A 144,179-nucleotide genomic window follows, 5' to 3' on the forward strand; every position below is an offset into this window, starting at 1 on the left:
GCGGCTGTTTACGAACGAGTTCATACAGCAGTATTATCCTTGTATAAGTCTTGCAAAACAAATTGATCTGACTTCACAAGTTCCAAGAGCCACTCAAAAAGACCCACGAATTCTGCAACTGTATCTTGATTTGGCTTTGCCTCATTCCGAAAAGAAGACTTCCTTGCTAAACTGGTATTGGCTAAAAATCCTCCTTTCCTCAACCATATGGATATTACTTTTCAAAAGGTTTGAAAAACAGTGACCTTTGGTGTCCTGGATTTTAGAGTGTTTGGCTAATCAATACCCTAGTCACTAATTAACCACATCTCAATGAGAATTGAGTGAATTCTGTTCCGAACATTCGATGGCTCTTACAGGTCCCGGCGCAAAGACATCTTTCACTCCAACTCTCTGACTAGTTTTATTCCTTCTAAGTGATACAGGGTGGTTGAGATGCTTGCTGCTGCTGTTTTCATCCTGTCTTTGATGACTTGTCAGCCTGGGGCAACTATCCAGGAGAAGGTGAACCGGTGAGTTGGCCCTAAATCTGCAAAATTTGCACAGAGGGATCACCTGGTGGGGAGCGAAGGCACTTCCATGTTTGCAACAAGTTATTTGTAGGATAGAATGTGACTTCTTTTCATGTTATCACGGATCCGGCGAAGGAGTGCAGGACAGTGAAAAGAACATGCCCTTGGAGTCAGATGGATCGGTCTACAGACCACCGATCTAATACTCAAGAGTTGGGTAATCTGGAGTGATCATTTAATCTCTTAGAACTTCAATTGCCCTATCTGGAAATGAGGGTAATGCTGCCTTGTCTATAAGAGTCAATTAATATGAAATAAGGTCCTAGATATAAAATATACTCAGCTTAATAAATAATAAATAATCCTCTTGAGTAATGTTGGACAATGAACCTCTACTTATCCATTTGTGAGTCTTACAAATTTCCTCTCATAGTGTTTCAGGGAGGATACAATCAGATAATGTTAATAACCTCATCCTGGGAAAGCCAAAACTGTAGAGATGCTGGGTCATTTCATTCTTACAATGAGTTTACCTTTTGCTGTAGGGAAATGGATGGAACTGATATTTTCATATGTACATTGCAATTTTGCCCATTTCATTTCCTTGAATCGTCCAACCCGGCTTCAGGTTTTTATATCTTAACATCAAGTATTTTGTGGTGCTTAAGGGGTCCCTTATTTCAGCTTTGGGATAGCATGAAAGCAGTCTTTGTCTTCCAAACACTGAAGATTTTAAGTTGAGCTATTTTAGTCAAATTCTTATTGAGTGATTTAATTTTGAATCATTGCTTTTAAATGCTAGAGCAAGAGCGATTGCCTTTACATAACAGTTCAGAAGGGGGAAAGGCATTTTTATAAGCACTTAATTTGCAATTTGTATTTAAAGCAAAAACACCTTTGAAAAATCAGAAAATTTACCTCTAAGAATTAGGAGATAAAGGCAAGAGAACGGTAGTGAAGGAAATCTCTGCTGAGATACTCTTAATTATAAAAGCTTCTCATTGTAATCCTTTTTGAAAATGAACAAAGAGTCTTGATGTTTGATGAACTTATCAAACAAGACAGACCAGTGAAGAGGCAAATTTGAAGTCAAGGCAAAAGAGAACCAATTAAATACTGTACAAAGTGCTGAAGTAGGAAATCATGAGGTCTTTGTATCTAATGCCAGTATATCTGACCCTTGCTTTGAAAATGGAAAACTACATGGTGAAATAATTTCGTTGGGTTCAAATTATGGCCCTGATATTTACTATCTGTGTGATCTCAGGCAAGTTATGTAAGTGTTCTGAGCAGTAAAATGGGAGGAAATTAAGAGAAAAAAAATGGATGAAGGTACTTAGGACAACGCCTAGTCCTGAGGAGGCACTCAGTTCAATGCTGGCTATCGGGAGCAGTTTTGTGTGATTGTTATGGTCACATTTTGTTTTTGTCCATTCTCTCTGTTGGTTGACAAAAGTCAGACAGAACAAATGTATAATGTGCCAATTGGCATGGATCTTCAAGACTGGTCAGTGATTTCAAAACATTAAAAAAATTTAACAGTGGCATGCTTTTTGCCCCCAATAAAATCTTATGTGAACCCTCACAGCGAAAACAGATACTACACATTTATATTTTAATGGCACACTTTAATTAATTTTTTCAGTAAAATTTATTTTATTTTTAAAATACATTTTATACTTTGAAATAAATTATACTTCTTAAATTTTATATTTTTAAATACAGTTTTATACTTTTATTTTGATAAGGTCTTCTTTACCATTTGCTTATTATAAACTCAATTTTTTTTTAAATGTTAATTTTTTTGGGGTGAGAGAGACAGAGTGTGAGCAGGGGAGGGGCAGAGAAAAACAGACAGAATCCAAAGCAATCTCTAGGCTCTGAGCCGTGAGTACAAGCCCAACACAGGGGCTCATGAACTCATGAGCCATGAGATCGTGACCTGAGCTGAAGTCAGATGCTCAACCAACTGAACCACCATAGTGCCCCTATTATTAACTCTTAATAGAAAAATTGAGATACCACCTCACACCAGTCAGAGTGGCTAAAATTAACAACTCAGGAAAGAACAGATGTTGGTGAGGATATGGAGAAAGGGGAACCCTCTTGTATTAATGGTGGGAATGCAAACTGCTACAGCCACCCTGGAAAACAGGGTGGCTCAAAAAATTAAAGATTGAATTATCCTATGAGCTAGCAATAGTTAGGAATTTATCCAAAGGATACAGGAGTGCTGATTCAAAGGGACACATGCACCCCAACGTTGATAGCATTCAACAATAGCTAAATTATGGAAAGTGCCCAAATGTCCTTCAACTGATGAATGGATAAAGAAGATGTGGTATACACACACACACACACACACACACACACACACACACACACTGGAATACTACTTGGCAATGAAAAAGAATGAAACCTTGCCATTTGCAATAATGTGGATGGAACTGGAGGGTATTACACTAAGTGAAATGAATCAGTCAGAGAAAGACAGATATCATATGTTTTCACTCATGTGGAAATTGAGAAACTTAACAGAACACCATGGGGGAAGGGAAAGAAAAAAAAATACATAGTTACAAACAGAGAGGGAGGCAAACCGTAAGAGACTTTTATATACAGAGAACAAACTAATGGTGGAAGGAAGTGGGGTAGGGAGGTGGGGAAAATGGGTGATAGGCATCGAGGAGGGCACTTGTTGGATGAGCACTGGGTGTTTCATGTAAGTGATGAATCATGGGAATCTACCCCCAGAACCAAGAGCACACTGTACACACTGTATGTTAGCCAACTTGACAATAAATTATATATAAAAACAAACAAACAAATAAAAGAATAACAACAAAAAATGGGGTTGAGAAAAAAGATTTTAAAACAATGGTGATGAAAATAAGTTGTAATATCCAACCTCAAATATTTTATATAAATAATACATTTAGCATGTGCGTTGCTTTAAAAAGTTTAAACAATTTTCAATCCTTCTAATTTATTGAGATTTGTTTTATGATAAAAAATAGGATTTCTTAGTGAATATATAATGTGTGCTCAAAAGTGTATATTTCTTTGTTGTTGGGTGTAGTGCTAAGTCATGAAATCAAGTTGGTTGTTAATGTTGCTCAACTTTTCATCTCCTTGTTCTATTAATTACTGAGGAAGTGATGTTGCAATCTCCAGCTATATTTGTGGATTTGTCTACTTCTCCTTTCAGTTCCTTCAATTTTTGTTTCATGTATTTTCAAGCTCTGTTATCTACATCTATCTATCTATCTATTTATCTATCTATATTTAGAATTAGTTATGACTTCTTGATGATTTTCCCCCTTATCATTATGAAAGACTTTCATTATCCGTAGCAATTGTTTTTGGTCTGCAGTCTATTATTAATATCATATTCTTACTTTCTTATGATTATTGTTTGTGTGGTGAGTTTTTCCCCAAATTTTATTTTAAGTTATCTGACTCTTCATACTTTATTTATTTATTTTTAAAGTTTATTTATTTTGAGAGAGAGAGAGCAGGGGAGGGGCAGAGAGGGAGGGAGAGAGAGAGAATCCTAAGCAGGCTTTGAACTGTCAGCACAGAGCCTGACTCGGGCTCAAACCCAAGAACTGTGAAATCATGACCTGAGCCGAAATCAAGGGCTGACACTTAACTGACTGAGCCACCCGATTGTAGTTAAGTTTTGAAATCGGAAAGTATGAATTCTCCAACTTTGTTCTTTATTTTTAACGGCTATTCTGGGTTGCAATTTCATATGAGTATCAGGATCAGTTTGCCAGTTTTGCAACAACAAAAACCCCTGGGATTTTGAAATTGCATTGCATTGAATTTACAGATCAGATCAGTGTGGGGAACGTTTTCGCCTTAATACCAAGTCTTCCAATCCATGAATATTGGATTTCTTTTTACTTAATTAGGTCTTCTTTAATTTTTTTCTATGATATTTTATACTTTTTAGTGTATGTCTGATACTTCCTTTGTTAAATTTATTCCTAAATATTTTTGAGGCTATTGTAAATGAGATTGACTCCTGGATATCATTGTCAGATTGTTTATTGCTAGTATATAGAAATACAATTGTTTCTGTACACTGTTTTTATATCCTGCAGCTTGCTGAAATAATTTATTAGTTATAATATTGTTTGTGGATTTCTTATAATTATCTATGTACAAGATTATGGCATCTGCAAATAGAGATACTTTTACTTTTCCCTTTCCAATCTGGATTACTTTTACTGCTTTTTCTTGCCTAATTGTCCTGGGTAGAACCTTCCCTTCTATGCTGATAGAAGTGGCAAGACTGGACATCTTTGTCTTACTCCTAATTTTTTTTTTAATTTTTTTTTTTTTTTTAAATAAGAGAATTGCCTGCCCAGCATGAACCATGGTGGCTGCCCCATAATTAGTGCTCAGTAAATGGCAGGTGTTTTTTTTTTTTTAATTTTTTTTTTTCAACACTTTTTATTTTTATTTTTGGGACAGAGAGAGACAGAGCATGAACGGGGGAGGGGCAGAGAGAGAGGGAGACACAGAATCGGAAACAGGCTCCAGGCTCCGAGCCATCAGCCCAGAGCCTGACGCGGGGCTCGAAGGACCGCGAGATCGTGACCTGGCTGAAGTCGGACGCTTAACTGACTGCGCCACCCAGGCGCCCCTTTTTAATTTTTTTTTAACGTTTATTTATTTTTGAGACAGAGAGAGACAGAGCATGAATGGGGGAGGGGCAGAGAGAGGGAGACACAGAATCCGAAACAGGCTCCAGGCTCTGAGCCATCAGCCCAGAGCCCGACGCGGGGCTCAAACTCACTGACTGTGAGATCGTGACCTGAGCCGAAGTCGGACACTTAACCGACTGAGCCACCCAGGCGCCCCATGTCTTACTCCTAATTTTAAGAGGAAAACTTTTGGCTTTGACTGTTAAGGATGATTTTAACTATAGTTATTTTGTAGATGCTCTTTGTTAGGTTGAAAAATTTCTTTCTATTTCTAATTTTTTAGTGTGTGTGTTTGTGTTTTATATAGTGCAATAATGATTTCAGGAGTAGAATCCAGTGATTCATCCCCTACATATAACACCCAGTGCTCATCCCAACAAGTGTCCTCCCTAATGCCCCTTGCCCATTTAGCCTTCCCCTGACCCACAGCCCCTCCAGCAACCCTCAGTTTGTTCTCTATATTTTAAAGTCTCTTCTGGTTTGTCTCCCTCCCTGTGTTTTTATATTGTTTTTGCTTCCCTTCCCTTATGTTCATCTGTTTTGTATCTTAAATTCCACATATGAGTGAAAACATGTGGTATTTGTCTTTCTCTGATTGACTTATTTTGCTTAGCATAATACCTTCCAGTTCCATCCACGTTGTTGCAAATGGCAAGATTTCATTCTTTTTGACTGCCGAGTAATACTCCATTGTATATATATACCCACATCTTCTTTATCCACTCATCTGTCGATGGACATGTGGGCTCTTTCCATACTTTGGCTATTGTCAATAGCGCTGCTATAAACATTGGGGTGCATGTGTCCCTTCAAAACACCTGTACCTTTTGGATAAATACCTAGTAGTGCAATTGCTGGGTGGTAGGGTAACAATCTATATTTTAATCATAGTGTTTACATACACCATTTGTAGAAAATGTTATTACCGATTTGTTTGGATTTATCATCTTTTTATTTGTTTTCTACTAGTCTCATTTGTTTTTTGCTTCTGTTTTTTTTTATCTTTTAGATAGAATATTTTTATTCTAATTCCAAATAATTTAGTAGCTATTCTACTGGGTTTTTTTGCTGTTGTTATAAGATTTATAATATACATCATTAATTTATCACAGCCTACCTTCAGGTAATATCATACCACTTCTGATATCATTTTTATTCTGCCTGAATAACTTCCTTGACATTTCTTTCAGTGCAGAATGACTTTTGGTGATGAATTCTCCATTTTTAGTGATCTGGAAAAGTCTTTATTTTGCCTTTATTTTGAATGATATCTTTGTTGAAAATTAAGTTCGAAGGGAGTAGTTTTCTTTTCCTGCTACATTGCTTTAAAGATGTTGTTCTATTATCTTTGGCTCGCATAGTCTCTGAGGAAAAATCTGCTTTCTTCCTCTTTGTGTAATATGTCACTTAAAAAAATTGACTGCTTTTATGATTTTCTCTTTATTATTGATTTTCAGCAGTTTATGATGTACCTTGGTATGGTTCTGTGGGTTTATAGTTCTCACAAAATTTGGCAAAAAAAGTGTTGCCATTATTAATTCAGATATGTGCTCTGCCCCATAATCTTTCTCTTCACCTTCTGACAGTCCAATTTCAGGTAGGTTGGACAGCTTGATATTATTCCACAGGTCACTGAGACTCTGTCCTTTATTTAATTGTTGTTGGCAGTCTTTTGTCTCTTTGTTCCATTTTGGATAGTTTCTATCACTGTATCTTCCACTTTGCCAATCTTTTCTTCTGCAGTATTTAACCTGTTGTTAAACCATTCCATGAATTTTCATTTCTGTTGTAATGATTTTCAGCTTTAAAAGTTTCATTTGGTATTCTTTTACATCTTCCACTTATCATCGTGTTCATGATTCTCCTTACATATCTGGATATATTTGCAGTAACTCTTCTAAAGTTCTTGTTGGCTGCTTCCTTCATTTCTATATCGCAGGTCTTTAGAATTAGGACTGACTCAGTCATCTGGTTTAATCCAGTTGCGTTGCAGGTAACGAATCTGAGCCCCAGAAACAGAAGGGGCATGTTACATAACAACCAGACTTCTCTGCCAGGCATTTTAAGAATACTGACCGATTAATCCTCATTATGTCCCTTTAAGATTGTTATAGGGGCGCCTGGGTGGCGCAGTCGGTTAAGCGTCCGACTTCAGCCAGGTCACGATCTCGCGGTCCGTGGGTTCGAGCCCCGCGTCGGGCTCTGGGCTGATGGCTCGGAGCCTGGAGCCTGTTTCCGATTCTGTGTCTCCCTCTCTCTCTGCCCCTCCCCCGTTCATGCTCTGTCTCTCTCTGTCCCCAAAATAAATAAACGTTGAAAAAAAAAAGAGTGTTATAATTATTATTCCCTGATTGAGAGCCAGAAAGGAAACAAAGCACTTTGACATGCTCTACATGATTCAGCCACCCAGTGGAATTGTCAGGTCTTCTAACTGCCAGATCAGTGTTATTACCACCATTGCTGCTACACCTGCCCCCCAGAAAAAAAGTGTTTTTTTTTCCCCAAAACTAAACACATATTTTGATAAGCAATGCAAATATAACATTTTCAACCAAAAATGTCTATTGATGGAGAATGAACAAAATTCCTTAGGGTGACTGATGAAACACAAGTGAGGATTCCAAACATGGAATGACCACAAGGGTTTGTTCCTTTCCTTGGTTAAATAGGTCATACAGGCAGTGGACCCTAAGAAGTTTAAATCACGATTCTCCTCTTTATTTTGCCTATTTCATGGGCATCTCAGTGTGTTTAGCCGACTATCCTGGGCCAGGCCATGTGAATATTTTCAAAGGTTGTCCAGATAACTGGAAATCAGTATGTATTAGAGCTACATGAATTTTTAACGCATATGAATAGCTGGAGTCGTGGATTCGACTCAGAAGCGAGTCTTGTGAATGTGGACGCTTTTGTCCAGGGTAACTAACTATTAGCTATACTTCAAATGGCATTGGGTATGGGCTATGGAGTGAGATCAACCTGGGTTTAAGTCCTGGCTTCACCACCTAGTGGCTATAGAACCTGGACAATAAACTCTCTAAGGCTCAACTTAGTCATCTATGAAACAGAGATATGTATTTCATTGAGCACTTTACAGGAGGTAAGAGAGTTCGTATAAAGTACTTAGCACAGAACTTGGCACATGGTAAGCTTTTAGAATATTGTTTTTATTACTCTCTTTCCCTTTTGTCAGAAACCCTTCATAGTATATCTTGGAATGCTAAAACAATGCATATGTTTTAGTGTTAAACAGCCTTCGTCGGAATCCTTGCTTTGACATTTTACTGTCTATATAAACTTAAGCAGGTTTATTTCATCTCCCCATGAATCTGTTTTACTTGCCTATAAAATGGGTGTAATAGTTCCCACCCCACAGTGTTCTTATAAAACTTAAATGAGATAATATAAGATTAAATGAGATAATATACTCAACATTGGTACTGAGCTCCTACTAGATGCAACCTACTAGATGCAAAGTACTGTACTTAGCACTAGGCTATAATGGTGAACAATGTAGTCATGATGCCTGCCTTGCAGAATGTGCCATGTAGGAATGGAGATAAAGTATGAGAAGCTCTATGCAGGTGGCAAGATGTTCACATAGGGCAGGCAGGTCAAGGAAAGCTAACTGGAAGAATAATAAGCCTTAGCTGAACTGGGAAGTTTTGGCCAGATGAATGAGGTGTGATTATTCTGTGTGGAGAAAACAGTATTATGCACATTCTGTAGGAAAGCCTGGAACATTCCTAGAGCTAGAAGTTCTCTGTGGAATTCTGTGTGTTGCCAGCACACAGGAAATACTTTCCTTCCTTCCTTCCTTCCTTCCTTCCTTTCTCTCCATACTCCAGGTATGCTAGGTACTAGGTGGTGAACTAAACAGATAAATGTTCCTGCCCTCACGGACTTGACAGTGTAGCGATAGAGTAGATTAACATGTAAACAAAACATTTCAGTAAGAAAACTGTGATAAGTACTATGAAGGAAACAAATAGATCCTTTTGACAGAGGATATTAGAGCAATTGAAAGACAGCCTGGTGGGTGGGGTTTCTCTGGAGGTGGTATTTAACCTGAGAGATGTAGGATGGTCAGGAGAAGCCATGCGAAGAAAAGGGAGAATGGAGAGATCAGCATGTCCTCAGACCCTCCGGTGGGAAATGGCCCATCATGCTCAGGGCACTGAAGGATGGCAACAGCGTGAGAGCAGGGAATTGTGCCCTGACAGGATGTCAAAAAAGCGGGCAGACACCAGATCACAGAGGACTTTGACATCATGATGAGGATTTTGAACTTCAGTCTGTGGGTACTAAAACCCAACCAACCAACCAACCAACCGGAAAACACCGGAGGGTCTTAAAAAATGGGAGTGCAGGGGAGGAAAAATCATCCCGGTGGCTGTGCAGAGAAGGGATTGGAGGAAGCTCAAGTGGAATGTCTTGGCCCACAGGAGGCCACAGCAGTGATCTCATGATAGATAATGGTGCCTTAAATTAGGGTGCTGGTAGCAGAGGTATGCAGAAGGGAAGATATTTGAGACGTATCTTGAAAGTAAAATGGACAGACATTTCCAAAGCACTGGATACGGGGGCGAGCGGAAGGAAGGAATTAAAGACCATTGCTAAGGATTTAGCTTGAGCAACTGCGTGTTATGATGGCTCTACTTTTGGATGTGGGTGAACCAGAGAAGCTGGCTAGTAGAAAAGGAAGAGTTGAGGTTTGGAGCCATTAAGTTTGCCATGCCCCAGGGGCACCGACCTGGTGGAGATCTAAAGTGGGGCAGCTGGATAAAGAAAAGAGGATTGCAGAGGAGTAGTCTAGGCTGAAGATTTACATTTGGGAGGTATTAGCATAGAGGCAAGGGAAGCCAAGGAAATGGATCTCACCGTCCTAAGAGTGAGGGAAACAGGAAGAGAAAAGAAATGCAACATTGGGGCCTGAAACATTCCAGTTTTTGGAGAAGTCAAAGAGAACGGGCCACTGAGGGAGGGAGGAAACAGGGAAGTGTGATGCTGAAGAAATCCCAGACCGGATGATTTCAAGAAGGAAACAATGGCTAACAGAGGGGGAAGTTAAGACCAAGCCAGACAACTTTCTACGGGATTTAGCAACATGGAGGTCGCTGGAGACTCAGCAAACTCTCAAAGGCCATTTAAAGCACCTCAGTTTCATGATGTGATTTCCCTGTAAGAACCGAATGGATCTGCCTCAAGGTTACATAATCAGTGACAATCAGCCTTAAATACAAGCTGAGTCAATTTATTAGGATGATCCTCTGGCAATAATCGGGGTTAGGCCTTCTAATCTTCTAGCCTAAAATTGGGAGCTGATTAATCATTTTTTGATTTCAGTTGCTGGGGTGGCCACATTCTGGGGTTGGGCATTTGACTCGCAGATTCCACGTTTAACTCTAGGTTTTAGGCCCTGTGCCCAATGTGCCATTCTATTTAAAAAAGCAGATGGGGGGCGCCTGGGTGGCGCAGTCAGTTAAGCGTCCAACTTCAGCTCAGGTCACGATCTCGCGGTCCGTGGGTTCGAGCCCTGCGTTGGGCTCTGGGCTGATGGCTCAGAGCCTGGAGCCTGTTTCCGATTCTGTGTCTCCCTCTCTCTCTGCCCCTCCCCTGTTCGTGCTCTGTCTCTCTCTGTCCCAAAAATAAATAAACATTGAAAAAAAAATTAAAAAAAAAAAAAAAAAGCAGATGGGTAGCATCTCACTAACCCACAGCCCTATGCAGAGTAGACATTCAATACCTTTTTGATGAAGGTGGACAGTTTTGATGAGCATGTACAGGGTTGAGAAGATTAGAGAGTAGAAACTGACATGTACATCAGCCTTGTGCTTGGGGCTTTACATACATGATCTTACTCCATATTCAAGACATAGGTTATTATACTATTTTTCAGTTATAATAAAATGAAAGTTCAGTAAGGGGCAGAAACTGGGTTGCAATGCATGTTTGGTAGACTCAAAATCACTTGGTGTTCTATCAGTGTCTCCTCAATTGTGTTACCCAATCTTACAGACGTTACCTGAAAAAAAGAAATGATGTGTTCAAAAAATTGGGGAAATGCTGGGTTGGGTAGATTAGAATGCAGGACTTCTCAGGGCCTTTAATATGTTGCAGTTTAAATTTCTGAGAGTAGCATGTTGTATGCAATTTATCTGAACGTATTTGACCATGTCATTTTTCTTCTCTTCCTTCTCAACCCTAGGTTGAGCACTCCACAGAGCACACTTTGAGAAATCCTGCAATAGTACCATATTGACCGGGGGTGATTCTATAGATTAAAAAATCTAAAAGCCAGAGAGTTAAAGAAACTTGCTCATAGTAGATAGAAAAGTAGATATAAACTAAAAACGAGAATCAAAGACTCCTGACTCCCAGTGCTCTGTATGAAATGTGTTATTGCTTGAGTAGATTCTCAGCAGCTAGGAGATGCTTCTTTTATTTTTTTGGAGACGGGTTAAAACTATTTGCCAAGATTTACTAGACCACAGATTTATTCACGGTTCCCTAAGTGATTGAAAAATGATACAATTATTTTGCAAAGCCATTTGGCCGTAAGTGTCATAAGCCTTAAAATCACCTGTATCCTTCAACCTAGCCATCCCACTCCACAGGATATATCTTCAGGAAATAAGAGGATATGGAAACATTGGGTGCCCAATAATCTAATTGCTTGATGTTAGAGGAATGGAACCATGTGTAGTCATCATAAGTAGTTTACATTTCTGCTATGATATTAAGTGGAAAATCAGGATGCAAAATGTAATACTCAGTATGACCTCAATTATATTATGAAAATAAAGCAAAAGGAAATAGAACAAAATATTAATGGTGGCAGGGTTGGGGGCATTTTTTTCTTTTATAATCTCTTCTATGTTCTCTTTAAAGAGAATGTATTACTTTTGTAATAAGCAAAAAATAAACTACATTTAAAGATTCACTGGGCTGATAAGAGAAAATGCTGGACATATTGATATTGGCTAAAAGGTTGGAGCCTTGTAATGACTTAATGAATGGTTCTGTGTACCTTCTGTACTCTTGCTTCAGTGATAGCATTACTGTATGTGCTTCTGTCTAGACATCATGTCACAAAGCTTTTAAAACGACAGCAACACAGCATTGCTCTGTCTAGGCTTTTGCTCCCATCCATTAATACTGTTTCCTTCCATTTTGACATCATAATGCAGTCTCAGTGGGCTTGCTTGCACTGACATTACCTTGACAATTCCATAGTGAGAAGCAAACTATTGCTGGAGTCATTTTCTGTTCCCAAACCTTTACTCTGTACCTTCTCTCCCACCTTTTGATGATTAGAACCCTGTCTTTCTCCGTGTTCCTATACCTCAAGCTTTTATTATTAGGAAATCTATCAGAAAAATGACAGATGGGCAGAACCTTGAGCCATTTGAACATCTAGTTACCAGAATTATTTACTTAACTTCTAACCGGAAATCGAGTTCAAACAAGTCTCTACACAATGTCATTCTATTTCCCAGAAATTGGTTTCCTTCTTCCCCTTCTTTTCTTTCCTTCCGTCTCCTCTCCCTTCCCTCCCCCCTTCCTTCTTCTCTTCCTTTTTTCTTCCTCATCGTCCCTGCTTTCCTCCCACCTTCTCTCCCTTCTTTCTTCCCCTCCCCCCTTTCCTAAATATTCACCGAATACTTTCCTTGTATCTGGCACCATAATAGGTGCTGGAACGTCAGCAGCAAACATACAGGCAGTATCTGCCTTCATAGAACTTATCATCTGGTGAAGACAGAAACTGTACAAATATTACAAGTGTGATAATTAAGTTTTGAGAAAATGGGCAGAGATTGACCACATCGTATGAAGGCAGGGATATAACTTATCTGGGTATTGAAAAATATTGCCCTAGGAACTGATATTTATTATGAGATTGAGTTAACCAGGTAATGAGGTCGATAGTTCACTCAGGGTTGGGTTTTACAGGTGGGTGTGATCAAGGGAACAGTGGAGTCCAGGAATTTAGGGCACAGTTATGATTTCAAAATGACAGACCATGGAATCAAAACTCGTTATAAAGAGAAATGAAAATAGGAAAGGATCTTACTGAGAGAACGCTTAGGTGTCAAGAGACTAAAAGCCCCAAAGAGGTCCAAATAAAAGTGCACTGGGAATCCTCGAGCATAAAATATAGAGGGAGAAGAGACTGTGGAGCCCCCAGATAACTATTCACAGACGACTGACGAATTAGTGATTTGGAGGAGGAGCTGTTTCAGAGAGTGAGAAAGACCAGGATGTGACCATAGAAGATAGCGGAGTGAGGAAAAGGTCACTGGAGATGAGGACAAGGAGTGACTGAGGGGCAGAGTGTTGGATAGCTCATTTACGGGGATGATGAGGTCTCCCACGGCGATGGAAGGAACTGCGGTAGAGGGAAAGATTGTGAGCTGAGCGCTGAAATTTTCTTTGGAGGGATAGTAGCACTGGTTTTACACACTCGTGTCATTTGATAGACCAGAGTTTCTCAAAGTGTGGTCTATAGGCCCCAGGGAGTCCCCAGGATCTTTTCAGAGGGAGTCTGTGAGTTCAAAACAATATCACAATAATACCAAGTCAGTTGGCCTTTTCACCGCGCTCATATTTTCACTGATGGTGCAAAAGTTATGGTGGATAAAACTACTTTGGTTGTGGTACAAGTCAAGGCAGTGGCAGCAAACTCACAGGAAAGAAATGAAGTTTTCCTTAAGAAAGTCCCCCCTGAAACAGTAAAAGTTATTAATTTTATTAAACCTCAATCTTCGAATACATGTTATTTAGCTGTTCTACGTGACAAAATGGGAAGAATGCATTAAGAACTTCTACTGCACTGAAGTATGATGATTGTCTTGAGAAAAAGCAATTGCTGGAATAGTTTCATCAGAGTAGCCACTTGTTTCCTGGAACATTGTTTTTACCTGACAAGATAGCTGCGAGGCTGTGGTTATTCAGGCTTAGCTATTTATTTGGTAGACATTGAACAGGGAGCGCATCACTTCATGGAAACCAAATAACCAAATAACAACATGCGAGCTTTCCAACAAAAATTAAAAACTTGGAGGGACGCCTGGGTGGCTCGGTTGGTTAAGCGTCTGGCTTCAGCTCAGGTCATGATCTCGCAGTTCATGAGTTCAAGACCCGCGTCAGGCTCTGTGCTGACAGCTCAGAGCCTGGAGCCGGCTTCCTATTCTGTTTCTCCCTCTCCCTCTGCCCCTCTCCTACTCATACTCTGTCTCTCTCTTTCTCTCTCTCTCTCAAAAATAAATAAACATTAACAAAAATTAAAAAAAAAAACCTTGGAAACCATATCCACTACTATGAGCTTGATGAGATCACTGGTGATATTAATAAATTTGACGTTTTTATACTGTAGAGTGAAATGTGTTACTATTTTTAAGATATGCATAGTGAACCATCAGTTTCCAAGTTTCCAATGCCTGATGTTAAAAATCATGTGTGAGTGACAGGTCCATTCAAGGTACACACAGACCAGTGGACTTTAATGCAACGGGGTGCAAAAACAAAATTCATTGACATGCTTTCAGATTCCACATTGCAACTAACATTTAAGAAATTACCACTTGTCAGGGTATCTGGGTGGCTCAGTCAGTTAAACATCTGACTTCAGCTCAGGTCATGATCTCGCGGTTCATGAGTTTGAGCCCCGCGTTGGGCTCTGTGCTGACAGCTCAGAGCCTGGAGCCTGCTTCAGATTCTGTGTCTCAGTCTCTCTCTGCTCCTTCCCTGCTCACACACACTCTCTCTCTCTCTCTCTCTCAAAAAATAAACATTAAAAAAACAAAATAGAAAAAGAAATTGTCAACTTGTCAAGTTGTAGTGTAGTATGAAAGAACACCCACAATTACCTAAAAAGGAGTATGAAAATTTCCTCACCCATCTAGAATTTTCAGCTCCATAAATATATAAATATATGAGGCTGATTTTTCTTCCTAAACCTCAACAAAAGCAACGTAAAGCGACAGACTGAGTGAAGAAGCAGAAAGGAGAATCTAAGTGTCTCCTACTAACCTAGACATTAAAGACATTTGCAAACGTGTAAAACAATGACACGCGTTTCACCAATTATTTTTCTTGGAAACATGTTTTCAAATAAAATTATGGCGTATATTGTAATACGTAATGGGTTTGTTATGATAAATTTAAATAAGGACATATTGTTATATTTTCTGTTTCGATTTTGAATTTTGAATCAGTAGATAGCCCACTTAAACAAAGGCTCTTCGGGGTCCTCAGTAATACGTTAGAGTGTAGAAGCGTCCTGGGATCTAAGTTTGGAAACCATTGTTAAAGATGAACATCACTTTCCTGACTATCCCCTAGATCCCTGTCTAGGGTTTCAGACTGGACGCCATCTTTCATTCTGACTAGTAGCTCATGGAATGATTAGCGTCAGATTTGGAGCACCTTTTTTTTTTTTCTATACTAGGGTGATAATTGTGCCATTTGTCACCGCAGAGGCTGCCTGACTCTCAGAAGTTATGATAATATTGGTGGTAACAGACAATCTTCCTACTTTGCTCAGTGGGCTGCCCAGGCTGTGACACTGTGGTAGAAGCAATGATGCTTTGGGAAGAAGCTCAGGCTTGGAGCCAGGCATGCTTGTGGCTTGTCCACCTTACCCTGTGTGACCCGGGTAAGCTCTTTAACCTCTGAGGAGGCAGCAGAGGGTAACAGAAAGAACATGGCCTTGTAGACAGGCCAGTGTCTACCCTTTACCTCTGTTACTCCAGGCAAGGCTCTGACTGTCTCAGTTTTGTTGGCTGATTTATAAAATGAGGAAGCAGCCGCATTATGGGGAAACGAACATGGTCTTTGCCATCAAACTGGGTCAAATTCTGCCTTTGTCACCCTTGGGCTATGATTTCTGGGGCTGCTTAGCTCTTAGAAATCTCAACTTTCTTCTATACAAGTAGGGCTAATAATATATACAGCCTAAGGTCGTTATAGATATTAAATGAGATAATCCATGGGACATCTTAGCATGTAATAACAAGAGCCAACCTTTAACAAATACTTCATAAGCATTTTAACATGTTTTCAATAACACCGTTGGGCAATGTTATTTTTAACCAAGTTTTACAGATGGGAAAACTGTAGCTCAGAGATGTTAAGTAACTTGCTCAAATTTTCAAAGTCAGCAGGTGGCAAGATTCAAAGTCAGTCCTCTTACTCTGAACCCCATGCTCTTAACCACTGGGCTTTCTGCTACTCTGACTCTTCAGAAAAAGTTAGTTCTCCTGGTTCTTTGAAAATATAAATAAAATTGGTAAACTTTTAGCGAAACTCATCAAGAAAAAAAGAGAAAGTAGTATTCCACTGTATATATAGACCACATCTTCTTTATCCATTTGTCAGTTGATGGACATTTAGGCTCTTTCCATAATTTGGCTATTGTTGAAAGTGCTGCTATATACATTGGGGGTACATGTGCCCCTATGCATCAGCACTCCTGTATCCCTTGGGTAAATTCCTAGCAGTGCTATTGCTGGGTCATAGGGTAGTTCTAATTTTAATTTTTTGAGGAACCTCCACACATTTCCCAGAGCGGCTGCACCAGTTTGCATTCCCACCAGCAGTGCAAGAGGGTTCCCCTTCCTCCACATCCTTGTCAGCATCTATAGTCTCCTGATTTGTTCATTTTAGCCACTCTGACTGGCGTGAGGTGGTATCTCAGTGTGGTTTTGATTTGTATTTCCCTGATAAGGAGTGACACTGACTATGTTTTCATGTGTCTGTTGGCCATCTGGATGTCTTCTTTGGAAAAGTGTCTATTCATGTCTTCTGTCCATGTCACTGGCTTATTTGTTTTTCAGGTGTGGACTTTGGTGAGTTCTTTATAGATTTTAGATATTAGGCCTTTATATGACATGTCATCTACAGCAACGATGATGGAACTAGAGGGTATTTTGCTAAGTTAAGTAAGTGAGGCAGAGAAAGACAGATACCATAGGTTTTCACTCATAAGTGGATCTTGAGAAACTTAACAGAAGACCATGGGGGAGGGGAAGGGAGGTGGAAGGTACAGAGAGGGAGGGAGGCAAACCATAAGAGACTCTTGAGGACAGAGAACAGACTGAGGATTGATGGGGGGTGGGGGAGAGGGGAAAGTGGGTGATGGGCATGGAGGAGGGCACTTGTTGGGATGAGCACTGGGTGTTGTATGGAAACCAATTTAACAAATTATATTAAAAAAAATTTTTTTTCAACGTTTATTTATTTTTGGGACAGAGAGAGACAGAGCATGAACGGGGGAGGGGCAGAGAGAGAGGGAGACACAGAATCGGAAACAGGCTCCAGGCTCTGAGCCATCAGCCCAGAGCCTGACGCGGGGCTGGAACTCACGGACCGTGAGATCGTGACCTGGCTGAAGTCGGACACTTAACCGACTGCGCCACCCAGGCGCCCCGACAAATTATATTTAAAAAGAAAAGAAAAGAAAAAAAGAGTACCAAAATTGATAAAATCAAAAGTGAAAGAAGAGAAGTAGCAACTGACACCACAGAAATACAAAGGGTTATAAAAGGCTACTACAAAAATCACATGCCAATAAATTGAACAGCCTAACAGAAATGGAGAGATACCTAGAAATCGGCACTCTTCCAAAAGTGAATCAGGAAGAAATAGAAAATCTGAACAGACCAATTATTAGTAACAAAATTGAATCAGTAGTCAGAAAACTCCCAATAAGCAAAAGTCCAGGACCAGATGGATTCATAGGTGAATTCTATGAAACATTTAAAGAAGAGTTAATACTCATTTTCCCTAAACTATTTCAAAACTAGAAGAGGAAAGAAAGCTTCCAAATACATTCTACAAGGCCAGCATTACCCTCATACCCAAACCAGACAAAGACACTATCAAAGAAGAAAAGTACAAGCCACCTCTGCTGAACATGGATGCAAAAATCCTCAACAAAATATGAATAAAACCACATTCAACAACACAGTAAAAGGATCATTCACCACGATCTACTGGGATTTATTCCAGGGATGTAAGAATTGTTCAATATCCATAAATCAATCAACATGATACACCACATTAACAAAATGAAAAATAAAAATCATATGATTATTTCAAAAGATGCAGAAAAAAGCATTTGACAAAATCCAACATCCATGCATGATAAAACCTCTCAACAAAGTGGGTTTAGAGGGAACGTATCTCAACATAATAAAGTTCATATATGACAAACCCACAGCTAACATCATACTCAACAGTAAAAACGGAGACCTTTTTCTCTCACATCAGGAATAAGACAAGGATGTCCACTCTTAGCACTTTTACTCAACATGATCATAGAAGTCCTAATCACAGCAATCTGACACTAGAAAGAAATAAAACACATCCAAATTGGCAAGAAAGAAGTAAAACTGTCACTATTTGCAGATGGCACGATACTATACATAGAAAACCCGAAAGACTCCACCAAAAAACTATTAAAAGTAATAAATAAATTCGGTAAGGTTGTAGGATGCAACATTAATGTACAAAATTGCAAGCTCTCCTCTGTACTTGTCTCTCTAAAATTAGAATAACGTGATCCACATAGGACTGATATAGATTTAAAAGAGTTAATTTATATAAACCCTCCGGCATCACACCTGCATACAGTAGGAACACAATAAATTTTCATTCTTCATTTCTCAAAACTGTGATTGGCTGGAAGGAAAACTTGTACAGCCTTTTCCTTTGCTTAAATTTTGCATCTCAAAATTAATGCAGGGAGATGAAAAGAGTTTTGGAGACGGACAGTGGTGATGGTTGCACAAAAAGATGAACGTACTGAATGTCACTGAACTGCACATGTAAAAATAACTAGGATACTCGCACTTACATAATGTGTATTTTACTTCAATAAAAAAATAGAAAAACAGAGAAAGGGCACGAGGCCACATATCTTTCATTTTAAAACCAGGACACTTGTTGGGATGAGCACGGGGTGTTGTATTAGGGGATGAATCACCGGATTCTACTCCTGAAATCATGATTGCTCTATATGCTAACTAACTTGGATATAAATTTAAAAAAATAGTATGTGCAATTCTTTTTTTTTTTTAACGTTTATTTATTTTTGAGACAGAGAGAGACTGAGCATGAACAGGGGAGGGTCAGAGAGAGAGGGAGACACAGAATCTGAAACAGGCTCCAGGCTCTGAGCCATCAGCACAGAGCCTGACGTGGGGCTTGAACTCACGAACCGCGAGATCATGAACTGAGCTGAAGTCGGATGCTTAACCGACTGAGCCACCCAGGCGCCCCAGTACATACAATTCTTAAGAAGGAGGATAAGATCATGCAAATGTTGGAAGCGCCCTTACTGCCAAGGCTTCCAAGTAAGAATCCCTGTGTTTGTTGACACACCCTTCCTGCTCTATCCCCACTCCCACCAGGTAACCTGAAGGGTAAGGGAATATAGTGTGGCACTGTTGTACATTCTGCAGGTACCTAGATGCCCAAATCAATGGGCAAACATTACAAATTAAAGAATTCGGCATCTGATACAAACTGGTAAGGAAGAAGTAAAACTCTCACTCTTTGCGGACGGTATGATAGTATGTATGGAAATTCTGAACGATTCCCCCCCAAAACTACTAGCACTGGTAAATGAATTTAGGAAAGTTGTAGGATATAAAATTAACATACAGAAATCTGTTGTACGTCTATACACTAATAATGAAGTGGCAGAAAGAGAAATTAAGGAAACAGCCCCACTTACAATTGCACCAAAAATAAAAAAGTACCTAGAAATAAACTCAACCAAGGAGGTAAAAGACCTGTACTCCAAAGACTGTAAAACATTGATGAAAGGAATTGAAGGTGATGCAAACAAATGGAAAGATATTCTGTGCTCATGGACTAAGAGAATCAGTGTTGTTAAAATGTCCATTACCCAGAGCAGCCTACAGATTTAATTCAATCCCTATTAAAATACCAACAGCATTTTTCACAGAACTAGAACAAATAATCCTAAAATTTGTATGGAACCATAAAAGACCCTGAATAGCTGAATCAAGCTTGAAAAAGAATAACAAAACTGGAGATATCATAATCCCAGATTTCAAGATATACTACAAAACTATCGTAATTAAAACAGTATGGTACTGGCACAAAAATAGACACATAGATCAATGGAACAGGATAGAGAGCCCAGAAATAAACCCATGCTTTTATGATCAGTTAATCCATGACAAAGGAGGCAAGAATATGCAATGAAGGAAAGACAGTCTCTTCAACAAATGGTGTTGGGAAAACTAGACAGCCACATGCAAAAGAATGAAACTGGACCATTTCCTTACACCATACACAAAAATAAACTTAAAATGGATTAAATATCTAAATGCCATACCTGAAACCATAAAATTGCTAGAAGAAAGCATAAGCTGTAATCTCTTTGACATCACCTGCAGACACATTTTTATAGATATATCTCTTTTGGCAAGAGAAACAAAAGCAAAATTAAGCTATTGGGACTACACCAAAATAAAAAGATTTTGTGCACCGAAGGAAACCATCAAGAAAACAAAACACAGTCTACTGAACGGGAGAAGATATTTGCCAATGATACATCTGATAAAGGGTTAATATCCAACACCAACTCAACATCAAAATACCAAATAATCCTATTAAAGGTGGGCAGAGGACATGAACGCACATTTTTCCAAAGAAGACATACAGACTACATGAAAATATGCTCCATATCACTAAAAGGAGGCAAATGCAAATCAAAACCGCAATGAGATACCACCTCACACCTTTCAGAATGGCTGAAATAAGAACCAGCAGAACTAACAAGTGTTGCCAAGGATGTAGAGAAAAAAGGAACCCCAAGCACTGTTGGTGGGAACACATGCTGGTGCATCCACTGTGGAGAACAGACTGGAGTTTCTTCAAAAAACTGAAAATAGAATTACCGTAGGATCCAGGAATCCCACCACTAGGTATTTACCGAAAGAAAATGAAAACACTAATTCAGAAAGATATGTGCACTCCTATGTTTATTGCAACATTGTTTACAATAACCAAGATATGGAAGTAACTCAGGTGTCTGCTGATAGATGAATAGATAAATATGTGGCATATATATATATAACGGAATATTACTTAGCCATAAAAAAGAATGAAATTTTGCCATTTGCAACAACGTGGATGGAACTAGAGAGTATGATGCCAAGTGAAATAAGCCAGACAAAGACAAACACCATACAATTTCACTCGCATACGAAATTTAATAAACAAAACAAATGAACAAAGGAAAAATGAGAAAAAGAAAAAAACAGACTCTTAAATACAGAGAACAAACTGGTGGTTTCCAGAGGGGAGGTGGGTAGGGGGATGAGTAAAATAGGTAAAGAGGATTAAGATTACACTTATTCTGATGAGCACTGAGTAATGCATAGAATTGTTGAATTATTATACTTATATACCTGAAACTAATATAACACTGTATGTTAATTATACTTGAATTTTAAAATGATAAAAAAAAGATAAAAATTTCAACATCTGTTTAGCCCTCTTTAGGGCATCTTCTTTAAGATGGAAATCCTGTCATTTGCAACAACATGGATGAATCTGGAGGACGTTATGCTAAGTGAAATAAGCCAGACAGAGAAAGATAATATTGCATGATTTCTCTTCTATGTGGAATCTACACAAGTGTAACTCAAAGAACTAGAGAGTACAATGGTGGTTACAAAGGACTGGGGACATGGGGAGGAGTTGGTCAAAGTGTACAAATTTATAAGATGAGTAAGTTCAGGGGATCTAATGTACAACATGCTGACTACAGTTAATTGTACTGTATTGTGTACTTGACATTAGCTAAGAGAGTAGATCTTAAGTGTTCTCACACACACACACACGTAACTATGTGAGGGAATAGATGTATTAATTAGCTTGATTGTGGTGATCGCTTCACAATGTACATCAAACCATCACATTGTGCATTTAAAATATATACAATTTTTTTTCATTTATATCTCAGTACAGGTGAGGAAGAATTAATCTGTTTTCGTATTATTAAGATATCTTTCTATGAAAAGGCCTTTTTGAGTTTACAACAAAAATAAAAATTACCGCAATATAAATCTTAAAAATTGAAGTAAGGGTCTTTCCTCTTTACAGGAGAGTAAGTCGGGCTGTTCAGAGTTCCACCTTGACAGCACTTAACTGCCAGCTGAGCGCCTGGTCAGAGTGGACAGAATGCTTTCCATGTCAGGACAAAAAGGTAAGACATTTTTAACCAGGTTGGGGGCATTAGATATTTGAATGGTGAACTAGGCATTTAAATGGAGATAAGTAGGTCTATAAATCTGAGGTCTGGGTCGAAATCAGGTCTAGAAATAGGTATTTGGAAGCCATGGGCACATAGATGGTGGAACTTTTTCTGCTTTTGTTTATAGGTCATTATGGGGTGAGGCTACATAAGATGTATATGTTAATGGCTGATGTGCAGAGAGGGGGCCATTCAGACATAGGCACACTGATCCCTGTGCCTCTCTGGATCCTGGTCAACCTGTTGCCCTCCGATGAAGGTCATTTAGAGGGGCTAATAACCTGTGGGGAGCTGAGATAAACCAGAGAATGTTCCTGAGGATTCTACTTTCAAGGCTTAAAAAGGCTGACACACCCAATCAACAGACAAGAGTCTATCTTGCCCACCTAAGTGGTTTTCAATGGTCCAAAATGGTCACTAAACCCAGTGTCATCTCAAAGAAAGGGGGACTTTGGGAGCACCTGCTCTGCTAGGGCGGAGTATTAAAATTCTGACCTTGTTCATAATTACTGGCTCATGGTAATAATAAAAGGCAGAATAACTTCTGTTTTATTACTATTTTAAAATCTCTACAGACAACACATGCCTTTACTGGATGTACCCAGGGTAGGATGTCTCCAGGCTCCCACCTCTCCCAGTTGGAACACCATTGCCTGAACATTGTCTATTGGTACATTACTGTCAAGTCTAAGTGGTTAAGCTCTGATTCTACCACTCGGATTCTGACTCTGCATCTTATTTGTTATGTTACTTTGGGCATATATTTTATCCTCTCCATGCCTCTGATTCCTTATCTATAAATGGAAGTAGGAATTGTACTTACAGCATAGGCTTATGAGTATGAAATGAGTAAGGTATGCACAGTGCTTTCCATGGCACCTAACATATAGTAAGTGTTCAGTAAATGTTAGCTGTTTGTATAATTACTACACATGCCTCCCTCTCCAACCAGCTGCCACTGCCTGAATCAAGACTTGTTCTTCTCTCCCCTGAGCTTCTGAAGAGTGGGCCTCCAGACGCAGTCTTCGGTGACATGCAGGGCTACCTTGTGAATGAGTTGTTCAAAATCACATGGAATTCAAAATCATTACGGATGGGAACACAATTGGGACCTCATTTATTCAGCTTCAAAGCCTGAAATTATTTATTTTGCCTCTCCTGTCTCTGAGATATGCCAAGGAATCCCAGACTGCCCCGTTCAAAGATATCTGGCTCCCAGAATCTCATTTTGCTTTGATATCCTGTGTTACTTTTCTGAGTCTGCTGTAACAAACTGGGTGGCTTAAAAACAATGAAAATGTATTCTCTCACAGTTCTGGAGGCCAGAAGTTTGACAGGGCCATGCTGCCTCTGGAGGCTCTAGGGGAGAATCTGTTCTTTGCCTCTTCTGGATTCTGGTGGCCACCGGCAATCCTTGACTTGGGGCCAATCTCTGGGCTCCACTCTCTACCCCTGTGGCCACATTTGGGGCCTTCTTCTTCTGTGTGTCTCCTTTGTGTGTCTGTGTTAAATCTTCCTCTGCCTTCCCCTTATAAGAACACCATGATGACCGCTAGGGCCTACCTGGATAATCCAGTGTAATCTCTCCATTTCAAAAACCTTAATAATATCTATAAAGACCCCTTTTCCAAATAAGGTAACATTTACAACTTTTAAGAACTAGGACTTGCTTTCTTTGCATGGCCAGTATTTAGCTTATTACATATCCCAAACTGCGTTTTCCCCTCATGTGTTGCTGTGTAGGCAGCAGAGAGCACAGGTGAATGACTTACTATTCAAATTAGAATTGAACTTCTCAAAGTAATGACTCAAAAAGACATATGTGTCTTTAAAGAAATCCTTAAAACAAATTCTGTTAATTATGTAAGGGAAAGACCATCCTAGTTTCTTCTTATTCATATGGTTTTTATTCCTCTCAAAATCACCCAAACAAAGATGTGCATTTCTGGAAAGAAATATTATTGACTAGCTAGAAAAGAAAATGATATCTTAATGATACCAACACAGGCACTACCATGGAGAAATCCCTAAGGGAGTATCTGCACCAACCTTTCGGCAACACAATGTCTTCATTATTTGATAATGACCTAGAAAATGGGGAGTCAGTGGGAATGAACCTCATGACTGCACCATCATTCCAATACAGGAACCAGGGGAAGGTGATAATGTCATTTACAGTTACCATTTATTAAATCATTTCTATATACCAGGCACTGTGCCGATGCTTTAATAAATTCTTAGCTGACTTTCATAGCCAACTGTAAGTGACGGATAGATACCACGGTCTTTGGTTAGGTCACCCATAAAGAAAGAGGCACAGCCTAGATTTGACAGTTGGTCAGTCTGATTCCAAAATGCCCATGTGCCTGATCCCTTCACTCTCCTGCTTCCCCCTCCACTCTGTGGAGAGTCATAAGCGATATTAGTGGCCATCTAATCCAATTCCCATTCAGTCATAAATCCTTCTGGAGTAGCCCAACAGCAGGCTAACAAAATGATATTGATGGGGTAACTCTTATTACTGAGTATATTCAAGACAGCAGGCAAAGTGCTGACTTCTTTACATGTATTATCGCTAATGTTCACAAGACCCCCATATCTCTCATTCTATAGATGAGAAAACTGAGGGTCAGCGATGTTAAGTGATTTACCCAGTGACACATACACAGTAAGTAGCAGAACTGGAATTCTAACCCAGCTTAAAATGGGATTCAGAATAGTATTTGACCTCCTAAAGTTGTGGGGATTAAATGAGATAAAGAATATGAAGTGTCCAGCCAACAAACACTCAATAAATGGTAGTTACCATCGTCATCGTTGTGTTGGTAACTGCAGGTCTTAAAACTCTGACGGACTTTTTAAAGAGTGAGAAGGAGATTTGGCTGTACGTTGGTACGCTAAGCACTTCTTTATGTACTGATTTGTGGGGCAAGAGGTTGGAAGAGAATGAAAATGTCCTTATATTTCCAAACCAATTGTTAATCACACTCCCTTGTGAGTTTATAAATCCCTTATCACTGTTATTAACTGGGAGGTAGGAAAGGCAAATGGACAGATTTACTCTTCACCTTTTTTGCTACCTCTGTCTCTTTGCCAGTGAGCAGTTGTGGAGGCAGAAGTAGACAAGAGGAGGGAGGGGGAAGCTGCAGCTCCACATGTACCCACTGGAACCTTCTGGAAAAACTCCATTGATAATGATGTGGAACCACTTCTGTTTAATGGGCACCAATGATATGTCAGACACCAGGCCAGGTGATTTCCTCACACATTCTCTCAGTTCTCACAACACCCTTTCAAAGTGAGGGGTCATCATACTTTACATATTAGGAAATAGAAACTCAAAGGTAAATGAACACAGGTGAAAGAATCATTAGTAGCTATACTTAGTGAGGTCATCTAGGTCAACCACCTCATTTTACAGATTTGGAAACTGAGGCACAAAGTACCAGGCACTGATACTTTACATAGCAAGTAAGAAAGAGATTCAGGAATAAAAAACAAACACCAGAACCAGATCTATAAATACAGAGAACAAACTGATGGCTGCCAGAGGGGAGGTGGTGGAGGGATGGGCAAAATGGGCAAGGGGAGTGGGAGGTACAGGCTTCCAGTTATGGAATGAGTAGGTCATGGGGATGAAAGGTGCAGCACAGAGAATGTAGTCAGTGTTATTGTAATGGCATCGCATGGTGACAGATGGGAGCTACACCTGTAGTGAGAAGAGTGTAACATAGAGAAGTTGAATCATTCTGTTGTTCAACTGAAACTAATGTAATATTGTGTATCAGCTATAGTAAGGAAGGAAGGAGAAAGAAAGGGAAGGAAAGAAAGGGAGGGAGGAAGGGAGAAAGAAAGAGGACGAAAGAAAGAAAGAAAAAAGAAAGAGAGAGAAAACAAAAGAAAGAAAAAGGAAGAAAAAGAAAGAAGGAAAAAGAAAGACAGAAAGAGAGAAGGAATGAAAGAAAGATGGAAAGAAAGAAAGAAAACAAGAAAGAACGAAAAAAGAAAAAGACGAAGGAAAGAAGGAAGGCAGGAAGGAAGAATTAGGCCAGGAACTCACTTTTCTTGTTGCTGAAACCATTGCTTTCCTACTTAGTTATGAACCTTCTTGAAGGAGGGGCCTGTGGGCTGAGCCAAGGCAAGAGGCAGCAGAAAATATGGCACTGCACATTCTCTTATTGGACACTTTGCATGGAGCTCTCCATACAGCATGTTTTCTATTGTTATCTATTTTGTCTCCTCAACTAGACTCTAAGCTTCTTGAAGGTCGGAATGGAACCTCATATTTCTCTGAATATCCTAGTGTTCAGCTTCCTCTTTCTACACTAGTGCCCAAAGCTATGCACCATATAGAAAGCAGTATCATGAAACCATAGAGCTCCAAGATTGGTGTGAATTTTATTCCTTCCGAACTTCCTTCAACAAGGATTTATTCATATGCAGTCAAAGCTGAACCCAGGGACTGAGATGATGTCTTCATTTCTTGGATGGTCTCTTTTTACATAAGTAGGCTAGATGACCACTTGATGCCCACAGTTCCCAGCAAGTTGGGCAAAAAGAAATGGTCTTTTCTAATAGTTCTAAAAGAAAATCTTCAGAGAGAATAATGATTGCCCTAAGGATGAGCCAAGAACCAATCTCTAAACCAATCACTGTAATTTGGCATATGGTGCCCTGGTTGACCTGGCCTGGTTCATACCCACACACTCCTGTGATTTGGGGGGTGAGATCATCCCCACCTGAGCCATATGAGATATGTTCCAAGGAAAGGGAGGATGCCATGACTGGAAGAAATGGTACGGAGGGAAAGCAACAAACATCTCATAAAAGTGCCTCCTGTGTACCTGACCCTAGATCAAGTACCAAGTGTATGAAGTCAAATAAGACGTGGTCCTTCCTTCACCACTTCTCCTCACCATGCAAAAGGTTCTTAAACTAGTAAGAAAGATAAATGAATAAGCAGACAAGGGATCACAACCTTACATGACAAATGGGAAGAGAGAAGGAGGTGCAGGGAACTATGGAATATGTTACTTAGGGAAGGCTTTCAGAGGAGGTACACTGTGAATCATGAAAGATGAATAGGTACTAAGCGGTTGAAGAAAAGGGAGGGGAGAAGGTCCTTCGTCTCAAGTAAAAAGACCCCAGAAATATTTTGTTTGAGTCTTTCATTGGATGCTTGAAGGCCCTATTCAATATCCCTGCTGATGGTTGAGGCACCTCTGGCTGAATACCACCAGTTATGAACATCCCCTCCAAAGACAGCTTTTTAGGCACCTCTCAATCACGAGACAGTTATTCCTTATGTTGAGCTGACACCCGCCTGCACAAATCTTGTTTGATTGATAGACAATGAATGTGTCTGGTTCAAAATCTGATTTAGTACCGATTCCGGAGCCTCCTGCAGCCAAACAAGTTTGGGGGAACCATCTGCAGTGGTGATGTCTGGGATCAAGCCAGCTGTCAGAGTCCCACAGCTTGTCTAGAGCAAGCGCAGTGTGGACAGGATTTCCAGTGTAAGGAGACAGGTGAGTAGCGTTCCAGTGAGATAACAGCTGCGCCTGTCAAACTTAATGTGCAAAAACAGTCACTCACGAGCTTGTGAAGATGCAGACTCCTGAGCCCTTCCCCTAGAAGTTGGCATTCTGTAGGTTTGGGATGGGGCTCAGGAATCTGCATTTTAAGCCGACGAGTAACCCAAGTAATTTTGATGTAAGTTTGTAGGAACATCTGTTGATTCATTTAGAAAAGGTACAGTTCACTCATTCATCCATTCATTGGATAAATATTGACTGGGCATGTATGTCCCAGGCAGTGTTCTACCTGCTGGGGATACAGAGATGAAAAGATGATGTGCCTGACCTCGAGGTACTCCTAGTCTCTTTGGGAGAGAGACCTGTAAGGAGTGATGATAATATTGTATGATAGCCAGTGTAATGGGTGTTTGCTCATGGTCCAAGGGGACTCTCTGGAAGGGGATGCTCAAACCTGTGCTGGGAAGTCAGAGCAGGCTTCAAAAGGGCACTTGAGTTGGGACTTAGAAAGGAGCAATGGATTTGCTAAGAGAAAGAATATGCAAAAGCCCAGGGATTTAAGGGCTGGTGATAGTGCAGAATGATTGCAGGTCAGGGCTTTGGGAAGAGAGGTAGAGGTTGGGCCAGGTAGGGAACTGGGGGCTAGACCGTGGCATTTGGAAGAATGGGAATATTTAGGAGCCACAGCAGGATATAGAGAAAGGTCACTGGAGCTGCATATGGAGGATGAATTCTAGAGGGGAGCCTGCTGCAGGGCCTGAACAGGGGGTGGGGGCTACGGGTGGGAGACAGTGAGGCTGCTAGGAGGGCAGAGGCAGTGAGGACAGAGACAGGATGGACATGATGAAGGCGGGGGAGGGGCTGTTTCAGAAGTAGGGGGGGCTTGGTGACTCTGGATGCGGGTCATGGGAAGAGGGAGGAGTCTGGGAGGCTCTGGAAGCATCCACAGCCTCTCCTTTCTCAGGTCGCTGCCTGAAACGCCACCTCGTGTGTAACGGAGACAAGGATTGCCTTGATGGCTCTGACGAGGATGACTGTGAAGATGTCAGGGTCATGGAAAGCGACTGCAGCCTGTATGACCCCATTCCAGGGTCAGAGAGTGCGGCCTTGGGGTGAGTCCTGCTTCCTGACTGCTTGGGCCCAGGGAATGGCTTCTCTTCAATCACGAGTATTAGTTTTAGCAACACAAGAGGGTCTTTTAGGAGAATTGCTCTGCCGAGTGTCCTGTGAGGCAACTCTCTCTGTCCCCCTAAGGTGGCATATTGGTCCACTCAGGCTGCAATGGCAAAAGAAACGTATAGCTTATACAAAACAAAAATGTATTTCTCACAGCTCTGGAGGCTGGAAGTCCAAGGCCACGTGATGGCAGAATTGGTTTCCTCTGAGGCCTCCCTCCTTGGCTTGTCAATGGCTGCCATTTCCCTGTGTCTTCACATTGCCCTTCCCTGTGTGTGTGTCGGGGTCCTAACCACCTCTTATAAGGACACCAGTCATATGAGATTAGGGCCCACCCTAATGGCCTCATTTTAACTTAATTACCTATGTAAAGACCCTCTCACCAAAATAGTCAATTTCTGAGGTACGGAGGTCCAGGACTTCAACACACAAATGTCAGGGGGACACAATTCAGCCCCTAATACTCATCAAAGGGGATTCCTATTGATTTTGATCATGACTGTGGGATAAACAGAGTGGAAGCATGAAATAGTGAGGTGTTAACTTGAAAATGAATCCCCGCTTATTGGCAAAAAGATCACAGACCATGACCTTGCTCTCGTGTGATTCAAAGGAGCATTGAAATACACTTCACGAGTGTGCTTTACCTACACGGAACACTGAAACCAGCAGAATGGCCCCACGCCCACTCCCAACAGCTGGTTTTTTATTCTGTTCAAGATCTCAGAAGCCTATCCTGATATCTATTTTTTTTTAATTTAAGCATTTCCCAGTTTTAACATTTTTTTTTTTCAACGTTTATTTATTTTTGGGACAGAGAGAGACAGAGCATGAACGGGGGAAGGGCAGAGAGAGAGGGAGACACAGAATCGGAAACAGGCTCCAGGCTCTGAGCCATCAGCCCAGAGCCTGACGCGGGGCTCGAACTCACGGACCGCGAGATCGTGACCTGGCTGAAGTCGGACGCTTAACCGACTGCGCCACCCAGGCGCCCCCCAGTTTTAAAATTTTTAATTTATTGCTACAGAAAGAAAATATGTTTGAGGTAAAAAAAATGAAAGTCTTCCTTCGCCCTTCCCGACCCGCATCCCACCCAATCACCCTCTCTCACTTCCTTCCCTGGAACTGACCCCTGTGTAACAGTTTGGTGTAGGACTTTCAGATCATGTAAAAAATGCACCGAAAATATACATTGTATAGAAGCTGTGCCTATACGTATTGTGCATGATAGACATAAGCATATTTTACATAAATGTGATCATATTATACATAATGTATGTAACTTGCTTTTTTAACTTAATATATTTGGAAGATTTCCCCCCATATTTTCTATTGTCTTTTTCTAAGCAACATAATGTTCCATAACAGGGGTCAGCAAACTATGGCCTGAAGGCCAAATTTGGCCTGTTGTCTGCTTTTGTAAATAAAGTTTTATTGGAACACAGCTTTCACCCTACAGTGATGGAGTCGAGCAGTTGCAACAAAGACCTATGGGCTGTAAAGCCGAAAATAGTTCATGTCTGGCCCTTTATAAAAAAAGGCTGCTGATTCTTCTCCCATAGTATCACTACATGAAAATTTATTTGACTATTGAAAGATGATTATATTGTTTCCCATTTTTTCCCTATTGTAAACAATGCTGCAGCGGACATCCTTGTACATGTATCTTTGTGCATGTGTGTATTTCTGCATAGATTTCCAAAAAGTGGCATTTCTTTATAACTTTTTATTTTCATTGGGGTTTCTGCAACCAGCTTGTCTAAATACAAGTAGTCTTAGTAACCTCTTATGCTTAGAGGTTATAGTACGTCTTAAAACTAATTATTCTTTTGACTTTTTGTTTGGCTCACCGGAGAGCCTATATTTATAAGCCAAAGGCAGAAACATGTTCAATGCTCGAGAAGATAGAAAAGTAAGCAGAGAAGTAAAGGGAAGGAACACAGATTTTAGCGTCAAAAAATTTTATCTGTGACTATAGGCAAATTGCTTAATTTTTCTGAGCTTCAGTTTCTGCATTTGCAAAATTGTCAGGAGGTTGAAAGTTAACACATGCTACACGTCTGGTAGAATGTGTATTCAATTCACCATAGCTATTATTACATTACTTCCATTAATACGAAGGAAGAGATGGAGAGAGGAAGGGAAGAAGGAAGTTAACATACCTTGAATTTCTACTATATGCGGGCGCTCTATAATTACCCATTTATTTCTTCAAGACAGGTTTTATTCATAGTGAACCCCCTGCTCATCTTCTGCCTTTGTGTCTTTTCATGGAGGGAATGAAAAAATATGACACATGTTATGACAGAGGTAATCACTGACTGCCATGGGAACACAGAGAAAGGAATAGCTGTCTGTCCAGGATAATCAAAGAGGGTCAGATAGAGGGGGCAATGTTTGAGTTGGGTATTAAAGGCTGAATAGGAGTTTGAGAGGCAGAGACAAGAAATCATTTTATTATCTATACCATAAGAGGTTTTGATTGTTAGGTCCTGGATCTCTTAGCCAAAGTGAAATGTTTTTGTTCCATTAACTTTCTCTTTTTCTAGAAAATTAAAGCTGTATTTCATCTATGTAACGCTGTTTATGCCTATGTAAGGTTCCACCGTCTGTGGCTTAAAATGTAGTGCCTAGGCGGATGGATGTGAAATGCCCCAGAGAGAAAAGCAAAGGAAAGTATTTCTGGGAGGGTACTGGGCTAGGGGAGAGGAAGTATCCCTTGTTGAGTGCATAGTATGGACTCTCAACTGGACTTCCATTTTACTTTAATGCTCTCATTTAGACGCCCCAAAAACCATGAGAAGTGGTTTTATTCTGTCAGTTCTTCAAATGAGGAAAATTAACTTCAGAAAGCCATCTATAATGTATCCAAATTCACAGAGCTGGTAGGTGATCAAACTGGAAATTCAACAGGAGTCTCCATGATTTTCAAATTGTACCCTCTGACATTCCAGGCCGCCCTGAAAACAATGGCCTTTCTGAGGGTCAGATTCTCAACTTAGCAACGTGAGTTACACCCAATATGTCAAGTCTATTTTTTTTTTTTTTAACCAGCAAAGCTTTTCCTGAAACACTACAAACAAAACCCACAATGGCAGCATTTACTTGCTACTTAATATATGCCAAGTACTTTATGGCTCCTTGTATGTTGCAGCTCATATTTAACTCTCTAAGGGCAGTAGTATTGACTGCTCTTTACAAATGATGGAACCGAGGCACAGAGAGGTTAAGTTATTTGTCCAAGATCACACAGCTAGTTGTGGCAGAGCTAGGAAGTGGGCTCAGGCTTCCGGCTCTGTGCCTGGATTTTTGATAACTGTGCATATTACTCTTTAACTCAAACACCCGATTTTTAGGAGTGCCTTCTCTGGGGGCGCCCTATTCTAGGCGTTGATGGAACCTTCAGCTGCTATGGTGAAAGGGAACCTGGGGGCCCGGCTCCGCTCACTCTGGTTCCCCGTGTCACGCAAAGTAGCCCTTAAGACACTTTGAGGAACCCTAGGGCTCCAGAGAACACAGTTTGTGAAACCATTGCTCAGACCAGCAACAACGTCTTCCAGGGGATATTTTATGCTCTCTTTGCCTTTTCAGTGTTCTCTCCCAGCAGCTGCCTGCCTTTTCACTCTAGGTACAATATCCTGACCCAGCAGGAAACTCAGAGCGTGTACGATGCCAGGTATTACGGGGGCCAGTGTGAGACAGTATACAACGGGGAGTGGAGAGCGCTTCGCTATGACCCTGCCTGTGAGCGTCTCTACTACGGAGAAGATGAGAAGTACTTCCGGAAACCCTACAACTTCCTCAAGTACCACTTTGAAGTGAGTCTGAACAGGGTGCTCACCGGCCGCTGTGGGGTGGGGAGGGAGAGGCCTGTTGATGGGGATGGACACCTTGCTTAGGAAGACTCTATTTCCTGTAGAGCTCATTGGTGTCCGAAGGCCCCTTTACATCTGCCCCCACCCATGTTCTGTGCCGAAGGGCACGAACAGGCAAGGGCAGGGCCAAAAAGAGGCACAACATGAGGGTGACCATCCACCTGCTAGATCTTGGCTCCATTCCCAAACCAATGAAACAGATTCGAGGTCCATTTCTCTGGGCTGCTAGTCAGAAGACTTATTACCAGGTTGTAATCTGTTAGAATGTAAGTATTTGAGACCTTGCACAGCTCACTGCCCCTCCCTGGGCCCAGTTTCCTGCCATGTAAATTGGAGGTCAGGACAGGAGGTGGCTGGGCAGTGTTCTGAGTCGAAGGCCCCTGCTTCACCAGGGGCAGCTACTCACTGATCACCTTTCTTGCTTTCCTTCCTTCCTTCCCTCCCTCCCTGCCTCCTTCTTTCCTTTCCTTTCCTTTCCTCCCTCCCTCTTTCTTTTTCTATTCTTTTCCTTTCTTTTTTCTTTTCTTTTCTTCTTTTCTTTTCTTTTCTTTTCCTTTCTTTTCTTTTCTTTTTTCTTCTTTTCTTTTTTTTTCTTTTCTTTTCTTTTCTTCTCTTTTCTTCTCTTTTCTTCTCTTTTCTTCTCTTTTCTTCCCATTCCAGTATAGTTAACCTACAGTGGTGCATTAGTTGCAGGTGTACAATATAGTGATTCAACACTTCCATATATCACCCTGTGCTCACCATGATAAGTGTATTCTTAATCCCCTTCACCAATTTCCCCCCTACCCCCACCTCCCCTCTGGCAACCACCAATTTGTTCTCTGCATTTAAGAATCTTTTTTTTTGTCTCTTTTTTCCTGTGTTCATTTGTTTTGTTTCTCAAATCCCACATATAAGCTAAATCATATGGTATTTATCTTTTTCTGATAGTTTTCCTGTCTTGATTTTCTGTAGGTGATTTTGTGTACAGAGAGGGTTCTGCTGTTGAAAAGTGCTTGCTTGCAAAATGCTGACGGTCCCTAAATTCTCTCTACCTCCAAAACTGTGTGGTTCCCCAGTCCCTTGGAGCACCACATGGCTCATGACCAGCCCCAGCGCCTACTCCCAGGTCATTCATTTCTGTACCCTTCACCCTCTGGGTGAGATGTCTGCACCTCACTGGATGCTTGCCATGCATCAGATCTTACGCTTGCACACAAATTCTCTCACCTAAGCCTCACAACACCACAAAGGGGTAGATAGTATCATCACCCCATTAGATATGAAAAAGACTCAAAGACCTAGAGGGATAAAGCGTCAGGCCCAAAGCTGTAGGTGGCAGAGACGAGTTTCAAACCCAGATCTATCTGAACTAAGCCCGGCTATATGTCATTTAGAAGGCAAGACAGATCACACACATTCTATCTATATAGTCCTATGCATTCTGTCTTTACAGAGGGACGTAGGATCCAGGGATTCTGACCCATTATTGGTCACATCCTCCTCCCCCAACTTCCTCAAGAGATAAATATTGATGGCAGGATGAGGCCAGGCTTATGGCATCCGCTTCCCCACTGCTTTCACCAATGCCACCAGGCCAATGGGAAGCCGAGCCGGAAGACACAGACAATGCCATTTTCCTAACCCCGAGGATGGTGTGGGGCTTATGTGTCCGGCCAGACAGACTAGGCTATGCGGCGGCAACCAAGGATTCTGAAATCTCTGGGCTTTCGAAAATAATGCCCTATGCCACCCGTCCACCCTAAGTCGTCTGTCACAGACACGCGGGACCCAAACTAACAGCAGCTCCATCGCGACACATACGTGCTCCTGTGACTGAGGAGTGAACCACCCACGTGCTCTTAACCCTTGCTTTCTCGGCTCAGGCAAGGCGCGAGTCATGACTCTGCTCCAGGTGCCAGAGGAACGCCACTGTGCCGTGTGCCTGAAGTGAAGTAACCTGACATTTGTGGACCCAAACCTCTGCCTAGAACTCCCACCACCTGCTGGGCCCACCTGCCCCTTTCCTCCCAGATCCAGGCCCAGATGCGGCTTTTTGGGTGCCCCTGTTGTAGGGAAAGGCAGCCTCTTCTACAGGAAGGAGAAGTCAGGTGGAAAAAAAAAATCCATACTCAGAACAAGACAGCATGTTATGAGAATCATGAGTGTGTGTGCGTACTTAAATAAATCTTTAATTTTTATTTATTTATTTATTTTGAGGGGTGGGTGGTGGGCAGGGGCAGAGAGAGAAGGAGAGAGAATCTGACAGTGCAGAGCCCCAGGCGGGGTTCGAACTCACAAACCAGGAGATCATGACCGAAGTAGAAATCAAAGAGTTGGACGCTTAACCAAATGTGCCATGCGGGTGCCCCTTAAATATTTAGCACAACCACTAAATAATAACTAAACTAACTGCTATGTTTTCAGAATTTTAGTGAGTGAGGATCAATCTAATGCCTGGAGTAGCCTTTTAAAATAATGATAATAATCTGCAGGGGCACCTGGGTGGCTCAGTCAGTTAAGTGCCCGACTTTTGATTTTGGCTCAGGTCATTGTCTCATGGTTCATGGGTTAAAGCCCCACATCCTCTCTGCACTGACAGTGTGGCCTGCTTGGGATTCTCTCTCTTCCTCTCCCTCTGCCCCTCCCCCCACTCTTGCATGTGCCCGCACGCTCCATCTCTCAAAATAAACAAACTTAACAAAATTCTGCAATTTGAAATATTTTACGGAGCAAAGACTTCAATATTAAGTACAGATCGAGATACAACTCTGGCGCACAAAGCTAACATCTGTTTGTTTCTTTTCAGGCCCTGGCAGATACTAGACTCTCCTCAGAGTTATACAATGATGCAAATGAACTTCTTTCTAAAGTGAAGAATGACAGGTCTGTGTCGGCAGGAGTGGTTGTTGGTGTGGGCCCCGCGGGCAGCCCTGAAACAACAGTGGATGTGGGTTTATCCGGGTCACGAGACTCTTCGTTCGTGAATAAGTTAAACAAGTATAATAACAAGGTATTAAAGCATAATGCCTGTGCCAAACAGTATTCCATAATCTACACTGAACATGTATTACCTTAATTGCATTAAAAAAGTACAGTAGTAATTGAACCTTCATTTGCTTGTGTAATTGGAAATGTCTGATCAGTGGTAATCATGTTTGTTTTTCTTATTACACTTTTGCACACAGAATCACCACAAAGGGACTAAAATTGAATGATAAGACTGGAACTCTTTTTGCTTCACCCCATTCTTTTTCATGGTTACCTGGAGTAAACGGGAATACTTACAAGAGGAATGCCTTCAAGAGAAACAGCCAGGCCCTCTAAACTAGCTTGGGAAGAATTTGAAAGCCAACCTTGCTTTTCTGAATAGATCAGAGGACTGGCACACACAAGCATTCATTTATCCATCAAACATTCACCGCTAGCTTCCTTTGAACTTGAGCGGCCAGGCAATGCTTCCTGGAGCAAGGGACATCTACCTAAACGGGGCTCTAAAGACTAGAACAGGTTGTCCCGACGAAGGGAGATGGAAGTGAACAAAGGGTGCTCCGGGCCTGGGAAACAGCATTGTGCAAAGGTCTGCAGACGGCAGATTGCCTCCCACAAATTTGGGATTGCCAGAACTTCAGCCGGCACAGGGTGGGAAGGGGAAAAAGTAGGGTCTAAGGGGGAGAAACCATCAGGGGCCAGAGAACTCTCTCTGGCCAACTATTTGAGTTGGTTAAAAGTTTACCAGAAAGCCTCAATAGCCCTGATACCAGAACTGCCGATTTAGTTGGGGCTCAAAAAATTATTCTGGATGATGAAAATACAGTTATGAAAATTTTTCAACAAATACAAGGTACATTCCAGAGCATTACTATTGCTCTGAAGGGAAAGTGTTGCTCCGAGATCTGGCGATCACATGGTCATGTGGACTTTTCTCAAAGTAGGTGGCCTTTTCAAAATTTCACTATTGCTTCAGAGCAAGTGAAGTAATGCCCACACATGATCCTCTCCCTCTTAAACCAATCCAGTATGACCCCTGTTATCTCAGGAGCCTGCCTTACCTCATTACTTAACAGTACAAGATTACCACTAGAATGTAAGCTTCATGATGGCAGGGACTGGTCTCATCCAAGATTGTGTCCTCTGCTCCAAGCATAATGCCAGTGACTACAGACTCTTACAGATATGTGTTCAATAAGTTACATAAATAACTCATCTCAGAATTTCATGTCATCAAAACTACTCCTAAGCACAATTAAAAAACATTAAAAAATTTTTTTTAATGTTTATTAATTTTGGGGAGAGAGAGAGAGAAACAGAGAGTGAGTGGGGCAGGAGCAGAGAGAGAGGGAGACACAGAATCTGAAGCAGGATCTAGGCTCTGAGCTGTCAGCACAGAGCCCAATGAGGGGCTCAAACCCACGAACCGCGATATCGTGACCTGAGCTGAAGTTGTACGCTCAACCGACTGAGCTACCCAAGTGCACCCCCCACCAAACATAATTTTTAATGGATACCTAATACTTGTGTAAGAGGCTTACATCATGCAGTGCTATAATTGGGGCAGGGAGCTGGGCGGAGGTGACAATGGAATGGGGGCAGAACACAGTCACCAGTACTAGGAAGCACATTTCAGTGACCAACCCAGTTGAGAGTTGAGGCAAACAGGACCTGAACAGGGTCAGTGGGAACAGAGATGCAGGCATGAGAGAGGCGGTCAGGCACACACGGGTGTTTTATATATGCCTGTAAAATAGAATAACACTCCATTGTGGGTATTGATGCTCACACGTTTATAAATACACGTATCTCCCACAGCTACTAAATGCTGATCTTTCGCGTTATGTCATATGGTAAAATGTGTGCTCTCTTTCTTCTCTCTTACTCGACGGCGGTGATTGTTGGCAGAAATATAACTTCATGAGAATTTCCACAAAGGTGCAGACTGCTCATTTTAAGATGAGGAGGGACAATATTGTGCTGGATGAAAGCATGCTGCAGTCATTAATGGAGCTTCCGGAGCAGTACAATTACGGCATGTATTCCAAGTTCATCAACGACTATGGCACTCATTACATAACGTCTGGATCAATGGGTGGCGTTTATGAATACATCCTGGTGCTTGACAAAGAAAAAATGGAATCGCTTGGTAAGTAGAACAGAAGCTTTATGCGCACAGTGGTCAATGCACACACGAGGATGGGCTTTGCATTTTTCTGAGCACTGACTATGAGCCACGTATGATCTTGTTTGTGACAACCATATAAGGTAACATACCTAATACTCAGGGAGGAGGCTGCATCGTGCAGGGCTGTAATTAGAGCAGGGAGACGTGTGGAGGTGACAACGGACTGGGGGCAGAACAGGGTGAAGTGCATTGTAGTCACCAACCCATTTGAGAGTATTATTATTTACGGGGAACTGAGGTCCAGAAGGGTGAAATCACTTGCTGAGAAGCGTCACGAACAGGATTTGAACTCGGACTTGTCTGGCTCCCCAAAACTATGTGTTTTTTATTACATTCCAGTTACTCTTTGATAATAAATAATACTTGGGATTTTGTTAGTTAAATTTTTTTAATGTTTGTTTATTTTTGAGACAGAGAGGGACAGAGCATGAGCAGGGGGAGGGGCAGAGAGAGAGGGAGACACAGAATCTGAGGCAGGCTCCAGGCTCCGAGCCATCAGCACAGAGCCCGACGCGGGGCTCAAACTCGTCAACCGTGACATCATGACCTGAGCCGAAGTCAGACGCTCAACCGACCGAGCCACCCAGGTGCCCCTGGGATTTTGTTATTTAAAATGTTAAAACTTATTACAAATATAGATTCTTGGTTAATGGAACTGCTGTATAATCAGTCAGTGATGCTAGAAACCTGGAGTCATCCCAGATTCCTCCTCCTCCTTTACCCCTGGAGATCACAAAAACCTTCAGTTCTGACTCCTGACCAGCCCTCATCCTGCCACTCTCCTCCATCTGCACTGCTACAGTGGTGGGCTGGGTTTCCATCTTCCACTTATCATTGCATTGGCTCCTAAAGGGTCTCTAGGGGAAGGCTCACCCCTCCAATCCATGCTCAACAATTGCTACCAGAATAATCCCTCTACTTTACAGATACACTGATATACCTTCTTTGCCTAAAATCCTGAATAGCTAAACCCCCTAGCATGGGGTCAACAACCTTCAAGGTCTCACTCCAAAAACTGCTAGAACAGTGGGTTCTCCAAGTGTGGATTCCAACTGGTATCATCAGCATCACCTGGAAACCTGTTAGAATTACAACTTCTCAGGCTTCCATGCCAAACGTACCAAATCAGAAACTGGTAAAGGAACCAGCAGTCTGTTGTTTGACAAGCCTTCCAGGTGATTCTGATGATCACTGCAGTTTGAGAACCACCAACCTACTCAATGAGTGAGGGTGGAGAGATCTATCCATATTCCAAACTAAGTTCAAATTCACCCAGTTTTAAGACGTTTCCCTGACTGCGCCAGCCCAGGCTGGCCATCTCTTCAGCACATTCATATAAATTCCACACTTATTTAGTCTTCAAAATATAATTTTCCAAATGCAAGTATTTTCCTCCTCTTCTAGATAGCATGATCTTTGAAAGCAGGTGTCATGTCTGACATGTTATCTCTTTGGCACTCAAAACAACGCTCAGTATGTAGTGAGAGCATAAAACGAGACATAGAGTTTTAAAGAGGGCATTAATTTAGATTCCTGGTAAGGGCCATTCATTAATTCATCCATTTATCCATGTATCCATTCTTCTATAATTTCAAATATCTATTAGGTATCTTTTGTGTGTTTATGCTAGGGGTACAATGGTGAGTAAATCTAAATATGGTCCCTACCCTCTTGCAGCAGAGGACTTCATAAACTACAGGTTGCAACCCCATAGTATGGATCACAAACAACATTTTGAACAAAAACAACAAAGGAGAGAATAGAAAATATCATAGAGGATTATAGGTAGTGAAAATAGGTTATTGCTTCAATAAATTTTTTTTCCAGTTAAACAAAGATATGCATACACAGATGGAGTCATGATACAAAACAAATAGTTTAAGATAGGTCAATACAAAAAAGGAGTTTGAAAAGCTTAATTCAAGCAGGTATTTTTAGAATCATTCAATAATGTAAGGATGGAAACATAGTTAATATTTGTTGATGACCTACTGGGTTCCGGGTCCTGTTGTGTACAACATCATTTAATTTTCTTGCCAATTTGGAGGTTGGTATCATCCCAGTTTTAGCCCAGAAATGCTGAGGCTCCTCAGGGAGGTTAATTACTTTGCCTAGGGCTACAGGAAGCTGGCGTCAGAGCCCTGGACCTACGGTCTTTCCACCATGTGGTCCTGGGTAAAGCCTTTCATTTGGGCTCTGTCTTTGGTGTTGGATTACTAATTAATTGTCTGGGGTGTCTCATGGCCCCTCCTCTTTAAAATCTGTGAGGCAGAAATGGGCTTCCAATGTGGTTAATATTCAAAAGGAGCCCACCAACAAATTGTCCCAGGGATAATTACCTCAGCTCTGTTTATAGAAAACCATATGTCGATAATAGCACAATTTGCTATTTGTGAAGAGCTGATTTTCTATAAATCCGGAAAGTTAGTGTTGCTTTTCTATAAATATGGAAATGTGCTAATCATCACCTCATCTGCTGGAGACCGCTAATAAATCAGAATTCCATTTACATATTAACCTACAAAGAACAAAAATATCTACCTTCTTTCCCTTTGACAAATAGAATCATGTACACCCTTCTCTCCACGTTTGATGTTTGTCTAGTTTCTTCTTTGTCATCGTCTCTCTCTCCCTTTCTCTTTGGATGCCTTTCTTTCTCTCTCTTTCCTCTTTGTTACTGTCTTTTTCTATGTATCTTTGATCCGTATAACTTTAATAATATTTATATTCTACAAAGTGATTATTTCTAAGAAACATCCCGTGTTGTATATGTTCACATCCTCAAAGAGCTGACCTTGGTATGGAATGATTTAAATGAACGCACTGGCTGGTTTGCTCTGGAGGAATTTTTTGTCCTTGGGTTTGCCTCAGATCCTCTCTGGGTTCACCTCAGAGGATGCACAAGGCTGTTTTCTTCTAACGTGTCCTTTAGATAAAATGCTTCTCCCTAAAAGACAGCATGAAACCATGCATCGACAATAAAAGGATGTCTTATAATTTTCAGTGTACAGACCTTACAAAAGTCTCTGAAGTTATAAAACACTGATGAAAGAAATTGAAGAAGATACAAATAAATGGAAAGATATTTTGTGCTCATGAATTGAAAGAATATTGTTAAAATGTCCATCCTACCTAAAACAATCTGTAGATACAATGCAATCTCTATCAAAATTCCAATGACATTTTTCAGAGAACTAGAACAAATAATTCTAAAAATTTTGCAGAATCACAAAAGGTCTCGAATAGTCAAAACATTGTTAAGAAAGAAGAACACGGCTGGAGGCATCAGACTCCCTAGTTTCAAACTATACTACAAAGCTATCGTATTCAAAACAGTATGGTATTGGCGTAAAAACAGGTACACTAATTGATGGAAAAGAATAGAGAGCCCAGAAATAAACCCACAAATGTATGGACAATTGATATATGACAAAGGAGGCAAGAATATCCAATGGGTAAAGGAAAGTCTCTTCAATAAACGATGTTGGGAAAACTGGACCATTAAATGCAAAAGAATGAAACTGGGTCACTATTTTATACTATATACAAAAATCTATTCAAATGGATTAAAGACTTGAATGTAAGACTTGAAACCATTAGGCTCCTAGAGGAAAGCATAGGCAGTAAGCAGTTTGTCTTGGCAATTTTTTGGATTTAACTCCAAAGGCAAGGGAAATGAAATGAAAATAAACAATTTGGACTAAGCCAAACTAAAAACTTTTGTTCAGTGAAAGAAACAATTAACCAAATGAAAAGGCAACCTACTGAATGGGGAAGATATTTGCAAATGATACATTTGATAAGGGGTTAATACCCAAAGTATATGAAGAGCTCATATAATTTAAGAACAAGAAAATAAACAATCCAGTCAAAAAATGGGCAGAGAATCTGAAGACATTTTTCCATAGAAGACATACGGATGACCAATAAGCACATGAAAAGATGTTAAACATCACTAATTATTGGTGAAATGCAAATCAAAACCAAAATGATGTATCACCTAAGCCTGTCAGAATGGCTACTAGCAAAAGACAAGAGATAGCAAATGCTGGCAATTGTAAATAATGTTGCAATAAACATAAGGGTGCATATATCTTTTTGAATTAGTATTTTCATTTTCTTTGTATAGATACTCAGATGTGGAATTGTTCTATATTTATTTTTTTGAGGAAACTACACACTGTCTTTGCATATTTACCTTTTTTTTTTGTGAGAACATTTAAGTTCTATTCTCTCCGCAAATTTCAATTATATAATATAGTGTTATTAACTACAGTCACCATGTTGTACATTAGGTCATCAGAACTTATTCATCGTACAAGTGAAAGTTTGTACCATTTCAACAACGTCTCCCTATTTCTTCCTCCCCCAGCCCCTGGTAACCATTTTTCTATTCTCGGTTCCTATGAAGTTGATTTTATGGGGGGGAAGAGGTTCTGCCATGCAGTATTTGTCTATATCTGGCTTAATTTACTTATCATAATGCCTTCCAGGTTCACCCATTTTGTCACAAATGACAGAATCTCCTTCTTTTTAAAGGTGAATAATATCCCATTGTATATCTATACCATACTTTCTTTATTCGTCCATTTTTTGACTTACTTTGTTTCCATACTCTGGCTAATGTGAATAATGCTGCTATGAATATGGGAATACAGATATCTTTTCAAGAGAGTGATTTCATTTCCTTTGGATATATTCACAGAAGTCGGATTGCTGGATAATGTGGTAGTGCTATTTTTAATGTCTTGAGGAGCCTCCATCCTGTCTTCCAGAGTGGCTGTACGAGTTTACATTCCCGCCAACAGCACACAGGGTTCTCTTTATTCTATATCGTCACCACCATTTGTGATCACTTATCTTTTTGATAATAGACATCCCAACAGGGGTGAGGTGGTATCTCACTGTGGTTTTGATTTGCATTTCCCTGATGATTAGCGATGCTGAGCACCTTTACATGTCTGTTGGCCATTTGTGAAACTTCTTACTTAATCTTCCAAAGATCTGTGCAAGAGGAAATGTTTCCTTACTTCTACAGATGAAAGAACGGAGGCTGAAAAGCCCTATCAGTAGTAAGTGAAAAATAGACAATACATTCTGAGTTACAGTCCAGGCTTCTTTCCCTTTTATCCCAGCTGCCTTTGTCAGGACTCACATCCTGGGAATAATTCTGACTCATTCTCCCTCTCCCCGCACATCTCATTAGTCTGCACCTACAATCTGTGCTTTTCTCTCCATTCCCATGACTATTGCTCACCAGGCTGTGCCGTGTTCTCACTGATGGTTCCCTCCAGCCACACTGACATGTAAAATGAGAAAAGTATCAGAGGCTAGTGGATATTCCATAAATTTCTTTAGGACAAAGATGGTACTGGCCTGTTCTGGATGCCTGGTTTTGGGCTAATGTAGACGAATCCTGACACATCTATTTCAGCTTCTGGGCCCTCTGTCTCTTACAATGCAACATAAAAGAGAGTTTCCTATCAGAATCTAAGAATCTAAGTAACTTTGACTGGATACCTTTATCAGGGATGCTTGAATGGAAACCATGCATGGAATAGGAAGTAAACAAATGGTCCTCAAGACCCCAAAGGTTCATGATTCTATGGGTTTTGGCCATATTGAAAGAAGTCTGTGAAGACCTTACAGAAAATAATTGCTATTGATGTTTCGCTTGTGAAGGAAGCACTGTGTGGTCCCATAAAAACCAGCAGGCAGTGGAGGGGGGGGGGTAAAAATATTTTTTTCTGAGATATGTTTGCTCTTCGTGAAGATGCTTCCATCTAAAAACTAGCACTTTATGTCTCTGAGTCTCAGTTTTCCCGTCCCTAACATATGGATAATAAACTACTTCAAAAGGCTGTTAGAAGAATTAACCAAGATATTTTTTTTAAAGCGCTGTGATAGGTAAAACACTGTCAAAACAGCAGTTACTATTATGGATTACAGTTTTAGGTGGGGTCAGTAGGTTGTAAAATCATTGAAACAAGGACTATAGAGTGAAGATATATGCTAGTGATGTGGTAAAAAGGAATCCAAACTTGGGAGTCAGACCCAAAGGGTGCTCATCTTGGTTCTACCATCTAGTAGTTACAGGGCCTTGATCAGGGTACTAAATTTCTCTAGTGCTCATCTTCCTCAAGACCCAAGTAGGAACAATAACCAAGTTTTGTTTGGGAATAATTCACCCGCATCTTGTGTGGTAAATGTTTAGATATTTTTTCCCCTTGAATGCAAGATATTAGTAATGTAGCACAGCCGTTGAAAACAAGGATTGTGTCACTAGTACGTGTGATAATGGGCAGGTTATTTAATCTTTTCAAGTCTCAATTTCCTAACCTGTGAAGCTGGAAGTATTCACGGCGTTCATCACACAGAGTGGTTATAAGGAATAAGCGGACATATCCACAGAAAATATTTAGCACCCAATAAATATCAATTGCTGAGAAAGGTTCTGAATCAGATTGCCTGGATTCTAACCTCGTCTCCACCATTTATTAGCGAAGTGACCTTCAGGCAAATTAGTCATCCTCTTCATGCCTCAGTTTTCTGTTCTTCTAAATGAGACAACGAGAGTCCATACTTCATAGGAGTCTTATGAACATGAAATGAAACTATTTATGTGAGCGTGTAGCCCAGTACCTGGCGTGTATTAAGAGTTAAAACATGTTACCTGCCGTTGCTGCACTATGGTTGTGTTATTATCACCAGATGTCTTATTCTTAGCTTTTCTGTTATTAACTCTATAATGTTAACTGCCCTCTCATCTGTAAAGTGAGGATAACCAGACAACCTATCTCACAGGGCTCTGCAATTGGTCAGCTCTGAAACGATGTTCAAATGGAAAGGAAATCATTACCATTGTGCCCGGCCTGCAGTGGCCAATGTTTTTGCTGTAGACTTGGAGCCTCAGCAATCATGCCTTCTCCCCCACCTTCCCATTTTATTGATCAAGGTCATTCATTTCTGTCCCTGGAGCTTCATCCAGTTTTGGAGGGACTGCTTCTCCCATTTATCAAGGTCACTGTGAATTCTCATCACTATCTTTCAAAGTGTTAACAACTCTGCCCAAATCAGTGCCTGTGTTCCATCATTCCTCCCCCTGATGGATGCCAGATAAAAGTGACCCTGGGAAAGACCCTTCCAGCGAGAGCATGGTACGTTCTGCCTGTCATCGATCATCACCTTCCAGCTAGGGTCCTTGGACCAGCTAGGCTACCACCTAACACACAGGGTAGAAAAAGCCACAGGAACACAGTTAAAACCTCAGAGAAGTTGATGTCAAGTATAGTTTTACATTCTCTTCCTTCCCCTTTCTTCCCTTCCTTTACTCATTCATTCCTTCAGCTTTTCATTCAACAAATAGAAACACGGTCAGCACCGTCTAGGTAACAGTGTGGTTCCTCTCATTGAGGGGGAGTGGAAGGTAACAGGGGTTCTCTTTGCCATAATCATCCGATAATAGTCAGGAATGATTTACTATGTGGAAAACTAAGTCTGTTACCACCTAAAATGAATTAATTTTTAAAATTCACTGTACTTAAAGATAATGGAAATACTTGGTTGTAATAAAATATATTTGCCTATAGTAACTCCTAATATTGCTCATGTACAACGCATTCACCTCTAATATTCCAGATAATCTTTGTAATACCTTATGAGGAGTTGTATTAGTATATCCCCAATTTTATATAGAGAAAACTAAGGTCCAAAGAGCCTAAGTAAATTGCTCAACATGATTCCATTAGTACTGAATCAATATCTTCTGTTGCGGAGTTTGTGTATTGTCCAAGTATTTATCCCCCCAACATTTCCCCACATTCCGTCATTCGTTCTGATATTATATATTGCAGGCTTAGTCTAGCAGAGATGGCAAGACAAGCCAACATTTACTGAGCATTTACTATGTGGCAGACACTGGGTTAAACATTTTAAATATACTATCTCCTTTAATCCCCCAGAAAGACCTGTGAAGAGGGGCACTTGGGCGGCCCAGTCGGTAAAGCGTCCGACTTTGGCTCAGGTCATAAACTCACGGTTCGTGGGTTAGAGCCCTGAGTCAGGCTCTGTGCTGACAGCTCCGGAGCCTGGAACCTGCTTCAGATTATGTGTCGCCCTCTCTCTCTCTCTCTCTCTCTCTCTCTTTCTCTGCATCTCCCCACTTGTGCTCTGTCTCTCTCTCTCAAAATAAACATTAAAAATTTTTTAAAAAAAGACCTGGGAAGAAGGCACTATACTCCCCAATTTACAAATTAAGAACTGAAGCTTAGTGATGTTAAATAACTTACCCAAGATCACGCTGCTATTAACTGGTGGAGCCAGGGGTCAAACTCAAGAACACGTGATCTTACCCCACGTGCTACAATGTCTTAGAGATGTGTTTCTTAGAATTTTCCAAACTACAGGGCATAGCCCATTAGTAGATTGTAAAAGAAAGTTAGTGGGTCATGACCAGCATTTAACAAAATGAAATAGAATAAAACAAGATGGAAAATACCAGAGTACATCAAACAGAGTATGATGAAGTATGGAAACTGATTTTATCTGGATGTGTGTGGGCTGCATCATGGAGTAAAGTTTATTGCTTAGCTTGGGGGAGGGGGTAGTAAAAAAAGTATTAAAAACACCATCTAGTGTGTTCCACTGAATATAGATATGTATTTCATCACTTTAAATAAAGGAAAAATCATCAGCTGCCATAAGGAAAATATTTGGAGGCATATTAGTTGGTATTCTAACTAACTGGTTTCAGAGAACCAATAGGATATAGAGATTTATTATAAAGAATTGGCTCACACAATTATGGAGTCTGGCGAGTCCCGAGATCTGCAGTTGGCAAGCTGGAGACCCAGGAGAGCCGATGGTTTAGTTCCAGTCCAAAGGTCGGCAGGCTTGAGACCCAGCAAGAGCTGATAGTTCAGTATGAGTCAAAGATAGGAAAAAAGCTCAAGTCCCAGCTTGGAGGCAGCCAGACAGCAAGAATCCTTTCTTACTCAGAAGAGGGTCAGCCTATTTGTTCTATTTGGGATGTCTACTGATTGGATGAGACCTACCCGCATTAGGGAGAAAAATAGACTTTACTGAAGTCTACTGGTTTAAATGTTGAGCTCGTCCAGAAATACCTTCACAGAAACATCGAGAACAGTGTTTGATCAACTATCTGGATACGACTATGGCCCAGTCAAATCGCCACATAAAATTAACCATCACAGCAGGGCAGACAAGGTAGAAAGCTAGAGAGAAATGTAATTAATAACTGCCAAGACTGGCCTGGAAAGTCTCATCTAATGAAACTGTTTATCCAAATGGAAATGAAAGATGGAGTGTTCACTGCGTTCTACCTGAGCTCTGTGGCAGGCAGCTTGCTGAGTGCTTACGTGCGTATCATGGTACTCAGGCCTCTCAGCACTGCCGTGAACCATCTATGGCTGTCCCGGTTTACAAACAAGGAAAACCAGGCACTGACAGGTAAAATGGTGTGTCCAAGGTGAAGGCATTGGCTAGAAGCAGGGTGAGGTTTGACACAAGGATTTCTAACTCCCAGCTCAGTGCTTCTTGGGGTATATCTGGATATATATATATATATATTTTTTTTTTAAGTTTATTTATTTATTTTGAGAGAGCACTAGAGAGAGTGGGAGAGGGACAAAGAGGGAAAGAGAGAATTCCAAGCAGGCTCCACACTGTCAGCACAGAGCCCAATGCAGCGCTCGGACGCACAAACCAAGAGATCGTGACCAGAGCCAAAATCAAGAGTCTGACGCTTAACCGACTGAGCCACCCAGGCGCCCCACATCTGGCTATTTTATTTCACTTATCTTTTTATTTATTTTTATTTTTTAGAAGTTATGATCTTAAAAAAAAATTAAACCGCTGGTGATAGCTTTGAAGGTGGCTAAGTCAGGTCTCAAACATAACTAAGTGAGAATTATACTCAATATTCTTTTCTAAATGAAGTCTGGGATCAGTTCAACCCACTGATTGGGCACTGTAATTGGGAGAATTGTTAATGGTCAAATTGCCCAGCTTGTGGTTGTCTGTTCTGAAACTTAGGTGCAGTCACAGAGCCAGGAACCAGCATGATGAGCTGGCACCCACGGCACTCAAAGAGGTGAACCTCAGAAGCTTGAAGGTCAGAAAAAGTGTCTAAGTCAGTGATGGCAAGTGGTTTCTATAGCAAATGCTACCCAGATTATGACACGAGACAGGGGCTCAGCCCGACAGTGCTGTGATCAATTAGTAATGTCTGTCAGAGGCAGCAGAATAGAGGAATGAGGGCCCCTGGGCTGTGCATTTTTTATTCCTTTACAAGAATGAGACAGAGGCAGCCCAGATGATTAAGCTGTGTATGGAGAGTAATTGGGGTGGGATGAATGTGTAATTTAAGTCCCTCAAATTCGCATACTTTCCATCACATTTATATATTATTGCCGTTGCTTGCTTATAATTCCCTTTCAGGAAGGTACTGAGTAGAAAACAACATTTTTCCTTGTTACCCAAAGTAGGAGGCAGGAAATACTTAATCTCTGAGGAAAACACTTCTCATAATCTAATCTGCATCCATTCATCCATCCACCCATCCATCCTTTCATCCTTCCAACCACTCATCCAGTCAATACTCACTGAGAACCCATGATTTCCAGGGACACAGAGATGAAACACACAAATCCATGCCCTGGAAAAACGTGCAGTCAGTTGGGGGCTGAGACTAATACAACGTGAAAATGCTCAAATAGAAATAAATATAGTAGGAGCGCAAAGGAGGGAGCAACCACCCTTTCTGACCCTCCCCTTTTCTAGACTCTGAACTTCTAAAAATCAGGCAGAGGAGCTTGCCTGATGGAGAAGGGAGCTAGGGCTTTCTGGGTGGAGGGCCTCTTATGACAGTGGCTGAAGCAGCAAACGGGTGAGGGTGAGTGGTAGGAAATGAGTGTCTAGGTTCACCCAAAGGCCAGACTCTGATGTGGAGGGCTGGCCCCTGAGGCCAGTGCGTTAATGAGAGCAATCCTGTGGCTGAGCTATGGCAGGAAGAGTGATAACAACGCTAACCTGGAAATGGAGTCAGTATTGGCCTCCAGGGAGCCACAGAGAGGATGACAAGTAGCAGAATGGCAAGCTGCTGGAGCCATGCAAAGGTGACCATTGAGAATGGGAGGGTTCCTGCCACTGGATAAGATGGCTGGCCTTCAAGGGAGCATGCTGTGTGGCCCTGCTCAGCCCATTACTCACCACTGGGCTGTGCCGTACTATTTGCTGGTCTCTCGACTTAACCATACCCCCTTTCTCCTTGGGGCTTTACAAGAAGTAACGTGCTGTTTCCTCTACCTGGATTTCTGCTCCACTCCCCATACCCTTTCTTCTTTGCCTGGCTCTTGCTTATCCATTCTTGGTCTCCGCTTAGATAGGACCCTTCCAGGCAGTCTTTCTGTCTCCACAGTTTTGGGTTGGGCGTCTTCTTCTTTTTTTTTTTTTAATTTTTTTTTTAATGTTTATTTATTTTTGAGACAGAGAGAGACAGAGCATGAACGGGGGAGGGTCAGAGAGAGAGGGAGACACAGAATCTGAAACAGGCTCCAGGCTCTGAGCGGTCAGCACAGAGCCCAACGCGGGGCTCGAACTCACGGACCGCGAGATCATGACCTGAGCCAAAGTTGGCCACTTAACCGACTGAGCCACCCAGGCGCCCCTGGGTTGGGCGTCTTGTTAGATGCTGAACGCCAGTGCACCTAGGATTTACTAGTTACATCACACCATTGCAGCTGCCTGTTTCCATTATGCATCTTGTTAATGATGCGTTCCCGGAGTCTTGTCCATAGGCTGAAGCTGGTGCACAGTAGAGGCTCAGTGTCTTTCTAGCAGGAGAGGTTCAGAATCCAAGCCCATATATGCTGGGCCTCCTCTGGAGCTTTCCTTTACTCTGCAGCGTTGGGGTAGATTCCTAAAGAGTCTGGGCTGGACTGGACAGTCAGAGGGTGAGGTGGGCAGGAATCTGATGGTGAAGTGTCTTATATTTTATGGCTAAATAGTCTGGGCTGGTCCAGAGGGTCTTTTGCTGTGCCTGCTAACCAACCAGTCACCCTGAACAGACAGGCACAAGATTCTAACAGGCTCCAGGCTTTATCCCCAGTTGCCATGACAACCAGACTGCACAGTGATGGATGGTATTGATTGACTGACAGACTCCTGGTGTCTTGGTTTTGTCCCCATCCCCCCAAGTCATTTGCATACACATGGACCTAAGAGACCCTCAGCACCATTCTCCTGATCTTGTCCTGATTTTGAATTTCTAGCTCTATCTTTGAAAGAGCCCCAGCTTTAAAGGGGAAAAAGGTGTGATGATGTCAAAATTACTCCCCAGCGCCACCCTTAGCTCTCTCTCTCCCATAGGTGACATAATGTGGCATGGAGGACATGGGCTTCGGACATAGACTTTGGTTCAACCCCAGTTCTACTATTTACTTACTGTAGAAGTTTGGGCAAGTGACTTAAACTATCTAAGCCTCTGTTTACTCATCTTAAAAATGGGAATAATTCCGACCTCAGCTCAGGTCACGATCTCGTGGTCTGTGAGTTCGAGCCCCGCGTCGGGCTCTGGGCTGACGGCTCAGAGCCTGGAACCTGCTTCCGATTCTGTGTCTCTCTCTCTTTCCCTCCCCCGTTCATGCTCTGTCTCTCTCTGTCTCAAAAATAAATAAAACGTTAAAAAAAAATGGGAATAATTGTACCTGTCGTGGAGAGATGTGTGGTTATGAAATAAGATAACATATGGGAAAGCTTTACCTAGCACGTAACAGGGACTTAGCAAATGTGGGCATTCTCTCGGTCTTCACTCATTCAGAACAGTTTATACTGCAGAAAGCTTGATTAAGAAAATTTGTCTTGACAAACGCCTTGGCCTCCATCATTCTCTGATTTTCCAAGCTTAGCATCAGGGACCACGAGCCCATCTGGGTATGCTGTAGCATTTGTTGCAATACTAATCACAGGAACACTTGACCATGATGGCTGGTTCTGAGCCAGGCACAATCCCAAGAATTGTACTTGGTGCAGCTTCGCTCACTTAACCATCACAAACAACCCTATGAGGCAGACTCTACAAAAGCCCCCACCTTCCAGATGGGAAACCATGGCACACGGAGGTTCGACAATTTGCTCAGATAGTTGGTGTGCAGAGGTGAATTTTAGCTCAGGTGGTCTCCATTCCAGAGAGATGGAACATCTCTGCTATACTCACTCTCGTCACGGCCACCTCAGCCCCCTCCGCCATACTGCCTCTTGTGTATGGCCAAAATGATCTAGAAGGGCCAGAGTCCCTGAAGATAGCTGTTACCAGTCAGGAGAGAGACCTGAGGTTGTAGTCCCACAACACCCATGGGGAGCACAGATTGCCGCTTTGTAGAATGAGGTGTGCAGGGAATGAGGGGCTTGGTAAGGCCACTGCTACTCACGCCACATGAGGAACATTTCTCTGCACAGTTAACACTAATGTGATGAAAGGAAACATCCAAATGCAACCGCATTTGGAGGTAACACACGTTACATCACACCCTGATTCCTGGGCCTGTTTATTTTGGAATTTGGGGCAAGTAACCTAATGATAGTAGCTAAGATCTGTTGAACACTTAATTGTGTCAGACACTGTTTTTAGGGACTCATGTGCGGAAACTATCACCCCCGTTTTCACAAACGGGGAGAATAAAGCCCAAAGAGGTTCAAGTAACATATCTGAGCAGAGTTCACATTCTTCACCACAATTACTGCTTTTTCCAACCAGCGAGCCTGCAAAATGGATAAATGCTCCCAGCTCCCTAAGACTGTTTTGAGACTCCAATGGGATAACACAGAGTGAAAGTGCTTTATAAAATATCATCTCTTAATCAGGTGTGAGATGTTACAAAGATGTCGTGTGTATCATCAACCAAAAGGAAGATCTGTGACAACCTAAACGTTTTAGAGGTATTGTCTAGATTGGCTGGAATCAGCCCATCCCTGAGCAATCCTGGGGGGTTGTCACATGCCAGGGTCTGTGCCAAGACCTGTAAAACCCAGAAGACAATTTTACAAGTTTGCGGTATAATTGGAAGAACAGACCAAGAAACTGACAATTGCTAGGATTCGCTAAATACTATGCTGGAGGGAAGCACTGGGATGGCGTGGGGGACACACAAGGAGACAGTGGAGACACAGATTTGGATCCCTGAGAGAGAAGGAAGGCTTTCTAGAGTCGAGTGGAAGAGGGAACAGCATGTGAAAGGCACAGAGGGACTTACACTATTATTCTTAGGTGGTTGGGAGAAGCTTGAGTTTCAATGGATAAACAGCACAGAGGGGGCAGGTAAGTTAGCCTATCCTTCCCAGCTAAACAATCATCTCTTCCAATATTATCACATGAACTGGACCCTATGAGGCTCCCCTCTCCTTCCGAGGCTGTCTTTGGGGACAACCGATGTAGCAAAGCAACACAGCAGACAGATGACCGCAACCTGAATGGCATTTGTTTGTTGCAAAGGGAAAAATAATGTCTTACACCTGCTGTTTTCCACCTGATGGTTTTCATCTGAAGAGTGACAGACTTGCTGTGTTCTGCCACCTCAGAAGTCAAGCTGCCTGGTCCTGCCTTTGAGCCACAGTGATACAGCCTCTCCGTGGAGGTGTGAGAGCAGCTCCCACGCCTGGGCCACAGTCAAGACCAGGCTGGGAAGACGTGCTAGACGTGGCGGCCTGGGACATGTCCCCTGGGCTCCTGGCCTGCAGGAGGTCACAACAGCTCTTCTTGAGGCCAGATCAGAGCGGGAAGGAACCCAGGGGCTCCCAGTACTTCCTACACTGACCTTACCTCTCTCTCTTTTCTACTCTGGACTTTAGGTCAGGGTGGCTTTTCTGAGCAGAATCCCATGGTCTCCCCCTACTCTCAACGTGCCCCCACTTTGTCTGGCTAATCCCTACTCATCTTTTCGGACTGGCCTCCGATATCCTTCCTCTGGCCTCCAAGCAAGACTTAGTCCTGACTCTGTTGCCTTCTTCTGCGGCCCTCATCCCACAGGGCAATAACTGTTTCCTTCCATTTCTTCACCCTTGCCTGCGAGCTCACTGAGAGCAGACACTCTTGAGTCCTCCTTATTTCCAGATGCCTGGCACACAGCAAGGAGTCATTAAGTACTTACCAAACTTGTTTCAGATGTTCCCTGGGTGTTCTGGTATGTTCTTAAAGTTTCAGAATCGTGGCTTTGGAAGAGACCTTAAAAGACCACCGGTCAACTCTTCAAGCCCTTCCACAGTGCTCCTTACAGACAAATAGCCTGTGCTTGGTACCCTCTTGGTATGGGGTGCTCACTGCCTTATGAAACAACTCCTATCTCCTTGATCTGTGATGATGATTTACCTGACGCTGAGCTTAAATCTGCCCTCCTGTAACTTCTGTCCTTTTGGCCTTCGTTCTTGCCCTTCCAGCCACACAAATAAGCTTACTTCCTCTTCCTCAAGACAACCCTCCAGTGAGCTGAATCTTGTTCTACGTATCTTAGAACTTTCCTCTCTTGTTCAGGTAAACATCCCCAATCCCCTCAAACATTCCCAAAGGATGTTCCCTATTTCCTTTTTCCTCATTTTTAGTTTTATTATGGTAGGAACGCGTAGCATGAGATCTACCCTTTTAACAAAGTAACACAATTTCAAGTGGACAATACAGTCTTCTTAACTACAGAGACAATTCTATCTCTAGAATTTACATAATTGAGACATTATGTCCATTGATTAGAAATGCCTTGGGGTGCCTGGGTGGCTCAGTCGGTTAAGCGTCCGACTTCAGCTCAGGTCTTGATCTCACAGCTCGCGAGTTCAAGCCCCGCAGCGGGCTCCGCGGCGGGCTCTGTGCTGACAGCTCAGAGCCTGGAGCCTGCTTCAGATTCTGTGTCTCCCTCTCTCTCTCTCTGCCTCTCCCCACTCACTCTCTGTCTCTTAAAAGTAAATAAACACACAAAAAAAGAAAAAGAAATGCCTCATTTCCCCCCTCCCAACTCCTGCCAACCACAATTCGACACTCTGGCTCTATCAGTTTGACTATCTTATATGCCTCATATAAGTGGAATCATGCATATTGGTCCTTCTGTGATTATTTAATTTAGCATAATGTCCTCAAGGTTCACCCATGTTCTTGCATATGGCAGGATTTCCTTTTTTTTTTTTTTAAGGCTGAATCATATTCAGTGAATGTCATATTCTCTTATTTCCTTTAAACTGTGGACCCCAGATTTTTATGCCAGGTTCTGGGTTTCTCTAAGCTGCACAGAGAGAGATGCTCCCCTCCTTTACCTAATTGATTATAATTTTCACCTGGCATTTCACCTGGCTTCATCGTCCTCCTGAGCTGGAAGTTATCCAAAACTCTACAGCCTTTTCCTGCTTTCCTAAGCGGTTCCCCTTCCCTGTTGTGCTCGTGCACGGTATTTTCTCCCCAGCTTTCTCAACTGAGTCTCATTTCACTACGCTTGGTCTGTCTATCCTTCCAAACCTTCCGAGGGCTTTTTGAATCCTGATTCTTGATCTGAATGATCCTTGGCTTTTCATAGTTACTTCTTCTGGGTACATATGATGAGCCTGGCTGCCAAGTCCATATCCACGGCATTGACAAAGGCATTGACTGAGACAGGGCACAGGCCAGCGCTCTGTGACAGGCCACCAGAGTTCTCTGTAAAACCGTGGTACTCAACATCTGTTCCCAGATGCACTGAATAGGAATCATCTGGGTTATTTTTTCAAAGACAGAATGCTAATTACTCAGAAATACAGAATTAGAATTGATACAGGTGGGACGCAGGAATCTGTATTTTATTTATTTATTTATAAAAAAATTTTTTTTTTTAACGTTTATTTATTTTTGAGACAGAGACAGAGTCTGAACAGGGGAGGGGCAGAGAGAGAGGGAGACACAGAATCGGAAGCAGGCTCCAGGCTCTGAGCCATCAGCCCAGCGCCCGACGCAGGGCTTGAACTCACGGACCGCGAGACCGTGACCTGAGCTGAAGTCGGACGCTTAACGGACTGAGCCACCCAGGCGCCCCAGGAATCTGTATTTTAAATAAGCACTCCAAACCATGTCACTATGTAGTCCAGTTTGGACAGCCCCCTCCAGGGGTCCCTGAAGTTCAAAAACCGTAACAAATGCCACTACAGTCCAAAATGGGTAGCTAGGGAGTCCAGCCTGATGGGATGGGGTGAAGCCATGGCAGATCATTGTTTGGTTCCATAAATACAGTTGGCCATTGAACAACATGGATTTGAACTGTGTGGGTCCACTTCTAGGTGGATTTTTTTTTTTCAGTAAATAGAGTCCGGGACTGTAAATGTATTTTCTCTTCCTTATGATTTTCTTCACGACAGTTTCTTTTCTCTAGCTTACTTTATTGTAAGAATGTACTCTATAATATAGACAACACAAAATATGTGTTTATTGGCTATTTATGTTAACGGTAAGGCCTCCCGTCAACAGTAAGGTATCAGTAGTTAAGTTTTGGGGGAGTCAAAGTTACACTTGGCTTTTCAACTGTGTGAGGAGTCAGCACCCCCAAGCCCCATGTTGTTCAAGAGCCAGCTGCGTCGTCAGGCTACCCGTGCCCACACCCATCTGGGCAAGTGCTGCACGATTCCAGGCCTTTTTCTGCTCTTTCTCCCCTCTCCCTCCTCTGTTCTTTGCTTGACGGAAGCAAGACACCTCTGGCCCTGTGTCTCAGTTCCCAATACGGCTTTCGAGTGGTTTCAAGTCCTGGATCTTGGCCCTGCATTTGACCTCCTCTGCCCCCCACCTCCCAGCTTACTGGGCGTGGTTTCCCATGGGTGTTCTGTAGATAGCTCTGATTGAGCAGCTCCTACAGTTGCCGATGAGGCACTCCATTCCCAGCCCTCGTGTTCTGGAACACGCAACTCTCAGGAGACACCTTCGCTTTTGTTTGGTATATTGTCCCAAACCTGCTAGCTTCTCAAGGACAAAGGCTTACTTATTCAGATTTGTATCATACTCCTATTACTTTAGCTCACAGTGCCTACACTGCCCAACACACGATGTCCCGGGGATGGTACGCAGTTGGTGTTTACTAAATTTTTCTCTCTAACAGCAGAATTCTTTAGTCTGATGCGATAATTGGAATTAGTGAAAATACCACCGGCTTCTAAGCGAGCCAGACTTGAGTTTGAATCTCAGCTCCACCATTTCTTTTTTTTTTTTTAATGTTTATTTATTTTTGAGACAGAGAGAGACAGAGCATGAATGGGGGAGGGTCAGAGAGAGATAGGGAGACACAGAATCCAAAGCAGGCTCCAGGCTCTGAGCTGTCAGCACAGAGCCCGCCCGACGCGGGGCTCGAACTCACGGACCGCGAGATCATGACCTGAGCCGAAGTCGGACGCTCAACCGACTGAGCCACCCAGGCGCCCCTCAGTTCTACCATTTCTTAGCTGTATGACCTCAGGCAAGATAATTAACCTGTATGAACCAAGGGCGTCTCAACCAGAAAAGAGAATGTGGCTAGGTGTCCAAGGATGCTTTCAGCTCTCACGTCGTATGATCCTTAAGTCACAGACCTTCCCTTGCTGGCTGGTACCCTACATCGGTGTCCCCAGAAGGCAAATCTTTGCAGTGAGGCGGTGCCGCTTAAATCGAACTGGATTTCTCTTTCCCCTGTTGCGCATGGCAGGCTGTGGCAGACCGTGCATGAGCAAAAGGGCTCTGCAGACAGCCTCCAGCCTCCCCCACTCCGCCCATCAGCCTGCCCTGGCACTGTAAGCCCACAGCCCTCCACCATCCCCCACTTGTAATCACTCTGGCTTCTGCCTGTGAATTCCTTTCCTCCGCTTTTGTTGAACACTGGGGAAGCATTTTTTAATCAAAACAATTAAATATGCTAAATCTTCCTCAATTAGTAATGCATCAACAATTAAAAGTGCTTGAATAGAAGTGGCCGAGGAAGCCCTGTGCTTGGTGCTGAGTGCTGGTGCTCACAGCGTCCAGCCTCCCAGGCACCAGGAGCTCAGCCGTGATTCAGAAAACGTGCCCACAGGCAGGGGGCTGTGGCTCAGGCGGGCCTGGAGATGGGCAAATCCAGCCACTTTCTCTGTAAATGGGAAAGTGAGGCCCAGAGCCATCACCGGCCTTTTCTCAATGCACACAGGGTGCCTATGACTGGGATTGGTTTCATTTTACTTAAAAAAAAAAAAAATGTACGTATTTAAGGCATACAACATGACGATTTGATATATAGAGTGAAATTATTACTACAGTAAAACTAATGTTTTTATTTATTTTTGAGACAGAGAGAGACAGAGCATGAGCAGGGGAGGGACAGAGAGAGAGACACATACAGAATCTGAAGCAGGCTCCAGGCTCTGAGCTGTCAGCCCAGAGCCCGACGCGGGGCTCGAACTCACGGAGTGTGAGATCATGACCTGAGCTGAAGTCAGACGCTTAATTGACTGAGCCACCCAGGTGCCCCATACACTGAAGCTAATTAATATATCTTCTCCTCACAGAGTTACCTTTTCCTGTGTGTATGGGATGAGAGCACCTGAAATCCACACTTTCCAATTTTTCAGTATTTCATATGTATAATTAACTATAGTCATCAGGCTGCAATTAGATCTCTATACTTACTCATCCTACAGGACTGCAACTTTGTTCTCTTTGACCAGTGTCCCCCTCCCACCCCCAACCCCACCTCTGCACCTCCAGCAACTACCTTTCTACCTCTGCTTCTGTATATATTTATTTGGTTGTTTTAGAGTCCACATATAAGCGACATCATGCAGTTTTTCTCCTTTTGTGCCTGGCCTACTTCATGTAGCATAATGTTCTCCAGGCTCATCCATGTTGTTGCAAATGACGAGATCTCTTTTTTTTTTTTTTAAGGCTGAATATCATATATATCACATATGATAATCAGATGTATGTAATAGTCATACACGCATATTTATACATACTCCATAATTTCCTTATCCACTCATCTAAGTGACTGAGATTTAAATTCAGGATTCCTGACTTTTGAGATTCTTTCCGTCAGAAGCCCATACCAAAGGACTCATGGCATATATTTATTTATTTACTCACCTTTTTCACCCATCAACCACTTATTTGAAAGTAGTTACTGAGCGCCTCGTCCACAACAGACACTGTGCCGCTATGCCGACAAGAGAGTGGTGAATAAGACACAAATCCTTGACCTCTAGCCACAGATGAAGCTGGACTCTGTAGTGAGGGCCGGTATCTTGCTCTAGTTGACTTTTCTAGCCTTACCTTGCCAGCCCAACCAAGGATTGGAAACTCAGCTCTATTCATTTACAGATCGAGGGCTTGGGACAAAATGACTTTCGTGCTTTGAGAATTATATGCCTCATCAAGAAGACTCAGATTCCTCCGTGGGTCCTCAGATGTAAACAAATATGGAGACAGCTAATGTGGGACTCACAGTTCTCGTGGGGTCAGAAGGCAGGCCCGACTTCCCGTGGAGATCTATCCATCTTCTAAAGGCAGTCTGGCCTCTCCAGGGTAGGAGGAAGACCTGGGCAAAAAAGAATTGTGCAAATATGATCATTCATGCCCAAATATACCCACTGGTAGTTCTGAAGAAGGAGGGAAGTATTCTGATCCAAATATGCTTCATGGAGTACATGACATTTGAACTGGAGCTTGAGTAGACTTCAGAAAGATGGTGAAAGAGAGAGGAAGGAGCAACGAGTTCAAAATGGCGGCACGAAAATGGTGCTGATCACGGGCCAGGTACTGTGTGAGGCACAGGCATTTATGGAGATGGATGAGACAGAATCCCTGCCTTGAGGAGGCTCAGTGGAAAATGTGCAAAGGAAAGGGAACTAGCACTTTTGAGCAGCTAGTATGTGCAATACATATTCCTTCTCATTACCAGAATTATTTGGGTTTGAACCGCACAGAAGGGAACATTGAAATTGGGTTAGAGGATTGGGATTTCACCTTAGCTCTCTGAGACTCCAAAACCAAAGCTAGCTTTTCCTGCTGTGAGCTGGTTGTTACGTATTCACAGTCTTTAAGCATCTCAGCATTTTGTATCTCTCTGTCTCCCTGTGACAGGCATTACCAGCACAGATATCAAGAAATGCTTCGGAGGCTTTGTGGGCATTGACTATGATTACACAGACAGCATAAAAACTGAAGGACGTTTATCAGCAGAACGTTGTGAAAAAACTGGAGGTGGCAATACTAGTAAGTATTTAGTAATGGGTCCCTAAAAGAGAAGCTAGACTGTTCCTTGGACACACACTCAGGGCACAGACAGACACTATTTTGCCTTTCAACTGGTTCCATTTCAGTCAATGGTCATGCTGTATAGCTGCTAAATACCCCAAACCAATAACCGGTTGTGGCTCTATTTTGAATTAACCATGTACTGAGATCACCTTAGAAATATGTGACTTCTAGATTTCGAGCGCTAGACAAAGATCTAAGTAAGAACTGGGATGAAGGGAATGTACAGACAGAACCTGGACAGTTGACTGTTGAGATAAAAGCCCACTGGGTCATAGTCTGCCAAGAGAGGACAATATAGTTACCAAGCTCAAAGAACAATTATTAGAGAAACTTGTATACGGATATTTTTGGCATTTCCTGAATAAGGCAGTGAGTGTTCATTCATTCATTCATTCATTCACTCATCAAATGTACTGGGGTTCAGGTTACTCCCACTGTGTTGGCTACTCATGCCTCGGGGCCTTAAGTCAAATACTTTCTTCTCCGTGATGCCCTTCCCTCCTCTCTCCATTTACCTGGTCATTCACTTTTCTAGACAACTCACCTTTTGTCCTGACAATCCTCCCTCCCCGCTGTAGATCTAACTGCCTTTTTCTCTATGCCCCTTCTATGCCCCATAGAGACATTTGTCACAGCACCTATGATACTTAATTGAACCTACTTGGCAGGTAGCAGACACAGAGTACACATGTGGCATATGAACGAATAAATGTGTGCACGAATGAATCCTCATCCGTTTCCCCATCCTGTCCCTCCGCCATGCGGGTCTGGTCTGGGCTGTCCTCCCAGTGTCTGCTCTAGTTCAGAGGATGGGTCTAGTTCTAGGTCTTGGTCCTTCCTTTCTGGTTGTCCTGCTAGTTCACTGAGCAAGGTGGAAGAACGGGAGACAGCTGTAAGGGGAGCACATAAACTGTCCCAAATCTCATCAGTGGAGCTTGCCAACCAGTCCTTTGGCTTTTTGGAAACTGAACTAATGCACTTATCTTCTTGCTGGCAGACAAAGACAGGCTGGCCATGGCTGTGGAAGACATCATTTCTCGAGTGCGAGGTGGCAATTCTGGCTGGGGCGGTGGCTTGACTCAAAACGGGAGCACCATTACGTATCGTTCCTGGGGGAGGTCATTAAAGTATAATCCTGTTGTTATTGATTTTGAGGTAAGTCTTTTCGCACTTGAAGAAACTCTACGTCCATGAGGAATGAAAGTGAAGCAGACCAGATCATTTCATATTTCTTATTATGAGCCCATCAAAGAACAAGATTAAATGTAACGGCACACTGATCTGGTGGCCTTCCCGCCGCCTGACTACAGGGAGCCTGTGACTTTAAACCCAGGCCACACGACCTCCGGGAGCAGAAGCTTAACATCTGGGCAGAGCCTAGTTTTACACTAGTGGTCCCAGAATTTCTTCAGAATTAGGCCACATTAAAAATAAGAACTTTCATTTATACAGAAAAGACTTTAAAGTCACATTCGTTCAGTCGAGGGTTGGCAAATTTTTTCTGGGAAGGAGCTGATAGTAAATGTTTTAGGCTGTGTGGGCCACAGACAAACTCTCATACAAATTCTTCTCCTTCTTTTTTACAAACTTTTACATATGTAATAACCATTCTCAGCTCAAAGGCCATACAAGAACAAGCTGTGGTACCAAGCTGTATTTGCTGCCCTTGCTCCAAGTGATCTCATCCCCTTATCACAATGAACCTCTGGTCCAGAAGTGAGTCTCACTATTTAAAAGATTAGGAAACTGAGGCTCCAAGGAACTAGTGATCCATTTATAGTCACAAAGCTCATATGTAGCAATACTTGATCTCAGACCTTTGGACTTCATGACCAGTTTCTCACATCCCTCTACCCTAGCACCTTCCTTAAAGCTATGGTTCTCAACCATGGGGGGCGACTTTGCTCCCCAAGGGAAATTTGGCAGTGTCTGGAGACAGTTTCAGTGGTCACAGCTAGAAGGTGCCACTGGCATCTAGTGCGTAGGGACCATGGATGCTGCTAAACACCTCACAATGCACAGACAGTCCCCATAAGAAAGAAATATCTGACTTCAAACATCAACGGCGCTGAGGTTGAGAAACCCTGCCTTAAATCATTCACTTCGGAAAGGCAGTAAAATTGTATTCAAGTTGCAAAGGAAATGGATTGGTCTACCAGTTGTCAAACTATTTCTATTCATACGCAAGGATAGTCCATTAAGAAAAGAGTTGTATTTTGGGTTTTTATGATTACTTTCTCGCCCATTTTCTCTTGACTCTTGTCCATTTTCTACATATATTTAAAATCCCGGGTATGGATACATTTCTCTTCTTAAAATATATACCAATAGTTGAACCTAAAAGTCTATTATAACACCCTGCTCTCTATGAAGAAAGAGGTCAGATGGATTAACCCTGATCTCATTTCTTCTCCAATAAGTAAGGGACCATTTTCACGCACCTGTAATTCACATAGGGTCTGAAAATTGCTATCATCAAGCTATTAGTCATTTGGTCAAAAAGTGTAAAATTGATATCAGGAGCAATATATAAACTTTCACGGACAAGAGGTGAACTTTGTGTTTGCCTTGAACAAAGCTCCCAAGGGGAAGTCTGATGTTAATGATTTGGAGAAGACCGAATATCATCTTGGGGGAAAGAGAGCCTAGGTTTGGGATGAGAAAGATATAAGTTGGATCATGGCTCAGCCACCTTTTCAGTGTATAGCCTTAGACAAGTTACTTCATTTTCTGAGCCCTAGTTTCCTGGTCTATAACATGGAGATAATAACATATTACATCACAAGGTTAGGGAGAGAGTAGTGGGTATTTAGTGAATGAGAGTTGAAGAAACAAGCTGAGGAAGCTAAGTAAGCTGGACAAATCTCATAGCTGGTAAATGGCAGAGACCAACTTGAGCTCTGTCCCATAGACTCTAACATTCACAATCTCTTCACAACACATTTTGGCCCTGAGAAGTTTGGATTTGATGCATTAGGAGCTGGTAGGTTGTGGAGCAGGGAGGTGACAGCGCTAAAGCTATATTTTATATATTTTACTTATATTTTTATCGTGTGTTTATTTTTGAAAGAAAGAGAGAGAGCATGAGTGGGGGAGCGGCAGAGAGAGAGGGAGACACAGAATCCAAAGCAGGCTCCAGGCTCTGAGCTGTTAGCACAGAGCCTGATGTGGGGCCTGAACTCAAGAACCACAAGATCATGGCTTGAGCGGAAGTTGGATGCTTAACTGACTAAGCCGCCCCGGCGCCCTGAGCTGTATTTGAAAAAGAGGATGCTTACAGATACATGAAGGATGAACTGAAGGGCTGGGAAGAGAGAGAGACAGACTACAGATAAGGAGGTTAGCCAGGGGATTATTTGGAACCTGATGCTCAGAGAGGAGACAGTGTCTTATTTGCAAATCCCCATGGTAGCTTAGCGGTGATTATTTATGGCAGGTACTGAGATTGAGTGAATATGGGAATTATGTTATGTTATGATGCTATTTTACATATTATTATGTGTTATGTTACATCATGTTGCTAATATCACACCACTTGCCTTCTCGGAATCTGTTTTACCTATAAAATGGGAAGAAGATCATGGCCAATATCTTTCCAAGCTCAAAGCTTCTTTTTATCCACCCTTCTTCCCTTCTTTCAGTCCCCACCTGCCCTTCCCAAGGAGCCCCTTTCCTCTCCCTGAAGCGTCTGGGATTGAGAAGTGAGAGATGGGGGGCTGAGTGCTGAGCCCCACTGGAAGGTCACAGGGAAGTGGCCCAATGGTCCTAACCTTCCCTGAAATTAAGAGTCATCTTTAACTAGGGCCACAGGGCGGCCCATTCTGCACGCACTTCCTAACAATGGGGCCAAACTTTCTGAACTTCCAGTAAGTGGTCGCATGCCCTTGGCTGGCCACCCAGCCAGTCCTGACATGATCAGCCTGGTGACCTCAGCTGCGGCCTGTGACCACAAGCCAAGGTCTGTTTGTCACCGATCTTTCTGTACACATTTCCAGGAACCCATTCAAGGCCACTGTGAGTGCCCTCCATTGACTTTTGATTCTGGAGGAGGGAGATTGCCCCAGTGTGGCTCAGTCCCTACCTCTGAATTGCCCTGCAACCTTGGCAAATCGCTCCTCTCTTGGGGCCTCAGGTTACTGTCCTATAAAATGAGAGATCTGTAAAGGAGCTCTCACTTTTTGATTGTGTGTTAAAATATATAGCCTTAAAAGCATGCTGACGACCACCATAGGTATATGCAATTTGAAAAATTTCAGCTTTTATCCCCATTCCATCCCATCTAACTAATAAAAACGGTGCTTTACTTTATATTGTTCTTCCCTTTCATGCTGGCATCTCTCATTCATTATTTCTTTAGATCTTCATAAGAATTCTAGGAAGAAGGTTATTATTCCCATTTCATAGATAATGGGGCTCAGGCTTAGAGATGGACAGAAAAGAGTTCTAGGCCGCATAACGAGGGTGTGAGCAGCATTTATTGAACTTGTACTCTGCGACAGGCTTTTCCAGTCTACCAGCTTTCATCGTCACAGTAAACCTGGAAGGCAAGAGTACTGTCCTCATTGTAGAGGCAAAGAAGGCAGGCTCCCCGTGTCACCTGACAGATCACATAGCCTGGAACCAGTGGAGCCAAGATCCGAAGACAGATTTTCTGTCTCCAGATTCAGGGCTCTCACCTCCATCCACTACTTCCCAGCCAGGGGTCGATTTTGCCCCCCAGGGGATATTTGGTGATGTCAGCAGACAGTTTTGATTTTCACAACCTAAAGTTATGACCGGCTTCTAATAGGTAGAGGCCAGAGACACTTCGGAACATCCTACAACCCACAGGATAGCCCTCCTCTGCCAACAAAGAATTATCCAGCTGGAAATGCAGTAGTGCTGAGGTTGAGAAACCCTGGCCTGTAGTCATTCCTGGAATAGGTGGCCCCAGAGGCCAAGGACCCCTACCCCCCCCCCCACCCCCCACATACAACCATCACACTCACACCAGTGTGAGAAGTATTCTGCACTGCCAACTACCTATCAAGGACTTTAATAATTCCTGCTTTGGAGGTTATGGATTAAAAACCAAAACCAAAACCAAAACCAAAACCAAACCAAACCAAACCAAAACACAGGCTAAACACACATAATACTTTACACTCTTCCTGCTTCCTTTAAAAGTGCCGGAGGGGGCCAATGAGTTGGCGCAGATAGCTGCTGAGTTCTCTTCTTCTTCTGGGACTGGGGGGGGGTGGGGGGGGCGGGGCACAGGTTTCAGAGTTAAGAAGGCCCATGTTCAGAATGGCTCTTGCACTTAATTGGGGGATCCTGAGCTAGTCCCTCGAACACTCAGGATCTCTGGAGTTTAATACCTGCTTTGCAGAGTGGCTGTGAGGGTCCAATGCAGTGAGATAGAGTTCTAGGTCTGTGCCTCACATGGAGCAGGCCTGGGAAGGCCTGATGGCCAGTTTGTGGGCTCTGGGAAGCTGGAAGCCCAGGGAAGGGCTCTCTATTTTTTTTGAATCCATAGATGCAGCCCATCTATGAGGTGCTGCGACATACAAACCTGGGGCCCCTGGAGGCCAAGCGCCAGAACCTGCGCCGGGCCTTGGACCAGTACCTGATGGAATTCAATGCCTGCCGCTGTGGACCCTGCTTCAACAATGGGGAGCCCATCCTCAAGGGCACCAGCTGTGAGTGCCAGTGCCCACTGGGTCGCCGGGGCCTTGCCTGTGAGCAAATGGAGCAGAAGGGTAAGACCCACGTACCCTCACTCAGATTCAAGCCTGACCCAGCTCAGAGGCGCCAGTGCAGAAAGGACTGTTGGGGTTCCCAGCATCCCCCTTTGTGTGTCCTCTTGCCCACTACTCTGGCTACAGCACTCTGAGGTTTATGGGTGACTCCTCCTTCCCCCTTCAATGCTTCTTACACTTTCTCCCAGCTATCAAGACCCTCTCTCAGATGAGAACTATTTTCATTTGTTTATTTTGTTTTGTTTTGCCAAGGTGTACATGGACAGGACAATTCATTTCAGGAGGGATATATCAGTTTCTTAGGGTTGCCACAACATATTACCACAAACTGGAGGGCTTAAAGCAACAGAAATTTGTTGTCCCACACTTCTGGAAGTTAGAAGTCCAGAATTCAGGTGTATTGGCCAGGTTGGTTTCTTCTGGAGCTCTGAAGGTGATGTGTTCTATGCCTTTCTCCTAGCCTCTGACAGTTGCTGGTAATCCCTGGCATTCCTTGGCTTGTGGATGTGTCATTCCAATCTCTGCGTGTCTTCACGTGGTGTTCTCTACATTAGTTTTCTTTTCTTCTAAGAAAACTAGTCATTGGATTAGGACCCACGCTAATCCATTGGGATCTCATTTTAACTTGACTTAATCTGCCAAGACCCTACTTGCAAATAAGTTCGTGCTTACAAAGTAATGGGTGTTTGGACTTGAGCACATCTTTGGGGGTCAACTACAAGAGTTTACTCACTGTCATTACAGTGCAAGGAGCTATGACTACAAACAAAAGGGTTGTGGCAGGTAAGATTTAAGTGTATAGTCGCACAGCATGAACTCACTGCTACCAGGGAAGAAGGCTCTGAAACAAGGATGAGAAATCCATATCCCTTAAAGATAAGAAGTCTGAGGACCTGGATATGAGCCCCAACTACTTCACTAACTTACTGTGGGACACTGGTTAGCCATTTCTTTTTTCTGGGGTTCATCTTTCTTGCTTGAGTTTCCTTTGAGCTTCAAGAATCTCTATACATGCTCAAATCCCCAAGCTTCCAATTTTCTGCACATATAAAACTACTTATATTACACATGGAATGATGGCCAAAACACATGGGCTACCAAATCAATGTATAAATCAACCTCAGTTGGCAACTGCGGTGAAGATGATGCGAAGAAAAGGAGAAAAACAGAAAGTCTGGATGGGTACATCTACGGTAGCACTACTCTTAACCCAAACCGTTGATGCCCATGGTAGGTGGGGTAGGAGCCTGGTTGTGAAAATGAGCTGATGGTGGGTTATAATCACCTCATTGGTGGAGTAATTCTCAAGGGGAAGCAGGACAGCAGAGCTCTGGTGGCAGAGAGGCCTTTGAAGGCCAATGTTGCCAATTTTCATGTGAGAATTCCCCATAAAACGAGGGATAAGAGCAGTACCTTCATCACAAGTTGTGTTGATGTTAAACTAGCTAACATGAGGCAGGCTCTATGATTATAAATAAGAGGAGGAGATCACTCCACTGGCAGAGGATCTATCTTGGTTTGGTGTCTTCTCTAAATCCCTCTTCTACTGCTGAAGGGGGCACAAATTAAATCTTGGCAAGCTTCTTTGTATCCTGCAGGAGGAACTGTGACAGGGGTGAGCCAATATGGTGAGTGAATTCCAGGGTCTTTATGAAGGAGGATGCAGGGAATAGAAAACAAGTAGACTGGTTACCAGGGCAAAGACAGGCACAGTTTCCTTCTGTAAACTGAAAAAAGGCACTGCCCGATAGGTGGGTAAATTGGGAGAAAGAGAGAAACTTCTTAGGGCTGATACGGACAAGCTCCAGGGCCCAAGGAATTCTTGACTTTTCAAGCAGAGTGTGGACTGGGTTTCAACCCTCATTTGCCCCATTGGCTAGGCAGCTTTTCCAGGGGGACCAAAGGTCAGTGAACAGGAAGAGTAACTAACCCTTATTCTTTGCCAGACACTATCTCAACACGTCATGGGCATGAATTCATCTCTTTCCCCCAAAGAATGTTAGAAGTACCATTATTAGCCCCAATTTACAGATGAGGAATTGGGGTAGGAGGAAGGTAACATACTTTGCTCAAAGTCACCCAGCTGGGGAGTGTCAGAACCAGGATTTGGATCTAGGGGTTTGGACCCACCCTAGGACACAAGCTCTTAACTGTTACATTCTACTGACGTATATACTAAGAGTCAAGAAGTTTCAGAAATGAGGGCAGAGAGTCTGAGATGATTATATTGACTATTGTCTTGGAGAGCGGGGAGGGAAGATGTGTTCATGGTTATCAGCCTGACCTGGCTTAAAGGGCCAAACGTGAGTCCTGCCTGGGTAATCACAATTACAGCATGGGCCCCCAAACGAATGACTCATTTGGATCCCTTGCATCCCTGTCCAATATTACAGGGGTAGAGAGACAGGGAGTGTGGATTACTTAGATGTGCCTCTTCAATGGTCCAATGTCAGGCTCAGTTGTGGCCATGCTGAGTCATATGTACAGACAATGGGCACCGGAGAAAGGGGGCATGATGCCAATGATCTGGGGGTGGTGGCAGGACCCAGAGGATGGACCCTCCTCCTCAGAGCCCATTTAACCTACAATATTACATTCAGTCAATTGCAGGTAGTTCACAGGTACCCCACTGACCTTGTCACAAGCACAGTGTGGACATCAGGTAGCCTTGGGGACATCAGACTGAACGTTCAGCCTGACAAAGACTAATTTGGTAAGGAAATCTAAGAGTGGGAAGTCAGCCCCCATGGGAACCCACTGACCTTGGTCCCTAAGTATTTTCCCAGCAAACCTTTGCCTGTGGAGACCAAGTCACAGAGGTGGGAAAAATAGAGACAGAGAAGCCTGCTGTGGCTGTCCCACCGGGGAGTATAATTACAGAGCTGGAAGGGGCCTGAAGATAATCTAAGCCAATGATATTCACACTGGGATCTGAGGAAACTTGGAGTCTTAGGGGCTGCCCCGGGGGAGCAGGGCAAGCCAGATAGATACCCCAGCTTCAAATAAAACAGCTCTACTTTCATCTGGTGGCCATATTGGGGCTCACATAAAATTTCATTTAAGGGGAAAAAAAAAACACAGGAATGAAAAAAATGATGGAAAAACTCCAGTGGATTAGTCCATCATTTTCATTTATAGAGGTGAAAACTCAGGCTGAGAGAGGGTCTGCCCAAAGACCCGGAGCCAGTAGGAGGCAGCAGCCCCAGGCCAGGGGATTTTGCATGAGCTGGACTTCCAGAGGCAACCCTTGATCAGTGCCTGTGTTCTGATGCTCTGTGCAGACCCTGTCACCCACTGTGGCCCCAGCATCAGAGTCTGAGGGGCTCTGATTTGCAGACCCTCAGTCAGAAGCCCTCAAGCCCCTCCAGAGGGCTGTCAGGCTGGCCCTTGTCTGTGAATCCTTGGCTGGGCTGTGCTCCCTGCTCTTCACACCCTCCAGTGGCTCCGTGTCATTCTTCCGGAGGAACGTGTCTTCCTGCTTCACTCTGCTATCTATCTTCCATGCAACTGTGGATTCCAATTTCATGAGATGGGCTCTCAGAAGAGGCTCTCGCTCCATCCAGAGTTTCAAATTAAGTGCAAGGCGGTGAGCACAGAGGTCTTGGTTGGCTACGCCAGGCATTTCCCCAAGGAGAGATTGCAGACCACTCTTGGGCAACGGGATGGGCCTCCCTCCTTATAATCCGAGCTGCTTCTTGTATGCTAACCTCCTCCTCCCCTGGGAAATTATCTGTGCAGGAGCCAAGGCGGATGGTCGCTGGAGCTGCTGGAGCTCCTGGTCTGCTTGCAGAGCGGGCACCCAGGAAAGGAGGAGAGAGTGCAATAACCCTGCACCCCAGAATGGAGGCAACTCCTGTCCAGGGTGGAAAGTGCAGACCCAGGCTTGCTGAGGGCCTCTGGGCACAGATGCAGCGGATGGCACCCCCTGCATTGACCACTGGAAAAAGACTTCTTTCAGCTGAGGGGAAATGCAAATCAACGTGGACTTTTTCTTTGTCCCGCCAACTTCCAGGAGTAGGACCAGCCTGTGCCGTCTACAACTAACTGTCCTATTACCCACAAGATGCAATCATTCAACAACTGGGCACTGAATGTCAACTAGGGCCTCAGTCCTGCTCACAGAACTTCAGATCATCTGAGAGAGAGAGAGAGAGAGAGAGAGAGCAAGCAGGGGTGGGGGGGAAGGGACAGAGAGATTTCAATCCATGCCTTAGAGGGACTTATAGGATGTTAGAAGTAGGAGGCAAGCAGATCAATGGCCAATAAAACAAAGTATGATGAGAATGGTCTCAGTTCTTTGATCACAATATTTGTTCATTCACAGAACCATTACTAGTTGGTAGAAGCAGCAGATACACTGAAATAATGAGAAAAAAAAATGAAGACTGACTTGGGTTCCGTCAATTTTCCTTGATCTGGGTTCAACATTATTTTCTTTCATTCCCTCAATTAATCTCTTCTGTTCAGGTTCTTCCCACAAATAACACGTTTCCCCCAGTTATCTTCTCAGGGCACTCTATCCTTTTCCTTCATGGTGTTTTTCACAATTAATAACTGTATACTGGCTGCCATATCTCCTGTGACTATTTATGATCTGTCTCCCCTGGGATGCTAATTGTGAGGGCAGGGATTAGGTTTGTTTGGATCAGCAATGTATCCCCAGAGGCCAACGCTGTTCCTTGAATTGGGGGAGACCTAACAAGGATGAGGGGAGGGACTGAACTCAAGAGTCAGTTCAAAAATGTGGTTCCTATGGGTGAGCTCCCCAGACTGGATAATGGAGCCAACAAATGCTGATCAGTACACCTTCCCTGACCACCTGCAGGAGAGCCAATCACACCAGCCTGCCTCAGTATCCCCATCATACTCTAGTCATGTCTCAAATAGAGAATATGTTGTGTTGAACAGACTTTTCTGTTTACCTCTAAGTTTCTCCTAGAGGTGGGTAGCTCTTTGGCAGTGGAATCTGCATTTCCAGTAGGGACAAAAAACATCTGTTGATTGATATATCCTAGTGCTCTCTATCTTTTCAGAATCCTCGATCTTTTTAGGGTAATAATTAGACATATACATGAAACAGTTAGAAGGGATTTTAGGGATACAGAGAATTAATCGTTGAGTTAATGCCAAAGGAAGGGCCAAAGGAGGCCAGGTGGGACAGAGGTTTATGTTCCCTGGTGTGTATTTTACATATGGGATGGGGCTTGACCCAGACCTTGAAGGATTTCTGAACGAGGCAAAGAGGGAAGAGGCCTTTAAGATAGAAGCTCAGCATGTAATACAGTTTGAAGGTGAGAAAGAACCTTGGGGGTGTGTGCACATGAGTTGGGAATGGAGAATGGGGGAGAAAGTGAAGATAAATATATCATAAGAAACAGCACAGTGCCGGGGTGGCTCTGTCAGTTAAACGTCCAGCTTCGGCTCAGGTCACGATCTCATGGTTCGTGAGTTCAAGCCCCGCGTTGAGCTCCATGCTGACAGCTCGGAGCCTGGACCCTGTTTCAGATTCTGTGTCTCCTTCCCTCTCTGCCCCTCCCCTGCTCATGCTGTCTCTCTCTCTTAAAAATAAATAAACATTAAAAAAATTTTAAAAACCCCAGCCCAGTGCCTGTCATATATGGAATTATTAGCAACGCCCTTGTTATTACTATTGTTACCAGTGTTCATTAAAATTTATAGTTTAGCAGTTTCATTTCTAAAGTCATCAGATCTTCCATCTAAAAGAAGACAACTCCTTTACTGCTCCTCATCCTGTCATGAATTTGTTTTTTCTTTCAAAGTTGATTTACATTAGTAATTAGTTTCTATTCATTACTTACCGGGCAGTGGTGCTTACCCGCTAGCACCTGACGGAGGCCGAGGGGGCAATTTACAAGAGGACATTCAAAGTTGGTCTGAAAGCTGTAGTTTTCAGTTGGAGAGTTTTAAAAACCTTGCTGTCCAGAGGCTGCGCCCCCAGACCCATTAAATCCAAATGTCTGGAGGCATGAGCCAGACATCAGTAGTTTTTAAGCTGTTATCAAGTGCACTTCAATTAAAAAAAGAAAGAAGAAAGTAGTCAAGGCTGAGAATCCTTGAGCACCAAAGATTCATCACATGTTCATGGGAACAGGCATATAATAAAAGGACAGCCAATATACGGTTTATCTCTGTTATCTCATTCAGCCTTATCCAGGACCTCTTCAGATATGTTTTAGGAGTCCCATTTCACTGCTAAGGAAACTGAGTCTTGGCAAGGCTGAGCCTCATGGTCAGCCAAGGTTTGAATGTGCTACATCAAGCCCACGCCCCCCCACCTTTGCTCTATGCTGTCTACCAGGGACTGGTAAGACAAGGCAAGGACTTGTAGGATGGTGCCGGGGGCATGGGGAGAGGCAAAGAAGCTCCTTAGGGGGCAAATGTAGGCATCTAGGTGGGAGATGACAACACAGGGATTGAGCACCTGCCTGGATCACCTGTGAGCCAAAACCACCAGCTGAGCAATGCTGTCTTCGGTCACCAGAGCCAGAGAACCACGGCCAGCCTCGGCCTTGCTCCTCGGAGGATGCCGCATCCCCAGCAGTTTCAGAAATGACAATACAAAGGCAGGGGCGGTTTCAGAAGCAGCGACCCTCCCCCAGATCAGTGCCTTTCCCTCTTCAAGAATGCCCTGACTCTTGCCAAGCAAAGGGCATAAAGCTTATCAAATGTATTCTACCTCAGGTCCTTTCAGGAGACCTATAATCTAAGGCTTTATAGGTAGTGGATGTAAAAACACGGCTTAAAGATATAATCTTCAGCCTGACAAGGTGTCTTTGGAAAGTAAATTAATGACAGAATGAAAAGCAATAAGGAGGGGCTTTTTTTCTTCTTTGAGATAGAGGAAGATCTAAAGAGTTGACTCAATGAATCTCTTCTGAACTATATGCCTTTAGGGTGAAGATAATGGACAGAGAGAAAGGGTAGGCTTCAAAAACCACGCTGCAGAAATGAGAGATGGCAGAAAGAAGCTGTCGGGAGCCATGGTAAAAAGGGGATGTGATGTGCATTAGAGGAAGGATGCCTCTCTTCCATAAAGACATTCAGGGCTGCTACCCCTGCACTTGGGAAATGGGCAAAGCACCATGGTGAGCTCTTGTGCCAGGCCCTGAGCCAGGTGCTGGAGACACGGAAATGAATCAGATGTGGTCCCAGCCCTGCAAGAATGCTGGTCGGGTGCAGCAGGAGGCTGGCAATGGCAATAGGTCCGATGCCAGCAGGATATCCAGAGGGCTGTGGGGGCTAGCCCAGCTGGAGGGGGGGGGCAGAGAGGACAGCCCAGAGGAGGAGAGGATGGCCAGTGGAACCTAGGAAGTGAGTGTGGATTAGACAAGGAAAGAAAGGTCAAGAAGGGGCAGAATAGCACAGAGGAAATAGCATGCAACAAAGCTACGGGGATGGGAACCCACGAGGTGGGTTGGTGGGGGTGGTGATTACTGCTCAGCTCCTTGGTTTGAGTGCTGGTCCTTCTTAGGCTGGGGATGGCTGAGATCAGACCTTGGGTTTGCTCACTGAGCCTTTCCTGAAGGCAGCTGGTGCTTGGTCCTGGGGAAATTTCTACAGATGGCCACTTTTCAGCTCATTTCCAGTGTTCTTGGTGGTTCAACACCCCACAGCCATTGTTGTATAGCTCAAGCATTTTTAACTGGATTCACAAGGTTCTCTATTATCTGATGCCAATGTATCACTCCATCTTCGACTCCTTTTTCAGATTCTATGAGGCACTTGTACTAAAAATCTATTGCCCCAGGGCACCTGGGTGGCTCAGTTGGTTAACTGGATTGAACTTGGGCTCACGTCATGATCTAGCAGTTTGTGGGTTTGAGCCCTGCATCAGGCTCTGTGCCGACAGCTGGGAGGGAGCCTGGAGCCTGCTTCGGACTCATTGTCTCCCTCTGTCTCTGCCCCTACCCTACTTGCTCTCTCTCTTTCTCTCTCTCAAAAATAAACATTCAATAAAATCTATTGCCCCTAACAGGATGTACAAAGCCCTATATGTCTAACTGCTGGCTCTCTGACTTCATTTCCTTCTAGTCACTCCTTCCCTCAATCATGTTGCTCTAGCCATGAAAGCCTGTTTGTGGTTCCTCACACATGTCAAGCTCTCTCATGCCCCAGGATGAGCATGCCCAAAATGCTCATCCCCTAAATCAGCTCATCCAAGACTCATGCCCTTGTTTCACTGAAGTCTCTGCTGAAGTATTACCTCCCCAAGGGCCATTTGCCCTCATTTATTATTCTTATTTTATGGCACTTAGTACTACTACTAAATAGACTCATTTAGTCTTCTATTTTTCTTGGTATGCCTCCTTCCATTACGATGCAAACCTTTTTATGGCTAGACCCCCAGTGCCTAGAATAGTATTTGGCCTTAATGGGGGGTCAACAAATATTTGTTGAATGAATGATGTCCAGTTTAGTTCCTCAAACAGACCAGGCTCTTTGTCGTCTCCAGGCCTTTGCACGCACTACCCAGAAGCCCCCTGCCCGCCAGCTCCCTCTTCTCCTGGCTCTTTGGCAGTACTCTCAGGGTGGAGGTTAGGTTCAACCCTGACCTCTTCCACTAGCCCACACTTCATTGGGTGCTACTCCTTCATGTGGCTCTATATTCCAGCATTTTCTGCAGGCTATAACTGTAGCTTACTCGTCTGTCTCCCCACACTAGTGACTTGTTGCAGGGCAGGTGGAAACTCATGTTTACCTTTGGAGCCCTTGTACCTGGCTAGCTTAGTGCTGGACACATAGGAGCTTCCTAGTAAAAGCTTGTTGGATGCTGTTCTCTCTCTGGTCCCTCTGTGCTGTCGTGTCAGGAATTTGTGAGAGAGAACCCTGTAGAAGACATTTTCACAGGACTTCTGGATCCTGCAAGCTTCCTGGAGCATCAAGGGAGAGCCCACACCATTCCACGAGGCTGGGTAAACTTCAGAAAGAGAGACCACCTTTTCCACTTTAGTGAAGGAAAGCCCATCAAATCGAGTTAAAAATTCTGCATTAGTGGCCTTGGGGTTTCTCCCTCCCCTGGGAGAGATAAAGGAAAACATGTTTCCCTTCTATATTAGAAGCTTAAAGTGTGAGATAAATCCTCTCGCCTAACCAGTTTTTAACAAATGGACTTTGCTGTCCAGTGGCATGATACATGCCTGATGGATCTATTTATCCATTCTATTTCTTTAGAGATAGCAGCTAAGAAGTTTTATCTATTATTTGTCTCCCTCCCCCATTCCCATTTTCCTAACCAAGCATAGAGAGCAAGCGGTTGATGGATGGATGGTGTTTGGGATAAAAGGGACCAGAATCAGATAGTTTTCAGGATACGAACACACCGGCTTATTAACAAGGAGGTCCATCAGGGAGGAGGTGGCGGGGGGAAGGGGGAGTGGGTACCAGACAATGGCCAGTGATGGATGAAGGAACACTTGGGGTTGCAAGGTGGAGACGTGAGATAACGGGTGGGTGCAGCCAGTGATAATGGCAGTGCCTGGGCTCTGGAGTGGGCTCCTGCCCGGAGGTGAATGTCAGACCAGCCACTCGACTCCCTCTGACAATCCTCCAAGAATTTCCCCCTGCAAACGCAATCCCTCTTCCTTCTCCTTTTCCTTTCTGTAAAATGCGGTCGATATGCCCCCAAAGAGACAGATGCTAGGCAGGGGGGAGAAGAGGCAGATGGAAGGCAGTGCTGGTTCATTCTGCACCCAAGATTGGAAAGGCAGTTGAGTAGCCAGCATGTGCCAGGCACTTGGGATGGTGGCAACCCCTCTGCATATGTCATGCCGTTCAATCCTCACACTGTGCCATCAAGACGACTGGCCCAAGACTCTGATGAGGACACTGAGGCACAGAGAGGTAAGTGACTTGATGGGGATCACTCAGCTAGGAAGTGATGGGATTGGGTCCTACATCTCTGTCTGTCTGCCTGCAAGCCCTTTGTTTTCTTTTGAAATTTGTTTTGCGTTTGTTTACTGTTTGAAAGAGAGACACAGAGAGAAAGCAGGGGAGGAGCAGGGAGAGAGAAGGAGAGGGAGATTCTCAAGCAGGCTCCACACTGTCAGCGCCGACGATGCGGGGCTTGATGTCATGAACTGTGAGATCGAGACCCGAGCCGAAAGCAAGAGTCAGAGGCTTCACCGAGGGAGCCACCAAGGTGTCCCGCCCAGAAGCCCTTTGGAAGGCAGGGCTGCTTCTCCACTGCAAGGATGCCAGACCACGGGCCTTTCTCTGCCTCTTCTATGCAAGCGGACAGGCAGGCAGGCACCTGCTATGTGATGCCACTGCCGTTGCTTCTGCTGCAGCGGGAGACTCGGACACAGCCCTGGGACTGGGGCGGTTTGGCCACTTTCGAGCTGTGTGGTCTTAGGCAAATTGCTCAGTCTCTCCGAGGCTCCTTCTCACCACCTGTCAGGCAGATAATACATCCTCCTCTTGCAGACATTGAGAGGATTAAACTGGATTAGGTATGTGAAAGTTCTTTGTAGCTGGTAATGCCCTCTGCAAATATTAGTTATTATGCTGTTACATTTCCCCTTAATAACCCAGAGCTTGGGCTATAAAAGCCTTCCATGTCCTTTATGAAGACATCTCCTAGGAGCTAAGCTATTTTATGTCTTTCTTGTTCTCATGTTTATGGTAGGTTTAGCACTAAAATATTTTTTTTTAATTTTTTTTAACGTTTGATTTTTTTTTTTTTTTTGAAACGGAAAGTGACAGAGCATGAGCAGGAGAGGGGCAGAGAGGGAGGGAGACACAGAATCCGAAGCAGGCTCCAGGCTCCGAGCTGTCAGCACAGAGCCCAACGCGGGGCTCGAACTCACAAACCGTGAGATCATGACCTGAGCCGAAGTTGGAGGCTTAACCGCCTGAGCCACCCAGGCGCCCCAGCACTAAAATATTTTTAAAACAGTCTTAAATTACTTTTAAAAATCAAACAAACCAACCACTGTTCTTGTTGATGTTTTGAGAATCCCCAGAAATAACAATGTCAACGATACAGCTAACTATGGAGTGCTGACTTTGTCCGGGCGTTCACATATGCTCCCCAAACTCCAGAAGGTTTCTTCTTACAGATGAGGAAATGAAGGCACTTCACAAAGCCTTGCACAAAGCCACACAGCTAATAAGCCACAGAGCCAGACAATGTCACAAATGCAGGCCGTGTGGCACCAGAGTGCACACTTCTAACAACCTCACTACTCGGCTTCTCTTCCTCTGTGTTTCCACCTCCGCCTACGAGGTTGGGACTTTCCCTGGGTATCTCAGTGAACCCTGAATTTCCAAACACCTCAATATGGAAAGATGACTCAAAGAGGAAAACACCAGACAGAAAAATCTGACTTCACGTCAGCATTCGCTAATCGGGGAATCTCAAAGACGTATGGTATGCTAGGCCAATGTGTTACTGTTTTTCTTTTAAGTTTATTTATTCTTAAGAGAGAGAGAAAGAGAGAAAGGGAGAGAGAGAGAAGAGAGAGAGAGAGAAAGAGGAGGGGCAGAGAGAATGAGAGAGAATCCCAAGCAGGCTCTGTGCTGTCAGCACAGAGTCCGACATGGGACTCAGTCCCACAAACCATGAGATCATGACCTGAGCCTAGATCAAGAGAAGGACGCTTAACCTACTGAACCACCCGGGCACCCCCAGTGTGTTGCTGGCTTTAGGTGGGCATTCTAGGTTTCAAACGAATCCATAGATGAAAAAAAATGAGGTAGAGGCAGAATGCTAGAAGATAATGTATTTCCTTTTTGGTTATTCTTTGTTCATTTTCTGCCTCTGCCACATATGGGGCGCGGGCCTTTAACCCTTTGGAGCCTTGGCTTGGACAGCCACCTGGAAATGTGCTTCTCAGGTTTACCCCCACCAAGGGTTACAGACTTTCCCACTCCCTTCCTCTGTAAAGGTTTCCCAGAGGTCTCTGGTGGTCGCGAGTGGGTGTCTCTACCCGAGTCCCAGCAGCCCCCATCTGACATTGACTATTTCTCTGCCTCTTTCATTTCGATCTTTTTTGCAGCGCTGCCCACAAAGCTGGCTGAACGTGCCTCCCCCAGCCACTCCCATGTGGGTTATCCCAGGGATGTACCAACTTTCATGAGGCTTTCGTTACGTGTCACTAATTCATGAAAGTTTCTCACTGGCCAAGGAAGGTTCTGGCCCACTCCCATTCCTTTTCGTTGGTTAATGAATTCATGCGATAATTATTTATTTTTGCCTGCTGTGCCAGGCACTGCACTGGGTTGTTGAGATATAAAAGAAAATTAGGCACCATCCCTCCTTCATGGACATTATATTTGAGGAGGAACAGGAGACGGTAAATGAGTAAATTATAACACAATGTCCTTAAAGGCTAGACATGCTGGCAAGTAGACGTGGTGTCATTAAGGACATCTTCAGTCCGTAAAACAAAATCTTTCCCCCTCAAGATGCTAATCAGAATGTCCCCAGGGAGTCCTGGCTGGTGTCCCAAGGGCTTTCTCCTGCAGGCTCACTCTTGCCTGAGAGCTTTTCGAATAAGTGCCCGGGAACAGCCCAAAGTTCTCTTCTTTAAAACAAAGATGGCATTCTCCTCTGGATTCTGTGCCAGGAGATGCTCTTTCTCCCAGCCTCAGCCACCCACCTTGACTTCCACAGGCAGCCCATTCGTGGTAAGGATCCTGTTTCCCTCTGAAGCTTTCTCTACCTGTCACCTGATGATTATATTAATATCTACCCCATCAAACCCAGATAAAGATTAACTGAGATAATGTAGGTTAAAAGACTTCATAAACTGAGCAGCTCTCTATAATTGGCAGCTATTATTATTATCACTATTGTTAAGATAATTATCATCATTATTATTCCCACAGAAGTTATGTTATTAGCCCAAGGTCACACAGAGAGGAAGCAGAGCCCGAGAGCCACCCCTCCCCCGCCCCCACCAGCCCCAACATCTAGCGCGCTCGGCGAAGCTCCCAGCGTTTCAGAGATTCACATTCTCGGATGCAAAACTCTCCCACACCCAGGTATACTGTGCTGTGTTCCAGCTTCCAGGACCACTGCCAAACTACCCTGCCCGGACTGGGCCCCACGGATCTCGTGCCTCCTTCACAGGTATGTCCGTGTTGGCTATGGCAGCCAAGGTTTGCCAAAAGCACAGTTTGCATTTATTTTGTTTAATTCTTACATTATGCTTCAGCCTCCTCCGAAATGCATTTGTTTGCAAGAAGAGTCACGAGGGGAAGTTCAGCCCACGAATAAGAATATAATTATTACACAGTTTAGCGGTACCTAGGCGTCACCTGGGTATTCACCGGTGCTCCGAAATTCAATTGTTTCTCCTTCAAGACCATATTTAATAGGATAAACAATTTCTGCTAAATGCAATAAACGTGAACCTGGGCTGTCATCTCCATAATCAACTTAAATTTCCCATTAGAAGCGGTGGCTGTGATTGAGATTCAGAATTTAATTTGGCGGTGCTGGCTTCAATGTGCTAGTGTGGGCTTCCTGGGAGTTTCCCATCAACCAAAGACAGAACCACTCTTTCCTGTCTCTGGGGAATCTTAAAAGAAGATAGATTATAACTCAAGAAAATTATACAGCTTCGGTATAATGAAAGAGATAAAACATTATTGGATTAGCCTGTTGAAATAACAGCAGACGGTAAAGCAATAATATCAAGCCAAACAAGGGCCCAGAGCCGTCAGCTCAATTGCAGGGACACAGGGATGCGAGAGGGCAAGGCAGGATCAACACGCTTGCTACAACAACCCCCTTCCGAGAATCGGCTCCTTCCGGTGTTTGTTCCATTGACTCAGTTCCAGATAGCTGGTCAGGCCCGACTGGTGGGTGCTGACCCATGCTTTGGTGTCATGAATGTGTGAAGGTCTTAGGCCCCAACGCCTAGCCCAGAGGCAAACTCAAAGCAGATGACGTGGCCGGAAACAAACTGATTGAAAATGAGTCAGATTAACCAATTCACCTTCAACCATTTCCGGCCCCTCCGCACCCCCTCCCCCCACCCCAATGTGATCTCAACAAATTCACAGGAAGTTCTGCAAAGACAGGGAGCATCCAAGAGTAAACAAAATACAAAGGGATGTTTTAATGTGATAGAATGAATGAGAGCGATAGAGCCTAAATGATCACTTGACTCAATCTAAACAACAAAAATATTCTGGTTTTTAGTAACCTAAAGATCAATTGACTGCCCTCAAGCAACTCCACCCACCCCCCCCCCCCCCCACGCTCCAGATGGGATTTGTACAAAATCATGAGTGAGCAAAGTGAAACATACAGAGGTCGGGGAAGATTCACACTGCACACTGCCCTAGAGCCATTAACTTGAACTTCTTGATGTGTCTCCGTGTTCTCTCTTCCAGCCACTACAATATCTCTCCCCTTCCTCCCTTCCTCCCTCCCTCCCTTCCTTCCTTTCTTCCTTCCTTCCCTCCCTCCCCCCCCCCCACCTCCTACCTGCATTCCTCTGTCTGTCTCTCATTCAGTTATCAATTTCCCTTGCTCTTTTCTCCAGCTCAGGGCCTTCTCTAGGCACCTGCTCATGTCACAGCAATTCAGCTCCGCCCCGGAACTCTGCTTCTGACATGCACAGCCTTGCCTCTCCTTTGCTCAGCATCAAAGGGAGCTGAGGAACCAGGATCCACTCTCCGCGGGATGCAGGGGGTGGAGACTCAATAACACAGGCACGCACATGTGTGCGCACACGCACACATCCCACTTTCTCCTACATTTAATTTCGGAAGAAAATTCATCGTCAAGAAATGCCCATGTATGGAGAGGAAGGGAGCATCACAGTTAAGAGTCTAAACCTCTGAAGCCCAAGTGCCCAGGTTCATAGCCCAGCTTTGCCACTTCCTAACTGTGCAACCCCGGACAAGCCACTTAACTGTTCTAAGCTTCAGTTCTGCAGCTGCTGAATAGAGCTAACACGGCATCCACCTCGTAGGGCTGTCATGAGGATGGAATGAATTAACACACTGAGCACCGAGGCTGGCACAGTAATCATTCGATACATATTCACTGCTATTGTCACTGAATAAGACCATGCGGTCCTCAAGGGAGGAAAAACTTAATAGCTAGCCACTGATTCATCATTGGGTACCTACTATGTGCCCCTCACACAGTGGGACTTCAGTGTGAACAACTGCTAACACAGTTTCTGGCTGATAATACACGTGAATGGGATAGAATTATACAGACGAGCAAAGGGAGGATTACCAAGATTCTTAAGCCCTTAAGCAACGTGTAGTTGACGTTGAACTATTTGTTCAAATCAACGTGCATTTTGCAAATAACATCTTTATTTCAAACGCTCTGAGTGGCACGGCCCTCTACCCTTGGGATGGCCCCAGCTGGGAGCTGGTATGAGGTAACCTGGCCTGAGTTCCTAAGGGCTCAGAGCTCTCGCAGTGTGCAGCCCACAGTAGTAGGTGCTAGAAGCTTTTCCTTCCTTAACAGTTAAGTGTTTCTGAAGCAGGGCCCACGCAGGGGCTGCCTCCATTCTGAGGAGGTGGATGGTTACACTGCCTTTGTCTCGTTTTCTGTCCTCCAGAACACGGAGACCAGTCTGACCAGCAATTCCATTTCCCATCAATGGGGACATCTGTAAGGAAGAAGGTCATCAAACGTTAATCAACCCTTGTTACACCCTGGTGCCCTCTGGGGTTGGGGGTGGGGTGTATAAGCCAAAAGGCTTGGTGAGTCTGCTCAGATCTCCTCTCTCCAGTCAGCTGTCCTTTTTGCAAACCGTGGTACTCGCCATATTCCCTTCTACCACAGAGCTTTTGTAGATGCTGTTTCCCTGGCCCAGTAAACTCTTCCCTCCTCTGTTTATCTGGTTAATCCTATTCGCCCATCGGATCTCAGTTGAAGGATTATCTCTGCGGGGAAACCTTCCCTGACCTCTAACTCCCCACCAGTCCATCATATTTTAAGCTCTTGGAGCATCTTATAGCAGTGACAATTACAGCTTTAAATGTATTTCTGGGACAATTCAAATGACGTCGGTCTTTCTCTCTAAAGAGTAATCTCCACGATGACAGGATCTATGTATGATTTGCTCGCCACTGAACCCTAGCACCTAAGCTGGCACCCAGGGGGTCTTTAGTAAACATTCTTTGGATGAATGCATGAGTGCTTCCCAGCTGGGTCACCTCCCAGGTATAGGATGCTGGCTAGTTTACTTGTTGTCAAAGTACGAAGCAGGAACTCTGTTACATACCGTAAGCACTGCGTGTTATATGAAATAATAACAAATAATGCACTCTCCCCTCCCTGACATTTGCCTTTCCCATGAGGATTCTGTGGTTGTTGATGAGACTGACAAGTAACCGATTCCATCCACCATGATACATCAGGTGTCTGGCCGAGCCTCTGATGGGCAGTATAGTTCCGCAGACATCACCTAGTATCTCTGGGCCTGCCCCACTGGTGAAATGAGAAGGCTACAGCAGGAGGTGTCCAGTGTCTCCTCCAACCAGGAGAAGTCCTGTGGTTGTGCAATTACACACTCACTGGGCACAGGACCGTGTGGGCTTGTGCTGGTGGTGGGAGGTGAGCATTTCACTGGGGAGGAGAATGGATAGTGCAAACCTGGGCTCCTACACTTACTGTGTGACCTCTGGTCAAGTTAGTGACTCACTGAACCTTAGTTTCTTCATCAATAAAATGAGGGTATTGATGGTACCTACTCTGTCATGTTGTTGTGAGGATAAAAAGATTTAGTGTTATGTAAAATGCACTTTATTTTGCTCTAAAACAAACTAGCCAACACTTATTTTGCTCTTACGTGTGTTAGGCATTATTCCAAGCGCTTTGAGGTTTCATGAGAAACTCAAGACAGCTCTAGGAGGTAGTTAATACCACCAGCTCCATTTTACGGATGAGGAGACTGAGGCACAAAGAGGTCAAGTAAACTGCTCAAGGTCACAGTTACTGATGAAACTCAAGCACAAGCTGAGTCCAAGCACTCATCAAGGTGCCTGATACGTAGTACAGTGCCTCGTTGTTTTTCTGTTTGTTTTTTATTTTTATTCTTTGGGGGGAGGGAGGGAGGGGAGGGACAGAGAGAGAGAGAGGGAGATGCAGAAACTGAAGCAGGCTCCAGGCTCTGAGCTGTCAGCACAGAGCCCGACACAGGGCTCAAACCCACAAACTGTGAGATCATGACCTGAGCCGAAGTCGGACGCTTAACCGACTGAGCCACCCCAGGTGCCCCATGCCATTTCCTTTTTTAATGATATCATCCAAAAGCCACAGAGAGGAAAGGAAAGGGAAGGAGCAGTGAGGGGTGGGGGCATATTCAGAACTCTTAGGTAATAAACTGGCCAAAGACTTTGAAAGCTGGAAAGGATCCCAATGATAGTCTAGTCTTTCCTTTGTTAATTCAGGCCAGAGCACTGAGCACCAACTAGGCTGGGCCATGGGGACTCAGAAACAAATGGCACATGATCTCTGCTCACACACACTGGGGAGAAAGACACACACAACCCAAAACATAATGTGCTAAGAGCTATATTAGGTATATGTTCAAAGTGCTACAGGAACACATAGGAAGAGTTAACTAAATTTACTCAGGGGTGGAGGCTTAGAACTTTTACAGAAGAAGGGGCATCCCTGCTGGATTTTGAGGACTGAATAAAAGTTCAGTTAAAAAAAAAAGAAAGAAAAAAGGTAAGCATTCCAGAAGGATTCAAAGAAATGACTTGCAAATGCCATGCATTAACAGTCCTGTAACATGAAGCATTCTCAGGTGTGAAAATAATGAAAGATAAAGTCAGGAGCCAGGATGAATCTCAAATTTCATAGCACCCGGCCCCCAACCCAGCATCCCCTGTGCTCTTGCCCTTTTCAATTATTCTCTAGAACTGCCTAGATTTCCCTTTTCCAACCGACTCAAGATTCCTTACTTTTCTCATAGGTGACCTCGCAGGCTGGGCCCTGGAATCCGACAGGACAGATGCACTCACAGCGGGATTCTGAAAAGACAATGCAGACAGAGTGTGAAACACAATTCCTGGAGTTCAGCCCTCCACATCACTTTGCCATTAGGTTAAAAGAGGGGAAACATTTAGTTGAAGGGTTTAAGATAAGAAGGTTCCATGCTAAGAATACCTACTCCTTCCCTGAGGGTCTTGTGCTCCTGAAGGGTGGTTACTGCCTGTCACGGGGAACCGTACGGAGTTGCTGAGGGGAATTACTGGTGAGCTCATGTTTGACCCAGCGATGTGAGTTTCCAGTGTTGGAAGCTACATTAGTGGTCGCGGAAGCCAATGGTCACTGGTGCTCAGTTTCACCCCGAGCCATCTAATTGTCCAGCTTCTGCTCGAACACTCCAGTGATTGGGAACTCACTGTCCTCAGATGTCTCGTCCCACCTTTGGCCAATTCTGGCCCTTTGGAAGTTATTCCTTAAGTTGATCTGTAACATGTCACCTTGGAGTGACATCTGGATCACACCGAGTCCCTTCACAGGATTATCCTTTAGAAGTCAGGCCCATGAACAACCCTGTCTCTGGCTTCATATTCTCTCTCACACTAGTGCACATCCTTAGGTGGGTTCCAGTTTCTAGGTCCAAATTTCACATGAAGGCAAGGGGAATTCAGCAACCCTGGATCACGACGTTGAGCTGATGGGCAGATCCCATTTCTTGCTGATTTCATCCCCACTTTAACGTCTCTGTCCTGACAGCAGAACTTTCCAGCCTTAGGCTTTCACTTATGTCTCCGTTGCTCCCATCCACCCTGTCCAAGAAGCTAGACACATACTCCCCAACCTCAGTTGGGAACAGGTCTCCTGTCTCTGCCCGGTTGAGCTGGCTCTGTCCACCGAGGTTCTGCCCTAACTCCAGCTGGCTCCCTCCCTGGGTGCAGATCTGCTGGACCCAACTGCACCTGACACCCTCTTTTGGCTTCATGCTGGACTGGACTCTTCCTTGGCCATCATGACAGGAACACAAGATCCCAGGCCTCAGCCAACCCCAAATTTGCCCTGCTGATTGCAGTGGCCCCAGATATGGCCCTGGAAGTTAGGAATCAAGTTCAAGGGGCCCATTCTTGCTGCTGCTCCCCCATCCCCCCATCTTCTCACCATGCGTTGGTCAGGACGTGCACAGCCTAGGCCTGCTACTTCAGTTGCGTGATGTTGCCACCTGCCATGTCCATTGTGGCTGGAACCAAGGCATTCCGGCGGCCAGGGTAGATGACCTAGTTGCCTGCACTCTGACTTCTTGGGAAACAGGCTAACACTTGTCCTACTGGTCAGTACACTTCAGCGGGAAAGTCCAGCTTTCCCACTGGTTTGTAAGCTGGTGGAATCATGGATCCTGTCTGCCAGCGGATTAAGCTGTGGCTCAGCTTCGCAGCCCTGATGCCATAGTGCAATCATCTGGTAGGCTTTTTCAAAGGCCGATCCCCAGTGATTCACTTTAACTAGTTCGGGCTGAGACCCAGGGCTTTGTGTTTGTGCAAAGCACCCTGGGTGATTCTCACATGCAGCTCGGGCTGAGATCTGCCTTAGAGGAACATCGTGCTATTTGCCCATGAGCTGCACCTGAATATGGGCAGGGGGGAGGGGCGGGGGGGGGGCCTCTGTCCAATCCCACCTCATTGTGCTCCAAGGAGGCAGAGACTTCAGCAGTTGTGAGCCACACCCTGGCTGCAGATTAGAGCTACCTGGAGAGGGTTTACCCTTCCTGATGAGGAGCTTTCTCCAGATTCTCACACAAGGATCCAGGTGGGGGCCCGAGCATCAGTAGCTCTGGGTCTCTTGAATGCCTGTTCAACATGGAGAAGCTCAGTTTACGAGGCTCCAAATGGCCAGGGGGCTCTTTTTGTCCCCCTGAGAAAGCAAAGAGGACTTCATGACAGACCCTGGGGCCTCAGGAAGAGGACCAGGGATTGATCTAGAACTCTTCTTGAGATACTCTGGAGGGCATATGGATTTGATGATGTGTTCTGGCCACAGCACCAGCCCCTCCAGATAACGTCCTTCACAGGGACACCAGCTGCCTGGAAACGGTACCTTTCAGGACAGGAACTCCATTCCCTTGGCAAGGAGCACAGTGGCAAGAGCTGACTTCCTTCTGAAACTCCTCCAGGGCCCGCTTCATGTTTTGCCTTACTGTGCTGGAGTAGGCGAAGTCTGTGGCCGTCACCAGTTCATACAGAGGCTCTGCCTGGGGAGAGGAAAGGGATGTATTTCAACAGAAAATATTCACCAAATAGAAGGATAACGCAAGGGTCCACAGGAATGAGCAAGGGGTCGGTGCACGGAGACAGGTGGATTCATCTGGAACCAGATGGATGCCCCATCCTCTGTGTGAACCATCCTATCCAATAGCCACAGATAAACTCATCTGAGATCAGGTCAACTCTTACTGAATACCTCCTAAGTGCCAGGCATGAAGCATGAGTAATGAGAAAGATAAAATCCACACTCTCAAGAAACTCGGAGTCCAGAGATAGAGACACGGTAACAGATTCTTACAGCACAGCAGGTCCGGAAACGGTGGAAACGTGGAATGCGGGCAGAGGAGCAGCTGGTTAACCTGCCTGTGGTTGGGGAGAGGAGGTGACTTTCAAGCAGCTCTTTGAAACTGTTCTAGAAGTTTCATCCCAACATGGCTCCCCCGTCCCAACTTGGCAAGAAGCATTCACGTCATGCAAGAACCACCATCACGAAGCCTTTCCCCAGCTCCCAAGTTCACAGAATATCTTCCCACTATGAAGTGCTCAGAATACTGTCCAGTGCTCATCTGATACAAAGTCTCTTTACCCAATACAAATTCCATCTCTTTGCTCCTTTGTGGTCATTTGTTATTATTATTATTATTCTATGTGTTGAAATCTCTTTTCCTTCTTGAATTAAGAAGGTAAGTTGCTGGAGATCAGGACTATATACTGCTCAGCTCTGGGGTCTAGAGTCTAGGGTCTAGCCCCAAGCTTAGTGAAAACAGCTAATAAAAGTGGATGGTCAACGAAAGGGGGTGGGAGGCTTCATCAGGGCAAAGGCAGCTGGCTGGGAGGAGAGGGGCGGAAAACAGAAACCTAGCCACAGAGAGCGAGCCGCTGGTCACCAGCGAACCTGGCAGTGTGCGACCAGAGGAAGCCACACAGATGGCTGTGGGCTAGGAAAAGCCTGGGAAGAAGTGCAAAGAGGTAGTTAAAAATGTTTGGAGCCTCTGGGTCCTACTTTCAGCTCCAGGGCCAGGTTCCTCTCCAGATTTTGTCTCTGTTCCTGCCCTAATCCAGCTCTGGAGAGTTTAGGGTCTAAATGCAGGCAATCATACCTAATAGAAGCCTCCAGTGGGAAGAAAATTGCTTCTATTTCTTAATGCGTCCGATGCTGACCTTCGCTCCAGTGGGCAAAGCAAGGCCCCTCGGTGGTCCCATTGTCTCACCGTTTTGTGGTCAATGAATTGATCCAGAGGCGGTTTGCAGAAGCGTCCAGCCTGCTGGCCGCACGTGGGGGAGGGAAGGGGGGTTGGCTGTATACCAGTATGAGGTCCTCCAACACTCCGTGTTCCCCGTCAGAGCACCTCGTAAGGCTGCCTTTAGCCCCCCAGGCCTTCTCCTACCAGCACGGAGATGCGCTCCAGGACAGAGAGCAAGTCAGTGGCAGAACCCGAATAAACCTCCTCCATGTGTTGTGTTCTAGAAGCTTTGCTGACGGTTCACAAACGTGAGCCCACTCCGTCCTCACAAGGTAGCAATTATCAGCCCTGTTTTCAGATGAGGTTAAGTGACCTGAACAAAGTCAAAGAGCTCATTAAATAGTATTTCCAGGACTCTAACCCAAAGCTTTTGTTTTTCTTACGAGCTCGTGATAATTATTGATACAAATGGCTTCATTATTCCCATTTTCCAATTCCTATACCAGCGTTCCCCAAATTTTGCAGACTGGGGGTTGCCTTGGAACTGAGCAGCAACTCCTAGGACTCGATAGCTCCCTTTTAATTCTAAGTTAATATGGCATGATTGTCCCTTCTGTCGTTCCCTGGCCGTTCTTCTTTCGTTCGTTTCTCTCTTTTCTCCTCTTCTTCCTTTCTCCCCCGTCTCTCTTCCTTATTTCTCCCCCCAAAACACAGTCCTAACTACTCATATTGACCACTGGGTCCTATGCACACTCGCCCTTGTGAACTTGCCCTTTTATTTATCATATTGCTGCAAAGAGATGGTCCTCGCTACTTATTAACCTCCACGCCCTTCCTTGTGACGGACCCTGGTGATCACCATTCTTTTTTTTTTTTAATTTTTTTTTTCAACGTTTATTTATTTTTGGGACAGAGAGAGACAGAGCATGAACGGGGGAGGGGCAGAGAGAGAGGGAGACACAGAATCGGAAACAGGCTCCAGGCTCTGAGCCATCAGCCCAGAGCCTGACGCAGGGCTCGAACTCCCGGACCGCGAGATCGTGACCTGGCTGAAGTCGGACGCTTAACCGACTGCGCCACCCAGGCGCCCCAACAATTTTTTTTTTTTTTTGAGAGAGAGAGAGAGAAAGAGAGAGAGAGAAAGAGAGAGAGAGAGGGAGAGAACCTCAAACAGACTCCACTCTCAGCACAGAGCCCTACACATGGCTTGATCGCATGACCCGGGGATCATGACCTGAGTTGGATGCTCAACCGACTGAGCCACCCAGGCGCCCTGTTGAATATTATAGATTTTTAATCATTGTCAATTTGATAGGTAAAAAAATATTATGTTGTTACTTTTTCATTTCTTATTCCTAGGAAAGTTAAACATTTTTCATATTTATTCATCATCTTAGTGCTAAGAGTTGTCTATTTCCTTTGAAATGTGTCTTTCTTAGAAATTGTATCATTCTTTATACATTTAGGATTTTGTTTGTGGCAAAATTATCTTGTGGGTGTGTTACCTGTCATTTAATTACATTCATGGTTTCCTTATTTGACATCCAGAATTTATTTTGGGGGGTGAGCTCCAATGGCTTGAGTCTGACATTATCTCACCAGGCAATGTTACCACAACATCTGTATTTTAACCCTTCTCTTGGTCAGAGTAATTTGCCGTTAGAGAATCTTTGAGTACAGCGATTTAGAAAGGTACGGTGGTCACACCTTCAGAAAGGTGTGACTATCACTGCTTACCAAGTGATCAGCTGCTTTTCTTTCTGGATACATAGCAGGGTTGCAATTCCCTGACATTCTAAAGGGCAGGTTTGCAACATGACTTGTGTTGAGCAGTGGAAAGAGAGCAGAGGGGGCGTCCTTTCCAGGGTGAAGCCTTCAGGACAGAGTGAAGGGACATATCCCCTTCCCTTACCAATGCAGCGGTGATCTTCGGAGCATATGACCACATCAAGCCTCCGTGGCCCGGATCCCTGAGTGGCAATGCGAAAAGCCCCCTCCCCAATATACTTTGGGCCTGTTGTGTGATTGAGAAATAAACTTGTGTTGTACTCAGTCCCTAAGATTTGGGAAGTTTTTTCACTGCAGCATAACCAATGCCTTCCTGACCTCTGTGGGAACACCATTCACAACTATATCTTTTCCTTCTACTCTGGGCAATGCCTGAGCTCTATACAGTAGCTTCTCCATCAGCATGGACCTCAGACGACAACCTAGCCACCCTGGCTACTCATAGAAATGCTCACGAGTGGTTGCGTTTGTGACTGGGTTTGCCAGTCCAACACAGAATCTCCCCAGTTACAGCTGAATTTCAGATAAACAACAAATAATTTGGTCATACCAGTATGTCCCATGCAATATTTGGGGGTATGCTTATATTAGGAAATTATCCATTATTCGTCTGAAATCCAAATTTAACTCGACGTGCTATATTTTCCATTTCCCAAACCTGGCAATTTTTATGTGACCCCTTTAATAACGCAAAGTGTCTTTGGGATTTTTTTATCCATTAATGACCGTTTCTCTGGGCCCCAAGCTTCTCCTTCGCGACATTGTCACTACACTGCCTTCAGGCACTTCATGTCGCAAAGAATTCTTTTTTTTTTTTTTTTTTGAAATTTATTGACAAATTGGTTTCCATACAACACCCAGTGCTCATCCCAAAAGGTGCCCTCCTCAATACCCATCACCCACCCTCTCCTCCCTCCCACCCCCCATCAACCCTCAGTTTGTTCTCAGTTTTTAACAGTCTCTTATGCTTTGGCTCTCTCCCATTCTAAGACCAGAACCACCTTTATTTTTTTTAGAATAGGTTTGTTTCTAAAAGTTAAAAAAAAAAATCACATCATAGGATGTGTGTCTGTATTGTTTTGTTCTCAGTACTTTTTCCCACTTTTCAACGAGTTCTGCATTTTGTGTCATCAGCTCAGGGACATTTCCCTTATTATGTCCGTGATGAATGCCATCTTCAAATTTAATCTTGTCTCTTTCTCAGGAAGAAGTCCTTGAGTTTCAGATTTCTCCTTCTGTACTCTCTTCCATCATATTTCTTTTACGTCATTGTTTTAATCTCTTTGTCTTTTGCTGCTACATTATGAGAACGGTTTTATGGCGCCTTCCCACATCACTGACTCAATTTTCTGCAGTGTCAATTCTGTTCTTTACAGTTTCCAATGTAGGCTTTCCTCTGCTATTGTGCCTTTGGTTCCGTGTAGTCAGCCACTTCCTTTTTCATCTGATGAGTGTCTAATATCTCAGCATCTCTTTTTTCTTTCCTGAATTCCTCATTTGCTTAAAGCTTACGATAAAAAGGCAAATGCATTCCAAAATTTACTTCTATTTTTCCACTTTTAGATGTAGGCCTGTCTTCTGAATCTTGAAGGTAATTTCCATCTTTTGCGTTTGGAGTTCTCTTTCTGTGTCCACGGCTATTTGTTAACTCTGGGCAAAGAGCCGTTTCTCTGGGTCGAAAGTCTATCAGTGAACAGTGCGAGGGGGCTCTTCGGTGTTCTTCTTCCCCGCCCACCTGGCTCCTACGCCAATCGTGTTTCAGGTCTTGATCCTCAAGAATGCTTTATGCATGCGACCCCTGGCCAACACTCTGTCTAGGAATCGCCTGTCTAGTGGCTTCTGCCGTCCTGGAAAACAATCGCTGCTCTAACTACCTGGAGGGCTGACTCTGCAGAGAAGAATTATTGTGAGATAATGTGGAGGCGTCTGCAGTTTTCTCTAGCTGGAAAGAGTGCATGGAAGAGTGGGATGTCCAGAACATACGTTTCCACCTCACGGCAGGGACTTACAAAAGGAAGGGCTTAAAAGTCTTCAGTAACCTCACCTCCCCAACTCCGGAAAACATCTCTGCTTCCTTCACCTTTTCCCCCTTTCAGCCCACACACCCGACAGTGTGATACTTTCTACTACATCACACACATGCTGGGCCTCTGTGCCTTTGGTAAAGTGCTGCATGCCTAAGACCGTGTTCAGGCCTGAGATGCTTAGCATGCTGGCCTGCCCTACCTGTCTTCCTCTCTTCCTTCCTCTCTCTGTCTTTTTCACACACACACACACACACACACACACACACCAGATCATATCACATGCCTGACAGTTGACATTCCCAATGCCCGGTCTGGCACATCCAACCCATTCAGGTAGGTGACCAGGGAAAACTCCATTAATTCTCGCTTTTGGGGAAAAAAAAAATTCAGGTAAGGTGTAAGTGACAAGTAAAGACCAGGGATCTATTTTCCCCTGAGCTCTGTTCACTCCCATGCCCATCCGTGATTCCAAGCAATGTCACCACACCATCAGCCAACCCCAGAGTTCTCTGGAGCTGCCTACAACCTACAGCTGACTTTATTCTCCTTGATGCTTGTCAGCAGCTGTACCCTAAGTGTCACTACTGAAAACGGCAGAGGACAGGATTTGAATGGCAGCCTTCTGTTCTGCAGAAACTATGCATTTGACATACAGATTAAGACACTGGGCAACTGCCAGGATTGGGAGCTGCAGAGCATCACGTGAAGAGCTCCGGTCCCTCGTCACCCCTCCTTGGCGGCAAGACGAAGTCCCGGGGGTGGGGTGGAGTGGATGCCAAACAACCAGTGAGTGTACAGACAACAGCAAGGAGAGGATGGCTCGAGATGGAGCATGGACCCCGTGCAGAAGTCCCCACAGGCAAGGACCTACCACTGCTGATGTGTATGACAGTCCTGTTCTGGCAAACGTCCTCTTAGTTTAAGGTTGCAAAACTGCTCTTGTGTGGGTGATGGTTGGTTGGGATCATTAGTTTTTATTCACCAAACCCACAGGAAAGTCTGGAGGGGAGGGAAGAGGTCAAAGTCTCAGGCCCAGACCTAACAGAGACTCTTGAGCAGCCACAGATGGATGCTCCCTCTGTGACCTCGATTTTCATCAGCCACAAAACGGAGGTAAGCACACGCAATTTGAGGATTAGATGCAATAACATGCCCAAAGACCCTGGCAGAGTGTCAAGAATATAGTAGGTGCTCAAAACGTCACTGATCACTGTGAAGTATTACCCTGTCCTGTATGACGGTCATGGCTGCCCAGGTCTTACCCGTTAGCACAGAGTGTATGTTTCACACTTGCATCTCTCTGCCTCTCCTCCAGCGGCTTAGTTCCTCTCACTCTGCAGGAACTTAGCAACTATTTGTTGGTTGAATGAATGTTAAAATACGCAAATAATGCCTGGAGAGAGTCTCTGACCAAATGGAAACAGTATCAATTTAAGAAGGCTGGAATTAGAAGCTGATGGTTGATTTCCTTTAGCAACTTGGGGGCCTGAGTGGGAGGGAGTCAGGGGTCTCTAGCTGGTGCCCAACAGTTATTTTGTAATCCGTCCACTCCAGATACATTATCTACTATAATGTGTGTGCTTTGAGATTAGGGTGTGGGTCTTCTTGAGCTCTGTATCCCCCAGCCTGGCTCCTAGTAGCCCCTCATAAGCTGTTTACTAAATAGAGGAAAGGGTGGAGAGAGCAGCTCCCCAGATATACCTTAATTTTGATGATGTCTGGGTTGTACTGCACGGCGTCTCCCCACTCCTGCATCAGGTCCGCGGTCGGCAGCTCCTTATATGCCAGGGCGGTGATGTGCTCACTTGCCCCTCCTCGCACAAGGACCACCAAGTCATCCACCATGGTGTCTCTCTTGTTTCTGTCTGGAATCGACACAGAGACCTGGCATGTCAGGGGATCCACTTCGGCACCCTGGAATTTGCTGCAACCCAACCTAGTTACCATGATATTCACTAAGCTCATCCTGGAGGTGCCAGTAGACAAGATGCAATCCCGCCAGCAAAGAAGTCACGGCGCAAAGGGCAAAAGGCAACTCACCCAATCAAATAGGACACAAGTTGGGGGCAGGATAAGGAGGGGACATCTATAAACGCCAGTCACTGAGTCTATGGAAGATAGATACCTGATGGATATTCATATATATGGAGAGATTGATAGGTCATAGATACGTAAATAGGTTGATAGGGAGATAGGTTATGGATCATTAATGTGTCAGCCAGTAATCTAAGTGTTGTATTAACTCACTTAATCTTCACAATGAAATAGGAACTATATAATCCTCATTTTGCAGATAAGAAATCTCAGGCACTAGGGGTGAAAAGGTTGATCCAGGTAGCCTTGTTGAAGCTCTAAGCTACATCTCTTCTTTGTATGGGATAACAGAGGCGGGAAAATTTGTAAAAGCTGGGCTTTGTGTGTGATAGATACCCACTAAAGAGCGTCTACTATAATATGATTATTATTTTGATCTATGTAGAGTTTCCCAGAAGGCCCTCAATCATATCAGTGAGTCCTTCCCATTCTAATTTGTCCATTCACCCCATGCCAAAAGAACGGGTGTCAAGTGACCACTTAGCTTTGAGCCCGCAACCCTGTGCACCATAGAAACGAGTCTTGTATACTGCTGGTAGGGGGACAGCGGTAGAACTGTTTTACAAAACAGCTTTGCATTCACTAGTCCAGAAAAAGTACCCGGTCTACAACCCAACGATTCTACTCCCGGGTGCATTCCTTGCAAAATACTTGCATGCGTGTGCCAGACAAGCACAGAAGAATGCTCTAGCAGCAGCGACTGCACTTGCGTGAAACGGGAAATAACTCAAATTCCACAGTGGAATGGACAAAGTATTATATTCATACATGAAAATACTAGGCAGCAATGGCAACTAGCTGTAGTTATACACACATGATAGTGAACGAAAACACCACCACCACCCAGAACTGAAAAGAGTATATTCCATCCATATAACGTTCAAAAACAAGCAACGCTGAGCCGTATTGGTTAGTGATACACATGGTGGTAAAACTATTAAGAAAGGAAGGATGTGTTTAACACAGAAGCAAGGATGGTGTTGTCTCCAAAAGGGAGGGAGGAGTTGGCAAGTGATGAGGGTCCTGCCCAATATTCCATCTAGTGACCTGTGCAAGGGATCACTTTACAAATCTCCTTTTTATTTTTTTAAGTTTATTTATTTTTGTGAGAGAGAGAGAGCGAGAGTGAGAGAATGTGCACATGGGAGAGGAGCAGAGAGAGAGGGAGAGAGAGAGTCCCATGCAGATTCTGTGCTGTCAATGCAGAGCCCAATGTGGGGCTCGATCCCACAAACCATGAGATCGTGACCTGAGTCCAAATCAAGAGTCGGACATTAACCAACTGAGCCACCAAGGTGCTCCCTATGAGTCTTCTTTAAAGAGTATCTAGGGGCACCGGGGTGGTTCAGTCGGTTAAGCGTCCGACTTCAGCTCAGGTCATGATATTACAGTTGGTGAGTTCGAGCCCCGCGTCAGGCTCTGTGCTGACAGCTCGAAGCCTGGAGCCTGCTTCAGATTCTGTGTCTGCCCCTCTCTCTGCCTCTCCCCTGCTCATGCTCTGTCTCTGTCTCTCAATAATAAACTTAAAAAAAAAATTAAAGAGCACCTGTGTTCTGTGCATGTCTCCCTTATGGGACCTATCTTCCAACCCAGCCCCACCAAAATGAGCAAATCAACAATATCAATCACACATCAGTCAAGAGTGCAAGGGATGGTTCTAGACCAGCAGTTCATTTTTGTCGTTGTTTTATTTTGTTTTCTTTCAGGTGTTGGAACTCTTTCTCCACGTACGATCCCCGGTGCAAGCTTAGTAAGGTGGAGTCAGTGGGGACTGTTCTTTGAGGTACAGCAGAGGCCGGGGCCTGGGGCCCTGCTGATTGGTCCCTCTTTCCTACTCTACTTGCTGTGTTGATTCCCAGCTCCCTGGAATGACCTCCAGGTTCCCTGCTCCCGGACACTTGGCTTTGATACCTGCCCCCTCCAGTCTGGTCTCCCCTGACGTGCGGACTCTGCTACATGATTTATGGCTTTGCCTGCTTCTCCAGACTCTACCCCACCCATTGTCTCGGAAGGACCAGCCTCCTCCCCTGCCTCCCCCGCCTTCTCCACCGGCCTCCAGCCAGGCCCGCTCCTGGCCCCCAGAGTAAATTTCCATTGTCATTTTTTTCCTGCCTTAAAAACAACCTTGCCGCTTTACTCCCTGAGTGACAATTCCAATGTGCCCTCCTTTAGGAGGCCGGTCCCGATTCTCCAAGCTGGGTTTGGTGCCATTGCTTCTTTAATTGTTTGCCCACTTCCATGTGAGCGCCACGAGGGTGGGAACACAATTTCATTCACTTTTGTATGCCCAGCACATAGTAGGAGCTAGGTAAGTTTTTATTGAGTGAATTATGATTTTAATTGAAATTCCTTAGGATATCCAGTCCTTAGCTTGAAGAAAGATTCGGTTTGGGGGGATGCTAAGAAGGGAAAGATAATGAGCACAGATTTCACATGCCCCTGCCGCTTACCTTTTATTTCCCTCAGAATACCCTGGCATGTGCCCACGGACACACCCAGACTGACGTAGACCTCCTCGATGGCAGCACCGATTTTGAAATCATTCTTGGCACAGGCTTGGACGTCCTTAAGGGAGTAATCTGAAGGAAGCAAGAAAAGAGGCCCATGACCTAAAGGTCATTCACCCTGTCACCTTTTCCTGTCATCGATTCCAGAAGCCTTGCCCTTCCTGGATGTCATGTCGCGTGACTCAGGTTCAAATCAACGGGTGGCCAGCCTGATGACCAACAACGCAGGCAGCCATGACATCAGGGTGGAGGCCTCATGAGAGGGCGACAGAACCTTCCCCTTTCAGGGTCCTCAAAGGCTCTGAGGGTCTTTGCTGCCCTCCCGAGAGTGGAAGTGCTCAGAGTTGTTTTCTGAGCCTCTAGGGGTCGATCCAGTAAGTACAGTTTGCTGTAGTGTGTCCTGCTTCCCCTGACCCACTCTTCTTTAATCTTTGCTGGAGTAGAGAGGGCAAGTTCATTAATTAATTGAGGTGATATATTTAAAGTGTCTGGTCTAGGACCTGGCAAAGAGAAGGGGCCGATTTCTCTTATTTCTTCTTCGTTTTTGCCTCATTCCCCACTTGTTTTCTCCCTAATTCTCCCCAAGGCAAGCTCTCCTCCTGGGCTTGCTCAAACTTGGATGTGACTTGGTCAGCACCTTCCGCGGTACATTGAGGCCAGGCAAGGAGAGGAGAGCAGTCCTGACTACGGAGTTCTCCAGTGGTGTTAAGCGTATATCCGTTTTCCCTCCCAGCATGTTCCTGGAAATATGAATTTCATGATAACATCTCTTGTAATTTTTGCAATAGTAAGTATTAGAAGAAAATGTGCTTCCGTGGTCAAGTAAGTGTGACCAGCGTTGTATCAGAGGAGGTGGACAGGTCATTTTATGGCAGTAGCCTCGTGGGATGCTAAAAGTGGGATCCATTATATGTTTCCCCAGTTTGCTTGATAACAGAATCCTTTTGCAGGAAGCAGTTTGAGGAAATAAGAAAAGTGCTCTGGAAACCAGTGGTATGGAGGAAGGTATCCTTGGCCTTAGTGAGAATGAAGCCACACCGGCATAAATTTACATACATTACAGACCATGTGTCCTCTTGCAAGTGCAATGGCCTTATAACCAAGCCCTGGGTCCTCCACTGTGAACGGTGTGACCCAGGGCAGGTCACCTAACGTGGCAAGTGCCAGAACCCTGGACGGGGAAGCAGGAATCACACCTTAGGCCTGCAGATGGTTACAAGTGGTAAGTCCTGTAATTACATCCACAGGGAGAAGAGATTGCCAAGGGGCATCAGGAGTTGGATGTTGGTTAGGCGGCTGTGGTAACAATCTGCGATCCTGCTACTTAAAATGGGGTTTACGGATCAGCAGCAATGACGTCATGTCAAAGCTTGTGCAGAATCTTGGGTTTCGCCTCAAAGTTACTGAGGGGACTTGCTAATCAACGAGAAGGAAAAAAATACAGTCAAGGTTGACTCCTAGGTTCTTGGATTGAGCCACTGGTTGGATGGTGAAACCATTCTGAGATGTGGGTGACTGTGGAGGACACAAATTTGGCAAAGGAAAGCAAAAGCTGACTTTCGGGACACGGTAAGGTCGTGATGTTTGTTGGGCATCCAAACGGTGATGTCAAGGGGACATTCTGATGAGAGCTCTTGGGTGCTGGGAAGAGATCCAGGGGGAAACATACACTGGGAGTTCTCCACATATCGAAGACATTTAAAGCCAGGAGACATGGATGCTGTTGTCTAGAGGAAATCGTTGTAGAAAAGAGGACTGCCCAGACAGAGGGCTGGGCGGAGGAGGACCCACTAACAGGTTATAAAAAGGAGACATCTGCAAATGACACTACAGCCAGGGAGGGAGAAGGGAACTAGGAGCAAAGCCCGTAACTCTCCTCCCACCACCTCACAGAGTTCGTGTGTGCCCCGGCAGGAGAGAGCCATAGTCCCCTGGGCAGCGTACCTGCTCTCTCCATGGCCTCTTTGTTCATAATGAGTGTGTATTCGTAAATGCCCCCCAGCACGGCCTCTGTGATGTAGTGGGTCCCGAAATCACGGAAGAGATCTCTGTACTCCCCGTAACTGTACTCCAGGGGCAGCAGCTTGACTCTCTGAAGGAGTTCGTAATGGAGCATGAGGCTTCTGGGCTTCAGCTTGTAACGTGCTACTTCAAGGTCAGAGCGCGCGTGCAGAAATGTGCTTTTCTAAATGAAATACCAACATGGGAAAAGCAGACCTTTAAAGTTAGGAATCTGGAACAAGAGGATGAACTTTACAAATACCATCCGATGTTCCTGGCCTGGGGTCGTCACTCTTATGATTCCTTTAGGACACTTGGGGGAAGACGGTCTCTTTGACAAGCTTTCATTTCTCATAAATATTCCGACGTCCTTTCAGCTTGGGAGAGTTTGCTCTTAACTCACCTCCTTACGGCGGCAAAGAAGGAACGAGAAGGGTAGGTGGCCAGAAGCAGAGACCGCAGGGAGCAGCAGGAGCACTTTGGGGCCACTCTGGTGGGATACAGGGTCTGCCTGCCTGCAAAGGCAGCCTCTTTGTTTGGGCTTTTTAAATTCCAAAGAAAGGCCGCTCAAGAAAGAGTGAAAGTGATGCCTCAGGAAGGCTAAGCATTACAGCGCATGGCAAGAGTCAGCCAGCTACAAGCCTGCACGCCACATCAGGTGCCTGGTGTTATAAATAGAGCTTTTTTTAGGAGGCAGCCACGCCCTGTCGTTCGTGCGCTGTCCATAGCTGCTGTCACCCTACCACGGTAAAGCTGAGCACCTGTGACAGAGACCTTATGGTCCTACAAGGCCTAAAGTACTTACTATCTTGCCATTTACAGAAAAAGTTTGGTGACCCCTGGTGTGGGGGATAGGCTGAGAGATGGCGATGGGAGGTGATGTGCAAACATCCTGATGTGCAAGAATAATCTGAGGTGAGAGTTTCCTATCCTTACTCTCACCTCATTCTAGGTCTGCCCCAGAGACTCATGACTCTCCCTTCTTCCTTACCCTTCCAAGCTAAGCAGTGCTCTGTTCACGATTTGTCTAAATACTGTAGGTTTCTTTTCCTGCTCGGGTTTGGATAAAACCTTCCCGCTCATCTCCCTCCGTTCTCTGGCCTGCCGTCAATGTTCCAATCAGAGCTGACGTCTTAAAACCCTGATGGTATTACAGACATGCCTTGTTTTATGGCACTTCATGGACACCGTGATTTTTAGAAATTGAAGGTTTGTGGCAACCCTACGTTGAGCAAGTCGACTGGCACCGTTTTCCAATAGCATTGGCTCACTTTGTGTGCCTGCGCCCCATTCTGGTAATTCTTGCACACTTCAACTTTTGCATTGCTATTATATTTGTTATGGTGATCAGTGATTATACCCTGCCGAAATCTCACATGATGGTCAGCATTTTTAGTAACAAAGTATTTTTAATTAAGGTATGTACATTGTCATTTTAGACATAATGCTACTGCACGCTTAATAGACTATAGCGTAAACATAACTTTTGTATGCACAGGGAAACCAAAAAATTCATAGGACTCACTTTATTGTGAATTCACTTTATCGTAGTGTTCTTGAGCTAAACCCGCGATAGCTCTGAGGGATGCCTCTATCATAATGCCCCTCCGGGCTTAAAACAAAACCGTGCATTGGCTCTCTATTGTCTCCTGAATAAAATCTATTCCCTTACGGTGAATATAAGAACTCACACCCTGTCCCCTGGTAGTGAAGCATTCCTCCCCATACCTTACCACTTTCTGCCCCCCACACCACACTTCAGCCCTAATCCAACTTCTCACTGTTTGCCAAATCTATTCTTTTCATAATACAATTCTGCACCTGCTGTTCCTTTTGCCTTAAATGCTCTTCTCTCCCTTTTCGGCTAGACACGCGTCTACTAATATTTTCAATACTTCTTAGCTGTTGCTGCCTATGTGACACCATCCTGTATTTCCCAGACACACACACCATTTTCCAGGACTGCACTGCACTTTGCTTATATTTCCTTTATAGCACAAACCGGGCTGCATTACAACTGTTATAAAAAAAATTAAGAATTAGTTGACTGCATACACGTTTGCCTCTCCCCCTAGACTGTGAGCTCGAAGGCAAGAATCAGGTTGTATTTGTCTCTGGACCCCAAGCCTACTATAGTGCCCAGAACACTGTAAGCACGCTATCACTGGATATTTGAGTCAGGGAGGCAGGGAGGGAGGGGCTAAGCAGGAGAAAGGGAAGGAGTAAACAGATGGCATTTTCTCTTTTCTCCATTTTCTCCCCAACAAAGTATGATCCTTTTCATTAATACCACCCTCCATCACTGTATTTCAGTCTTAACCACCTACTAGGTGCCATTCTAAGTCTAAAGATGGAAGAAACAGCCTCTGCCTCCAAGTTGCTCAGAGCCTAGAAGGAAAAACAAAGACAGTAACAGACCCATTAGCATTTACTACTCATTTTCTCCTGGTTGGTATTTCAGCAGCAGAGCCCTTTCTGAGCCCCTCACCACTTTCTCCTCCTATGAATCGTTAGAGACGACCTGGTCTCTAGGCTCCACTCAGATTAATTTTCTTTTCTTTTTTTTTTTTTTTAATTTTTTTTTTTCAACGTTTATTTATTTTTGGGACAGAGAGAGACAGAGCATGAATGGGGGAGGGGCAGAGAGAGAGGGAGACACAGAATCGGAAACAGGCTCCAGGCTCTGAGCCATCAGCCCAGAGCCCGACGCGGGGCTCGAACTCACGGACCGCGAGATCGTGACCTGGCCAAAGTCGGACGCTTAACCGACTGCGCCACCCAGGCGCCCCTCAGATTAATTTTCTAACACATTTCACCCAAGTGGAAAACACTTAGTGGCTAGAGAATAGAATGCACCTTCCTTGCTCGGGAACTCAAGGTTCCTCAAGGCTGCCTGTCACCTGTTTCTCCAACATCATATCCCAATACTTCCCAGTCCAATTACTCCTCTTCTACCAACTCGCGGGCTTTGACCTTCATCTTACGGGCCAGGGGGAACAGGCGACATGATTAGACTAGTATCATGGAAACGTCTTTCTGGCAGCACATAAATCTCAGGGGCAAGTTGGGAGACAGGAGACCCCTAAGGCGGGGGCCACGCAGGAGGTGCAAGGGTCCGGGCTACTTAAGATGTAATGAGAGTTCGATTAAGAAATATTGGAATGTGACACTGAAGGATCTGGTGGCCAAAAAATGTGGAGATGAGAAGAGAGCGAAACAGGATTCTGAAATGCTTAGGTTGGAAAACCAGAAGGAAACAAATGCTATTTAGCACAGAAAATGTAGGAGGAAGAGCCTGCTTGGAGTGTCAGTGAGGCATCCAGGTAATGATGCCCATAAGAGTGTGCTGTGCAGGACAAAGTGTAACAGAAAGGTCAGAAGTGATAATGAAGGTGTGTGGCTTGCCCTGGTGGCGGGGTGGGGGGGGGGGTGGGGAGGGTGGGGAGGGAGAATGAACAGAGGTCAACTGGGGTAGCTGAAGGGTAAGAAGAGAAGATGGCCACGAATTAAATAAAGAACAGCTGGGGAGATTAGACCCCAGAAAGGAAAGTGATGAGGAGCAGAAAGCAAGTGGGAGGAACAGGTGCATGATGGTGTGGCCGACTCCAGCAGAGGCCCCAAGCCATCCGACAAGAAGGGTCTTGGGTGACATCCTGGAGGGGGAACTTCAGCTGAATGTTTAGGACAGAAGTTAGATCCCTAGAGGCTGAAACGTCTCCAGAGTGGATATGGTCTGGGAAAGCTACCTGCTCAAGTTTAAGGAAAACCACAAGATAAAGCTCATTGGAAAATGAGAGAATGTAAACATAAAAGAAGAAAATAGTGATATGCCACACTGCCCGGCCTTTCTAAGAAGTCAGTTCAAGGAAGACCACCCTGTTTTCTGGTGAACAGATTTTCAGGACCACGGAAATACAGGCTGGTTGCTAGGCCTAGCAGTAGTGGGGAATACAGACACAGCTGGGCATGAAAATCGAAATGGATGCATGGGAACTGAAGGCCAGCAAAGGGTACTTACGGTGTGAGAGAATCGTTTGATTCTGCGAATAAAATGTTTGCCGTTAGCACTCACGCTGCTAATGCCAACTTCAAATATTCCAGGTATTTTTAAACCAAAGCCGGAACTAGACATGCTTTTTCCTCTCTCCGTGATGCTACGTTCAAAATCTGAGTACGACTCATATTCTGTCAGCACAAATTCGTATTTGCCTTGGGTCTAAGGGAAGAAAAAAGAAAAGGTTTCTTACTTGCGTTGACTCATCTCAGTTCCGTACAAGTCAACAGGTACCCACTGAACTCTTAACATGTGCTGGGCTCTCAACTAGAGCCTCTGGATACAGGAACCTCAGAGCCAACTGTGTGCCCAGCCCCAGGGCTCCTAATCCAGTAGGAGAGTCAGACTGTGGGTGATACTCAGAGGTGAGTGCGTGATTTGGGTTTCAACTGGCAGAAATGCAGGAGGGCATTCTGGACTGGGGACTCGGCTTAGGCAAAGGCACACGGGTGGAAAAGAACAGGATGTACTCTACGAAGTAAAGGGATTCTAGGGTAGCTGACCACGAAGACGCAACAGTGAGGGGAAGGGACAGGGGTCGTGAGGGAATGTGCTGTCATCAAAACACTGAGGTTTCTGTATTACTTGGTCCGAAATTTGGACTCAATCCAAGATGAGCCAACGTGGATGTAGCTGAGCCTCCAGAAGATCATTTTGGGACAGCACGGTGGTTGGACTGGAAGGGCTGAATCTGGAGTCAGAGAGACAGGCTGGTGAGAAGGCTGTAAGGGGAGAGCAGCTGACAGCTGATGAGGTGTGGTCAAAGGCGGCACAGTGGGGACAAAGTGACAGGGGCAGGGAAGAGCCTCCCGGAGAACTTAGAAGAACTGTTTGCTCAAAAATCCGTTCTCATTGTTCTGGGCCCAAGGTACTGCCTCGATGTCCTTGGAGGGACCAGTCCCAATGGTCTCTGCCCCCACATATTGGCTTCTGGTTGCCTGCAGTTCCCATAACACTAAGCTGCTGAGGAAGGGAGCTGAGGTGAGTCCGACTGTGGCCTGGGGTAAGGTTGCCTGAGGTGGAACGCGTCCCTGCCATTTTCTAGTTGAGCAACCTTCGACAACAGGCTGAACCTCTGTATGCTCAATGTCTTTTTTTTTTTATTTAAAAACAATTTTTTTTTAATTTTTAACGTTTATTTATTTTTGAGACAGAGAGAGACAGAGCATGAATGGGGGAGGGGCAGAGAGAGAGGGAGACACACAATCGGAAGCAGGCTCCAGGCTCCGAGCCATCAGCCCAGAGCCTGACGCGGGGCTCGAACTCACGGACCGTGAGATCGTGACCTGAGTCGAAGTCGGACGCTTAACCAACTGAGCCACCCAGGTGCCCCTCTTTTTTTTTTTTTAAGTTCATTTTTATTTATTTTGAGAGAGAGAGAGAGAGAGAGAGAGAAAGCGAGCGAGCAGGGGAGGTGCAGGGAAAGAGGGAGAAAAACAGAATCCCAAGCAGGCTCTGTGCCATCAGCACAGCACCCGATGCAGGGCTTGAACCCACGAACTGTGAAATCATGACCTGAGCTGAGATCAAGGGTCGACGCTTAATGGACTGAGCCACCCAGGCCCCCCTACCTCAGTTTCTTCATGTGTCAAATGGAGACGATGTTTGTCCCTCCCATTGGACTTGTTCTGAGGATTGAGTCTGTATGGATACAACACAGGGCCTGACACAGCACTCCAAAAGCACTGGCTATGCAGAGAGACTTACGATGTATGTCCTGCCAGGTCAGGGGCTATTTTAACTGGGATGGTAACTCAGCTGCTCTGAGATCCTCCCTTGAACGTAGAGGCCCCAGGGGTGCCAGTGGGCACCGTGGGGGAGGTTGTGTTTGTCCATGGCTCATTTATTTTTATTTTTTCTTTTTTAGCCAATACGTACGCGTGGAGAGAAGAAGGGGAGGAGGAGGAGGAGGAGGAGGAGGAGGAGGAGGAGGAGAAGGTCGTAACCTAGCCCTTGGAACTGCATAATTAATGACAGAGCACAAACTATGGGTTGACACAGGGAGGTGGGTGGGGGGGATGGGCTAGATGGGTGATGGGTATGTTGGGATGAGCACTGGGTGTCACATGTAAGTGATGAATCAATGAATTCTACAATATTGCAGTGTATATTAACTAACTAAAATTTAGATTAAAAATAATAAAAAATGTGGGGTGTCTGGGTGGCTCAGCCGGGTAAGCATCTGACTCCGGCTCAGGTCACATGATCTCATGGTTCATGGGTTCGAGCCTCACATCGGGCTCTGTGCTGACAGCTCAGAGCCTGGAGCCTGCTTCAGATTCTGTGTCTCCTTCTCTCTCTGCCCCTCCCCTGCCTGCTCATGCTCTGTCTCTCTCTCTTAAAAATAAATAAACATTAAAAAAAAAAAAAAGAACTGAGGTTTGAAGAGAAAACAGCAATACATCCAAGCTGCTTCAGCGGCTCACAGGGTTGGGCTTCGACTCTGTGCCAGCTGGCTCCTTAGTGTGCGTTCCCCCCGTTGCCCTGCAGTGGCTTCCTGCCTGCCACATACCTGTGGGGTGTAGCTTTCCACATTGTATGGCTTCCTAAATCTCGTGTTCAGTATGTAATGGGGGGAGCATCCACCGGCGTAATACCTGTGATCGAGGACGGGGCCCTCGAAGCTGTTTGTGAACAGATTGATCCTGCAGGGAAGGCATGGACAGGGGGAAGAGGTTAGGGTGATCAGTTTACGTAAGCCCAGCTGGCAGACCCTAAGGAGTGGAACTGAAGCTCCTGGGTACAGTGTCCAAGAACCTGAGTACCTGGTCCAAACCAGCTTTTCAGCTTCCTGTGGGGCCCTTCCGGACCACAATCATATACCTAGTCCCAGCCACTGGGAGATGCTTGTTCCTCTTCCAATCCACTCTGCTCCTTCTCTGTTGTGTCAGTGCTGTTCCCTGTGCCCAGAATGCCATTCCAGCCACTCACCGTTGTATCTCTTTTTTCCTTATCTTCTTTGTGGGAAGCCTTCACTAGCATTTGCCATGCTAAGCTAGAGGCCCTCCGAAGACCCCTTGCTTGCCCCTCAAGTAGCTACTGTTCTCTATTTTCACAGTTACCTTACGAGAATGGTTTAGCAAAATAGATAAGAAAATAGACTCTGGAGTCAGATGCCTGGGGTCAAATCCCTGCTCTGCCATTTACTAGTAATGCGATCTCAGGCAAGCCAGCTCACCTCTCTGTACCTTGGTCTCTGCATCTGTAAAATGGGGACAAGGAAAATTTATTCTTAATTTCCGTACGATCTCCATCACGAGACACCAAATAATTGTCGTTTGCTGAGACAGACTATGTCTAGACTGTGTCTAGAAACAGAGCAGGGTGTGACTCCACATACGGATCACCTTCTATAGCATCCCCCCGCCCCCCAATCCCTGGGCAGTAGATATCACTGTGTGTAGTTAGAAGGGATGAAAGTCAGTGTGCAGCCTTATTTCTCACTGCCTCCTAAGGCAGGCTTCCGTTCCTGACCCGCTCTGACGACTACTGAAAGCTCTTTTCTTGTTGACAGGAGCTCTGTGTTCTCTCAGCCTCTGTCACTGGCCTCGGTTCTGTTCCTAACAGAATTGTCATAGGCTCTCTTTCCTGTGACAGAGGTCCATGCATCATAAGAACGCCTAAGTGTTTATTTTCTTTAACCAACGCAATGTGGTGCTCACTTTGCGGAGGCGACTCTTCTTATCGATTTACACGTATTGGCTCATGTAATCCTTAAAAAGATTAATCCTTGAGATAGCTATCATGGTGATGATGTCCACTTTACGGAGCAGGGAAGCAAGGCACAGAGGGTAACTGACCTGCCCAAGGTCTCACTGCCAGCCTGCGTCCTTCCCCCACACAAGCCGCCGCCTACTGGCTTGTCCTCAATAATCATATTAGCTTATTTGATCCTCACAGAACTCGAGAGAAAGCTATTATTCACTGCCTGCTACAGATGACAAAACTGAAGCCCCACATAGATACGTGCCTCACCGGAGGTCCCACGACCAGCGAGCTGTCATTCTGTCCCCTCCTACAGGGTCCAGTCTGGCCCTACCGCTGGCATGCAATGCCTACTCGGTCACCCTCTTAGCCCTGTGACCCCTAGGAACTCTCTTAACTTTTGCAGACCTCAGTTTCCTTATTGAGGAGGCGGGGACTATAATAACCAGCTTATAAAGTGATGCTGAGAGCAAGTCTTCCTCGCGTGAGAAGTCTCTTTCCTTAATGACAACCTTTGGGGAGCGAGATTTGATTTTTTGTGTGTGTGTTTTTTTAAATTTATGTTTTAACGTTTATTTATTTTTGAGACAGAGAGAGACAGAGCATGAACAGGGGAGGGGCAGAGAGAGGGGGAGACACAGAATCCGAAACAGGCTCCAGGCTCTGAGCTGTCAGCACAGAGCCCCCCCGACGCGGGGCTCGAACTCACGGACCGTGAGATCATGACCTGGGCTGAAGTCGGACACATAACCGACCGAGCCACCCAGGCGCCCTCGGAAACCCACTTTTTCACTAACTACTTAGGAGCCTACCCTCTGGGCCAGGCCCTATGCTGGGGCCTAGAGCTAGAGAAGCAGCTAAACCTTCCCCACAAGTTGTCAGTAGGATTCAGAGGTAATGCCGAGAAAGCACGGAGCACAGTCACACGGCAGGTGCTGAGTAAACACGCACCCCCAGCCCTGGTGTGAGGCCCGTGTGGTCTCCGAGCACAGCTCCGTCTCTAGTGTTCCTGAGCCCTCCGCACGGCCCGTGTCTAGCCACAGGCCATGTCCCTGGAGCTCCCCGGAGCTGTGTTCAGAGAGTAGCTACAAGCATCCACTTACACTACGTCTTTTTTTTTCGGAAAAGGAGAAAGGAGCCACTCTGTGAATATCAGCTCCCTTCCCCTCCAGAATTTCACTGAATTCTGTGCTGTCCCATCTACACAACAGAAGGACAGTAACTCACCCACTGGCCAGACGGCCAATTGCCCAGTACTGGTCCATTTCATGCTGACATTTTTTATAAATCCTCCTACAGTTGGCTTCATCTGACTGGTCTCCACAGTCGTTGTCCCCGTTGCAGAGAAGCCTGCGGTTTACACACCTCCCTGGAAGGAGAAAGGGTGTTACCGTTAGTCATGTGGCTGCCGAGAGGGAAACAACGGGGATGAGCACCTACTACGTGCCAGATATTTGGCTGGGCCTTTATCTGGCGTAAACACTTTATTCCCCCAAAGAGGCCAGTGTTGTATTTCTGAACCCACTTTGAGGGGAGGTTATTAAGGGCGGGGAAAAGGAAAGTGTCTACATGGCCGGGGTCGAAGTGGCCAGACCGGAGGCAAATCTAGACTTCTCTCTCCGAGGCTGGTGAGGAGAGGTGGGTTTGGTGGGTCCTGTGAGTAGCACTAGCTGTGTGACCTTCCACGGGCTACCTAACCTGCCTCGATCTTCTTGTCTCTAAAACAGGGAAGTCATCTCCCCTTCCCTTCCAGGGCTGTTGGCACTTTTGCTTCCTTTGAATGCTTTCCCCTCTGACTTGACGTCCTTTCTTGTTTGTATATTCTTAGGGGTTAAGCCTATAAGACAGGTGACCCTGTTTCCTTAGAGATGTCTGATCATTTTTAACCAATATCAAAAGCAGAAGAATTCAATTTGGTCTTCAAATGTTTCTTACAAGGCACTTAAACTAAAGCCTGCCTGAATGAATGACCATTATGGCTCTGGTCGGAATCATGGAACACTGGCCATAATGAGTCCATGGACACACTATAAAAGTCTTTCAGATTTATTAGACAGAATTCTTGCATTTGCAATAAGCCCTGGAAATCGCTCTGAAAATCTCTAACCTTTTCTTGAAAAATCCGGAAGCACACCCGGTCCATATGGGCACAGGGAACGTAGAGAGGTTGCAATTCCCATCTAGATCATCTTGGGTCAAAATACTCTTACGTTTGCTGGGGAAGTGGTGAAATAGAGAGACATGTGCTTGCTTGAATGAACTAGATGTGAGTTGAAAAGACAAGTGTTTACTTAGTTCTCCAGTAGATGAGTATTGTACGCTCCTCCCTTCGTTCCTTCAATCAAAACTTTTTACTGACTCTCATGCATTAGGGGTTCCGCTATACTTGGTTATGCAGAAATGCAAACGTCAAGAGCTACTTCTGCAAACATTTTTCAGAGGTAAGTGGTCTAAACACCCGATGGAACGGCTGTAGGCTTTCCATGTTGTCCTCAGCCCCAGGCCTCTGAGAGAGCCAGCAGGGCTCAGAGTCTGCAAAGAGCTTTCATTCCCACTGTGTCACCTGATGCTTCTAAGGTATTAACGTCACTTCCGATTTTCTGTTAAGAGAACCGACATGCAGAAAGGCTAAGTGACTTCTCCTAGGTCACAAAGTCAAAATAAGACTTGGCTCGAGGTTTCTGATCCCAAGTTCTGATCCCTCTGATCTTGGGCAAGTAACGCCCCCAAGTCTTAATTTGTTAATTTGTAAAATGGGGATAATATTGATGCCTATTTTATAGGGCTGTTTTTGTGAAATAATACATGGGAAGAGAGGACAAGGAGGGCTCCCGGCCTGACCCATGACCCTGACCTTGAGCAGCAGGCAATGGCCAGTGCCCCCATCACCCCATTTGCTAGATATCCCCTCCCACTCCTGCATCCCTTTATACCTGTCTGTGCACACACAAAGCCTTCACATTGCACTTGACTTCTGCATGGTCTGCTGGTAACACAGTCTTCAACTTCCTTGTCAGAGAAGTTACATGGTTCCCCATTGAACTGAGAGGGCCGGAGCAAGTAGGCATGTCTGTACTGTGGCAGAGAGGAGGAAGGTGAACCAAGGGCGGAGCCTCAGGGACCTCGGGAACTGAGGGATATTCACTGAAGGGTCCGTGTTGCAAGTGCCTGTTTGCTCGACTGTTTCAACTAGACTCTGAGCTCTCTGAGGGCAGAGACCTGGCCTTTGATCTCTGCAGCTGCAGTGATCAATAAAGATTTGCTGAATGTGGGAAAAGCTGGGGCTTCAGAGTCAAAAGGTATTAAGTAGACTGATGTGGCCAGTTCAGTATCACAACACCACAATCTCTCAGCTTGATTACTCCAATGGGTTGATTCAATTATTCTCATTTACTCACTATCTTATAAATCAAAAAGCAAGCACATTGGAGACACATCTGACTCTGATACTTTCTTGTTATGTGATGTTGGCAAGTTACTTAACCTCTGTGATCTCAATTTGGTAACCTATGAAATAGGGGTAATGAATTAACCTAACTGTACGGTTATGGAGTTTCAACTACATAGAGGATCTAAATATGAAATCTCATGTTGTCCGGTACCTAGTAGGCACACAATTTCTTGTGCTTATTTTTCTTTATTGTTATCACTTTTAAATTCCCATTGGGTGACATATAGTGGTATTTTTCTTTATTTTTAATCTTTACCAGGCAATATTCCTCTATCTCTAACTTCCTATTCGTTTATTCCAGAAATATTGGATTTCCAAAACACTGAGCCACCCGATGTTGAACAAGGTCGGTACTGATGCTTGCTTGGTTATTTTTTAATCGAAGTACAGGTGACACAGTGTTACGTTAGTTTAGGGTGCACAACACGGTGATTCCACAGCTCTGTACATTATGCTGTGCTCACCGCAAGTGCACCATACTACAAGATGACAATACCATTGACTATATTCCCCAGGCTGTACCTCCATCCCCATGACTTATTCACTCCATAAGGGCTTGCTTGTGTGTTTCTAATCATAATCGTGCCCTCTGGCCTGCCCTCAAGGAGGTCGCTGCAGATGGTGGGGGTGGTGATGGTGAGCGCCAGGCAGGAACAACGCAGTGTGATGGCCACCATATTGAGGAAGGACACAGTGCTCTGTGAATTGATAGAGGCCTCCCCGATACAAACTTGGGAGCCAGTAAGTGACAAGCGAGCTGAGGTTCCAAAGGTGAAACGAGATGTCAGGCAAACAGGAAGAGGCAGCGTGAGGAAGGCAGGGAAGAGTAATCTGTGGGGAGAAAGTCGCTCTACCAAACCCGAGAGACTAGCGAGAGCGTGCCTTGTTCCAGAAAACAAAAAGATGTTCATCTTGGCCAGAGAGAAGAATACAGGAGGGCGGTGGCCAGAGCTGGAGGGAGACATAGCCAGGGGCAAGTAAGAGAGGGCCCCCCAGGTCTCAGGTTAGATTTAGTATTTTATTATGAGTCAATGAGAAACAATTATAGGGGGAAAAGTGATCCTGTCTGGGTGGCTTCCAAATACTAGTTGTAGGCAAGAGTTTGGTGCGACAAAATCATACAAGCCAGGGTAGCAGCCCCTTTGCAGAATGACATGTTAACCAACCATAGTTATTATTTGTATGGCATCTGGACACCCCTCCCCACCTCTCCCTGCCAAAAAAAAAAAAAAAAAATACAGACAACCATTCACCCATGCTCCTTTGCGGGACCCCAGAGGGTCTTTTGTCCTGGAAGGCAGAGACTGGCAGGACAGGGATGAGGTCTGCAAAGAAGATTGTTAGAAGACCAGCCCCAGGCACCAAAGACAAAATGGGATTGAGGGGTGTGGAAATGATGGGAGAGAGGCATCTCAAAATTCCGGTTGAAGGGTTTTGATAACCCTGCAGCCAGTGACCCTGCAGAGAGTGATGATGTCCACTGAGGGCCAGTGCGTAACAAACTCTGAGTGAAGAGTGCTGGCTGGCTGGCTGGCTCATGCTGAGTCTTCCTGGTTTATGCTGCAGATGAAACAATTGTACAGATAATTGGATCAATGCTGATAATTTCAGCAATAAAGCTCACTTTGGGAACTGAATGATCCTGCTTGGCTCTCCACAAAGATCCAGTTAACTGTGTAAATGTCCTGGGTCCACTTTTACAGCCTCGTTAGGGTCTTAGCCCGTGGCTGCTTTGATATCCTGAGGAGCTGGGGAAATGGCAACCCTCTTCTTTTCTCTTTTCTCTCACATACCTGCTGTTCTCAGAGCTGGGATCCCGCGTCAGCCCTCGTATGACAGGGGAACCTGAAGCACAAATATGGCAGGGACTATGGTGGTTTTTGTTTGTTTATTTGTTCGTTTGTTTGTTTGTTTGTTTGTGGGACAACACTAGACAAGAAGCCAGCGGCCCAAATTCAAGGCCTTTATCTGCTGCTAGGTGAACCTGACAAACTGCCCGCTCTGAGTCTCTGTTTACCTATTTGCCTAACGGAAAGTGCCACTGCTGCCTTCCCTTCTTTCTGGAGGTGCCAGAAAATATCACACGATCAAACAATACCTATTTATGGCGCTCTTGTTATGTTCCAGAAATTGGCCTACATTGTAGGTATAGAATTGAATAAACCTTCAACAGCTTCCCACTTAATGGAAAGGCAAGTAATTAAGGAAAAGTAAATGACAGGAAGAACAGGGAGCTATTACAGGTGTTGGAAGGTTGGCTATCTAATAGCACATAGGGCTGAGAAGTCAACGAAGGGCTCCAAAGAGGTAGCCTGTAGGCAGAGTTTCAAATAATGAGTAGGTGTTCGCCAGCAATGCAAGTGGGAAAGGTCACTCCAGCCTCCGAAAGCAGCATGAATAAAGGCAGAGAGAGAGTGTGAAATGGTCAGAGAGAGACAAGTGTTCTGTGGGCCGGAGTGGGGGATGCTTTATGGAGATGTCGGCCAGGTCAACGTCATGGGGGCCTTGAAGACCGTGAGTCTGGATCTGATCTCAAGAGCCATGTGTAGACTTTGAACGGGTTTCAAGCTGGGAAAAGACAGGCCACGCTTGCATTTTCAATAGCTCCCCTGGTTGTACCACGAAGATGGACTGAAAGAACAAGTTTGGAGGCAGGAAGTCTGATTAGGAAGCTATTAACCGGGGCAAGGATAAGTATGCTAGGCAAGTAGCCGGAAGGTTGAAGAAAGGATCTACTACTTGGAAACACTGAGGAACAGACTTCATCAAGTGAGCCAACGTTCAATGAGATCCTACTATGTGCCAGGCACTGTCAGCAGTGCCTTCACCACTCTTGCTGAGAGTTAGGGCTTCTGGAAGCTTAGAGCTCCCCCAAGGCCAGAGTACTTACCCTTTTCTTCTGACAGGGATCACACGTGGTCCAGGAGGACCAGCTGGAAAGTTCACAATCAATAGGCATCAGTGAGACATCCACATTCCGTGTGTGTCTGCTCTTGGCGAGGCTCTCATTGACTGCATTTGACTCAAGAGACTGTGGCCTTTCACCTCTAAATGGCCATCATGAGAGAACAGAATCAAGTGTCAAAAAAGAATTAAGTATGCATACAACCACCTACCCATCCGTTCAATATATATATATATATATATATATATATATATATATATTTGCTCATTTGCGTGAGGCTATTAGTTTATCATTCAAGTATAGGTTAATTCATCCAGCAAACAGTTATCGAACACCCATAAGTGCCTTCCATTTTGGCCAGCTATCGTCAAAAGAGTACCGAACTCAAGAGCAGAAGACAGTCCATTGGCACCTGGGGGATCTGACTTGCCTTTTCGACCTGTGTGAGTTCCACTTTTCTCATCCATGTAATGGGAGAATCATGCCTCCCTCCCAAGGCTATTCCTGGGATTCACTGAGAAAGTACACGTGAGAGTACTTGATAAACGCTAAACTGCTACAGATCAGCAGGGAATACAACCACAGCTAGATGTATGACTTGAAGCAATTCCTTCCTCACTGGGGGCCTCTGTGTTATGCCAGGGAAAGGAGAGGTTTGGACTAGATGGTCTTTAAGGCACTCTCCCTTGTTAAGAGTGCATGAAACATTTGCTGAGAACGAACAACATTCAGGGTACTGTGCTACAGGAGATACAGGGAAATATAAAACATAGGTTCTGCCTTCTGGAGCTCACGTCTATCTTAGAACAGGAGAAGAGAAACATGTCTCATATCTTAGCTCTTTGGGACTCATCCAGTAGGCAAGGTTTGTAAGCACGCAGGCTCCAGGGCCAGAGTTTGCCTTAGGACGTCACTGTAGTGTGGAGGCTGGGCCAGGGTGAGGAGAGCCTGGAGGTGGGACAAGCAGGCAGGAGGCTCATGCAGTAGCATCAATGAGTGATGTGAACTTGAACCATGGCAATGTCTAGGGGAGAGCACATGGCGGGGAGTGGGGGGGCAGGTATACGAGATGTTGCTCCAGTGGAACAGATAGAAAATGAGAGGAAGAGGTTAGACAGGAAGGGGTTCAGGTTGATGCTTAGTTCTAGTTTGCGTGTGTGTGTGAGTGGCGGACACAGGAGCAAAAGATCTTGTTGGAGAGGATGTGGGCGGGCATGCTGAGTCCCAGGCGCTCACGGAACACCTATGTAGAGTATTCAGCAACTAGTTCCTAAGTGGGTTTGGTATTCCGAAGAGAGATTTTCGCTAGAGATACAGAGCTGATCCTGAGAAGCTATGGGAGAGCATAAGACTGTTATTGAGAGGAGAAGCAGGCCAGAGAGAAGTCCTTGAGGGACAGCAACACCACCAGCAGTCCAAGAGACAATGGTGCCCTGCCAGTCCAGAGCAGACAGAGCCTATAAGGGGATGTAGGTGAGGGCAGGGTGGGTGGGTGGGTGGAAGGAGCAGACAGTGTCGCATCTATAGAGCTGTCAAACAACATGAACTATGTCTAGAAAGTAAGGTGACGCTTTTTGTGGAGTTCCTGGCATTCGGTGGGATATTCAGTAAAAGAGTGGATAAACAAACGTGGTATTGAATCTGTCTAGGCCTCCAGTTAACTCCGTGTGTAACATGACGGGTGAGGGGGGTGGGAGGGAGGGGAGAGTAGGTGATGGGTATTGAAGAGGGCATCTTTTGGGAGGAGCCCTGGGTGTTGTATGGAAACCAATTTGACAATAAATTTCATATATTAAAAAAATAAATAATATATAAATTAAAAAAAATAAACAAAACAAAACAAAACAAACAAACGAACAAAAAACCATGACGGGTGCATTTAGATTTTACCCTTCCTCCACCAGCGAGAACATAATCTTGCAACCTGTGTTCCTTTTCAAGGCAAAAGAGATGAGAAAGAAAAACAAAGATTTTCTGAGCACCCAGGACATGTCAAGCTCTGTGTGAGGTGTTTTACCTGGGCCATCTCCTTGAATCCTCACGACAATGCGAGAGGACATTGCCACTTGGGCAGATGAGGGAAATGACGGGAAGTCACGTAGCTGGTATGCAGTGGTCCTGGGGTCTGAGCTGAGGTCTGTTGGACTCTAATGCCTCTTTATCCATTTCCCCCATGCTGCCTGGAAGGGTGCCAGGAACAGCATCCACTCTACCAGTGCCCTCTGTCTCTATGCAAGGTCTCTTTCATCTCTGTGTCCAAGATTGAGTCATTAGGGAGAGCATCACACAGTTTCCACTGTCTCAAATACATAGTACATCACTCCAGACAAGGGCATTAACAATACATTCTCACTTGGCAAAAGTCCTAAAAAGAGGATAATATTAACTACAGTGAAATCCATCTCCAAAACCGCCCCAGAGACCAGCAAAAATCAATTGCCTAGTAAAGTTGGGTCTTTAAGGAAAGGTCAAAGACTCTCCTGGAAACCACAGGTGGATACTTTTAAAATGGTTACTTGAGGCAGGATGCTGCACCCCAGGAGCGGGGCTCAGAATGTGTTCTTATATCTACTAATTTGCTGGGGTTTGACAAAACAATATTGTCTGTGATTCGGCTTCTCCTAAGTATGTATTTGACAGCTCGGCAGGGTACCCTCTTCCTGTTTCAACTAAGAAACGGTTACATTGTGTTTTTAGCAACTATCAAGGCAATTCCGGGCACAGTTGAGACTGAGTGGATGGGTAATGTACACGCACTGTATTAAGAGTCACAATTATTTTCTTCTCTGAGATTTGAAAGCCTGTTAATAGGCGAGATGATCGTTTACAGAAGGAACTTGGTAAAAAGTAGTTATAGCCACCAGGTCTCTCATTTTTGCACCCCATTTTCATTATGGAGGTGGCAGTATAATGAAGTAATCAGCTGAATAAATAGTATGTTTGTAAATTACATCAGTTAGGATGTGTGTGGTTTATTAGTACTACAAAATGCAAATTGGAAAGAAAGGCTGGCATTAAATTGCATCTTTAAATCCTGGCCTCTGTGTAGGGATACAGCACATTCATTTCATGCCCACGGATTTTTACGGAAACAGACCAGATGGACCTTTTGACCAACTGAAATGACTCTGTCATTCAAAATCCTCTCTATGTTTTTAAACATGCCCGGAGAAGTACAGAAAGTAAAATAATAAACACTCATGTAGTCATAACCCATGATTGGCAATTATTAACATTTTGGTATATTTCCTTCAATTTTTTTTTAATAGAAAATAACCCTATACATTACACATCTGCATTGGATACCAGCCCCAGATACATTTCCCTCTCCTCCTTCTCAGAGGGAACTGTTGTCGGGGATTTACATGTATCCCTTGAGCCCTTTAAATATTTTTACATATTATATACGCACAACATATAACATTGTTTTTGTGTGCTTTACTCACACTATGCATATTATTGTGCAACTTGCTTTTGTCAATCAACGCTCTACTTCTGAGCCCTCTCCATGTTGATTCATAGAGAGATCTAGTTCATTTCTTTACCTCCGATGTCCCATCAGAGGACATAAGTTGCATTCGATGTATTCTTTTTCTTTTTGAAAGACATTTATATTTTCCCAATGTTTTGCAATTGCAAATAATGCTACAATAAATACCCTTCTACAAGTCCTTGTAACATATCCCTCTACATAAGGAATGGCAAGGATGTGCCTTTCCTTGAGGTGTACAGAATGCAATTGCCAACATCAGGATATATTTCACTGGGTCCCTGTCTCCTACTCTCTTTCTAACAGGAGTTTCTGATCAAAATAAAGATGGATCCGTCGAGGAAGGCAGGATTAGGTCAGCAGTAAATTGCAAGCCATCAACTTACAGAGATGGGGTGTGTCAATATATTTTGGCTTTCTGTAGAAATGCCCTGACACAACAACTCTCTGTCACACACAATTTGTTAGGCAGCTACATTCCCTTTGCAAATAGCATCCTTCCTCTTTGCTGGAAGAGGCAGCTTCTGGGTGGCAGAGTTTCAATTTCTCCTCTCTCTGTCATTTGCTGTTGTAGACATGAAATTTAAAGCAACATCTCAAGGCAACAAATGTGTGGCCCAGAGATAGAGAAATGACATGGGGGCCCAGCACGTCAGATACACAATGCAGCTGGAGAAGGGATAATGCATTTGAGAGGCAGGATAGTACAGGGATACAAAGGAGCTCTGGAACCAGAAACAAAACAAAACAAAACCAATTGGATTTGAATCCATATTCTGTTACATATTAAGTCAGTAGCTTTGTGACGTTTACCTTATCTACCAATCTTAGTTTCCCTCTCTGCAACACTGTAAGCAATAAAACTTACCTCCAATAGCTGTGAGGGCTTAGAGCTAATGCATCCAAGTGGCTGGCACAGAGCAGCGATAAATAAACAATAGGTCTTAGGACGATGTGATTATTTCATCTGACATGATTATAAGAACTAAACAAAAACCTTTCTTGGGAGCTAACATGAGGGAGGTCTCAGTTTCTCCTGTGCCAGAACTGAAGGCTGTTCATCCACTTCAAGTATGGAACTCAAATACCTGCTGTGTTCGGGACCACCCAGTGGAACTCACGGGTAGAGGCCAGAACACCAAACCTGGTGGGGGTTTGAGACTGACAACGTGAGTGAATCTCTTCTCCTCTCTGAGGACCCTTTTGCTTTTCTACATAGTGTGAATAAGAGAGAATATCCATCTCATGGCATGGCTGGAGGATTAAACAAGACACTCTACTTATCTACTACGCCTACCTCCACTTTCCATGTCAGAGTGAACTTCCGAATATATAAATATGATCGTGCAGCTCCTTGGCTTAGAACCCTGCAATGGCTCCCCATTGCTAGAGGGTAAGGTTCAAGGTCCTTAGCTCCCACCCTAGGGCTCCTCCACTCCACCCACTCTGATCCTGCTGACTCCCACTTGATCTTGTCTTTGCTAGTGCCTCGCCTTGGCCCGTGCTCGAGGCCTCCTGAAATAGACTTGAAGCTTCAGGAACAAGCCAGGCTTCTTGTATTTTCCATGCCTTCGTCTATGATGCTTCCTTTGCCTTGAACACCCTCCACCCCCTGGGCCATTTGGCGAACATCTATTCTTATATAAAGATTCAGCTCAAATACCGTCCTTTTCTAGAAGACGTTCCAGACTTACTGAATGCCCAGTAGAGCTGGTCACTCCCTCTCTTGCTTCTCACCTGTCCCTGTATCATCTCTTGCAACTGTACCTAGAGTGTGTGCCCACATGGTGGCTTTTTCCATGAGAACACAAGCTCTCTGTGTCTTACTCATCTCTGTATCCTTAGAGCCTGACAAGGGGTCTTGCAAAGGGGTCACTCCTATTTGCAGGGGGTCGGGTTGCCATGAGCCCCTTCAACCTCCATTCCAGACACATATCCCTGGGTCTTTAACCCTTCTCTGTGTATACATAGTACACACATATAAGGCAGGCCTTGGCAGCTTGGTTCTTCGTGGGGCCAAGTTGAGATTCTTGACAATCCATAATAGCTATTATTTGTTGAGTGTCCAATGGGTAGTGAATGGGTAGTGGTCTTAGGGGTGGTGCCCAGTGGCAGCTGAGTGCTGAGAAGAGGTGAGACCGGGGGGTGTGTCCAATGGGCACTGGTGCTCCTCACATTAAGTGGGAGGTTGTGCTCAGACAGCATTTATGGAATCAACAAAAGGAGTGGCACGAACAGCCCTTCTTCCCACAGGGAAGGTCTGCTCACAAGGAGGCCTGGGATACCTGAGCATTTCAGCGTCATGGAAGGGCTTCTCATGTACCAGGAGGACCTCCTAATTGCCAAGTCACTGGCACATCTTTCACCGGAGCCCACGTTTGAGCTTTCACTAAGATATTTTCTTTAGCCTGTCTTGTATCCTATTGACAATACCAAAAATAATGAAATAAATCAGTTAGAACTTAACTGCTGGGAACATACAGGAGTGTGTGTGTGTGTGTGTGTGTGTGTATGTGTGTGTGTGTGTGTGTGAGAGAGAGAGAGAGAGAGAGAGAGGGAGAGAGAGACACAGAGAGAGAGAGAGAGAGAGAGAACCTGAGAACCCACAGAATTTGGGCTGATGAGCAGGTAGAGTGGGTCCCACTCAGACATTAAAGTCACTGATGTGAATTGGCTCTTTTTTCCACACATGACAGGCCTTCTTCTGCGCAAAGAAGCTTTGTTCAGAACACAGAACAAGTATCCTATTCTCAGCGTGACAAAATACATTTAAACATGTCAGTTTCTCAGGGGAACTTGTGTTGAAGTCAGACGCTTGGTTCCATAATAATCTGAAGACAGTTGTTGATATTATTTTACCAAATGCATGCAAATTGCTCGAGGAGATGCTCCTTATTCAATAGACGCACGACAAAGAGGCGGTCAGCATTTTGTGGCTTCGTACTCCCTGTCACATTATTGACTGGCGAATCACTTGTCACCATCACTTACCTGGAGCCGGGCAAACCGAGGCAGCCCAGGGCAGCAGAGAGAAGAATCAGTTCTGATGGTGTCCTCCGAGCCCACAGCACCGATATCTTCATTGTCTCTACGTGATGGAGCTTCAGCTGAGGCTCCGAGGTCCATGAAAAGTCTGCACAGGGAGCTTCTGTCCCCACAGAGCAAACAGTTCAGCAAAGTAAACAGAAAGCCAGTGGTGCCTGGAAACCCCTTAGACTTTGCACGGACAGAACCGTGCCTATGACCCCAGACACCAATGAGAACGGTGGAAAACTGTGCAGCACACGACACAGACTATCCGGGGAAGCAGCTGAGAGGACAGGCTGTCAGTGGGGCCTGCGGGCTCTAGGTCCAGACTGCCTGGGTTCAAATCCTTTCTCTGCTTTGTCACCTTTGGCAAGTCACTTTACCTCTAGGCCTCGGTTTCCTCACTTGCAAGGTGGTGAGGTTTACAGAAAGTAACCTAAGTAAGGCAACGAGGACAGGCCCATGGGAAACACTCGCACGTGGGAGCTATTACTACGAAGTGGAAGGCAGGGTGGGAAGTCAAACCAAGCTTTGCGTTTTGCCTCTTTCTAGCCGTGTGACTTTGAGCAAGTCAATGAGGAGCTGCTGAGCTCTAGAACCTGTCTACCCGAGTTAGAATTCTCTTGGTATGTTTCACTAGTTGTGTGACCCGTGGCAAATCATTAACCTCTGGGAGCCTCTTTCCTCATCTATAAAACGAGAATAATAGTGCCCAACTCACAAGGCTGATGGGAAGACCAAATCAACTGAAATATTTAAAACACTTTGAAGGGTGCCTGGCACGTTCTACGTGCCCTCTCTGTGAGTGACCTGCTATCTTCTATTGACTTTTTCTGATTCTGTTCCCTCGTCCACGAAATTTGGAGAGCTAGGCTTACCCGTCACTCAGGGTTGGGAGAGTCACTGGACTACTAACTGTGAAAGTGCTTCATAAAAAGGCATCATAAAAGCAGTAACTGTAGGGGCACCTGAGTGGCTCTGTTGGTTAAGCATCCCACTCTTGATTTCGGCTCAGGTCATGATCTCACAGTTTGTGGGATTGAGACCCACGTTGGGTTCCGTGCTGACAGTGAGGAGCCTGCTTGGGATTCTCTCTCTCCCTCTCTCTCTGCCCCTCTCCTGCCTGCGTGCTCTCTTTCTCTCTCAAAACAAGCAAATACACTTAAAAAAAAATAACTGTGAAAGAGTAATTATCCAAATCTGTGTTGTTTGTTATTATATAACTTACATGGAACTTCACCACGGTTTGGGGAAAAGCAGAGAGCTTTCCTGACCTTGCCGGAAAGCGTACTAGGTGATTGGTAGTGGTAGATTGAACAGGCGTCTCCCATATTTGCTAGTGACCCTACGAACCCCCACGTGGTAGCAACCTGAAAAGAGTTCAGTCAACACCATTGCCTTCCACCTACGTCTCCCACATTGCAGGTCAGAGGGACTCTCTCTTTCCTCTAGGGGTGAACCCAGCAAAGGCAGGTGCCACTCATGTATGGTGAATCAACTTGAGCCTGGAAGAGGGATTTTCCTTCGACTTTTCATTATTCTGAGTAGCACGCCAATTGCCCTGCCATTTCGATGTGGCATCCCCCTCAAACGGGATTAAAGGAAAATGTCACATGAGACTCTCTTGCAGGGGCGTAATCCAAGCAAATGTTCACCTCAATACGTCTAGAAATGATTCCCAGAGGACCCGTGACTGGGTGTCGGATGGACGTGTTCACATTTTCAGTTCTGGCTGACACAACATCAGCCCCACTTCTCAGCTGGAGACGGCACCTGCCGCCCCTGTGGTGGGGGGCACTGGCGTGGGGTTGGAGGAAGCATAGCACAGACTCAAAGGCAATGTGCAAGTGGCCAAGGATCCCAAACACACCTCTCTGCAAACCACCACTGGCTCCTCAGAATCAACAAATTAAAGTCCAAACTGCACTAACCTTGCATTTATGAAACCAACCTGCAGGGGCATTAAGGCTGTTTAAACAGGTGGAAGACGGTCCTGTTGCTGTTGATGCTGCAGGTGTAGATGAGGGGACCCGGGGTGGGGGGAGGCAGCAGGCAGCTTGGCGATGCACTGGGAGGAAGACTGCATAGCATTTCCTTAAACAAGCGACCTCATTTCTCTGTTTTCTATTCTGAAAAATGGAGATAACTCATCAAGGTTATTCTGGGGAGTGGATACAGAACACATTAAGCCCTTAACCTAGCTCCCCTCATAGGGTGGAGTACTCTTGAGTGCCAGCCGGCACCCCATCCTGCCACATGTGCCAGAGGGGCCGGGCTAGGGCTGGGAAGGCAGATAAGCAAGAGCGGCAAAGGGATGGATGGAAGGCCATGGAGGGAGGCCACCCCTTCGCGTTAATTTGGCCCAGAACACAGAACACAAACTCTGCTGTCAGACCATCCTGTGTGCATCCCAGTTATCATTACCCCAAGCACAAGGCACTATCTCGCTGTTGTCCCAAAGGATGCAGCGACCTGAACTTTGCCACAATTGATTGTGGTAGTTAATCATTTGTAAACACGCAGAAAATTGCATTTCAAGAAAGATCCATGTTCTCTCGCGCGCCGGCGTGTGTTTAAGAGAAGCCACATCCTTGCAAGACAAGGCTCCCCTTCCACCTCCTCAACCCGATGGACTCATGGAGGACCCTGCAATTTTTAGCGGCCAGTTACATGAATGACTCAGGTGCTCTCTCGCCAGATTTTTTGCGCATGCTGTTCTCTCTACCCAGAATATGTGCCACTTGGTTAAACAGAATTCATTGTTTGTGTTTCATACTAACGTTACCTTCCCAAATGACTCTCCTGGGGTCCTTTGCTCCCTGGTGGCTTACAGTGCTGCTCACCTGAGGTTATGCCAGGAGGATGGCGGCCTCAGGCAGCAGTGATAAAACAGATTTTTCGTGGGGAGTTCTTAGCAATTTAACAGGCTTTCCCATATGTCATCTTGTTTGATCTTGACGATAAGCTAATAACTGTCATTTTCCATGCCTCTGACATGGGGTTCCATGAGTCCATGAGGAAACCTATGATCAGGTATGGATTTTATGTTGTTATTTTTTTGTTTTTTCCTGACTCCCAAAGTCTTCTGTTTGTAATTCCAAGGCTTTACGCTCCTTTTAGAAGTTCCAGGGTGGATTCAGGTATAGCACAATTATCACGCCTCACCACTCTCTGGCCATAGCTCTCTTCTCTAAGAGTAGGTTTTAGAAAATGATCATATGTCTCCAGGCCTTTAAATTGTACAAAGAAACTCATAACTGTATGCTTATGGATCCACCAAGAGTTCATTGTTTTTTTCAGTCTTTGATAATTAATTTTCTATCCTCCATTTCCATAATTAATCCCACACATTTTAGGTTTTGTTACGGCAATACTCTCCCCCTGGTACCTATTTTTGTATCAGTTAGCTTTTGCTGCATAACAAAAATTCCTAAACTTAGTAGTCATTTACTAACTCAAAATTCTTTGGGTTATCAAATAGGTCTGGGCTAAGCTGGGTCATTCTGCTGGTCTTGCTGGGTTCACTCATGCAACCTCAACCAGCTGGTGGGTTGGGAGGGGGCTGGCTGATACAGCATTGCCTTGTCTACTTGAGGATTCATTCTGTCTATCAGTGCTGACTGTTGACTGAAGCGATGGGGTCAGTGGGCCACAGTTCTCCAAACAGGCTCAGTCTTCTTCACGGTGATTTCATGGTTCCAAAGAACAGCAAGAAAGGACAGGCTCCAAGGCAGAAGTGCCTTTTAAGCCTCTGCTTGAATCATGTTTCTTAATGTCCCACTGGCCAAAGCAATGGCCAAACCCACACTCAAGAGACAGAGACACAAATCATACCTACTGATAGAAGGAACAGCAGAGTCACTTTGCAAAGGGGTGTGCGTACAAGGTTGCAAGGAATTTGTGGGTATTTTGGGATTTACCACAGATATGCACCACTTTCACAAAAGCAGTTAAAACTCAGTGTGCCTCCTTCATTTCTCTCTTCTCCTGTCCTTGTGATTTCATAGTGTGTGTTGAGATAACAGTGGCTTATGGTCGATAGAACCTATGGCTCTGACTTGCTGGATGGAGCCTGCTGGGGCTCCTGGGTGGCTCAGTCTAAGTGTCTGACTCTTGATTTTGGCTCACATCATGATCTCACGGTTCATGAGATCGTGTCCCATATTGGGCTCTGTGCTGACAGCATGGAGCCCGCTTGGGATTCTCTCTCTCCCTCTCTCTCTCTGCCCTTCCCCTGCTCATACTCTCTCTCTCTCTCTCTCTCAAAATAAATTTAAAAATTCTTTAAAAAAAGAGCCCCTGTGGACTCACAGAGAACTTTATATGACTAAGAATTAAACTTTTGTTATGTCATTGAGATTTTGTGGTTTATATGTTACTGCAGCAATAGCTACTCTATTCTGACTAATTATATTCTAATGTTTCACACAAAATTTGTTGTGTATGTACATGTTTCTGGGGAAAAAGCCCATATTTCCCCTCAGATTAAAAAATATCTGCGATTCAAAAGAAGTAAAAACAAAAGGAAATGGAAAAAAATTCCCTCAGGAGATGTAACTTTTTCAGCTCACAGAATTCTGGGTTTTTCGCTTTGAAGGTGGTGTGGAGTAGTTGGAAGTGTCTGAGGCATCAGACAGACCTAGATTAGCATTTCATTTCTCCCATTTATTAGTTTATATCCTGGACAAATCCCTTAAGCCCTCCGAGCAGTAGTTTCCCGGGTTTAAAATGCAGGCTTGTTGAAATAATGCTTCAATAATCATTTATTGCAAGCCTACTACATGTCAGGCACAATGCTAGGTGCCGGGGTTTAAAGATGAATGTGTAATAAACCTTCCACATAAGAGCGGACAATCTGGTGAGATAAACAGACACTATAATACATCATGGCAGTACAGTGTGGTGAGTGCAGTGATGGAGCCTTCAGAGCACAATCTGGGCACAGCCAAATGTGTGTGTGCATGTAAGTGTTTACATGTGTGCATGCACATGTCAGAGTGTGCACAAGTATGTGTGTGTACAGTGTGTGCACAAGTGTGTGTATGTGTGTATACACATGCTGTGCACGCAAGCACAAGAGCACGCACATTGAGTGTTGTGTTGCACACACACGTGCGCACAAGTGTATGCATGAGTGTGCATGCACATGAGTATTGTGTGTGCGTGTAGGTGCACAGTTGTGTGCAGCTGCGAGTGTGCACACATGCGTGTGTGTGCATAGTGTGTGCACAAGTGTGCATGTGTGAGTGCACACGCACAAGCATGTGCATGCAAGCACAAGAGAGTGTGCGTGTGAGCATTCTGTGTTGCACACACGAGTGTGCACAAGTGTGTATGTGTGTGTGCATGAGTACTGCCTGTGCGTGCATACGTGCACAACTGTGTGCAAAGTGTGAGTTTGTGCACACGCACGTGTATGTGCACATGCGTGTGAGTGTGCACACAGGGGTGTGTGTGTGTGCATGTGTGTGTGTGATCATTGGGAAAGGTTTCTCAGAAGTGATGCTCGAGCTCGCCCCTCAGGGGTGAGGAGGAGTCAAGAAACCAAAGGACCAAAGGGAGAGCACGTGGTATCACTGGGAGAGGGCAGCAAATTCAAGATACAAGGGTGGGACCCCGCACAGAAGTTGGGGAACCAAAAGCCATTGGGTGTTTCAGGGGCACAGAGTTCAACATGAGTAGTGGGAAGAAATGGCACTGGAGGCAGGCAGGAGTCATATCATGAAGGGCCTGGTGGGAAGTGCTAATGATCGGGACTTGTGTCCTAAGTGCAAGGGGACCTACTGAAGGCTTTGTAGGGGAAGGGAGAGGACAGCTTTCTTTGTGGGAGAGATTACTCTCGCTGCAGTGTAGAGGATGGACCGGCGGGAGGGAAATTGGAGCAGAGAGTCTGGCCGGGGGTGTGTTCCAACAGTCCACTGAGAGAGACGGACACCCGAAGCAGGGCGGTGGTAACAGTCAGAGAGGAGGCATGGACACAATGTGCGCGTTCTGTTGTGGAGAGAAGTAAATAGCACATTATTTACTTTTAAGTTTTAAGTTGATTTATTTTGAGAGAGAGAGAGAGAGCACAGGTGGGGGTAGGAACAGAAAGAGAGGGACAGAGAAAGAATCCCAAGCAAGCTCCGCGCTGTCATTGCAGAGCCCAATGCAGGGCTCGAACTCACGGACTGTGAGATCATGACCTGAGCTGAAATCAAGAGTCGGACACTTAGCCACATGAGCCACCCAGGTGCCCAATAACACACTATTTGTAAAGGGCTTTGTAAACCATTCTGCTGGGCACAAGGTGGGGTCATTATGACGGAGATTATGGTTCTGTGTTAAGGAAGGTATGTTAAGTCCCCTGGGCTGAGCTTGTCAGGCTGCCCAGAGCGCCCTGGCTCCACTCGGCATCCATTTCCTTCTTTATCACTCATGGTTCTGTGGATTCAAGGGCGCATGCTTGGCTACCATCAGGTGAGTTCCTTGTCTTCCAGGCTCACCTTCCCTGGACCCTGGGGATGGGGGAAGGAAGACTTTATCTGGTCCTACTGTCCCAGAGTCCTAATCAGTGTCTGATGTCCAGGGTTTTCCCTGAGGCCCTGGAGGCCTGATTTAAAAGACCCTTGGCAGACATCTGTGGGAACTGCATCCCTGGAGGAGGTTACGCTCCCTGGAGCTCCTTCCCCACAGCAGGGTAGGAGCCCCACCAAGGTTCAAAGGTGGACCAGAAAGAAGTGCAGCTGGACTGAGTGGGCAGTGAGGTCTCTGGAGGACTGCCTGGGGACAAACCACCCGAAGAAGAAACGGAGATGGCTCTATTTCCAACTAGAAGAATAAGGAAGGGGAAAAAAGCTAGCTAGCAAAATGAAGAGTCTCATCCTTTTGTGGCAAAGAGACCAGCTGTTCACGGATCCTTGTGCCCTCCACGGAGCACCCAGCTATGCTGCACTTCCCAGCACCTTTGTGACCCTGCTTGGCTTTGTGACTAAAGGCACATGGAATACAGGCGTGCCATTACACCATCCCATGTGCAACCTGACCCGCTCTCCTGCCCTGCATCTGCCCGCTGAATATGACCTTGGAAGCCACTGTTGAAGAGGGCTGCACAACGGGCAGCCTGGGCTCCCGTGTGGCCACATGGAGCAGAATCTTCCACACGCCCTGCTGATTACACTAAGCCTCAGTGAGAAGGAAACTTCTCTTGGGTTCCAGCTGCTGAGATTCCAGTGTCTTCCTGTTACTGTACATAGGAAGTATACCAAGAACATCTGGGCAACACTAATGATGAAGGCCAGTGCTACAAAGAGCAGGTAGGCAGATGTGGCCCACGGCGTGCTCCAAGGTGATGGTCGGCCAGTGTGCCGAGAAGAGAAGTGACTTTGCGGGTTTTGCCTCCATTATTTGGGATGCAATCACCAAATACAACCAGGAGACCGGGGGGAGAGCCCTTTAGGAACAACTTGATTTGGTTCTAGCGATTTAGGGCCAAGAGTGGGCATGTTGCTCTGTCCCTGGTCATTGACCAGAGTGCTGATCAGAGAGGACCCGGCAGTGTGAAGAGGAGAAGAGGAGAGGCAAAGAAGAGGAGAAGAGGCAAAGAAGAGGAGAAGAGGCAAAGAAGAAACGCTAGAAGACGGGTGGGCCATGGCAGTGAGGAAAATTATGCGTTTAGGGGAGTCCCCAGTTTGGGAACACTTTCAGACAGGGACCATGAAGCAACAGCATGTTGAGGACTCACATGTGGACAAGGAAGACGACTTCTAATCCAGTCAGTGATTCCCAGGGTCTGTGCATAATTACCTGTTTAATAATGGAGCATAGTACATCATATTTTTTCTTTCTTTCTTTTTACTTTTTTTTTTGAGGGGGGCGGGGCAAGGGGAGAGAGGGAGAGAGAGAGAGAGAGAGAGAGAGAGAGAGAGAGAGAGAGAGAATGTTAACGCCATGCTCAGTGCAGAGCCCAAGGTGCAGCTCGATCCCACGACCCTGGCATCGTGACCCGAGTTGAAATCAAGAGTCGGATGTTTAACCAACTGAGCCATCCAGGTGCCCCCATTGTATTTTCTCTTAGACTCTTTTGAGTTCCCACAGTCTTAGGATATTTTACTGACCTCACGATGCTCATTATCATCACTGGCACAGGCAAAGAAACATCTGGAGTTCAACTCAGAGCGGCTCGTTTTTATAAATGTTTTTACATTAAAGTACAGGCAATTCCTCAGAAATAAAAATGTTGAGTATTCCTTTTCTATGTCAGATATTTCCAGGAACACTAGAAATGTGTGAGGAGGGGAAATGGGATTCCACCTGGCAATGTGCCAGGAAATGAATTACCTGGGGGACTTTTAACAACTTGATGGATTATGTAGTTGCATTGATATTGTGGATTAACTGTGGCAAACAGGAAATCTAAGCCACCCTGCTCATCTGTTCATTCACTCGCAGTGGATCACGTGTAGACTCCTCACCCTGCTACATAAGTGATTTCTAAATCTGTCTGCTTCAGCTACTCTGAATTTCACAGCAATTCATTTATTCAAATATATATATATATATATTTTCTTTTTTTTCAATGCCTAGTGTGCTAACGTGGGAGACACAGCAAGCAGTACATACAACTCTTGGCTCCCTGTCCATGTGGAGCTTCCGGTTTCCCAGAGGAAATAAACACAAGGAATCAATTACACTTCTGTCTACCATGATGATTTGAGTACCTTTAAGAAGTAAAAGCATATACTATTCTGAGGTCATTGGGGGTTGGCTGGGGGCGGGGAAATTCCCCTGCGCTTGAAAGCCCCAAACCAGGGGCGCCTGGGTGGCTCAGCCAGTTAAGCATCTGACTCTTGATTTCAGCTCAGGTCATGATCTCACGGTTTGTGAGTTCGAGCCCCACAACAGGCTCTGGGGGTGGTGGACAGGGTGGAGCCTGCTTGGGATTCTTTCTCTCCCTCTCTTTCTGCTCCTTTCCTGCTTGTGTGCGCGTGCTCTCTCTCTCTCTCTCTCAAGGATAAATAAATAAAACTTAAAAAGAAGTAAAAAAAAAAAAACAAAAAAGAAAAAGAAAAGAACGTCCCAAATCAAAGGGTGAAGCGACTGAACTGTCAGACGTTTGAGTTGCTAATGCGATACCGATGCCATGCAGTATCACGCAGCATTTCTGCTATCTGGTGTTGCCACAAAGAACCACCCCAACACTAGTGGCTTAAAACATCAATTATGTTACCATTACTCACAATTCTGCAGGTCAAGAATTTGAAGGGACGCAATAAGAATGGCCGAGATGACCACTCAGATGTTCGTTGACTTAGCTGAAGAGCTGGACAACTCGGGGGTGGCTGGGACCCTGTGACTGCCACCTTGGTGCTCCGCAGGGCCTCTTCCTTTCCAGGTGGTCACTCCACAAGGCCTCTCCACAGGGTGGCTGCACTTCTTACATGGCAGCTCAGGGCTCCCAAGAGCACAAAAGCAGAAGCTTCCAGACCTTCTTCAGGCTCTAGCCTGGAGCTGGAGGGAGTGTGCTGCTTCTACCACATTCTACTGGTTGAAGTGAGCCACAGGGCCAGCCCAGATTCAGTGTTGGGGGAGCTCTACGTGGGTATGAATATTGGGAGGTATGTTTCATTGGGAACCATCTTTGGAGATCAGCTACAATATTCAGCAAGTGGTACTGTTTAATGAGATTTTTTTTTTAAACAAAAGTCTTATTCAGGAAGAACCTCTTTCCCCACAAAGGAGTCTGGAAGTACCTTTCTTTAACCACTGCTGCCAAAAAAAATACAGCTAAAAAAAATACAGAGATAGGCAGAACTTTGATTAGAGATTTAAGTATACCACTGTAGTACTACCCACAGGGAAGCACCGTCTCCAGCCTCATTTGGGATCAAGCCTCAAGACTTACAATGGACTTTGAGAAGTGGCAGGTGCAAAGGCCAAGATATTCCTTCAAAGGGTTTAAAGACCCTGATACGTGGAAATGATGCAATTTTGAGACAGGGCATGAGAGAGAACAGGGACATTCAGAAGTGGATCCACAGATTGCAAACAAAACAAGGCAGGAGATCTGGTCCTACCTGGACAGAGACTATCCCCTTGGCCGAGGAAGATGTCAACTCTGACATCAGAACCCCAGCCTAGCATTCCCATAGTTTGCTCTACATATTTCGGCTTAACTGTGTGGTAGACAAAAAAAATATGACACTAGGCTCAGCTTCTACACATGTTAAGAGAGCAGGCTCTATAGTCAGAATGTCTGATTATGATGTCTGCCTCTTCTACGTGCTAGAAAAGTGGCCTTACTTTGTGTCAAGTTACTTAACTTTTCTGTTCAGGATTGCCAAGGTACTTAGCACAGCACTGCATATGCACCAGGATTTTGAAAATGTCAACTATTAATATCGTTAATGCTCTTGCTCATATTGTTAATTTCATAATTTCCCATTTATACATCTTTCCAGCTTGATATTTGGCTTGGGTACGGGCTACCGTATCTGCCTACTGATGTGAGCATTTTGGCAGCCAGAGGGGCAAAAAGAGAATAATAGCCCTCTTTCCAGGAGAGACTGTTAATATCTGTCAATGTGCATCTAGTATACAACCTTGTGGCCTTTGTTGGAGAGGAAAACCCTGACCTCCTGAGCTTGGCTTGCTGCACAGGGTTGATAAACAGCAGCGTCGATGTCAAGGCTGAATCACCTGGGTATCTAAGTCATACTGACTGATCAACCCACGAAGAAACATCTTTTATGTTGTTTGATGTCCAAACTGGATATTTTAGGAGTCCTATGTGAACGCAGATAGACAGTTTTGATTTTTATTCAAGATACTACTTTGCAAGTTTCTAGGTATCCTGAGTGCATTAGCCTCTGAGTTCTGGAGCCATGTTTGAATAAGTTTATCTGCTGAGGTGTGCAATTGCTCCAGGATCTCTTTATCCCGGTCGATGATGTCACAATCTCTGCATGTGAGCCGGGTCTGGGGGCATTTCCTGTCTCCCGCGAGGGAGGTCAGTGGGGCAGGGGGATGGGAGACTCTGCAGTACCTCTGCCTGGGGCAAAAGGAAGGGGCAGGTCTCTGCCTGGTGCAAAAGGAAGGGGCGGGCCTAGTCTATTCGGGCTGCTCTACACTGATACTACAGCCTGAGGTCAAGTGGTAGCAGATTCAGGGGCTGATGAGGGCCCCCTTCCTGGATCCCAGACTGCCATATTCCAGCTTCACGGTCCCCGCATGGTGGAAAGACAAGGAAACCCTCTGGGGTCTCTTTTACAAGGGCACTAATCTCATTCCTGAAGGCTCCACCCTCGTGACCTAACCCCCCTCCGCCCCCCAGAGGCTCCGGCTCCAAATACCATCGCACTGAGGATTAGCTTTCGGCATACGACTTTTTGGGGGTGGGGGGCACAAACATTCTGCCTGTGGCAGTGGGCTCCTGAGCTTACAAGCTATGCCCCTCACCTTCAGTTTTCCTGTCTGGAATATGGGGCTAATTGCATTTACCTCATAGGGCTTTTATGAGGGTTAATGAGTTAAGATTGCAGAAAATATTTGGAACAATTCATGGCACATTTGGAACAATTCATCGACGCGGGGCTCGAACTCACGGACCGCGAGATCACGACCTGAGCCGAAGTCGGACGCTTAACCGACTGAGCCACCCAGGCGGCCCCCTTGCTTCTGTTTTGAGGATCTGTCCTTTTGAGAGGCAATGCCAAAGAGTGGGCAGAGGGTGGGCCTCGGAGGAACAGCGGTCTGAGCTTGAACCTCACTTCTATCCCTTACTGACTGTGGGCAGGCTTCTTTGCGTCTCTGACCCTCTCCGTTATAGCTTTCAGAGACATTAGTCACTATTATCAATCAGTTTCTTTACCAAGTATGGGGGTTTATTCCAGGCCTCACACTTCCCCCTTTCTGGACCCTGACTCCGACTCCAAGGACTTCCCTGGAGAAGTGTGAAAGGGACAGAGTGGTGGCCTTTTTCAGGATGTAGAGTTCCACTTGATCCCTAGAGGCTGGCTGTAGTTTTGAGACTCTTCTATGAGGCAGAATGGAGTAGGAGGGAAAGTCCTGGGATTCCCACTAGAGGATGGGGCTCAGGACTCATTCCTGCTACGTGCATGCCACTTGTGTGTGTCCTTTCTGAGTCTCAGGTCCTCACCTGCAGAATCCGTACAACATGTCCCATGCACAGGGCACCTGGGCTTTTCAGATCCAGGCAGACTCGCTGAGGTGGGGCAAGCCGAGGTATCCAGGCATTCAAGTCAGAGTCCCCTGGATTCCCTTAGAAACCTGAAGGTAGGTGATGCCTGGAGCCCAGCTACTAGAAACAGGGCACAAACTCTTAAAGAGGCTGGCCCCAGTTGTCTTGGGTTCAGATGCTTGCAGAGTGAGTGGCTGGAGTGTCTAATACCACAGCCTATGTTCTCAGAGGCTGGGAGGGCAGCTTTTGATGGGCTCTGAGGGACACTAACCCGCCCCCTGAGTCTTCCCTGTCCTTCCCACGCAGACCTTGCCGGTAGAGTTTCTTTCCAAGCCCACGAGAACCTTCCCAGGTCTCTCCAGCGTCCTCTGATCCTCTGCTCTTTTTGGTATCTGCTCCTGTTACTTCCATGCTGTCCCTTTGGTAGGAGGGTAGTTCTGCCCGATGTTTGAAGCCCCATCACAGCCCTTGCTTCTGTTTTGTTTTGTTTTTTTTTTTTAATTTTTTTTAAAACATGTATTTATTTTTGAGACAGAGAGAGACAGAGCATGAATGAAGGAGGGTCAGAGAGAGGGAGACACAGAATCTGAAACAGGCTCCAGGCTCTGAGCTGTCAGCACAGAGCCCGACGCGGGGCTCGAACTCACGGACCGCGAGATCACGACCTGAGCCGAAGTCGGACGCTTAACCGACTGAGCCACCCAGGCAGCCCCCTTGCTTCTGTTTTGAGGATCTGTCCTTTTGAGAGGCAATGCCAAAGAGTGGGCAGAGGGTGGGCCTCGGAGGAACAGCGGTCTGAGCTTGAACCTCACTTCTATCCCTTACTGACTGTGGGCAGGCTTCTTTGCATCTCTGATCCTCTCCATTATAAAGCGGCGAGGACAAGTACAGCGGTTGCCAGGATTAGAGGCAATACGCGTCAACTTCCTGCACAGTGCTCTACACGCGGCAGACATTCGGTGCCCTGGAACTATTATTGTCTCACCCTCCACAATGCCTGTAGCTTGTCCATGGCCGGGCCGTGGGAGGGCACCCACACAGATGTGGAATCATCAAACCATGCAAGTTAATCAATAGGTCATTTGATCTTAGGGTACCCCAGGGCCAGGCTTCAATCTGCCCTGAGTCAAATCTCAAACTTTTGTCAGGAAGCCTGACCAGAACACTCACCAGAACCGTGTCTTCTCCTGACATCTCAAGGCATCCCTTTCCAGCTGGGCAGGAAGAAGAAACCCTCTGAGGAGAACCCACTCACTGCTTTGAGTTTCCAGCCATGGCTCCCAATCCCACAGGTGTCCGGGAAGAGAGTCGGCATCCTATAAATGCTGAAGAAGAATGACAGTGATCGTGACCAACAAAGCGTAAGGATAATCACAGCAGGTTTCAAAAACTAGGCTTCGTGTTGACTACAAAAAGGTATAATCGCACGGGGTCCCCACAGTGCTTCTGAGGCTATCATTGTTTTTCAAGCAGCTCTGACCCAGTTGCAGAAACATTGGTGCTGCAGAACTTTGGCAGGAGGAAAAGCCCCCTTCTCCCGAACCCCCTCTCTGCTCCCCCAAGTCCCCTCACTGCTCCACCTTCTCGAATTCCAGTCTCCAGTTGCCAGGAGGGCGCTAGACTGAGGGAGGCAGCGGCTGAGTCCCGGCCAAGGCTGCCTTGCCAGGTTTCTTGTCAATACCTGTTGACATTTCTCTGAGTAATCGGTCCAGGCGCCTCAGGTATATTTCTTCCTATCACTGGATGGATTACGGGGGCTCTATTGATTTTGTGGTTTCATGTGTGAAAGATCTAATCTTAATCCTCCGTTGTTCATTTTCCTTAACCTTTTAATAACATGATAGGGAGGCAACCCATCAGAATGGAAATTGTTTCTTAGGCATGTTGTCATAAATACATGCCAGGGACTGTTTTATTGTACAGGAGAAGCCATATTTTTTGGAAATAATAATAATGATAAAATTTGTATGGTGTATTGCAGTTTACAAAGCACTTTCCCATATCAACTCATTTAATTCCAACAGCAACCCTGATAGGCAGGAGTTATTTTATTTACTTTGATTTATTTATTCTGTGAGTCTTTCCACAACATGAATTTTTATTATTACCCACTGTGTCACAGATGAGGAACCTGTATCGCTCAAGGTCACACAACTCTTAAAAATAAGGTGTGGAGTCGGGGTGAGCTGTACTTAAATCCTGAAGTGGTCAAGTTGCCGCTGTGTAACCTTGGCTGAGGGGTGTATGCACCCCACGGTCCTTTTCTTCACAAACAAAACAGATGATGCAACCTTCCTGAGATTTTGTAAGGATTAAAGATGAGGTGGGTAAACCCCCTGAACTGTGCCTGGCACCAGGGAAAGGTTTAACAAATGTTAGCTATTATAATTAATAATAATCTTACTTATATGATAAAGGGAGGACTTACGCCAAGGGCTTTATGTCAAGCCTAGTTCTCCTCTGCTGGTGGGAAAATTAGAGTCTGCCTTTTCTTTCCCTCTCTCTCGTTTCTTTCTCTAAAGTTTAAAATCCCAGGGAATGACACATAAACCAAGGCTGTTCAGGTGAACACTGGGAAGTCTCTTTTAAGGCTGAGAGTAAAGAGTGAGAGCCTCATGATAGCAGCACTCTTGAGTCTTTCTAGAGCAGGATTCCACACCACTGGCACACGGTGGTACAGTCCCAGACCCTGGAGGCATCCTGCCCATACCTGTGTCCTGCTGATGAAAGGCCGATGGGTAGGGCATGCAGATGTTCTCACTGTAGCTTGGAAAAGTTACCCGGGTAATTGCCTTGAGACCAGAAAGCGGAGGGACTGAGACTTTATTTCCAGCCATGCCACTCACTAGTTCTGAGGCCTTGAGAGAGTAATCTCCTTTACCCGGGCCTCAGCTTTCTCATTCTTAAAATGAGAGCATTCAGGGAAGTCTAGGTGGCTCAGATGGTTAAGCACTGGACTCGATTTCGGCTCAGGTCATGGTCTCACAGTTTGTGAGTTCGAGCCCCACATCAGGCTCTGTGCTAACAGTGCAGAGCCTGCTTGGGATTCTCCATCTCTCCCTCTCTCTTTGCCCATCCCCCCCCCCCTGCACTCTCTCTAAATACATACATACGTACATAAACAAACTTAAAATTTAAAAGACATAAAATGAGAATGTTCACCTATAATTTGTGTTTCCCAGCCCAAATTTAGCCAGAAACTAAAAACAAAAACAACAACAACAACAACAAAAAAAACCCAAAAAAACCCCAAAAAACAAAGACAAAAAAACCAATTTAAATTCCCTACCCCATTTCCAGTCTCAGAAACGAGAGTGGGGAAGAAGGAAGCAGCAGGAGGATGCATAAAAGAAATGCTCATGTTAGGAAATCTTAGTTTGGAGGATTCTGAAGTTTCTTCTGGAACTCACATTCTATAGCTGTAGCACTCCAGAGCTGAAACCCGCTGCCACGCTGTCTCACAACTTTTTGTACTCGCTCTGAAGCTTACTCAACAACGGGGGTCAGAAACAGATGTATCCCCAGCCTCCAAGTGCATTTCCTTTCCCCTGCCCTCCTCCCATCTCCCTTTCTCTCCTCTCCTCTCCCTTCCTTTCCTTTCCTTTCTTTCTGTGAGAGAGGCATTATCTTCTGGGTCAAATCCTGGGTCTCCAGTGACAAATCCTATGTTTCCTGACTTGTAGTACTTGGTACATGTCATTCCTGGGCTTTCTGCTCAGTTCTTCATTCTCTGCCTGGGGAACTTATGTTCATTTCTGCATGATCCACCTCAAATGTCACCTCCTTTGCAAAGCCTTCCCTGACTATCCCAAGAAAAGAAACCACTTCCTGTTCTGGACCCACAGCACTATCTCTACGACAGAATTTGTGACACCGAATTATAATTCCTTGGCTACCTGTTCCCTCATCTTCCTCCACCTGTGCACACTTCCTTTTTTTTTTTTTTAATGTTTATTTATTTTTGAGACAGAGAGAGACAGAGCATGAATGGGGGAGGGTCAGAGAGAGAGGGAGACACAGAATCTGAAGCAGGCTCCAGGCTCTGAGCGGTCAGCACAGAGCCTGACGTGGGGTTCGAACTCGTAAGCTGTGAGATCGTGACCCGAGCCGAAGTTGGGCGCTCAACCGACTGAGCCACCCAGGTACCCCGTATTTTTTTAATGTTTTTAATGTTTGTTTATTTTTGAAGGAGAGAGAGTGTGAAGGAGAGAGAGCAGGAGAGGGTCAGAGAGAGAGGGAGACACAGAATCTGAAGCAGGCTCCAGGCTCTGAGCTGTCAGTGCAGAGCCCGACGCGGGGCTGGAACTCACAGAGCGCGAGATCATGACCTGAGCCGAAGCCGGACGCCTAACCGACTGAGCCACCCAGGCGCCCCAGTGTGCACCCTTTCAAGGGGAGGGCTGTGTTATTCATTTGATATCCTGAACACCTGTAGAGAAGTCCTATTTGGATACCGCCTTGTTGGTAAGAATGGTAGTAATCCTGTTAAAACAGCCTTTATTAGTCACTGATTTACTTATTCATAGACTCGTATTATTTTAGAGTATAGGAAAGACATTACGTTTATCATCCAGCCTCTTCACTTAAGTTAGAAACTGGAGCTCAGAGAGGTAAAGTAATGTACCCAAGGCTACCCAGCAATGCAGACCCACTCAACTCCAGGACTCCTACCTCGGCCCTGTGCTTTTCTCTCAGTCCTAGTTGTTCAGTAAGGCCTTGCTCCTCACCGACTATGTGCTGGGCACTGTGCTTTATGCAGGGAAATGGGATTAGCATGCCATGGTTCCCGCTCCACAGGGGTTTACAGTCCGAGTAGGAAAGCAAAGACATTTATCCACATCATCTAAACCACCCATGAGGATATAAGCCCCACTGATTCACTAGTGTACCGACCATCTCCTGAGAACGGGTCACAGATGCCAACTAATGTTCCTTCAGGAACACTGCTCTGTTCTCACTTGCGTTGAGCTGCGTTATGCCCCTGATTCTGAAACCTACGCCTTGTATTCTGGCTTTGACAGCTGTTTCTGCCCACATTCTGCCCTCTGCTCACCCCAGTTTTGGAGTCTGTCTGACTCTTCCTCCTGGCATTTTGTGCCCAGGCTTTCTGCTTTTTTTTTCTTTTTTAATGTTTATTTATTTATTTATTTGAGAGAGAGAGAGAGAGAGAGAGAGAGAGAGAGAGAGAGATGGAGACACAGAATCCCAGGAAGCCTCTGCACTGACGCAAGTTCAAACTCACGAACTGGGAGATCACGATGTGAGCTGAAATCCAGAGTTGGATGCTTAACTGCCCGAAACGCCAAGGCGCCCTTGTCCTCAGGCTTTCTTGTGTGATCTTGAGGCTCTTCTCAATCTGTCTCTTGCTTTCTTGATAGAGACTCCCTACTTTAGTTTCCAGGCCCACAAATCCCCGCTGCCACACTCCTCACCATTCGTTGGGTTAGTGCTAGCATCCATAATGAAATTAACTTGAATCTGGCCCAATTAGAGATATTTCTATTGGCCCCTTTCTTGGGGCCTCTGGCAATGCTAGCTTTCTTTTAGTGGAGAACAAATCTGCTAAAGCACATTTTTCTTGAGATGATGGCTTCCAGTGCAGCACTTGGTTTGCAAATTATTGCACCGTTTGCAAAATGCAATCCTTGCTCTACCGAAAATGTCATCAGCATAGAGCATGGATGGCTTTGTAGAATATTATTTTTGGGGTAAGCTTACGCGGAGCTTGATAAAAACCTGTTCCTCATGATCCATAAGCCAGATGTTTCCATTGAGATAACATGGCATTGTTAGTGGTGAGTCTCACACACTAATGTAACAGATAATTATCCTTCCATCTTCTGTTCAAGTAAATAGGGAAAGAACCAGAGAAAGGTATCATAGCCAACTATGGCCTAGGAGCCTCCTGAAAGTCAGGTGGGTCCCAAGTGGAAAGGGGAGGACAGTCACCCCACTTTCACTTTCTCCAGGAAGCAGAGAGTGGAGAAAGAGCACGATTTGGAGTCTGTGGGTCAGTGTTCCAATTCTGGCTGCCCTACTTACCTGGAGAGTGTGTTTCCTGCCCCTGAATTTCAGTTTCTTCTTCATAAAATGCTAGTGAGAATACTTATCTCATAGGGCTGTGTGACAACAAAGCAAACACGTGGATAGGCTAACCCCCACCGCAAACACCAGCATCTATGAAAAGGACCTGGTCATAGGAGAAGTGGAGAAGAGGGGCCTGGGGAAAAGGGAGGAGCTCGAAGGGCCTGGTGGCCAAGGTTAAATAACCATGTCTAGGGGGAGTGGGCAACTGGGTGTGCCCTAGCTCAGTAATGAGTCAGAGGGAGATTTCTGGGAGACTGAGGAGAGACTTGAAGCAGGCCTCCATCCTGATAGGATGGAATCCAGAATCTCAGGGGGGAATCAGAGGCCTGGCTCAGGTAAGCATGTCAGAACCCCAAGCAGGCCTGCTGGCACTGTGGTGGGACTCCAGTCTCCTTGCAGCACTGGGATAGCCACCAGATACTGGAACTAAAACCCGAATACTGGGATTGGGTGCTCCCTGCCAGGATCTAACCAGAAAGGGGCTGAGGAGATCCATTCTGACTGGGACAGCAAAGCCAGCTTGGAACCCCGCTTGCGGGTGGGGACGTGACTGCTAATGAACTGCCTCTGTGGTCACACCTGGCTCAGGGCCGAACAGGGTGGTGCTGACTTTGAGGAGGCTTCTGGGACCTCTGGAGGAGACTCAGCAACCACTCAGGGTGTAGCTTCATGATGAAATTCTAGAAACCTTGCCACTCATTGTAAGTTTAAGCCTTCCTTGTCTGTTTGAAAGCCCCGGGGGGGGGGGGGGAAATATTCGAGTCATCCAGACTTAATTCTACAGGTAACATGGAACCATGGAAGCTCTTAGAGGAATGGAGTAAGTGCAGAGTTGCGTTGGATATTTATCAGACATTGTTTAAAAGGAAAGTCAAGGTGACCACTTAGAAGGCTTAACCTGCAGTAGTAGTGGAATGGAGAAGAAGGGACATTTGTGCTCAAGGTGGAATTGTCAAAATTTTCTTGTAAAGGCTGGGGAAGGGGGGTTGGATGATGGGTCGTGCAGCACTTCTTCCCTTGCCCCTCGAGTCAGGTACTCGACGGCAGAAAGGCCAGGATACTACACCCACCTTACTCTTCCCTGCAATGGAGAAGCCCACTGGGGTTGGAAGAAAGGGTGAGACACTCTAGCCATGTGGGGTAGCTCAGGCAGAGCCCTGGAAGGGAGGGAAGGAGAAGTCCCACCAGCTCATTCCAGAGCTGAATTTTAAGCCACTTGTCTGTCGGGTCTCTGCTTCCCATTGGAAGGGTGGGCTGGGTGACCACCCCTGCTTCCAAAAGAGGATTTTAATGGAGCATAAAGAGCACCAGCAGCCACGTAGGCCTGCCAGAGAAAATCTGCCTCGGCTTCTCGCTGGCCATGGACCTCCAACACGTCATTAATACTTAACAGACACGAATGCAGAGTTTACATATGCTAGGCACTTTATGAATGCTGGCTCATTTATTCCTCATTACAAAGATATTCTCATCTGTGTTTTACAGGTGAGCCTATGGTAGCTCAGAGAAGTTAACTCACCCAATGTCACAGAGCCAGGAGGTGACAGAACTGAGCAGCTGGGATTTGAATTGCACGCTGAAGACTTGTGCACTTTACTGTAGGGACACTGTGCCTCCACTTTAGAGACACACACGGACGTACACATTTATCTATATCGATCTACGTGTACATGAAGGGTGATATTCCAAATCCATGGTTCAGTGAAGACAAACAACTTACATGTCCAGCACACTATTTATGTATTAAAAAAGCAAACACGAAGAGATAAAACTATGTATTCTTGTAGTAAACCTTTGTGAGTGTCAGTACCTAGAAGACTCTAGGAGAGTAGCCTGAATGCCTCATTGGTTTTCTCTAGGAAAGGAACAAGGACGGAAGGGCATGGTCAAGACTTAGTTTTCTCTGTAATATTAAAGTTGTCATATTAACACTGTATTTATAATTGCTATGGTATTGCTATTTATAAGTGCTATGCTATAGCTTAGCTATACAAGCTGTGCTTATAAATAGCAAATATAAATATAGCAAATGTATTTATAATTGCCATAGCATAGCAAGATGATCCAAAAACGAATGGCAAAACGGGGTAGCAGAGATATCAGAGTTAGAAGCAAGCTTAGGAAAGCTTTATATCTATATATTCTACCTTTTATATTTTATCCCCCCCCCGTGTTTTTAATTTTTATATTTGCTAACATAAGAAGTATATGCTAAATAAAGAAAGTGTCGTTACAAATTGTGAATCATGAATTATGGGTTTCATAGACTGACTTAGATGGTTTCCCTTGATCATGGCTTTTTGAGGCAAGGGGAGGCGGGTGGTGATGGTATTGCCATAGCCGTGAGAAGAAAGGCAGATTGCGGCTGCTTGGGAACAGGAACCCGTGGGCCCTCTTTCAAGTCCCCAGCTGCTGCCATCTCTAAAACGTCTTTGGTGTTCCCCAGAGGAACCTCGTGGCCGCTGAGCCAGCACGCACTGGCTGTGCAAGATGCACCGTGGCCCAGGCCTCCCCACGCTGTTCCCACCTTTTCCAAGAATGCATGCGGGGCAGGGTGCCGGGTCTTTCCTAAGGCCTCTGTGAACCTGTTTGGAGGATGATAGCGACTCATTCAAAACGGGTCCAAAGACTGGCTTCCTTTGAGAAGGGGATCAAGAGATCTCTAGCGACTGCTTCACCAGGGTCGTCTGAAGCATAGAGGGAAACACTACTTACGTGTTTGAGCCCGTTGTGTTCATTCCAAACCCTCTTCTCTCTCTCCGTCATCCAACATCACCAAATCACCTCTGGAAGGTTCAGTGGGCACTGTACTGATGCTCAATGCGGAGTCAACCTGGTGTAAGTAAGAACCCAGGTTCTGGAGTCAGACCCTGGTGTCAATCTCCGCCCTTCCAGCAGCTGCTTCTGTGACCTGGGTGCTTTCAAAACCTAGTGTCATAGTTTGCAAAGTAGGAACAGTAACAGTTGGAGCCTCACAGAGCTGTAGTGAGGATGATGAATTGCAATGATTTAAGGAAAGCATTTCACACAGTATCTGGCCACAAATTAAAAACTCAACAAATATTATCTATTATGATGCTATCTGCATTGGACATATGTGTCTAATAGCTCCTTGTTTCCTAAAATAAAGTTTATTTCTTTATGCTTAAAAAGGTAATAGATATTAGGGCGCTTGGGTGGCTCAGTTGGTTAAGCATCCAACTTCGGCTCGGGTCATGACTCACAGTTCGTGGGTTTGAGCCCTATGTTGGGTTCTGTGCTGACAGCTCAGAGCTTGGAGCCTGCTTTGGATTCTGTGACTCCCACTCTCTCTGCCCTTCCCTGCTTGTGCTCTCTCTCTCTCTCTTTCTCTCTTCTTCAAAAATGAATAAATATGAAATAGTCAATAGATATTCATCATAGGGAACATTTAAAACAAAATAACATTCAGCACAAAGAATAAAATGGAAGTCATATGTAATCCTATTCCCTGGGTTTTGGTAGGTTTTTTGTATGAATGTATGTGAATGCATATATTTATATAACCAAATTAGAATCATAATGTATAGATGACTTTACATTCTGCTATACTGAATTGTTCATAAAAATGTGGCACGGAGATAGAGCGCCCGGGCAGCTCAGTCAGTTAAGCGTCCAACTCTTGATTTCCGCTCAGGTCATGATCTCACAGTTCACGAGTTTAAGCCCTGTGGAGGGCTCCATGCTGACAGTGAGGATCCTGCTTGGGATTCTCTCTGTCTCTCTCTCTCTCTTTCTCTCTCCCTTACCTGCTCATGCATGCTCTCTCTCTTTCTGTAAATAAATAAATAACTTGAAAAAAAAAGTGGCATAGGAAACCCTGGGATAAAATACAGGTTCTACAACATTATTTAAAAAAAATTTTTCTTTTTAATGTTTATTTATTTTTGAGAGACAGAGTGTGGGCAGGGGAGGGGCAGAGAGAGAGAGAAAGACACAGAATCTGAAGAGGCTCCAGGCTCTGAGCCGTCAGCACAGAGCCCGATGCGAGACTCGAACTCATAAGCCGTGAGATCATGACCTGAGCCGAAGTCGGACGCTCAACCGACTGAGCCACCCAGGCACCCTTACAACATTATTTTAATGATTGCATAGTTCACATTCATAAATCTTACTTATTGCTGGCAAAGATAAATATGAGAAATATGGCCCCTGTCTTCAAGGAGCTTATCACTGGCCATTTGGGAACAGCATCCCATTCTACAGATACAACATTTAGACATTCTCATAGCAGTGGTAATTTAGACTTCCAGTATTTCTCTATTATACATTATATAAGTGAAGGGCATATTAATATCTATTTGTTCACTACTATGGGAATTTTCATCTTATGAATTCCAGTTTTAGGCATGGAATTACCATGTTGAACATTATGCACCTTTTAAGAGGTTTTGATTTAAAAATATCTTTGAATCAAATACTCCAAGTATTTGAGGGTGCCCACATCCTCATATCCTTACCAACCTGGGGATAAATACATTTTTGTCACTGCTAATTTGAGAGACAAAAATTATCTCCTTTCATGTGAATTTATTACAAAAATGTATGCATTTAAAAAATATGTTTGGCCACTAGCAATATTGCAAATATAAAGTGTGCAGCAACATTTCAAAAAGTGCAATTAGGTTTAGATGAGAAGTTTGTTTTCTCACCCCATTCCCTCCCCTCCTTCCCCTGCCCCGGGTTAGCATGTGCCTAACACCGATGGATGGGGGCAAAGACTTTGCTTCCCCAGCATATAGAACAATGCCTGGCACATAGCAGGTACTCAATAGATATTTATTAAATGAATGGGAAGTTTCCTGAATTCCATAATAAACATTTCCTATGGATACATAAGCACCTAGATGCATACTTTTTATATTATTAATAGAAATGGGAACTTACTTGGGGTGCCTGGGTGGCTCAGTCAGTTGAGCATCTGACTTCAGCTCAGGTCATGATCTCGCCGATCCCAATTTCAACTCCCATGTTGGGCTCTGTGCTGACAGCTCAGAGCCTGGGGCCTGTTTCAGATTCTGTGTCTTCCTCTCTCTTTTTCACTGCCCCTCCCCTATGCACACTCTCTCTCTGTCTCTCTCTCTCTCAAAAGAGAGAGGTGCCCATTAAAGGGGCACCTGGGTGGCTCAGTCGGTTAACCAGCTGACTTCAGCTCAGGTCATGATCTTACGGTTTGTGAGTTTGAGCCCCACATCGGGCTCTGTGCTGACAGCTTGGAGCCTGGAGCCTGTTTCAGATTCTGTGTCTCCCTCTCTCTCTGTTCCTTCCCCACTCAGACTCTGTCTCTCTCTCAAAAATAAATAAAGATGAAAAAAAATTAAAAAAAAAACATTAAAAAAAACCCCAGGAACTTACCAAAATCAGTCTTTTTATGTACCTTTGATATTTTTTTATTTAAATTATTTAGACTTGTTTCATTTTTAAAAAAAAATGCCACATAATACCATCATTTAGTTAACGGACTCCCTATTGATGAAACATGTTACTTTCTGTATGGAGCTATTATTTATGAATCACTTTGTATTTCTCTTTTAGGAATTGTTCATATTGTTTACTAATGTTTCTATAAACTTTGTCTATAAGCTTTTAGGAGCTCTCTGTATATTCAGGATAGTAAAGCTCTGTTTATAAGGTATGCTATACATATTTTCCTAATTTTCTAAGGCCTTTTAATGTTCTTTGTAGCATTTTTTATGTAAATAGAGCTTTTCATGAAATTAAATCTATCCACATTTTTAGAAATATGTATTTTCTGTATATTTATGGGGGGGGGCTTTTTACACCTACATAAACATTCATTAATATTTTCCCCTTAAATACACTTTCATGTCTATTTGATATTTCATTTATGTGGAATTTAATTAACAATATGGTGTGAGGTAGGAATCTTTTTCTAGCAGTTTTTATTACCCCCGTTCATTTATTTGAAAAGTCTTTAGCTCCACTGATCCAAAAACTTTCAATTACACATTAATTAATTATACTTTAATTTCTTGGGCTTCTGTGTCTTACATTCCATTTCATTGATCATTCTATTTTTTTGGCCCTTTAACAATAATTTAAAATTATTTTGTCTTTATATTTTGAGATCTTTTTGATAGTATGAGTTTCTTTCCATTAAATTAACTTTTTTTTGGAACATTCTCACTAGCTTTTCTCTTTCAGAGACACATTAGAATATGACTGAACATGGATATGTGATTGGAGATATAGAATTGAGATTATGTTTGGAATTGCAGTGTTGTAAATTACAGATCTTCCCTCATTTATACGTACCACTAAACCCATTTTTTAAAAAAAGTATTTTTTAAAAAATGTTTATTTATTTTTGACAGAGACAGAGAGACAGAGCATGAGCAGGGGAGGGGCAGAGAGAGAGAGGGAGACACAGAATCGGAAGCAGGCTCCAGGCTCTGAGCTGTCAGCACAGAGCCTGACATGGGGCTCGAACTCATGGACCGTAAGATCATGATCTGAGCTGAAGTTGGACGCTCAACCGACTGAGCCACCCAGGCGCCCCCTCCCAATAAACACATTTTAAGTTGAAAATATCGTAAGTGAAAAATGCATGTAATACATATGATCTGCGGAACATCATAGCTTAGTCTAGCATACCTTAAATGTGCTCAAACACTCACAGCAGCTAGCAACTGGAGAAATCATCTACCATAGAGCCTATTCTATAATAAAATGTTCAAAATCTCATGTAATTTATTACATAACATGCTGGACACGACCAACAGGATGGTTGTACGTGTATTGGTTGTCGACCCTGGTGACCGTATGGCTGAGCTGCCCAACATCACGAGAGAGCATCTTACGACCTATCGCCAGCCCAGGAAAAGATCAAACCTCCAAGTACAGTTTCGACAGAATGCGTACTGCTTTCTCACCATGGTAAGCTTGAACAATCATAGGTCGACCCATCAGAAATCAGGGACCATCTGTAATCAGGGAGAAGTGACATTTTTATAATGTTGAACCTTCTTTCCTCAGTTTGTTTAGTTACTTTGTGCCCGCTGACAACATTTTGTAGTTTTTAAAAATCCAGACCTTATATCTTCAGTATTAAACTTATTCTTGGGTAATGGAATCTGTTTATACCATGAAGTGTTCTAGAAGGCCATTTTTAGCAATATAGAAAATATTGATTTTTATATGCTTATTTTTAAACTAACCCTCTTAATTCTATTGGCTTCTTATCGTTTCTGATATTTCTCATTAGAAAGTATAATCTGCAAACACTGATAATTTCCTCATTTTTAATACTTGATTTCCTTTTCTTATATTAACGCATGCACTGATTGAGGTGACAGAAGCTGACAGTCTGACCTCCCTTTGATTTTAATGGGAAGGACTACAGGTTTCGCCGTTACATTTCATCTTGGTTGTTGGTTTGATGTAGATGTTCTTTATCATGTGAAGGGAATTCTTCAATTGTAGTTCCCAATGGCAGAGGATAATGAATTTTATCAGATGCCTTTTTGGCATCCACTAAGATGAGACAGGCTCTTTTGACCTATTAATTGCATTCCAAGAATCAACTTTATTTAGTCATGGTTTACAGCTGGGTTTAACTTGCTAATATTTAATTTAGGAATTTCTGATTATTCATTAGAAAGATTAGGCTATAATTTACCCTACTTTTTGATGTTTTATTATTCGAGCTTTGAAATATGAATTGAGAAGCTGCTTTTTTCCCCCCTGTGTCATTCAACAGCTTAAATAGTGAGTCATTTTCTCCCTTTGCTTGCAGCCACTCCAGGCACCCCATGCTCATTGGCCCTGACGGTTCTTTTTGTTTGTTTGTTTGTTTATTCTGAAAGTGAGAGCAAGAGCCAGAGCAAGAAAGAGGGAGAGAGGGAGAGACAATGTGAGCGGGAGATGGGCAGAGGGAGAAGAGATAGAATCCCAAGCAGGCTTCACCCTCTGAGCACAGAGCCCTATGGGGGGCTCAACCCCACGAACTGAAAGGTCATGACCTGAGCTGAAATCAAGAGTTGGATGCTTAACTGACTGACCCACCCAGGCGCCCGGCCCTGCCAGTTCTTCTAAAACTTTCCATCTGCTGCCAATGCCTCTTGATGGACTCCTACTCATTTCCTAGGACACAACACAGCCATCGACACTTTTATACAGACTTGCCCCACCACTCCCTTAATGTTACCGAGTGCCTTTATTCCAGCACTAATCCTACTATA

The 144,179-nt window shown here is 44.7% G+C and overlaps 2 protein-coding genes across 2 annotated transcripts; one reads left to right on the forward strand and one right to left on the reverse strand.

The window, feature by feature from the left end:
- The first annotated feature begins 355 nt into the window (after window positions 1–355).
- On the forward strand, window positions 356–69,460 carry C8A (complement C8 alpha chain). Its single transcript, XM_043575092.1, has 11 exons — window positions 356–512; window positions 22,373–22,475; window positions 27,907–28,051; window positions 29,022–29,169; window positions 32,862–33,051; window positions 35,897–36,100; window positions 37,987–38,227; window positions 59,358–59,489; window positions 60,532–60,689; window positions 65,050–65,272; window positions 69,011–69,460. Exons 1-11 carry the CDS (start codon window positions 436–438, stop codon window positions 69,160–69,162), a joined length of 1,773 nt encoding a protein of 590 aa, XP_043431027.1. The 5' UTR covers window positions 356–435; the 3' UTR covers window positions 69,163–69,460.
- Window positions 69,461–80,555: 11,095 nt separating this feature from the next.
- C8B (complement C8 beta chain) lies at window positions 80,556–117,831 on the reverse strand. Its single transcript, XM_043575091.1, has 12 exons — window positions 117,660–117,831; window positions 111,164–111,320; window positions 107,756–107,897; window positions 106,050–106,191; window positions 103,630–103,762; window positions 101,082–101,279; window positions 97,007–97,247; window positions 95,006–95,134; window positions 92,163–92,326; window positions 85,296–85,449; window positions 83,183–83,251; window positions 80,556–80,877 (listed from the first exon to the last, which is right to left on the reverse strand). Exons 1-12 carry the CDS (start codon window positions 117,749–117,751, stop codon window positions 80,726–80,728), a joined length of 1,773 nt encoding a protein of 590 aa, XP_043431026.1. The 5' UTR covers window positions 117,752–117,831; the 3' UTR covers window positions 80,556–80,725.
- Window positions 117,832–144,179: the final 26,348 nt, after the last annotated feature.

Source organism: Prionailurus bengalensis, chromosome C1, assembly GCF_016509475.1.
Source record: "Prionailurus bengalensis isolate Pbe53 chromosome C1, Fcat_Pben_1.1_paternal_pri, whole genome shotgun sequence".
NCBI classification, from domain to species: domain Eukaryota; kingdom Metazoa; phylum Chordata; class Mammalia; order Carnivora; family Felidae; genus Prionailurus; species Prionailurus bengalensis.

Bases quoted from the DNA above. Each gene is read 5' to 3' on its own strand.
- C8B (XM_043575091.1), bottom strand. From the start codon at position 117,751: ATGAAGATATCGGTGCTGTGGGCTCGGAGGACACCATCAGAACTGATT. The intron at 97,248-101,081 runs GTAAGTACCCTT...TATTTCATTTAG, and splicing joins TCAAACGATTCTCTCACACC to AAAAGCACATTTCTGCACGC. The intron at 83,252-85,295 runs GTACCGTTTCCA...TTGTCTTTTCAG, and splicing joins TGGAGTTCCTGTCCTGAAAG to AATCCCGCTGTGAGTGCATC.
- C8A (XM_043575092.1), top strand. From the start codon at position 436: ATGCTTGCTGCTGCTGTTTTCATCCTGTCTTTGATGACTTGTCAGCCT. The intron at 22,476-27,906 runs GTAAGACATTTT...AATCTGATTTAG, and splicing joins TTCCATGTCAGGACAAAAAG to TACCGATTCCGGAGCCTCCT. The intron at 28,052-29,021 runs GTGAGTAGCGTT...CTCCTTTCTCAG, and splicing joins TTTCCAGTGTAAGGAGACAG to GTCGCTGCCTGAAACGCCAC.